The sequence below is a fragment of the Passer montanus genome, unplaced genomic scaffold, assembly GCF_014805655.1.
Source record: "Passer montanus isolate IOZ18808 unplaced genomic scaffold, ASM1480565v1 scaffold53, whole genome shotgun sequence".
In the NCBI taxonomy this organism is placed as follows: domain Eukaryota; kingdom Metazoa; phylum Chordata; class Aves; order Passeriformes; family Passeridae; genus Passer; species Passer montanus.
The window spans coordinates 508,265-635,608 of NW_024370263.1; the positions used below are offsets into that span (position 1 = coordinate 508,265).

General features: G+C 43.5%; 1 protein-coding gene across 7 annotated transcripts; it reads right to left on the reverse strand.

Moving 5' to 3' along the window:
* Window positions 1-13,193: 13,193 nt before the first annotated feature.
* Window positions 13,194-84,434, reverse strand: HIC2 (HIC ZBTB transcriptional repressor 2). 7 transcript variants are annotated; one of them, XM_039724886.1, is made up of 5 exons: window positions 53,945-54,095; window positions 44,528-44,597; window positions 21,258-21,401; window positions 19,692-19,824; window positions 13,194-15,025 (listed from the first exon to the last, which is right to left on the reverse strand). In XM_039724886.1, exon 5 carries the CDS (start codon window positions 14,987-14,989, stop codon window positions 13,277-13,279), a length of 1,713 nt encoding a protein of 570 aa, XP_039580820.1. In that variant the 5' UTR covers window positions 14,990-15,025; window positions 19,692-19,824; window positions 21,258-21,401; window positions 44,528-44,597; window positions 53,945-54,095; the 3' UTR covers window positions 13,194-13,276. The 7 variants fall into 7 exon arrangements, with proteins under 7 accessions (XP_039580820.1, XP_039580818.1, XP_039580817.1 ...); XM_039724884.1 differs by lacking the exons at window positions 19,692-19,824; window positions 53,945-54,095 and adding an exon at window positions 84,116-84,434; XM_039724883.1 differs by lacking the exons at window positions 19,692-19,824; window positions 53,945-54,095 and adding an exon at window positions 55,498-55,591.
* Window positions 84,435-127,344: the final 42,910 nt, after the last annotated feature.

A 127,344-nucleotide genomic window follows, 5' to 3' on the forward strand; every position in this document is an offset into this window, starting at 1 on the left:
GGCTTTGTACTCAGAGGTCTTCTGTAGTATGCCAGCTGGTGGAACAGTGCTGGCAAACAGGGCAAGAGTGCAATGAGAGCAGGTGGGCACTCCAGCTGAGTCAAGGGAAGTCAGTATGCCTCTGTAGAAAGCATTCACTGTGGTCAGGAGGTTTGAAAGGTCCCCATCTTGTAAGGAGCTCAGAAGTAGAAGTAAATGCTTTTTAAAATAATGGAGATCCCTCTGACCTTTGCTTTCAAAGGGAGGAAGCAGGACAAGAGGCTCACAGACTGTGTTGTGTGTACACATACACAGCAAAGGACAGGAGGAACCTCATACCCCTTGTCAGGAGGGGGAGTTTGTGACAAGCCCTGGCAGACACACACCTCCCCACTGTGAGCAAAGCTGTGCAGCTAGGCTAGAGCAGAGCTTACACTAAGGGCTGGCATCTCTCCCTTCTGCCAGTGTTTGTACACATCCTAAACTGCTGCTGCATGGTCTGGTGTGAGTCCTGAGACTGGAAGAGCCAGCTGGTAGGTCTGCAGTGCACTGCTAGAGAGCTTTAAGCCTGCTTGCTTTCCTTTCCCTCTTCCAGTTCCCACTGCACCCCCAGTCCTGGGACAAAGACCCCCACTGAAGAGCAAAGAAGTAGCTATAGTGAAACATTCCCTAGTTGCTGTCCACGTCAGCTGCTGCTGCTCCTGCAGGTTGTGCCTGGTGTGATGGCAGCAAGGATCCAACTCCATGATTTTTGAATCCTTCCTCTTACTAAGTCTTTTGTATGGACACTCTTAAACCAGTTAGAGTGGCCAGGAACTGATCAATGTAAATTTATACAAGAAATGGAGGTGGAACTCTGCTTCCCTTCTCTTTTTCTGTGTTTCCTCTACCTAGAGGTACAGACCCAGCTGGTTGTTAGCTCAACCCTACATGGAAAAAATAAATTTTAAAAAGTGGTCAGTCTCCTCCATCATTTGTTCTGCCCTCTGTGAACACAAAGCCTGTTCTGAAGCACCTCTGTGTGAGCTCCAAGTAAGTCCATTGTAACTTCTCCTTCTACCCCTTCCAGCATAAAAGACACTTTATAGGCCTTTGCTCTACAGGACCACACTTCACATGTGACGGACTCAGAAAAGGCAAGGTAGGACTCTTGCAACAGCTGTAACTCAGATGTTTTTGCACACATATTATTTTTAGTTAATATAGATGGTGTTAACATTAATGCCTTAACCCTTGAGGAAGCTAGCTAATTTCCAGGTCGATATGGCCAGGGAGCTGGCTAATTTCCAGTGTTTTGGGGAGAGAGCCAAGAAGTGCAATGCCAGGGTGTTTCTGGCTGCTGGTGTTCCTGAGTGGACCACATCCGGGTCTGCACTTCATCCTGGGTTTCCAGCCCCTGTCTGCCACCCCACCACCCTCTGTGTGCGCCACGGGCTAAAGTGTCTTTAACAGCAGGGCTGCCATTACCAAGCTGCAGCTGTGTGTTCTGATACTGTCACCAAAATGCTGAGAGGGGAACAAACTGGCTGCTTATTAACCGAGCTGCACAAGGCTGGCAGCTTACAAACAGCCACCTTGGTCTAGGAGTTTAATGTGAGTAAGATGTAGCAAAACAGTGACAGCATCACCCATACATGTTGTTACTGAAACATGGGTCTAACCAGGAAAAGGCTGTGGCAAGCAAGCAGGAGAGGAAAAGGGAGGGGGGGATTTCAAACACTGCAGCCCAGAGAAAGAAAACCTTGCGTTTGTGCTTACGTCAGTAGCCTGTCTGTGTGCTGACCCCAGGCTCACCTGAGCCTTGGCAAAGCTCCCCTTTGTTCTGTGCTGGCGTTCAGAATCCAGAGTTATCCACCACTTCGTGACCCATTCCACCCAGACAGCCTGCCCATGATTGCTTCATAAAGCAAGACCAGGAATCAAAAACAGGGCATGTTTCCTGAGCAGAGATGGAAAACAGCTGTGCTGGAAAAAAGGAGGGGTTTTCTGGCTGAGCAGTGGAAAATACAGATCAAGGCCTGGTTGTGCAATCTTCTCTGGCTGGCCTTTGGCTGCTATTGTGGCAAGGGGACCAGCTGGACTTGGCAGGAGGCTGCTGCCCGGTGATGGGGGTAGCAAGAGCCTCTGGTGACAAGGGTAGAAACCCAGAGCTTAGTTCTATACGTTTTACAGATGCTTGGGAGGTTGAGAACTGACATCTGGTGATGCTGCTCTCGCCACTGTCCTGCAGCCAGATCTGTCTGGCCAGTCCCAGATGGTGTTTCAATGGCCAGACCTGTTACTGCAAAGGCACAGAGCTCTGTAGGGCTACAGAACAGCAACATCTACCCAGGTGTGAAGCTGAGTTCTGCCTAGTGCTCATAAAGTGCTCCCTGTGCAGCCAGAGCCAGGGGATGTGGTTATGTTGTCTGGCCAGGTTCCTGCGTCTGAATCCCCAGTGCCTGACTGGGGACTGTGAAGGGAGACTGACCAAAAGATCTTAGAGCTAGAATCTGCTGTGCCACTGCTGTCCTCTGAAATCAAGGGAAAGATGTGTCGTGATTTTACTAGCCTAAAATGCTGCTTGCTTCAAGCATGGCTTCTGGAAGAGTTCTTGATTTTTATAAAATTCAAAATCTCAAATGAAAAGTAAAGGAACCAGCAAAGTATGGATCCAGAGACAAGGGGTGTGGGATTCTGTCTGGTTTTTTTTAAATCTAATTATTGTGTACAAGAAGGAGAGAATGGGCAAGAACAGAAAGGGAGAATTAGGCCTTTGCGTCAGAGCCAAATTATGCCAAAAATTACCCTATTCTGCTGAGAGAGCCCTGCAACAACGTCTCCTCACTGAAAAGAAAGGGGCAAAATGATGAGAACGCAGAAGCAAAGGAAGTAGGCAGGACCATGAATCACCTCCTGGGCTGATACATGCCAGCTACACTGGTCTCTCTCCTTAGCACCTGGAACAGCAGAAGGCAGTATGATGGATGTTCTTTACTCTGCAGTGTTGGAGCTCTGGATGTGCTGTAACTGCAGGGAGATTGTGCCTTCTTACAACTGGCTCAGCTACTGAGCTGAAACATATGGATCCAAACCTTGCTCTGCAGCAGCTTCCAGGAGTGTTCATCACTAAGACAGCACAACTGCAGGGCAAAAAGGCAAACCCAAAACTGATCACTGCTACAGAGCCATAAAGACAAGGAAGGAACATGTGATATGGGGACCTGTAGCAGGGAGGAAACTGCAGAATTTAGGCAAGAGCAGTGCCCAGAGGAGATGCAGAGGGAAGCAATTTTGGTCCAAATAGCAAACTTTGGAGTATTTATGGTTCTGAGTTGGGAGCTGAACGTTATAAACACACCCCATGGAAGGGGTCAGAGACTTAAGGCTCTGCTAAGAGCAGCCAACCTCTCCTGTGGGATCCAGTTTGATTCTTCAGGTGCAGCTTATGAGGGCTGCAGGAGGTGTCTCCTACAGCACAAGAAAAGAACAAGACAAAGAACATTGCATTTTGCTATGGCAGTGCACCTGCTTTAGCTATTATTGGTTTAAGCCAGGTCACACTAAACTTGGTACACAGCAGGCTTTGCACAAGTGCACACAAAATCAATTTGCTGAAACCTGGACAACTTTGTAAGACATCCAGACAAACAAAACTCAGACACAAAAAATTAATAGTTAGTAACTGCTTCAGCAGTCTTAGGCCTTTTGAAAATGTAGTATTACTTGCAGATGAACTCTCTAGTGCTTCTAGTCTATCTTCAATACAAAACAGGATGAAGACATATTTTGGAAATAATTTTCAAAGTGAGATGCTAGTCTTTCAGCCTTCACTGACCTGAAATTTTTTATTTACTAAAAAATTGTCCTTCCTTTTTAACTTTTTAACGTGGTACCAGTCATGATGATTCTTATGAAACAAACAAACCTTCTCCATCTGTATCTACTCAGTAGAGTCCAAATGGGACCTGAACAGTGGCTGAAACAAAATCTCATTTAAAAAAAATATTCCCATGGAAAAGTTCCAATTTTGATGCAATATTTCCTGCAAGAAAGCAAAAACCAAACCTATCATTCAAAGGTTTGACCCAATGTCTGCTCTTCAAGAGGGAGAAGGGTAGTGGAGAGGAAGCAAGTGAGTGTGGGTTTGGGAGAAAAGAAATCCTACCAATAAATGGGGGTAATGAAAGCAGAAGGAAGAAAGTACAAATTCCCAGGCATTCCAGACATATCTGGTATCCTTTACATCCTGCACTCTGCACTTCAGTTGTACATATTTCAGTGTTCCACTGCAGAGGCAGCTGCATTTCAGTTGGGAGTTCCTGTATGAAGAGTTTTGTATAGTTGTTACAGGATCTTATGAGATGAAAAGGAGCTGACCACGGCAAAGAAAGTAAAATAGAACATGCAATCTTTTAACTATGCTAGAAACCACTTATGCCACAGAGAAACGGGAGCCAGGAAGCAAAAACTTCCAGAAGAAATTAGAAATAAAAGGGAAAAACCAGAAAAAATCACTGGTAGCTGGGAAAAGACTGCAGGCTCATTACCACATCCGAGATGTTGAAAAACAGCCTCTGGTTTTCTGTAGCTCTTCATCTGTTTTTCTGTTCATTTTTGTCCTTCTCTTTAACCTTGCTGGGTAAAACACATCTCCAAGGACAAATAAAAATTATTTTCTTGCCAGTGCTGCTGACTTTGCAACCTGTCAGAAAACTGACTAAACTTGAAGCTCCTTCAGTCAGTCACTTTAAAATATAGTCAGCATTGTGTTTAAAGAAAAAAATGAACTGTATGAATTCAACACCAGGGTTACTCTGCTGTATGTTACAGTATTTTCCCATGCTCTGGGAGAAATGGCACAACGAGCTGATGAGTGGTGTTACAAAGGAAGTGCTGCAAAATATTAGGCTTGGCTCTTGCAGTGTAGCGAAGATGCTTTATTTGTTTCAATTAAACAGGTATTTTATTAAAGAATTCTTAGATCCAAAAAATTGGCCAGGGAACCAGAAAAGAAGACCATTTAGAACCCAGGCTCAGGAAATGTGAATTAATTTTGCTAGGGTCACATTTAACCTTGCCAAGGAAAAATGGCTGAATTGTAACATTGGAGGGGTTGTAATCTACAGTGGGTGCTTCTGTCATCAATTACATTAATCTTTCCTGGAAGCATTTACTCCTTTTACCTGCACCATAGGTGGGTGGGAACTATAATTTCTTTTAGGAACTCTTCTGCCTCAGCTTCCTCACTGCTCCTCATAGTTACATTTAGAGCCCAAACAGTCTGGAGGGATTTATGGATGGCAGCTCCACCTACCATCCACTGTCTCTGGCAAACGCTGATTTCAGACTGTGGTGAGGACAAAACAGGGGTAACTTTTCAAAATCAGCTTAATCTTGCTCAGGGTCACAACAAAAAAAGTGAAATTATGACTGGTCCATTATCCATGGTCTGCACTGTGTGCCTGCCTGGCCCACACAATTCATCCTTTCTTATATTCTAACAAGTGGCAGATTTTGGCTCATGAGCCAAGTGCAGAGGTGCATTAAATGTGAGGTTGAGTGCCTTTTTTAGGCTGTGTATATGTGTGTGTCGGGGGGTGTCTTTGTGAAGTAGCTGGTTCAGATCCCTGGGCAAGAATAAATGAAGAAAAAACATGGAGAGAGTCAGCTATAGGAACAAGGTGAACTCTAGAGCAAGAGATGTAATTTTTCAATCAAGCTTTTAATGAAAAGATCATAAAATAACAGTTTCTCATCACTGTACATTAAGACTGCAAATTTCTGAATGCTGAGATCATATTATAATTTCTGTATCTTTTTATATGACACTTGAGTTGAAGCCACAACTATTGTGGCTCTGACCTGAATTCAAGCTCTTGAAGGAAATGAACAGAACATTGCAGCAGGAATGTTGGCCTTTCCCTTGACCTTCCCTCCTTTCCCCCTCCCCAGGAAACATCCAGGGCTTCCAGACTGACTGATAATTAAGGCTTAAAATGAAAAAAACCCAACCAAACAAAAAACAGAAACCAAAAGGGGTGATGCAACATCCCTTTTCCAGTTGTATCGAAAATATTAAAATAAAATGGGGAAAAATATCCAGCCAGCCAGAACAAGATCCTCTCCTCATAGAAAAGTTATCCCCAGCCAGTCAAAAGTCCTGTGGAAGGTCAGAGGAACAGCTGTACTGAGAGTGCTTCGATTGGTAACTTGTGACAGAGGAAGCCTAAACCAGTCCCACTCCTCAGGGAAAGCAGCGCTAGGAAGCGGGTCCCTAATGCCAACAAATGCCACATCCAGTGTGGTGGCTCAGACCTGCCCCACCACATGGCACAGCTCTGTTCCAAAAACACTGATCCCCTGATCCCTGTGTCCAACACTGGCCTTCAAAATGCTCAGGAAAATTAGGGAAGGGAGGAAAGGAGATGGTGGCAATAGGAGATAATGGAACAAAAATGCATTTCTCTCTCTAAACTTATGTTTCAGGATCTTTGAGTTGTTAATTAAAACAAGGAAAGCAGAATAAACAGCAGTTTTGATGTGGCAGAAAGATGAATTAGGGATGAAAGAAAGGAGTCTCCCTGACTTGGAGGACCAGCTAGGAACCTTACAGCAGAGCTGGAACTGCCTCACAAGGGTTCCCAAATATTTTTCTTTTGCAAGGAAAGCAGCATATTTAGTGAGTCTAACAGGAAATAATCAAAGGTGAAATTTCTTACCCTATTCTGAAAAAATGCAAAATATGAGGAGTGAAAAGGGGCTGAGAAACAGCTTTTCCTTTTGCCTGCTTGTCTCCTGCACTAAAATCGGGATCATAAAGCACCGTGGGACTTAAAACATTGCAAAAGGCTACTTTCAGCTAATGAAAGCAACCCCTAAATTCTCTTTTTCAAGAATATGGCCAGTTCTGGAGTGCAAGAATAAGTGTATACAAATAAAGGATTTTACAGTAAATGGAGACTTTACTGATGTTCAGCAAATAATTATTTAAACAAAAACTAAGAAAAAAATGCCGTAAGTCTCTTTAATTATTCCAGAATTACAGCTCTGGGTTCATTTAGATTTTAAACTCTTGCTTAAACAAATGTTTATCCAAACGTGCCATCTCAATGATGAGCATTTCTGCTGTCTGGGGACAGCTCAATGTTTGTTACCTAGAGCTTCTTAAACCCAATTAAAACGTAGGGAGGTTTTGTTTCTTTGTTTTTTATTCGCTTTTCCCTTAACTCCAGTACTGCTGATTGGAAAGGTTTCAGAATTTGGCAAATATCCAGAAATCAGCAAACATCCTTTCTTCGTGCTAATTGGTAAGGCTGTAGTAGGTGCTGACTCCACCAATACTGGAACAAGAGGCTTTGGAAAGCACAGCTTCTCCCAGGGGCTCGAGCCCCCTGTGCTGTGGCCAAGCTGCTGCTTCAGTACGGTTTGCAAGGCCCACCGTGAGCTGGCACAGAGGCTGAGGGGTTTGGCACGCAGCTTCCTCTGCCCATCCCAGGCCTCGACTCCCCACTTCTGAGATCCTTATTGCTACCACAGTAAACAGTGAGTGAGGGATGAGGGACACTTTAAAAAGAGCTACATCCTGTCCTTCAGGCAGGACAGCAGACTTGTCTCAGTCACAAGCTGCAATCAGAAGCACACAGCTATTCCTCAAGTGACTTTTACCTTCTCTGGATTTTGCCAGCAGTCACCTCAGATTTCATTTTGTTTCATTAAGTGTACTGGATGTTTCTCTGGTCAAGACCCATATTCCTGCTTTTCAGAACTGAAGCAACATGGTAAAATACTGCCAACCCAGACTTTGAACCTGCACTGCTTGAAAACAATGCTTTCCACACACAAGAGAGAGAGGAAAACAAAAACAAAAACCAAAACAGGAATCTTAAAAGAGTGACACTGTAAATTGAAACATTTAAATACAGCAAAACATAAATTCCTCTTCTATGCAAAGCTACAAAAGTCCAGTCTTTGTATTGTCTTCACAGGTTATGGTTTATGGCTATGTTGAGTCTCTGAGATTCCTTTTTTCTTTTTTTTTTCTTTTTTTTTTTAATATATTTTTTTCATTTTTTTGAAATCCTGTAGAGAAGACCCTGCGGACACATCTTTGTGTTTGCAACTTTCTGAATTACATTGCAAAACTGTGCATACAGAATCTGAGAAATAAATACATTCATTACTGCACATACATATTGATACAAAAACAACACTGTCAAATAGTGTTTGCACCATCTTTGTTAGATATTAAGACCAGGCAAAATTAATATTTCATTTTCCATCAGCCCCCCCTCAAATGTTTGAGGTGGCTTTGGTGTAGAAGGTAAAAGCTACAAAGGGTCAAGACTAATGATGGGGAGCTTTCTTAAACCTTTTTATTTTTGGCTTCAGCGTTATTTTAGCAAACCATCCTCATTGGTCATCTTTAAACTACCATGCAGACCGGCTTATCTTTCCACCTAGGCAGCCTCAGGAGTTTTGGTTGGGCTCTTTGTGCAGGACTGTAAGGTGTGGAGTGAATCAACCCAGCGGTTGCACTAAGGGGCCCAGAGGACCCGGAGAGCCCGGCCCGGCCCGGCCCGGCCCGGCCCAGGCCGCTCGGTGCCCCGCGGGCAGGGCCGGCAGCGGGCTGTGCTCTGCCGCGGCCGCAAAGCCTCGCAGAAGCTGCGTGTCAATAGCTCTTTGGTGCCTTCTGCGAGCTTTGTGGCTCCTGCCAACAGCCCCAAGCGCACTGAGCTGGGCCTCTGGGCATTTTTTTGCCAGGAATTTGTTTTTGGAAGTTTTGCAGTAAAGGACTGGAAACAGCCCGGCTCCCCATGGCTAAAGTTAAGGAGATGTGCTGGGTACAGCGGCTCCCAACATCTTCTAACATCATTTCTTATCTCTAGAGCTTCTTGCATCTCCCTTTGCCCTCTTGGTTCCCTCACACTCCTCTGAAGAAGTGGGAGGCTGAAATGCCTCTACAATAGTGCCTGGGTCTCACTCCCAGCAGCATCTCTCATGGATTGAAGAAAAAAAAAAGTTGTACATGCCATATTTGTAATTGCCCACCCTCTCCCCACCCTCCCGGAGCAGTGCTGGAATGCAGGCTGGGACACAGATTCCCCCTCCCAAGCTGGGGAACACTGCGTAGCCTTCAGAGACAAACCAATGGAAAAAGCAAAGATTAATTTTGACTGGCCCCTAGATCTGTTGAGGTCTGAAACTGTAAAAGTTTATGTAAACAATGAGATAAATATATTAGTACTTTTCTGAGCCAAGTGAGGTTCCATACTCATTCAAATGTGCTTTGGTTTAAAAAATAGTTTTGTGAATTTGGGTATGAGCTTCTTATTCTTTTATACAACTTTTGCTATTTTATCTTTTTTTCCTGTTATTCCGAAAACATTCTGGAACTAAGTGACTAAAGCATATACTTAAGCTGCCTGGCCTCTTTTTTTTTTCTTTTTTTTTTTGTTTCCTTTTAAATTGGTTTTTTTCCTCTTGAGGCTCTTTGTGTATAAATTGTTTTTTTTCCTCTTGAGGCTCTTTGTGTATTTAAAAAAAAATTCAAAATAAAATTTAAAAAAAACCAAGAACTCAGCTCCCTCCCCCCCACCCTAAAACTCTTAAAATCTTAAATATGAAACTAGTGTTTTGCTTTCTCATTAAAATACAGAAAAATGTTGATACAATACTATGTCGTACAAATGCAGTTGAGTGTTTAGGCCCCAAGCAGGCCTGAAACAGTCCCTGAAGTTTTGAGTATTATTAGTAATTCATTATTACTGTCACAAATTGGAAAATGTTGTTTATACTCAGTCTATGGAACACAACTTTACACAGCTATTTGAAAAAAGAACATAATTTCCTTTTGTACAATACTCTTGCTGTACACAGACTTTATGTCGTACTGTTTAAGTGCTGGGGAGGGGATTTAAAAAAAAAAAAAAAAAAAAAAGATGCTCCAAAAAATAGTTTTTAAAAAATAACATTGGGTCCTGAAAGTTCAACATAATTCTCAAGGCTTAAGAAACAAATGAAGAGGGGGCCTGGGGCAGGGGGAGAAGCTACATCACCCACGCACATGTAAAAATGGAATTAAGAGAGGGGGAGCAGGGAGCTGAGGAGCTCCGTGCCGCGGCTGCCTCGGGCTCGGCCGTGCCACGGGGCCTCTGGCAGCTCCGGCCACTGAGGACAGGGCCCACCCGGCCGCATCCCTCGCTAAGGAGCTAAACCCGGCCTGCAAGGGGGAGCCGAGCGGGGTCAGCTCCGCCCTGGGCGGCTGCAGGGAGCTGAAGGCGGCGTGAGAGCGCCCAGGAACTCATCTCGCACAGCTGTGCCTGGGCTCTGCTCAGATTCCCTCTGAGGGCAAGGTGGATGGCACGGCCTTCCCCGTCCTTCCCAAAGACTATTTTGGGGACATTCTCGGGGGCGGGGGGAGAGTTGATAAAGAATCAAGGAGAAAATAATTCAATATATATTCAAAAATGTGGAAGTGCTAAAGACGCTAAAAGCCCACTTAACCCCCGAAAAGAAAACAGCGCGTCTCAGCACAGTTCGACAAAAGCAAAAGTCCATGCACCTCTGCCGCGCTGCAGTGCGGGAGCAAGCGGACAATGGCACTGGCAGAGGCACACGGCAGCGGCTGCGGAGGGGCGAGTGTTCCCTGTAACGTGACACCAGGCCAAGGCTCAGCGCCTCTGGGTTGTCTATTGCTTGGAGCCTGGATTCCAGTTTCCTCAGTTCAGTCAATTGACCCAAAAACTTCTCATGGACTAGTCTATCTTAAAAAAAAACAAAAAAAAAAACCAAAAAAAACCCAAATAAGCAAAAATAAAACAAAACAAAAAACCAAGCAAAAAAAAACCCCAATAGAAAATGAAGCTTATATTTCTTTGTTTTAGTCAAACATGCTCTCTTTTTTCTTTTTTTTTTTGTGTTTTTTGGTCAAAACTGGAAAAAATTGTTAGTTTTTTGTTTTTTTTTTTTTTTAAAAAAAAAAAACACCAAACGAAAACAAACAAACCCCCTAATAAGAAAAAATGAAACAAAACAAAACAAAAAACCAAGCAAAAAAAAACCCCAAAAGAAAATGAAGCTTATATTTCTTTGTTTTAGTCAAACATGCCCCCTTTTTTCTTTTTTTTTTTGTGTTTTTTGGTCAAAACTGGAAAAAATTGTTAGTTTTTTGTTTTTTTTTTTTTTTAAAAAAAAAAAAAAACCCCAATAGAAAATGAAGCTTATATTTCTTTGTTTTAGTCAAACATGCCCCCTTTTTTCTTTTTTTTTTTTTTTTTAAAAAAAAAGACAAAACGTGAGGTTTGGTAAAACTTACGCATAGAGACTATACTGGTTTGAGTGGAAAAAGAAAAAACAAAAAACAAAACACCAAAAACCAACAAATGAAAAAATGCAAGTGTAAACCTTAGTCATTTCAGAAGGGATGATTCTACTGGCTGTGAATTTTTACCACCACAGTCACGGGAGGCTTGGAATAAGCTTTCCACAAGGTCACGCCAACAAAGTCAAGGGGGCCAAGAATCGGTGGGCAAAGTTCTCTGTCTTCTCTCCTAAACCAATAGCAGCTGTTGGCTGTGATGTCTTAGGCAGATGTTGCAAGAACATTTTGTTTCTTTTTTTCATTTTTTCTTTTTTTTTTCTTTTTTTTTTGTGTGCGTGTGTTAAATTGTCTAAAAGGGAGGATATGAAACACTTTGGTTTGCTTTCTCCTCCTCTCCCCCACCTTATTGCACTCTGGATTCTAGTAAATTATAGGCTGCTATGCCCTCACCCTCTGTCCTGCCAGGTGTTTACAGACTGACCCAGATGTGCTGGGGGAGTGGAAGATGAGGGGGACATTTTCCCCTCCCCATAGTATCCAGACTCAATAAACAAAGCTGGAAAGGGCCCAAAAAGCTCAGAGAAGTTTTCTGCTTTTATCTAAAAGTGACTATAGACAGCCAAGAGACTGAGAATTGAGCCAGTCCAAGCAGCCAGCACAGCCTCTAGCTCAGTGTATTTTTTGCTTTGTCTTTGGCCAAGCTTTGCTTTAACATTTCTCTAGTTGACTTTTGATGGAAGGACGGGGTGGTAAAAATCCCTTAACTTTAATTTAGCTTCTAGTTTTATACATTTAATTACTTACAATTAAAAAAAAAGCCTAATCTTTCACTAACCATCTTATTGTTCTCATGAATTCAAGAGGTAGCAAAGGTAACAAGTCTGTCCACACAGACTTGCTCTTTAGTGAGGGAGGAAAGCTAAAAACATACACACACACAAAAAATAAAATAAAAAAATAATAAAAAAGTACCTATGGAACTTGTAGCAAGTCCAGCCTACATCAAACCCCCTCCCCACCCACCCACCCTAGAATTAACCTCCGACCTTCCAGTTCAAACATTCACATAAACGTTACAATGGTTTTTCCTTTAATAAAACAAGTACCTCTAAGCAAAGAATATTCATACGAAACTACTAGAAAAGTAAAGACGACCCCCTGCTCACTGAAAGAAATTCCCAGGGCATCCAGTCCCTGTTCAGTCATGGGTAAGGCAAAAGAGGTTTGCGTGTTTTATGGGAGAAGGTGGCACGTGGTTATGTGTGCCAAGGACAAAGACCAAAACCAAAATGGGGAGGGATGGTAAGGGAGGCTTCGCCATTTGTTGAAATGAAGTACTGGGGCTGGCACAGCCCTGAGAGCTGCTCCCCACACCATCGCCAGCCCAGCACACAGGGCTGGGCTCCACCACCGCTGTGGCTTTCCCACAGTCTGGAGGGGCTGCCAACCCTGTGAGATGGTCCACAGACACAGCTTCTGCACTTGAGAATGCTGTTATTTCACAGCTACTTAGGCCACTGAAAAGGTGTATTTTGTTGGGTTTTTTTTAATGGCAAGAAATACCCCTACTGAGTTTGGTTTTAGGAGAGGAGGTGAGTACAATGACAGGAACACAAAAAGAGGCAGGGAAGGGGAGCCAGCAGAGGCTGAAAGTTCCCCAAGGTCCCCTTACCTGCTCCAGATAAACAATATGGCAATGAAGTTGATGTGTGCAAAAAGAAGAGGCATTTCTTGCCAGGTCATCAAAATTTGAAGGGAGACTGGGACTAAATGCATCAGCTTGGCTGTGGACCTTTCTTTTTTTAAAAAAAGGAAAAAAAATGAACTTTTTTTTTTAAATGTTAAAGCTACATTTGTTTAGGCCTCTCATGACTGAACAGAGTATGGGAAGTTGCCCCCTTTTTTTTTTTCTTTTTTTCTTTTTTTTTAAGCAGCAAGTCTACAGAAAGGTAAATCACTGCGGATGGGCTTGAAGCTCATTCTGGAGTCTTTGGCTTATGTGGGAGAGGTATGCATTCGCAGGTGGCTGATCAGATTGCGCTGCTGGGTGAATTTCCCACCACAAAGTTGACATTCGTAAGGTTTTTCTCCTGAGTGGACACGCATATGCTCTGTTAGTCGGTACTGCCGGGTAAAGCGCATCCCACATTCCTCACAAGCAAAGGGCTTGAGCCCCAAGTGGCTGCGCATGTGCCGTGTCATGGTGCCACGCTGCGTGAACATCTTGCCGCAGATGTTGCAAGGGAAGGGCCGTGTCAGCCAGTGAGTCTTCTCGTGCTGCCGCAGTGTGGCCGGATCCTTGTAGCTCTTCTCACACACTGAGCACTTGAAGGGCCGGGACTCCGCAGCGTAGGACTGATTGGGGTTGGACAAATCCTCAGCTTCATCCTTGCTGCCGTATGTGCCTTCCTCCTTGATGTAAAGGTCTTCCTCGGTGTGCGTTTCCACGTGGGCATTGAGCTGCTCAGAGCTCGGGAAGCCTTTGCCACAGGGGATGCAGACATACAGGTTGTCACCATAGGCCACTGGCTCAAACCCCTCCTGCCGGTAGACATAGTTGGCACTGGTATGGCCGCCGCTCTCACTCTCACTCTGGCCACTGTCGTCACTGTTCTCCTTACCGTTTTCTACCTCCTCCTTACATGGGTAGGGCAGGTCTGCCCCGTAGGCCCCGGCCAGACTCCTCTCCACAGACTTGGACAAGGGCCCCAGCAGGATACCATTGGGCAGCCCTTCACCCTCGTCCCTGTCTTTGCCCCCTTCCTTACGGTCAAAGGCGTTGTCTTTCTTGATCCACTCCTTCTTGCGGGACGAGTGCCGGAGGCCCTTGCGCTGGCTGCTCTCTGTCAGTGAGTGGTGGCACTCCTCGCTCAGATCCATCTCCATGGGGTCGCTGCTGTCCGCCATGCTGTGGGGGGCTCCGACGCCAGACTCGTCGAACGATGAGGCACTGTTGGCTGCAGGGGCTGAGGCAGATTGGGGAGAGCCGTGCTGGCTTTCGCTGTGCTGCGTGTCATCGTGGGAGGCTGCGACAGGGAGCGAGGGGCTTTTTTTGGACAGGTCAAGGCCTAGCTCCTGGTCACCGGTGCTCCCATTCGCACTGCTGCTCCCACCACCGTTCTTGCTGGTTCCCCTGCTTAAGGAGTGACAGTTCTCTTGGTTGGAGCTGCTGATGAAGACCTCGTCATCAGAGAGCTTTCCCTTTGACAGCTCCTTTGAGTGCGAGCCCTTCAACCCCTCATTTGACCCTGAATAGCGAGCTTGGATGACTGAAGCAGTGGAAAGTCTCTGACTCCTGGCAGATCTCCCAACACCAAGGCCACCGGCCTTGCCAGCAAAGGACTTGCCGTTCCGCTTCAGCTTCTTTCTGCAGAGAGCTGCCAGGTCGTGCAGTTGGAGGTAGCTTGCTGCGGTGAGGAGAGCATTAAAGTTCTGTTCACCAGGCTGGTCAGTCGTTAAGAGCTTGCCAGTATAAATAAAGTCCAAGATCTGCCGGAACACGGTGGGGTTCACCATGTCCGTGTCTAAGTTTATCAGGTTGTCATGCAGGACAAGGGATTTGAAATACATGCTGCTGGCTGCCAGGATGTTCTTATGGGCACGAAAGAGGGCATTTTCTACCACAATGATCACATCACAGAGGAAACCTTTGGCTCGTTGCTGGTTCAGCTGCAGTAGCAGTTGTTTGGCATGATTTGGCAGTTCCATCTCCACCTTCTCTTCCTCTCACCTTCACCTTACCACCTGAAAAACAGGAGGATGAGAGGTGTGAGCTTGCTGTCTTCATTAGAACAGGTTACATTTAATAGACTGGTTTAACACAGTGCAGGCTATGTTAGGCTGGACACTGACTAGGGAGATCTGAGTACATTGAGCCCTGCAAGCTGTGATCCTGCTGGGAATACAGAGAAATATTTCACATGCTAAGACTTGATTCAAGTCTTTCAAAAATCAGATTTGTAATAATCTTTTTACAAAAGCAATCGTCATTGGCTGGAATCGCTATTCGAAAGATACCAGCATGGAAACAATAGTTAGGTACAGGTAAAGCTCTTCTCTGCTGACAGACTTGAAGGGAGGATGAGAAGTGAGAAAAAGTGGAAGAAAAGACAAGCATCTACTTCACTGTCATTTGCATATCTGAGCATGTACAATAATTAGCATAAACTGCAGTTTCCTTGCTTTAATATGTAGTTTACTTCTTGGCTGTTACATGTTGAAATCTTGTAACACCTAGCTGCTCTGGGGTTGAGAAAATGACATGTAGCAAGTAAATCCATTGAAGATGGCATTACCCACACTGAGGTGTGAATGAGAAGCCTCCTTAAGAGTATGAAAAGCTGCTTTAAAAACCACTCCCCTGGCTGTGTCCATATCCCAATCCATTAACACGTAGGGTTAGAATCAACCCTCAACTGGCTGAAATTCAGGATGCTGAGCTAGCTAAATGTCACCACATGTCTTCATAAATCTGAAACATTTTTCTCAAGTTAATTTTGCTCTGTCTTTAATTTTGAAAAAAATTTTGTTTAAAATAACAGAGTCAAGTAACATAACTCAAGTCACAGTTTCTCTATCCTGAAATACTGTAACAAGAGAAAATTGTGGTTACCTGCATATAGTTAATGCATTTTACAAACAGTAGTCATGATGTATTTTAGTTTAGATGTTTATATTGGCCTTCGCAGTAGTATGGACTGTAGGAAACACCCATGTTGAGATATGTCAGAACTAATGCAGTTGCACATTTGGTAGATGTTACAATCCATAAAACCCAGAATTCAATTTGGGATTGCCTTTGGGAATCCAAGATCAATTTTAATTTTTTTTTCCTTTTTTTTTGTTTTGTTTCTCTGTGTGTGTGTTTGTTTGAAAGTGCCAACTACTGCTTGCATCTGTTAAAGTTGATGTAAAATAGTTTCTGAGGTTCAAAAGGAGGAATTAAATACCAAATTAACAACAACCACAATTTAGCCTTCTACTTCCTTTCTTCCTTTCCCAGTTCATCATATTATTGAAACATTTCTCTTATTGAAGGAGAAGCAAGCCATAAATACAGAGAAATTAGGAGCTTAGGTTCTCTCTTAAAATCATCATCAGTTAATTTTTTTATTGTTTGTGAGTCCCACTACCACGCTCTGTCCCATCAGAGTTCAAATGATGAAGCATTAGACTGCATTTTGTTCTCTCTGTGCCAAGCATAGGTACACAACAAAAAGAAATAAGGAGTGATGCAGTTAGTATAAAAAATTGCTTCCCCCAAATATGATTGTTACTATGTGGTGATAAATAGAAAGATTGCATTTGGCAGAAAGGTGGTAAATTTACATCATCCATTTCTGCACAACAGAGAAGTTTTGCTTTATGAAAAAAGCTACCAAAAAGTAAACAAATGAAATATTTCCTCCAGCATTGTTGCTTGACTATCCTGGTACTTTTCCTAACAGATCTGTCAAGCAGGTGCCTCCCTTCTTCCACAGGACACAGCTCTTCACTTGTCTGCTGATCAGCCTGGTGCTTGCTTATGCTTTTGGTGGAATTTCTTGGTGGCTCTTCAGTGCAGCAGCACCTAATTTAGCATCCACACAGATCCCTCTGGCTCATCACCCTGACCCCCAGCTAAAAAGGCTGCTCTGCTTTCCCATTTGATTTTGTTTCATCAATGGACTGCAACCCAAGAAGATGGTGGATTCACCACAGTGCCTTTGTGCTCATGGATGTTGTTCCCAGAGCTCGATGGCTTTAGAAAGGGTGGCAGCAAAAAGGAGGAAGTACAGGCTTGCCATGGTGCTACTTCCACCTATAGTGTTTCTGTAACAGAAACTCACCCTGCAAAAATCAGAAAAATGTGATAGGACAGGGGCTCCTGTCCTCCACCGAGCAATGCTGAGCACTTAAAAACCAAGTTTTGATGTAATTAGTCGCATCAGAGTTGCAGGATGGAGGATGCAGCATGTCTGGTTCTAGTGGATTGCTTCCAGAATTGCTGATTAAGGGGAAGAAGCAGCAGCACAGAAGCACAAAATACCCACTTTTATCTAGCCAAGCCAGTGAGAGCCCTTACTTCTGGGTCACTGAGATACATCGATAGGGGAGGACAAAAACATGGCTTGCAACTTAACAGTATCTTGCTATATAAATGCATCCTGCGTTTATAGCAAGATACAGCCTAGTACTACAGATAGCAAGAAACAGCCTAGCACTACAATTTCACTGCAAACATCATGGTGCTTTTCCATGCATGTAGCACACAAAATCCCTGGATATGACTTTTAAGTGTTCCATAAAGGACAAATATGGGAAAGGAAGGGAAACAGCACAGCCAGTATTTTCTGCCTAAACAAAGTAGTAGTAGTAGTAATAATAGTATGATGTTCCTGAAGTTAAAGTGGGCTTATTTCCCACGGATGTAGCACTTAAAGCAGAGGTCTAGAAATTACTGTATTCAAGTTGTCTAAGCCTTAAGGCTTACAACATCTATTAATGCAGAATATTTTTAGCATTTTACTTTTTTTTGTTTTACTTTTTTTTTTTCTTTCTGCCTTAAATTATATTGAAACCAGGTAACGAGCCTGCAGAGAAAGCCCTGGAAACAGTTAGAATTCTAATTCTGCTACTGACCTTCATGAGAAAGATAATGTTATTACTACTGAGTATGTTCTGCAGCATAAAAACTAGCATAGTACAAGTTGCTTAAATTACCTCTATTTATCTCACATGTCAGATTTTACAGGACTGTTCATGTTCAAGACATATGTATAAGGCAGGCTATTACCTTCAGTAGATTTCAAAATCAGTGGCCAGGTGCAAGCAGTATAACCCTGCCTTATCAAATTTGGATTTATTAGCTGAAGTCTAACATGGATTTAGCAACCCCCAAAAAAATTAATGTAATGAATCAAGGCAGCAAAACCTTTGACCAAGCTTAGAGCATTGTGTAAAATGTTGTCAGAATTGCCCACCAAGGGTTTTGACCAGGACAGGAGAATGGCTCAGAGAACACTCCTTTGGCTGATGTCCCTTTGTTGACAAAAGCCTTATAGCAACCTGCCTTGTGTATCTTGTGCAGTCCTCAACAGAAATAAATCCAGTCCAGGTATTTCATAGAGGTGCCTAGTTACAAACCCTTCTTTGACCATGATGCATTTCAGAGGTGGAGGAGGAAAGGTGTGTTGGAAAAGTTGTTAGCAAAAGAGAAGCAGGCATTATTTCTTAACTTATGGCAATCCTAGAATCTCACTTCTAGCTGAAAGCATGGGACCAAGGACAACTGTGAGTTTAAATCCTGTTTAAAAGTTATTTGCCCAAACAAATGGCAGGTGCAGCCTCAGAAAGGCCTTGCTATCCATTAATTTGCAGAGTGTTTCTTAACAAACCGTAACATTTGAATAACAACACCACAACCCCTCCAAAGTTCTAAAAAATCACAGTGGGTTTATACTTCTTGTATTTCAGTATCATTTTTAATAACCCTTCCTTTTCTGTTTTCTGAAAAAAAACCAAAAAAACAAACCAAAAACAACCCAGAAAAAGTATACTCCCAGTTCAGAGGAGCCCTGGTTCAGAAAAGGCTCAGGTGCATTTCTAGTAAAAAAATCCAACTCCCCAGACCTCAAGAATACATAAACGTCTCACTGGGGCCACAGTCTTTAAACATTGAATGTAGTGTGCAAAATTTCACCCCTTTGCATTTAAAAGAGGATTACAGAAGGCTCTGGACAAATAGCAGCAGTAATGGTCTTTTTTCCAGATTTAGTTTGGTTTTCTCACATTCAAGACACACTTTTTTCCGAGCAGTGAACCTGCTCAAATACTCCCATGCTAGAAGGGAATGAAACAAGGCTAAGGCTCTCCACTACCTCCACCATATCCATGACACTGAGACACAGCACATGCAAAGACATGAGAAGTACAGGGCACAAATCACAGAATACAGTAATGCTGCAAGCAGATGCCACACATGAAATAAAGCTTTGCAAGCTAAGAGCTGACAGCATCTTAATGCACAATATTGCCCCAGGAGCTGGGCAACTGCGAGCTGCTGTGCCCAGCCTCGGGCACACTGCGACCCCGTGGGCAGCAAGGCTGTGCACAACACACAGGCTGCTCCTGGAGCTGTGCTGCTCTCACTACACAGCAGGAAAAACTTCATCTGCTCTTTGCACAAAGAGTCTGGACACCACAGAAAATGAAATTGCTAAATAGAGGAGAAGAGAAATCCCTTCACCCCTTTCAACAGTATAAAATCTACATATTCACTACAGGTTTGATTTTCTTTAATATCACTAAATCTCTACCTAAAAGTAATTGCTGAATGAATGCTAAATGTGTTATCATAGCAACCTCTGACAGGAGATGCTCTTTGATTTCATCTCTGAGTTATAGATTGCAGCACATGAATATTGTTTACCTTTTAAGAAGCAACACCAGTGAAGCAAAGAATCAATCATAAACAGATCTAAGGAATCACTCATTTCACGTAGAGGATTTGTGGCTGGATGAGAAGGCTAGACACCAAGCACCTGAACAGTGAGTTAACAGTACTGCAGATAAAAACCAACAAACAGATTAGATGTGATGTATCAAATTAAGATGCTGTTAAAACATCAGCCTACTGTGCATGTTATAATAGACCCAGGAAGAGACAGTGGCCTGCTTACTTATTTCTCCACCTTCCCAAGTAGCTGAGCTGCACTGAGCAGACACTGCAGCAGTGAGCATGGAGAATAAGACAAAATGAAATCCACTGTTTCCTACACTGCTTTCTCCCACCAGTTTATGACATTAAAAATGCTGTGTCCAGCTGCTACTGGAACTGAGTGAAACTGAAACACATGACTTCTGCATCCTTCAGTTTCAGCTGAACCAACTTTTTTTTGAGCACTTAATGACCGCATTGGGAAGAGAGCTTTCCTGTTCCCCACTGGCTCATCTGATCTTCCTTTCCCCACATCCCAACAGAACCGGGACCCTCAGAGGTATCAGTGTAGTGGGTGGTTCACAGCTGACCTGCCCCCAGGAGTTGCATTTGGCAGGACATTAGCCCGAGACTTTTAAAGATATTCACATTCTAGAACAGCAGAAGCATGGGGAGAAGTGCTGGAACTATGTTAGTCCAACTATGGTTCCCTATTCCCAGCCCCTTGGAGCAGTCAGACAGCAGAATTCAGAAGCTGAGGCACAAACATGCATTTTCATCACTGGCAGTGGAACAGCAAAAGCTCTGTGAAGAAGGCTCAAGCAGAAAACAGGATGCAGCACTCTTGTTTTTCTCACACAAATATTTAGCACTTTAAAATAGCTAAGACCAACATGTGAAGTTACTCAGGCAGAGGTCTGCAGAGCTGGGGAAGGGAGAGAAAACATGCAGGACAGATCAGGATGTGCAGCTGATTTTGCAGGTGTGGGCATGGAAAAGAGAAGGAAAATGGAGGATGGAGGATCATTTTGCAGAAGGTACCACATCAGCAAACTGAAAGTGGCCCTTGTTTAATTTGTTACATTCCAATTAGTGCCAGGCAGAACTGCCCTCCTGGCTCCCCGAGGCAGCTCTTGCAGGACTCCTGCAGAAATGGCACAGCTTTGCTTAAGGACATGAGCACCTGTCTGGTACCTCTGTGCGGCAACATTTGGATATTTTGGCGTGGGCAATACCTGCTCAACTGCTACCAGCTCCTGGCCCAAAAAGGAGAGAAAAAAAAGAGAGATGATTTCCCAGTTCCTTCTCTCATGTTCTAGAACAACAAGGAGAGCCTGACAGGGCTAAGCCCTTCTCTACTGCATGGCAAACTTCCCAGGGAAGGGGAATCTCCATGGGTGAAAAGGGTAGGGGCTCTGTGTGCATGAAAGCACTAAAATCAGGAGAGCAAAGTGATTTGCAGTCAGTGCAAGGCTGCAACAAAGCAGGAACACCTTGCTATACAAGCTGAAACTGTGAGCAGTAGAATGCAGATTTAACCGCTTGGTTGCCGCTTACCATGCCAGGTACATTGGGCTAAAGGCACCTCCATCCAGTGCTGCCCGACGTGCCAGGTACATCCCATGATGTTCCATTGAAATCACAACAGGCCATCAATAGAACGTGGCTGCACGGATGCAGAATGGAGAACCAGCAGGGACGCTGTTAAATGCAATTAAAATACTGCAATCAAAATTGAAACGTACATTTTAAAACAGCCACCTGCCTTAAATATGTAACTGCTAGAACAACCTCCCCTCCACCCATTTCCCCACAGCTGTTGAACTGTGACAGAATCAGAACAGGACTCTGCAAGTTTCTTACTGATGCTCCCTGGCCATGTACATTCACAACTCCCAATAGCACTGAGCTTCAGGGGGACCAGTTCACGTGTATCTAAAACCAGCAGATCCCAGGATGTCTGCACCAGCTTCCTTCTGCCCAGAAATTCAGGCAATGAAATATCACCACCATGTAGAAATGCCTCTATGACAAGAACAGCCTGGTGCCAGCACTTTATGGTCTCATTCCCAACATAGTACAGGCAGCAGAAGAAACACTTCAAACCTGATCCACTGTGTTGTCCCCATTTCCCTGTCCCACTTCCCAAGCCTTTGAAAATATCTTCTAGAGATGTTATGGCATTGGACCAGGCTGGATACTTCAGTGCAACGTGGGAGAAGATGACACTGTATACCCTCTCCTATTTATAATGATGCTTCGCTGATAATTTCATCTCCATTCTTGGAGACTGGAGATCAAGTTGATTCACAGTGAACCGCAGCTTGTATGAGCGTCGCAAAACTTAAGATCTATAATTCCACCCTCCCCTGCCCAAAGGAAAACAACATCATCTTTTCCATGTCAGGGAAAGGCACATATCACAGGTTTGACAAGCTGCTTGTATCCTCTGCAGTGCATATCCTTCCCACAAAGTTCCTCTAATCAGCTCCAGCGGGATTATCGTGGAGCAGTCTCAGGGTAGATGCTAAGAACAGGTTCCTTTCTACAAGTGGTGATGCTGCCCCAGTGAAAACAAACAAAGCCCAAACCCACCAAAAAACAGTACAGAAATAAACCTGCAGCCTGGCAGGGATTTAACATGGGTTTTTAGACCCTCATGGTGAAGTGAAACGTGCATATCTCTTATCACATTGATGGCTGCAGGTTCCAGCTGTGTTTCTGGAGATAGAAATCTTACATTTAAAAAGCGAGAATACTATTGATTATCAGCCTTAAAAGATAAAAGGCCAAATGAAAAAGACCTATAATACTTAATGTTGAATGAGAGAGATCATAAAAGAGGACACAGGCCTGAAAAATGGAATGGGTTGTCATGAAAAGGACAGAGAAGATAGTTCATTCTTCCTGAACATCTGCTGGGCTTAGGCCCAGGACAGTGTTCCCATCATTCCCACCTGCATACTTATCCCCACAACTCTGTAACCAAACCCTTTCACACTGAAATAATAGACCTTTTGTATTCAGATCACCCTGTTTTGACTGCTGTAGGCTGAAGATTTTTAAATCTTGTCAATACAATGAAGAAGTGAAATGTAAGCAACTGTTTGCCTACTGACCTGGGCTGTGCTCAGCCAAGAGCATTTGCTGAACTAGTCTGAACAGACCACTGCCAGCATGAACAGGCCAACCCACAGTTAACTACCACACTTAAAGCATCATGGCCCACAGCCCCAGGAATCTGGAGCTCCCCCCTCTCCAGAAGATCACGCTCTGCACGGCATTAGAGCAAGCTGAACTCTGGCTGCATCACAACTCTGCAAAACCCTCAGCAACACCAACAATTCTCAGTTTAACACAGGCTGAATGCTGCATAAAGGTATTTCTCAAACAGCAGCTCAAACATGAGGTTTTTCCCACCCAGATTGCAATCAAATTTGCTTCTTGCCGCTGTGAAGCAAGAGCTCTTCTCCATAGCTGTATTTCCCCTCTAGGGCAGAGTTTAGCGGAGAACTGCTTCAACCAAAGGTGTTTCCTACTGTTAGAACATCTCACTGCAGTCAGAAATGAAGCTTCCTGCCAACTCCTAAAAAGAGTGCTTGTATATTATACATTTATTGTCACTGCTGACACATAGGAGACTAGAACTACCCAAACCTCTGCTGGGAGGAGAAGGGGAGAGGCATGGACATTGCAGAGCTTGTCAGCCAGAGTCTGGCATTAAAAATTCCTGCATATCTGCAGTGCACAGTTGATCTCAGGAGCAGAGCAGTGGCACAAGACAAAGCTTCAGAAGCTCGTGACCACTTAGTAACCAGCAGTAGACTCTGGGCTCTTCCTCTCATCCTACAACTGATCAAACTCAGTTTTAGTTGTACCTGCATTGCAAATAGTAAAGGCAACGTCAATGTCCAATGCTAATCTCATTTAATTCATTTATTTACTCCCTATTGCACAAAAATATAACAACATATTGAATGAAGTAGCTCAAAGGCCCCTTTGGTATGCAAAATTTTTGTTTCCCAGCCACCTCTGAGCCTGTACAGAATTCTCCCTTTACAGTGCAAGAATTTAGGACATGACTAAAGGATCATTGTTTCCTCCCAGTTAATCCTAGAGAGTGGCAGCCTTGGGCCCTGTCCCTCAGTAAGGCAGGCCACTTGGCAGGGGGTGCATGGGGTGGCAGCCTCATGCTGAGCATCACTCTGAGAGCAGGAGTACACCCAGCACTGTGGAGAAGGAGGAATGTCATGACCCTCTTCCAACCAAGACTGTCCTACAGGACACTCCCAGCTGCAGCACTGCTTTAGGGCTCTGAGTCACCACAGGTACAAGCTGATAGCAGGTTGTGAAATGCAGTAATACTGGAGCAAATACATGACCCTTTCAACTGTCCCTGCAACTGGGGAGGGATCTCCAGGACAGGGATGAGGCAGGCAGCTGGAACTAGTGACTGTGACTCAGACTCCTTAGTTACACGATTTGTTAGAGCAAACAAAGCCTCAGAATACTAGGAAAAATGGGAACAGGTTTGATAAAGATCCTCCCAATCGGCCTGTTTATTTTCATTTCTTGTGTGGACTCAGCAGACGTTTCTGCAGAGAGATGCAGTCTGCACACACAGTACTGCTAACCTCACAAGCTTGCAATAGTTAACAGCAAGTTTCCGTGCTAAGGGGTGTAGTAACTGTGTTGGACCAAAATGTCATCTCTCTCACCATGAGCCAGAGCAGTGGTAGCACAGTGCGCACAAAACAAGCATTTGCTGTCTTGTTTTTTTCCAGTAAGAAAAAACCTCATTCCCTTTACCCATACCTCTAGATCCAGCAACAGTTCTTAATATGAATGATACCTTAAATATGGCACTTTTAGCACTTTCCCACATTTTTTCTTTGCTTTTCCCAAAAAAACTGACCATACACAGCCCCATACACTTAGCAAAGATATCTTTGGTTTTAAGTTTCACTTTGGTGAAGTCTTTCAAGCAAACCACTCTAAGAGTTGGTCCCAGCAGTATTAGGACTGTACTGCCTACCAAACATCCCTCCAAGTCAGATGCTTAACCCATCACCCGGAATCCTTTGTATTTGAATCTTTGCAGCCACCAAGAAGTCTCAGCACATCTGAGCCTGGCAAATGAGAGGAGGCCAGAAAGCCACTATTGCTTGTAAAAGCAGAAGGCCTAACAGACTCAAAGTTCTGCAAACTGCCTGTATTGCATCCAAATCTCTCCAAGCTGAAGATGACCTAATGGGAAAGCAGGGTTTACTCACTTTCAAAAGCCTTCATTTCTTTGGCTGCTTTTCCTAAACCCCTACTTCTTATTTTGACTGTTTTATTCCTCTGTCTTTTTCACTTGAGACTTCAGGCATTATTTAAACTCAGTTCACAGACTGCAGGGAGGTCACTCTATGCATGTTTCCAAAATCCACCTCTTCCCAGCAAGGCTCCCATCCTGCTGCTTTGTCCTGCAGCCCTGCACAGCAGTGGTCCAGGGCTGCAGATACCTCGGGCACATTTGGCCAGCCCTGCCTGACAGACAGCTTCTCAGCCTGGGGGATTACAGCCCCAGGCACGTTATGAAAGGCAGCCCAGCAAGGTCATGGGGTGTTGAAAACTTTGCTACAGTCCAAAGCACAGGATCTTCCTCCTTTCCTTCCCTACACACTATTCTTGTCAAGGCCAAGGATTTCCTGGCAGTCCTCAAAGTACACAAATTATAGGCTTTTGTAATGAATTAAGACTTAAAACTTCTCTTCATTTTAAGAAAGTAGAAGGGGTGGAGCAAAGCAGGGGGAAAGGTACTTTTGCCCAAGTTTGAAAAGGGGATTGACAAACCAACCAAGTTGGTTTTGAAAAGGGGATTGACAGCCTATGTATGTGCTTTACCCTGTAATCTGAAAGCTTCTCAGGACAGGACCCTTAAAAGTATTTTATGCTGAACCATTTACAGAGTAAGAGAACCGGCAGCTCCCTGCATCCGTTCCAGTCTGCTCAGCTTCTCCTAAATCAACACTGCCAGAAGGCAAGACAGCACTATAACAAATTAGCACCGCTCACAATTTGTTGAAGTTGCTGTTGCATTGTTTGTTTATTTAAAACACGCGCAAGCACACACACACACAGACCTCCCGAGCCTGCTCTCTGCTGCCATCCCCCAAACTCCACACTTGCAGTCTCAGAGGCAAGCAAAGGCTGTGGATTAAACCCATGCAGAGCTACAGCCACTGTGCTGGGATTCTGCTTGGGTTTTGCTCTTTCACTACAAGAAAAACCAAAGAATGCCCACAGTATTCCAGCCTGGAACATCATGCAGTAGAAATCCTTATTTTGGCACCTGACTAGGGAAGTGTTGTTAAGAAAAAGAAAGAGCCACAGGCTTGAAAGGACCCAGTGCTAATAAAACTCTTAGTGCTAATGCTATTTATGAACATCCAAGGGATAATCTGCACCCCTTATCAGCCCACAAGATTATAAGATCTTAAAAATAGGAAACATGTCTTACTTCATAAAGTACTGTATAAGCTTACAAAGCACAATATTAGTGGTAATAAATAATTGTCAAAGTCGAGCACAGAGGTGGCTGTAAAACCTGAAGCACCCTCACTGTTCCCATTTCATTCTGAGCTCTGTGTGGTAGCACTGTACATTCTTGCCTAAGAATGTACAGTACTACTAGTATAGCACAGTGCACACTTGGTCTCTTATGCACCAATCTGGTTTTATTTTAAGGGATGATTTGTGAAATGTGCTATGTTTTTACTCACAGTGGAGAAAGTAATGTTTGATCATGAGGTGATCACAATGAGGGTGATTTTAAAGAGCTGTAGTAGATTCTTATCCTTCCACCAAACAGTTTAGTTTGCCAGCCCGTGTCAGTGTGCCAGCAATGATTCCTCTATACAGCATTTCTATTTGTAGGCAATTACCACAGAGAGAGCACCCTACTATCGGAACAACTGCTCACCAGTTCCACCATGTAGCCTACAGAAACAGCTTCCCTTTTATTTCTCTTGGTTTATATGACAATAAACTCTGGGCTGCTGCAGGCATAGTTTAGAGGACAGTAAAGTCAGCATCATCCACTCAAACATTTAGATGCTTTCATTCAGTTTTGGGTTTTTTTTTCATTTTAGAGAAGGTTTTTTTGTCTTATGAATGCTCTGAATGTTTTCATTTCTGGCTGCTGACAGATAACTGCATCATCCAAAGCATCCCTGCTCACTTGGGTTGAGCATGGCTTTGGTTTCTGGACAGGTGAATGCCACAGATACCACAGCTATCTCTATCAGTTTAACAACAATTAAGGAAATTAAGAGATTTTCTATTCAGATTGAGACCTTTGCATAGAATTCTGCTGGTGCCAAAACATCATAATTTTATTCTCCAGATAACCCATTATTTATCAAATGTTTAAATACTCAAGCTTTAGTATTTCAAAAGCTACTCATTTTATATTTGTCACCTAAGGAAATTACTAAGCAATTTGTGCAATTTTTTCCCAGCCAGAAAAAAAAAATGCCTCAAAGAGCAGAGCCGAATGCATCACCCTCCTTCTTTCAGCATAATTAAAACCATCTCATTGGTAATTATTGTCCTCAAGGTGGGTGTGGGGGAGTGAAAATCTCTAACAGATTCTATTTTTAGAAGACAACCTTGGGAAAAACAGGAGGTACCAGAGAAACAGGCATGAGGGGTGAAGTTATGACAGTACTGAAACTAGCAGGAGACACAGGTGTACCAGGTGTCTGTGCCAGAGAGCTCTGAGAACACAAATGTGGCCACACCTCCTGCAAGATTTAGGCTTGGCTGGCAGGTTTCAGAGGCACTCAGAATTCACAGAGACAATTCACATATTTAAAAGTTTGAGCAAGAGTTTAAAAAAAACAAAACCAAAACCAAACCCACACTAAAAGGTTATTTTAAAACTTTGCTGGATCCCTTCCCATGGAGTTCTCTGCTCTCAGCAAGGAAAGTGGTTAAAAGGAGAAAACAAAGCAAAAAGCCAAGCAGAACCAAACCCTAAAAACAGCCAGAGAGGCTGGAACTTCCCTAACACAGATGGAACAACCCAGCAGTTTTATATCTACATAAATAGGATCAGAATCTGGCCCAAGGAGTAATACATGTACAAACTTCTGCTCACAGCCACAACAAACATCGATACCACACCTTAGAGTGGAAGCAAAAAGTAAAATTCTTCCATCCTTACCACTTCCAGCAGAGCCCAGTGATGTAACAGCATCAAGAGACACCAGAGGATGCAGAAAGTTCTCTTAGTGAGGATACATTTGGACTAAAGCCTCTCTCTTGGCAATGCACATTCCCAAACACCTGTATCTAGCATCCAGCTGCTTTCAGCCCCTGGTTGCACATTATTCAGCCACATGCAGTTCTGTCACAGAGAAGGGCTGAATAAATTGTGGCATTGTTACACCACAGTGCAGGTGCTCGGTAACACACACATCCCGAGGCTCGTGCCTCCCCAGCCATGGGGATGTTCTGATGCCATCCAGCTCTCCCTGACCCACCAAGTCAGTCCACCTTGGCTTAATCTATTCCCTTCTCCAGGAATTTTCTTGACAGGCACTTCACTTAAAGAACATGTTTTAACAGCAGGAAAACCACCTCAAAATCCCAAACCAAACAAGTCAACACCCCTGAAGAACCTGAATAAGTCACATCCTTCTTACCACAAGGTATCCTCCATTACAGATGCTAACATGGCTTTCACACACCTGCTTTCTCTGGAACCTCGTGTAAGAAGCCTGACAGTAATGCCAAATCCCCAGACCCTTCCAGGAACAGTCATTGCACACCCAGACCCATTCCAGATAATCAAAGTCTTATAACAGGGTATGTAATGTGAAAGTTTCATCTTGTGCAGGCAAGAAATAGCAGGGACTTGCCTACTGAAAAATTAGGAGGTATACAGTGATTAATCAAATTGATTTAAAAGAGCCAGCTGCCTGTGTGAATGCTGGCCCTGGCAGAGACAATCCCTACCCTGTGCATTTGCTTACAGATAGGCAAGGTGCTTTGGCACAGCTACTGAATCCTTTGAAAAAGTTGGTTTTGACATGTTGAAAAAGGACTTGGATTTTTCAGCTGCTCTCTAAGTAGGAGGCAATTGAGACAACACACCCAAGAACTGCAGCAGACACCACTTTAAAATTTGTCTTCATTATGTTCTAATTTTTGCACAAGTTTCTAACATTAGCAATAGCCAGATGAAATTTTTCATGTTACTTAAAACAGAGGAGAGGTCAGGAAAACACCGTTACACATAATTTGTTCTTTCTCTAGTGTTAGTCAGAGTCCAGAGTCCTGGCCCAGGTTTTCTACTTATATTTTCCCTGTGATTCTTAAGCCAACAAACCAAATAGAGTTAGTTGTCAGGTTTAGTGGGTTTAAAAATAAAATGTGTATTAGATAGGGGATTTTTTTTATCATATTATTTAAAGGATTTAGTGAGGAATCTAAAAATCTGTGGAAGGATTTGTTGGAGGGCGATTAGAAAGAGAAGAGCCTTATAAAAACAACTCAATCACAGGGTTTGTTCCTCTTCTCCACATAAAATCACAGAATCACTTAGGCTGGAGCAGACCCCTAAAATCAAGTCCAGCCATTAACCCATCACTGCCAAGTCCACATCTAAACTGTGTCCCTAAGTGCCCCATCTACACATCCTTTGGATGATCTCCAGGGATGGCAATTCCACCATTTCCTTGAGCAGCCTGTTCCAATGCTTGATGACCCTTTCCTTGAAATTTTCCCTCATATCCAACCTAAATCTCCCTGGTGCAACTTGAGGCCATTTGCCCTTGCCCTATTGCTTGTTACTTGGGAGAAGAGACCAACCCTCATCTGGCTACAACATCCTTTCAACCTTGTTGAACCTCACCCAAGTGACCTCAGCCCATGGATCCAGCCTGTCCAGATCCCTCTGCAGAGCCTTCCTGCCCTCCAGCAGATCAACACTCCCGCCCAGCCTAAGTGTCACCTGGGAGCTCACTAAAGTGCCCTCAACTCCCTTGCCCAGATTTCTGATAAGGACATGCACACTAAAGCCTGCCTTCCATTAGGGAAACAAATCCAGAAGACCTGGAAAACACTGCACTGAGACACATGGTGGGGAGGTTCTGGGAAGCAAAGCAGCAGCTGAAGTTATATGGAAATAACAACAACATTCACAGAAGTTCCCCTTGGATACATGTCAGCATGTGGGAATGAAGGATTAAGATTGAGTATTTGCATTTCCCAGTCAGATGCCAAGATAGCAAAGCTGGCAGGCTGAGGTGTTGTGGCATTCCTTGAAGGGAGTCTCCAGCCATGAACACTGTGTGTACAGAGCTCTTCTGCTTGCAAATGTCCCTCTCTCTCTGACAGTGAGCATTTTGAATCTTTTAAAATGTGCTCTAGGTTAGTGCTTATAAAAGTAAAGCATTAACAGCTCCAGCACAGCACAGGCAGCTGGGCAAGCTCTGCTGATAGACCCTTGCCAACACAACCCCAAATTAATCCTGTGCTGTGCTCCCAACCCACACACAGCAAGCAGGTACTACTGTGGTGCCAACTGCTTCAGTCAGCACGTAAGAGCAAAGTGCCATGTTATTAACTCTTCTAAAGGCCACAGCAGAGCATTTTGATTCCTGCATACAACAGACACCTGAATAATTAGAATGCAGGGCTGAATCCTCTGGCAGACATGGCTTTTAAAATAAGACGTAGCACTTTTGCATCATGGCCCTCTACAACAGATCTCAGTGCTTTTATGCTGCTTTTTTAAAGGCCAGCATTAACATTGCCAATGACACATTACTTACCAGGTGGAAAAAAAATTCCAAACCAAACCACACAAAAATAGAGCCATCATTACAAAGGATGAGGCATCATGATCTGTTTTAAGGCATCCAAGTCAGAGCCACCACCTAAAAGGTCAGGTCTTGCCCTCTTTCTCCATCAGCCCTGGTCTGGCTCAGCCTCACAAACCCCATGGTCTTCAAGGCAGCACAACAGAGCAGGCAGCAAAGCACAGCCACGGATCAGGAACACTCTTGAACAAAGCTGGCTGTAAAGCCAAATCCTACATGTCAGAGGTCACAGCAGTAACTGAGGATTCAACCCCCAAAAGACCCTCTGGTATCCAGGAAGGCTGCTGGCAATAGGTGAAAGATGGTTGTGAGACAGAGGAACAATGAAGAAAAGATTCTGGGAATTGTTGTTGACCGTGTGTGGTGCATGCACAGTGAGAAGGCAGAGCAGAGCAGCACTGGGACCAGGAAGAGCTTCAAGGGAATATTCCTGTGGGCCTTTGGGCCTGAAATTCTCCTCTCCAACACCCTGGCTTCCATAGTCAGAAGTGAGATCAATGCCTAACTACACAAGATGCTGCCACGTTTTAATGATCTTCATTTCTAGGTGATCAATTGTTGTTGACTTCCTCCTTTGGAACTTGGTAGCAGCCCAGCAAGAATGAAAGTCTGGACAGTCTCCCCAAAGTCCCCCAAATGCATCAGAAACTGGAATCTGCTGCAGGGCTGCAGTACGTTGTCTCAGCAGATTCAGTCAGTAACGAGGTCTTCTGAAACAAAGTGTAATCAGTGTTTCTGCCTGGACTTGCCAAAAGACCTTAATGCAAATAGAACTGCAGGAAAATTAGGGTGGACTCTAGTGGCTGCCTCCCCCTCAGGGTTTTGGGTTTTTTTGTTTTTTTTTTTTTTGTTCAATCCTGATGAAATTCATTACAGTTGCATTTAAACTGAGGTTGTGATTTAAATTTTCCAAAGCAGGCAGGACAGGTTTGAAAGCCTGATATATCAGAGTGTGTGTGCTTCCTGAGAACCAAGGTAGTTGCAGAGCCTTCCCCAAGGGATGCCCAGTTGGTCCCCTCACCCCCTTGACATGTTTGCTGTCACACAGGCCAGTGGATTCCTGGCAAGTTGAGCAGGCTTGCTCCTTACAGCCAAGCAGCCCCACATTCAAACATGCCACTGCGTTCCTTGAAGGTATTTACAGTTTACTTTTTAGTGCTACTTTAAGTTCAAAGGGGCTAGTAAAGCCCCATTAAGCCATTTACATCAAACTGGTTAGTTAATTATCCTGTTGCAGGCTTTAAATTAGCAATTTATAACCCCTTCCCTGGAGATGCCAGTATTTGGAAACAACTCAGCCAGGACATTTTGCAGGGTGCAGTTAAGAAACAAAAAACACCACTACACCAAACCACCCCCACACCACCCCAACCAAAAAAAAATATCTCAAAACAACCCAGAATAAATATCTTCAGTTTTTGATTGCACAGATATTAACTTTGGGAGAACCCAGTAGCAACAGAGGGGAGGGAGAGCCCGCTTTTCCCAGCTAGCAGGGATCGTGAGGCTGTGTCTACCTCAGGCTATGCAGCAAAATGTGATTTGCAGAGGCCCAAAGCCAGCCTGGGAGGCACCACAGCTAAAAGGGGGATGATTCTTTCCTTACAACAAGATATTCTGCTTCTCAGTAGCATCAAAGGTATTTTTACGTTCATATGTACAAAAATGTATCTGCCCACAAAGAAGAAAAACTATTTAAGGGTTGGATTTGGTCAAACTGAACACCAGCTTACAGCTGCAGTCCTCTTCAGGTCAGGATTAAAAAGATACATATTTATAGCCCCTTGTCATCAGGGTCAATGACCCCATGGGCCAAGTGAGCCTGGAGCTGAGGGGTCTCCATTCCCAGGATCTCCTTCCCTGCCAACAACCTTTAGTTTCTGAGGAGGAGAGTCTGTCATCCACTCAGGGATGGTTATTGCAGACCACCACACTCAGAGTGCAAAGCTGTTACAGAAGAGGATTGGCACCTTCCCCCCTGAAATACCTGACTGCCCAAACTAACCAGGGCCTAGAACCTTCCTCCTTATTTCCACCAGCCATTCCTTCAGTTCTGCAAACAACTGACATATGGGATGTTTACCTGAAAATCTTATTTTAAATAAAAATAGGAGCGAAAGACTGCCCAGTCGCTACTATTCCCACACAACGAGCTATCAAATGTAAGAGAAGCCTTGGCCCCAGTCCTGGGAGCTGTCCCAAACCAACAAGCACTTGACACCTCACCAAGAGCAGGAATCCATGGAAAGAAGGGCCATGTAGAACAAGACTAAGGCAAACTAGGAGATTTCACTTTAACATCAAAAAAAGGCATATCAAATTTGAGAGAAGAATTCCATTCTACTTGAATGGCATGACAGACAGATGGAATCAAGTCATATGACAGACCCTGCAATTTCTTTTTCCTTCATCTTAATACATTCCCTTTTCAATAGCAAAAAAATTATCCTCTGCCAAACAAGTGTCAGATAAACTTCAGAAAGAGAGATAAAAATCTTAGCATTTTAATTCTTTATGCTATGCAATCATGAGATTTAGTTTGTATTTACTTGCTGCTTCTTATGGAGAGTAACTGTTTCACAGTAATTTTTGGGATGGGGCAGATGGAAAGAAGAGAGAAATACACTCAGATTTCAAAGTGACAAAATATTTTTGTACAAAACTTGTAAGATTATATGAATTTCATGTGATTTACTGCTCTAAATTGCAAGACAGAGGTCTTATAATAAAAATACTGGTAAACACAACACAAAATCTAAATTATCTAAAGGACCGAAAAACCCAACCCCACGCATAGATGACATTCTCCGAATTCTCTGCCCTTTCTCGGGAGCAGTTACACCCAAACCATCACTCAGCCCAGAGGCTTTCCCTCCTGCAAACACCAGCCTGGCCTTTGAAACAGCCCGGTGCTAACAGGCTGCAGGGCTGCCTAGCATTAGGGAATTATAAAATAATGTGCAACTGGGAGAAAGAAGAAAGCAAAGCCCTCCTGAGGATAAAGTGAGAGTCTTCCCTGCTCCACCAAAACCTTCCATTTCCAAGGCATGCAATGGGCAGCCCGTGCCTAGAACAGGTGTGTCTCCTTAAATACCTCCGATGTGACACTTGTGTCCCATGGACACAGCCCTGGGATTATATTCGTACCAGTGCATACCAGCTGGAGCTACCCCCGCCGGTGTCCTGTGACTCCTCGCACGGGGGGAGCCGCTCTCGCCGCAGGCACGGCCCCTTTGCCACATGATCCCGGAGACAGACAGACAGACAGACAGACAGCGACCCTGCCACTGCTGCTTCCGAGCACTTGTGCTCCAGGGGCCGACCCAGCGCAGGGACAAGCAAGAGAGCCCCCAGAGCAGGAAGGGGGCACTGCCGGGAGACAGTGAGCGCAGCCTCCAAGTATCCTTTTCTTTCCCTCCCCTGCGCTTTTTACCAGCAAATTCTCAACCAATTTATGCCAAACAGACACGCTGAACACCTCCTTTAAATAAAGAAAGATGCACGGCTAACAGAGCAAAGTCCACTCAGCCATTCCCAAGCAGAAAATGCTGACAGGGCACAATGCAGGTATGGCTAAAGCAGGATGAAGGAAGAACAAAGGAGAGCAAGCCTCATACATCTTCAAGTCAGAGCACAAAGACACCCCTTGGCAATTTCAACTTAATTCATCACTAACCTTGGAGCATGCTAGCTGCTGGCCTAAGCAGCTGAAAGAGATAGTAAGAAAATTTTCATGGCAGCAAACACATTAGTGACATTGTTTTGTGTCATGAGTGGCACAGATAATACAAAAGGAAGAGTTACTTGGTTTTAGCTATAGCTCTGCATCACAATTCAAAGGAATTCTTCAGCATGAAGAACTGCCCCAATGCCATCCATCATGAAAGGGATCTTGTAGTACTGATCAGGGAGCCAGAGCACCAACAGATGTGAGAAGCTGCTGAGCAGCACACACGGGCTTAGAGGTGGAGCCCTGTAGGGCCCTTCTTAGTCCTCCTTAGCAGCCTAAGTGCTTTCATTTCCCAGAGAACAATTCTTGCAACAGCTTTTAGGAGAGAGAGTATGCGAGTAAAAATGAATGGACCAATCTTGCTGAAAAACCAAATTTACAAGGAATCTATCACATCCATTAATTATTACACTGTTTAATTAATTCCAATTTCCAGGTTCCAGTACACACCAGGTTTATCTGCTCACCCCTACAGTAAATGGCTCCAGGCATCACAGTCAGCTGTTGGGGATGAAGGCATTGCCAAGCTAAGCGTTCTTCTCAAGTGCTTTTTCAGTCCACCTCTGCTTTCTAACCCCTCAAGGACTGGGTGAAACAGAGGGTTCAGTGAACCCAGTTCATCAGTCCAGTGCAAGCTGGAAGCAAAGAGAAATTCTCACATACTTCACATCCCATTCATCTCTTCATCTCACTGGCCATTTCTGTTCAAATAAATCTAGAATAAGGGCATTCCATTATAGTTCATTCTCAAACATGTGAGCAGGACCTCAAAGCTCCCCAAATACATCTCCCCCTACAAACACCTTCTTATTACTGTCATTACTCATTTTCAAGAGGCCTCAAGTCCATAGCCATAAAATTCAGCATTAATTGCCAGGTGAACTCTTATTACTTGGCCAACTATTTATTATGCTGGGTCCTTCACTACCAGGCAAACATCAGTTGCAAATGCCACCCAACGTTCTCAGACACCAGGACTTGAAATGCTGAACAGCCTCCCATAACCAAAATCTAGCATCTTTATGTTTCCTTTATTCTTTGCCAGCCAGTGTTAGGGACCTCCTGGCCAGTTAGCAGCCAGCCTGGTAAGAGCTCTGAACTTCACACATTTGTCAGGAAATCTTAGAATACTTCTCAAGCAACTGGAAACCAAGTTGACAAAGCAGGTTTGGGTCCCCAAAAAGACAAATGGAGGCCCAGCTGTATTTCATAACTGTGCCACATAGAAAATCTGCACTTCCAGGAACCTTGAGACTTGGTGACACACCTAATGCAGAAACAATTACTTAAGAAGCCATATTTAAAAATCCCCACATTTAGTACAGGAGTCCAATCGTTCACTTCATTTTTTCACAACCAAAATTTTTTCAGACTTTGGGAAAACCTGGCCTTCTTATGAGCAACCCCTCTGCAAACCCAGGGCTGTGTGTTCCATAGGGAAAGTCTGAATTTCTAGGTAAGACCAAAACAAAACAACTCCTTAAAGTGGGAGTAGCTGAGAACAGAGCTGTCCACGCGCTCTGTACAGGCCTCCATCCAAATTACCAACTCCCACTCCTGTCAGTACTTGCAAGTCTTTAATCCAGCTGAGCTTCTTCACCAACCTCCAGCTATTTCATGACGTGCCTGTCTTGGGGCATAAAATCCTAGAGAGTGTCCCCATAAATCAAGCACATTTGTTATATAATTGAAAAGGTTTTAAAGGAGAAAATGGAAAAAAATCCTGCTGTTATTAAGAAGAAAATTAATGATCTGGAGCACAGCAGCGATTAGCCAGATAGCTATTCTTTTTTATTGAGCAACCAGACTCATAATTAAGGTGTTTTTTCTTAAAATAATATATAAATAAACTACTGGAAAGTTTTATACAACTTTAACTGGTGGAATTTCAGAGTTCAAATAAATTACAAGCTATTTCACTGTTGGACTCTCTGTCTCTAAGGCCATAATTAATTTTAATGTTCAAATTTGCAGTGAAAAAACACGTGACCAGTAATAAAATAGGAAAAACCTCTTTAGGGCTCTCTTGCAGGTTGTATCAACAATAGAGAACACAGGAAAATAGGAGGCCAGGTGCACTTAAGTTCAAAGATATCTTAAGCCTTACATACTTTGAGAAGTATTTAAAACATAAGAAATTAAAAATTCCCTTGCCCCCATTTGGGGGTAGGGTAATGGAGATGAGAGAGAGGAAGGGGAGGAAAAAAAAAAAGATCAACTGTTCCACTAGAGACTTCATATATGAACACACAAAAGGAATTTCCTTTATCTGTGTATCAAGCCATTGCAAATACAGGAAAAGCCAGGGCAATGCCAACAGCTAAATGTGCTTTTACTTACTTATTTATTTATTCAGAGAGCATTCAGTGGTAGAGGAGACTGGATTTAAATAAGAGTAATTGAAAGCTACCAATTTTAGTCTTGTTTTACATTTACACTCTAGGTCATGAAGAACGATCAGTGGCTGGTAACTACTAAGCCATATTGATTTAAAACCAAATATAAACTGCTCTCAATTTGGTCTTATTTTCTGCTAACCAGAGCTGCACTATCTCCAGCTGAAACATTTATTCAATTTCACAGGTATTTATGCAGCTGACATTTTTCTTCTTTTTATAATTTTAATAAACAGACAATGACTTTCATTAGACATTTTCTCATCTGAATCACAATGCCCGAAAATTCAAAAAGTCATGATCCATTGAGAATTTTTTACTTCATTTTTGTATCTACCATACTAAGCACTTAAGTCCAAACATGTTGAACATTTAAAACAATCTCTTTCAAAAAGAAAAGTAAGCTGTAGCTGATGATTTAAAACTGAATTCACATTGCCTTGTCCTTCAAAATCTAGAGCTACCAGATGCTGGCCTCCCATTAGATCTAGTTCTTATTCACCAGCTTAGAAAAGGAGAACAAGCATCCTGAACTTCTTAAGCTTTCCCTGTTTTCTCAACTGAAATATTTTACTGATTAAATTTTTTTTTAAATCTGCAAAAACAGCCTAAAGGTTGCCTTGCAAAGGCAGCTTCATCAGTCAGAATAAACTCTTGCTCCTCATGTACAGGGACAGACTTTCTGCAACTGAGCATTCTGTCTTTCCTTAAACCTTTGGCAGAACACAAGCAGTGCCTAAATACAGATCTAAGCTCATTAAGATCTATGAAAATTGCTTAAGGCAGCCATTGTAATTTCATGTTTCTCTTCCTAGTTATTAAAAAGATTGTTCAATTCAGTACCTTTTGGTTGTTACATCTATAGTGCATTTGACTTTTGTGCAATATCCCACAAACTGCCATCAAAGACTACTAAAGCCAACAAAAGCAAGAGGTGATGCATCCATTTCCTACATACACATTCTGCTTCACTTTTCTTGGCCTGTGGACTGAGAGGCTGTGATTGCTTCTGTCCACATTTTGTTTAGCAATATATATTAGAGAAAAATCTTATTTCCAAGAAAAATCTTAACACACATGCCAAAATAACAAGAGAAAGCTTAATTTGCTATCAGGAAGATGGCAGAGAAACAGACGACAGACGTTCACCGGATCAAACACAATCTTATGTGCAAAGTCCAGAAGAAACAGGTTTTCATGGAACCTTCCCACACTACTTTCAAATTCATTTTTGCCTTCATAATCCATTATATTTCTCAAACCACTTCTGCACTAACTTTCTTATTTGTTTATTCCTTCCCACAATAGCACTTCCATTGATAAAATTCACACTTAATTGTTTGCACAGACCTATCAAGCTAAGGAAACCTGACATGACATCTTTCCTTTTGCCAGCTCTATGGTGGAGGATGCTGTTCAAGCTCATCCATGGCCACATATTCATCATCCAGTAATCTGGCTGAGGTGATAAAGCAGGAAAAGTAGAACTGTATTGGACACAGTGCCCTGGTCCTACATCATGCTGGACCACTGTCATGTGTGCATCTTGGACACTGAGACAATCTCCCTGGATAATTTACCACTATTGCTGGTTTCAAGGTGTGGCTAGAAAGCAGATGCACAGAATGCATCATTCTGTTCTTAGGGATTTTTGACAAAAGAAACTCTGAATGCATTGAAGGAATAAAACCAAAAAACCTTCTTTTCTCCTTGCTATAAACAGTGATTTTGCTGGTGTGGAGGGGGAATAAAACTGCACATCCCTTCTTTAAAAGAAAGATGACTTGTAACTTGGAGACTCTAATAAGAACACTATTTCCCTTCCCTAATGAAGTTCCTTATCCAGTATTAAAGGAAAGTAGTCTTTCAGTAACATTTCAGCCACCTCAAAGGGCTATTTAAAAAATAACATAGGGTTGTGATGTTTAAACAAGCTTTTCCACCAATTACTTAATAGCATCCAGAGGCTTCAAGCAAGAAACGGGACCCTTCATACCAAGCAATTTATAGTAGCAACACACAGAGTGAGGCAGAGGACTTGAAGGGAAGGAAAATGCTGGGGGCAAGGAGAGAGGGGAGGTAAAAACCACAAGATGACTAAGTATATCCAAAATCTAAAAACTGGAATAAAAACCGATGCCCTGCACCAAAGCCCTCTGGAAACACTAACATTAAAAAAAAAAAAAAAAGAAAAAAAAAAAAGGTAATTTCTTCTTTGTTCACGCCATCAGATCAGATCCAGAGATCCAGCAGCCCACTCTGGAGAGCTCCTACCCCTCTGGTAGCCTTGTGCCCTGGAGTACTCCTGTGTGGCAGGCAATGACAGCTGACAGGTACAAACTCATTTGCCCCAGGACTGCCTGGCATGTGAACTCACAAGGGCTCTGTGAGCTGGAAGATGAATCTCCCAAGAAAAGAAAGGAACTCTTGCTATTTTGCCTAGAAAAGCCTCCTCCAGAGAGCAGAGCCTGGAAGGTGGCGAGTGACGCCTGCGCTGCGGCCGCTCTCCTCCTGGGGCAGGGGAATGCCACGCTGCAGTGAGCTCAGCTCCTCGTGGAAGCATTCCAAGCTGCTCAGCTTCTGACAGCTCTCCAACTGCTCTTCCACGCGGTATTGCTTTACATTACATTGCTTTCCCTGCCAGGAGGCACTGCTGTATTACAGTACAGTCGTCTAGCAAAATGTAAAACTGATTCTTTCACCTCCCAAATATCAAACGACTGTTGCTGCTGCACTCACGGCTACAAGCCCTCCTCTGTGTTACACTTTCCCGCTTTGGTGCATATACAAGGGATTTTAGTATCTTCAGCCTCCTTCCCAACTTTCTGCTTCCTCCCAGTCCTTTCTGTGGAAGGCAGCCATCCTCAGCTTCCAACCTAAGGTGTCACTGCTAGGCGAGTTAAAAATGCCCAAGTCATTAGGTGCATTATCAGTGACTGCAGCACCGAGAGGAGAAAGTGTGAAAAGTAACTGGAAACATTGTAGTTACTTACACTTCATTAACAAGCTCAGCTTCCTGTTAACTCAGAATTTAAAAAAATATGCCAGCTACAGAGGCATTTTATAACACATATACATTTTTAGGCATTTGACTCCTAATCTCTTCACTTCAGTGTGCTTTATATTAGTTGTGGGCTGCAAGGCAAAACTAGTTCCCTGCACTGCAGGGTAGCTGGTTTCCATTCTAGTTTTAATCTATAAAAATAGCCAAGTTATAAGAGCAAAGGTCTATCTCTCTCTATTCTTCAGCAGTAGCCAGAATAGGGCCAAAAAGAAAAAAAAAATAGTGAGGGATGGTAGAGAGGGAGGAAAAGCAATGACATAGAATATAGGCAGTCTTTTTCCTTCTTACACCCTGTGCAATTGTTAAAGATCTCCTGATCCAGAGGTTGCATCCAGGCCATCACTTTTAATAAGAACTTATCTGTCCTTCATCGATTTTTCAATCTGTTTAGACTTCTGCTATCCATAACACCCTGTGGCAATGAGTTTCACGTGGTAACTGCTGCTTGACAGAGTGCCTCCTCTTTGCCTGCTTTGAATCAATTTAGCAAACACAGGAACTGTGAAGGATCACTCCCTACTCCCCTTCCCATTCATGACAATACAACACACTGCAATTTCTGTAATAAGTCATCTCTTCTCTATGGCAAAGAGAAATCACAGGGACTTTTTTCTGACTTTTTTCTCTAGCCCTCCATTACCTTTGAAGGCAGTGATTAGAACTGCACAGTGCCTAAGACACTGGCACACCACGGATTTACCCAGCAGCACACTGATGGTTTCTGTTTGGTTTACCAGCTTGGGTAAACATCCAGAGTTTGTTGTTTCTTCAGGGAGTACAGCATTTCCTCCCAGCTGCCCATTCGTCTCTCTGCAAGAATTTTCTGGGGACTCCCTTCAGAGTGCTCTTAAGCAGTCTGCTGAGGTAACAGGTGACATTTTTCTTCTCTGTACAACTGCTGCCAAAGTTCTCTCAAATTTTTTACCCAATTCAAGTCAGTCAAAATCTCAGCTTTCAAATCCCTGCCATTTTTCAGTCTTCCCAAAAGCACAGCAGTTTACACTCACTCAAAGCTCATGGCTACTTTCACGTGCACACCCAGCAAGAAGATCCACAAAGCAGAGAAGCAGAAAGGACATGGTTCTCTCCAGCAAGCAGTGGGGGCATTGTTGCATTAAAGTCTATACTGACAAACCAAGGAAACTTTCTCAGTCTTGTCCCAGCCAATATCCCAGTCTTAAGAAATTTCCCAGGAGGCCCCACATAACAGTGACTGTCCCGAAGGATCAGTCAGACTTGGCAGTGCAATGCACAAATCTCTACCCTGCCTCATGAGCCCCTGCTAATCCCAAAAGATGTGCTTCACCAAACAGAGCTGTTCCATATAATTCCTTGGCTTATCTCCCCTCTCTTAGCTGAGCTACCATGGTTCCTAAAGGCCTCAAAATTAATGACAGATATGCTTGCAGATTAAAACCCCTCTACCTGTGCAGTGCTGTGTGCATCACTTGTTCACACAGCATTGCCATTCACAGTCCTCAGCTGCGGTTTCTCTGTGCTTCTTATAAACAGCTCAAGTGCTGCTGAATTAGCAAACACTGGGAGGAAACATCAGAGCAGTTTGTTTGACCACAGTTTCAGAATTTCTGGCAGGCAGTTGTAACAGATCAGGAGAAAAATTACAAAAAGCAAAGTTATAAACTGAAATACTGAATCTCAGCATACCCGACCAGAAAACCAAGCAGCTAATTTGAGCAGAGTCTTATGAACACGCAGTTAACAAAAGCAGCTCAAAACAGATGAACAAAATAACAGCACAAACACATTTTAATTCCACAGTTACAAACCTCTGAATTTGAATGAGGTAACTATAGAAATAACAACCTTTGTACATTGACAAAAACCTACAACTACCCGCGAGCATAAGACTGTGCAAAGGCTGGGAGAACAAAGTAATCCAGTTCAGCATATTGAAGCATTCCTTTTGGATCTCTCATTTACCGAATATTTTGAATATAGTGCCTGCAAAATCCACTGAGTGTGTGAAGATCTGTGAAGAAGAATCCCTTTCCTTCAGTTTCCTAAGGAAACTATGTGGGATAGAACATCCTTTTACTCAATAGGATGAGAAATTGCACCAAATCTCTCTTGTTGGAGTTCTGACATAAAGGCAATTCAGAAAGTCAGCCAGAGACCTGCCCACACCCATCACCATAACTTTCCAAGACTGGAAAGAAAAAAAGTTGTGTTTAAGTTTTGCACTCAGCTTCAAATGTCAGTCATCTCTATTTTCTCCTTTGAAAGATATGCACAATATACACACACATTTATACACACATGTACAGCTCCCTTCTGATATTTCTTTTGAAATCCCTACTCTGACACTTCTCACGGTGCTGAATCTGAGAGATGGTTCCCCAGTTCATTAAGCCCCTGTATTATAAATTGCTGCCATCCCATGAGGGATCCGAACCAGCCAGGAGCTTGAACACAGAGAACACCACAGCCTGCTTACAGTAAGCAGAAAGGTTATCACTGTGAAGCAGTTTGCAAAGAGTGCCTTAAACACTGTAACAAGAAAGTGGCAGTCTGTTCAGAGCCACACCAAGCAGGGAAAAAAGTTTGAGTCACTTGAGTCACAGAGCTTGTTCTTTGCTGTTCTCCAGAAAGGAGTGCACAGGCAGGTGAGGAAGCAGATCATATCTCCTGCCATACACCTGGACACCTGTCAAGGCTTTGAGCTACAAAAAGTCAGCATGTACTGTTTGTTCATATCTCCTTTCTTTGAAAACCAACTGAGAAGCTGCATTCTTCTCAGCATGAAAATATTCAGCTCCAGTTGAACTTGTTTCATAGAATATCTGACTGAGAAGAATGAGGATGCCCTCCTTGAGATAAATGGTCTGGCCTCTTGTGGGCATAACTCTCCAAACAGGAATTGACAACTGATAATGTTATCACAGAAAATGCATTTAAACTCAGTTCTGTTAATAAGGTCCTCTCCTAGCTGAAACTAAAGGATCTCTGTTCACCTGGTATCTTCCACGTTTATCCTGCCATTGCTCCAGAAGCAGAACTACTACTAGTGAGGAAAAGTCACTCATAGTAAAGGAATGGACTCTACTTCTAAGCCTCAGAAAAGGGACAATGGATGAATTGACTTTGCAATTTGAGAAGGGTACTCTTATCATCTAGGACATTTGCATGAAACAGCTTCTCCAGCTCTTGGTTTAATGAATAAAGGAATCAAATCTTTCAATATATGTTGTAAATAACCACAAAGATTTGCCATCTGAAAAAGCTATGCATGGCTCTCTTTCCATATCCACTATGTACAAATAAAGATTTCTCAAGTGATCAGCTGGGAGAGCTGAAGTGGGCAGAGCTCAATGTGTAGCCAAATTGAATCATCAAGGAAAAATTTGGACAACACAATGTTGAAAGTCTTGGACACAGTTTGCAGTGGCTTCACTATGTTCAGTTTTTCCTTAAACAAATGTTTTTCTAGCAAGCTGGTAATTTTCCTATTGTATCAAATTCCTTGATACATACTTGGGAGAAAATGTAGTTGATCCATGAACATTTTCATGGCTTCTTTTAGCTGCGAAAAAAAATTCAAGTGAAGAGATAAAGAAACTTGCCTAAAGTAAAAATGGCAATTGCAGAGCTAAGGAGGGACTCTCATCCTCACTCCTCTATCTCCTTGCCATCCTGAAGCTACAGGAAAACACAGGCAAGAGGCCCTCTGCTGAAGGACAATGGTGGAGTGATCTGGCCTCAACCACCTGAGCTCAAGCTGCTGCTCCCAGTCAGTAGCAGAATCGTCACATCCATCCCTTTTCAGAGCTGCCCAGCAGGCCCTGGGGAGAGCTACACCCCAGGATCTATCCAAGGGCTTAGGCAGAAAGTGGTATCCAAGGCACCTATCATGGTAACATCTAAATGCAAGTATCAGAACACTTTACAGACAAAAAGGACTTTCCCCCAGGCTGTTTAAAATTTGCATGTTCCTGTGTAGCACTGAAGACAGCAGCAATGGTGATTCATTAAGATAATGATTTAAGTAGGAGGCTTAAGAAAGTCGGGGTGGATTAACATCCAGAGGGCTGCAGTTGGAGCTTCTCCACTCCAGGCTGCCACCTTCCCTTTTAAGGGAATAGAGGAATTCCAAAAGTCAAGAGAACCATGAATTAACAGCAGCTATATCCCAACTACAATGTACTGAAGTACAAGAGCATCACCTCTGCTCAAGCCCATCCTCCTTAGCAAGGACAAGCACAAAATTTTATGCTGCAGGAAAACTTCCATGGCATTTAAAATTATTGGCAATTATAAATTACTGAATTTCCCTTACCTTGATTAGTTTGTTAGTGTAGGTTTTCCTCAAAGGAAAGGGATTGTGTGAATTTCTTTGAAACCAATTTTCTATCCACCTTAAAAACAATACACATGTTCTTCCAACCAATTGTCTTTCCCCACTATTGAATAATCTGATGGGTTTGATAAATTGATTGCTCCCACATAATGATGTAAATATACACATTGGGAAAAAGCACACAAGTCCTTTCCACACCCCAACATTTAATCAAGTTGTGATCAGTTACGGGTTGAGACATGCATTCTGTCCGTAACGCCAGGCTAATGCTCAGACAGTAACAGGCAGCTCAGACTTCATCCCTGCTAAGACAGAGGCCTTCGTACTGTGATTTTCATATTCACTTTCAGTTGCCTTTTAGAGAGATGTACAGACAAGCAGTTAGGCTATTCTGCTGCTCACTTGGAATGGCTGCACTAGGGCATCCCGGTGTGTATTGCCCACTCACCGCTAGCTGTGCTTGGTCTGAACGTCTTCTAGGCACTCTATCCCATGCTGATTCAGAACAGAATAGCTTCCTGGAATGCAATTACAGAAACAGTGAGGGTTTGTCTTAAAAAGGGATTATTCCAGAACAGCTATTCCTTATTAACTATTCCAAATGGCCTCTTCATTAGGATGATGAAGTTAACTGAGAATAGCTCCTCCATTCAATTTGTAACTTACCTTGGTCTCAATCAATGACCCTGTTTAGATGAGCCCTTGGTGCAGCTTCACCAACAGAAACAGACTCACAGTTGCAATCAAAGTAGAGCTCCTGCATGAGCACATCTCAGCTGATTTTAAGTTGGGCAGATAACAGGTTCAGGAAATATGTTTAAAAAAATAGTTGTTTCAATTACAGATCTCATCAGTACTGTCTGTGACATTTTGTACTTTACAAGTCTTAGCATCTGCTTTGTTCAAACCTGGTTTATTCCTTAGATATATGGAGACCTTAACAGCAGGGAAATTTTGAGTTCTGGAACTTCTTTGTTTATTAAGTTCTTAGCTTGCAAGATTTCCCATCCAAAGGGCTGAGAAAGTACCTGGCACATCTTCGATGCTTATTGAATACATTAAATAAATCAAACGCTTTATGATAAAATTCCACTCCCCCACACCAAACAGATGTAAGTGCAAGTCAAGGGGTCTTGAAAAATTACACTAAAATTGATTTTGCTCCAGTTTTCCCCAAAGGAAAAAATTTGAGTGTGGGTTGAGACAAAAATACGGAAAATTTAAGCTATCATGAACAACTGAAAAGAGAAATGGAGAAAAGACAGAAGCCAAAACTAAACTTCATATTCACCATGCATAATTTAGATTCTCTCCAGTGTTCTACATGAGAGGCATTCCTGGACTCACACATAAAGTGGGAGTCTTTTTTCTTGGGCTTACCATACTTCCCGAGAAAAATGCAAGATACCTTAATGCTGGTGTCTCCTGCCTACTCAGGGGAAATCACAAACCACAGAGATCCTGAGACGATGGAAAAGATAGGACTCAACACAGCTGAGGATGTCAGTACCAAAGGGACCCTGTGTCAAAAAATAGGTGATCCAGTCTGCCATAACTTGATCACAATATCAATATTTCAGCCTTCTTTTACATACAGGCAATCTTAGTCCATGTATATATGGTACATGGGTGTAAATCAGCACAGTACATAGTATTTTATAAGCAGCTTTTATGGGTTCTTTTCCCCACAGGAAAGTTAAGAAAGATGTGATAGAAAGGGGTAAGAGCAAATATAAATATATGCAAATCAAACCGGGGGGTGGGGGGGGAAGCTGAAAGAAACTGAAACCTCTTCCAGTCTCTCCCTCCAATAAATTCCACACTCTCGTGGTCTGGCACCACTTCACAGTAACCCCAAAAGATATTCACCTGCTCCCACAGCACTACAAAAAAAACAGTGAGACATGAACAAAGAAGCTCCCACCTAGGATGACCAATGTAAGCCCCTGAGAGCACATTGCAAGGGGAAAACCTTACCATGAAAGCAGAAGAAAAACAAACACACACATGCACACACACAGCTCCACTGCTGTGCACCATTAGCATCCTCCCCACTTTCTATACACATCCAGTATCAGGAGATTTATATTCAGGCCAAAAGCTCATGCTGGCAGGAGAGGAAAGTAGTTTGGAGAAGAGAGGAGAAGGGGGAAAAAAGCCTACAGTTTCTTGGCTTGTGATCAGCAGGCTGGATGCATTCTGTGGAACTAGGCCAAAGCATTGGTTATTATATTCAAGAGAACATCTGAATCCCAGCTCAAGGGAGCCGAGTCTGCGGCTCTCATTTATGCTGTATATCAATTGAATATCAAACCACATTTTCCGCCTTCTGAATAATAAAGCTTAATAGTTTGGGACTCCCATATGGTCTATTGTTAAAATATTTCCAAACACTGGCTGCTGTCTTATTTCTGAAGGAAAGATTTCTCTTTCCTCTTAAAGCTTTACTTGTTTAAAAGATGCTTGTAGCAAAAGCTAAATATATTAATCTTTTAAATATTTCCAGAGTTTGAACTAGGGCTAAAAAATGAGGGGATAAGGAAAAGAAAATACATTTTGAAACTAGCTTTTTTTCTTTTTAATGTCACATGCAAATGTTTGTTCCAGGCAGAAGCAGCTGGTGCCACCAGGCTCTGCTGTTTAGAACAGGGGGTGCAGAAGCTTTCAGAAGCCATGAGTTGCTCTAACAAAGGAGGGACCACACAGACTCAAGCCATTCACAAAAGGACCCAGGCCGATTATTTGACTATTACTTACAAGGAAGCTTGGCCAGTAACGTAGGCAATAAATACTGGAGAAACCTGTTCTGTGCATAACCCAGGTTTGTCTTTTCACAAGTCCTGCTCTCTAATTAGCTACTCATTCCTCGAGGGCACTGCTGATGGATGGAGTGTATCAATTTGGTTTATTTTTAAAAGTCAAGAAACTTGCTAAATAATAAATACTTTGCAGTGTTAAGAACAGTCACTAGGGCTTCTTCCTACTCCCACCAGAGAAGAGTATTCCTGTGCTTTCTACTTTGCAGAAAAAGACTCAGTGGCAGAGGGTCTGTAACTCACAAGGGCTGCAGTGCCCTGCTCAGAGCCGGGATGAGAACTCAGAAGTGCTCAGCTTTTGATCCTGCATTCACCCCTGCTCCATCTGCACAGAAGGACTCAACTGCTCTGCAAGCAGAAGTGAAACCCTGCAGCACTGCCTGGCCGTGCACTGCTGTGACCCCCAGCTCCACCTCACCCAGCCCCTGACCTCTCCAAGGAGCTCCTCCCGTGCTCTGGGACAGGAGCTCTCGGAGTGGCACCTTCCCACACACCTGCTGGACCCTTGGCCAAGCACAGGGTGCTGAGCCAGGCACGACCAGCACTGTAATAGCACAGAAACAGAGCTGTTCTACAGCCCAGGGAGCCAAGAAGAAACTTCTGCTCTCTCCTCCTTATCTTTTGTTCTAGCCCTCATTGCTGTTTCTCATTCCTGTCTCCTACTTCCCTCCTTCTGCCCGTGTGTTCCCCTCCCCTCCATGGCCTATCTGCCCCTCCATCGCCTGCTCTGCTCCACTGTGCAGGGCTTCAGAATCACTTGTCCCAACCCTGAAACTGGTTGGTCTTACTCACCAGCTGCCTCCTCCCCAGAAAGGAAGAAATTCCAGTATTTCAACATTCGCTCTCATCCCAATTCGGGCAGAAAAACTGAAATTAGAGACTATGTAGAATGGAAGTTCACAAGTTTAAAAAAAAAAAAAAACAACAAAAAAAAAAGGAAACCTATTTGTGAACACCAGTGCATGTTGTGTCATTTGAAATGGAATATTTTACATTACTGAAACCAAAGTTAGTTCATTTTGGTTTGGTGACCTGACCTGAGAAATTTTGTTCTGAGTCAGTGCAATGTTGAGCTGCTCTTCTTCCCACAGTGCTGCACTGCCCCAGCCACTGCAGCTTGGCAGCCTGGTAACCCCGGCCCCACTTCTGGGTGAGAGTCCCGTGATGGAAGGCAGCTCCCAAAGCACACTCTGAGGCCTCCTGTGGCACAGCATGGCCCCTGGGAGACCTGTGCTGCCACATGGCAAGGCCAGGGCCCTTGGAGCCCAGCAGAATAGGTACCTCAGTCAATAGGTACCCTCAGCTCTCTGAGCAGTCAAGGATGATCTGGAATCCCATGCAATGGTTTGAACCAATCCCAAGTGAAGCCTTTTAGATCAGTTAGAGAAAAGCAAAACAAAGAGGTACTCCCATTCAGGCAGCTTAGATCAGTGTAACATTTCTGGTAAAAGCCAGTTTATTACTTTTACAGCTGATCAGAAATCTAGCACTGTGCTTTTCTAGGAGAAAAACAATGTTTCCATTTTAAAGAAACTATGTTCCCTGAAAAAGCCACTCCAAGGAAAATTCAGATCAGTCTCCTACTGACCACAGCAGCATTCTTACAAACTGGCTTAAAAATAATACCATGAACAAATGTCACTCCTGCAGAAACTTCCTCAGCAGGGAACTTAAATTATAGCAATATCAGCACCCTTCTGCCTCCTGCACAGCTCCTGGCATGACCTAAGGACTGTAGGATTTAGTTCATCAGCTGAGTTTAACGACTAGTTTGGAGTCTGACAAGTATTGAACCAGAGGCTTTGCAACAGATGTCTGACCAGTCAATACCTTGCAGCTTCAAGCCAAGGCACGGGCACAGCTTTTATGAGCAGTTGGTAGAAACAACTGCTGGTAGAGCTGCCGAAGGCTCTGAGTTCTGCCCCAAACATTAGGGGTGCCACCAACTCATGCTCAGCAAACAGTTCTTAAAACAAGTGGAGAGGACTCAGAGGGAAGATTAGTATGCATTCACAAAAAGCTATTTTAGTAGTTTTGCTGCAGACTCTATGATGCAGCTCTTGTATTGTGTGTTCTTCCCCCAGGTCTGTACATCTGAGAGAAGGCAGAGTGTGTGTCTGTATGGATGGATTTGATTTGCTCTTGAAAAAAAAAGAAAAGGAGAGACACTTAGCCTGTAGTTTCAGTGCTGGAAACTGCAATAAACCTCTCTTTTTAAACCCCATAACCTTGTGACTGTTTTATAGTTATAAGGAATCATAACCAGAGAAAGATTTAGCCTAACAGTGATCTGCCCTCAAAGACATTAATCTGTCACATCTAATAGAAGGGGAATAAGGAGACGAACCTTTCCTCTAAGTAATTCAAACAGATGGTGTATGGCTATGGTGGGAACTCACTGTAAGCTGCCCCTGTAACAAGGGTAAATTTGGCAATGCTGCACACCCAAAGATGCTATTTACGAGTCAGTGTGAGAAATATCTCTGCACAATTTCCTTGTGTTTTAAAACCTGAATTTTCTACAACCGTATCTCACCGCTTTTGTGGTTGACACATTCAACCAGCTTTCCACCCACTTTTTCACCCCCTTTTTGCCAGCAAGATTGAGTCTCTCTTGTTTGCAATTTTTAATTCTTCTCAAAGTAATTTTTTACTTTTGAGGGATCAGCAGAAGATAATTAAGTGCATCATGCCAACATGTTAAAGCAGTTTTCTACCAGTATTTCAAAAAAAATTTTCTTTGTCTGGGTTTATAGTAGATTCTTTCTTACCCTACAAAGCATACCAAAGTTTTCAGTTTAGTTTCTCTTTCTTTCCTTCTTCATACCCTCTATAGAAAATAAAAGGTTATTTTCTCTCCTTCTCTATTCCCCCACCCCTAACCTCAACCCCCAATTTCTCTTTTCTAGTTTTGTCATACAACTTCTCTTCCCTCAGAAGCACAAAGTTGCTTCTCCAGACTCACAGCAAGAAGCATTGCTTGATCACCTTGCTCTGGGTTCCTGCCTCTCCTCTAGAGGAGCAACAATTGGCTCCTGGGACACTTTGCTCTGTTTCCTCTCTTGGAAGACAGCCAAGGCTTACTCAACTCTCTCTTCCTCAGGTCTGCCACTCAGCCCACTAACCTATCCCTATTTTCCATCCACACTGAACAAGACATAAGGTTTCCAAACTTGTCTGGAGAGCTTAGTCCCAAATTCAGCTCATTGTCCTATGAGAGACCAGACATGAAACCAATTCCAGTGCTTAAGACTTCCTATGATATCTCAAAGCAGGTGAAGACCACTATTGTCAGATTCCTAGCATGCAACAAGGCTGATAGGGAGCACTGAAATATATGGGGTAGCAAGAGACCAAATCCACTGGCAGTGGCAGTCCAGGGGAGTATACTGAATTTAAGGAGCAATAAACTGAGACATTGGTTTTCCAGGCTGGTCAGGGAAGGATTGGTCTTAGAGGACCTGAGGGCAATCCCCAGATTACCCTTCCCCACGCTCACGGGGAGCAAATGTCACTTTGCATGGTGAAGCATGCCAGCTCGGGAGCATGCTCTATGTTTCATGTTAATGAGTACTTGTGTGGAGCCCAACTTCCTTCCCCTCCCTAATTTTTATATAATTAAGGATCAGAATGAGCATTTTGTTTCAGTCTACAACAGTGACAGACAACAGCACTGTAGAATAACAGCAAGGGAGAGAATTAAGTAAAAAAATGCAGGTGGTAGACACTGTTTTGGCCACTCCGTGAAATGAAGGCTTGAGTGCACATTTTTGCCTGATTGCATAGCTGTTTCTGCTGCCCATCTAATCTGCTTAGAAAACTGGTTTTGAAGGATATGGTTCAGACATACCACTCGCATGGGGAGGGGGGAATGATGAGGGGAGAAAAAAAAAGTGCTGCAGCTGCAAAAGATAAAATAGAGACAACTAATTTTCTCAGAGCTTGCAACACAAGCTCTCCCCCTCCTCCACATGCAGTCACTGCACTGGCAGGATAAGCTGGAGATTCTCCAGCGTAAGCAAAGAAGGCACAATAAGGTGTGCAGGCCCTTCTCCAGCCCGCTCCCCGCAGGCCCGGGGGTACCACAGAGAGCGGAGGCTGACAGGGAGGGGGACATTCCTCCGCCCGCTCCCTTCCACTGCGTGCCCATTTCTCAGAGGGGACGTGAGAAACACACAGTGCTGGATGTTATGCTGAGACAATAATGAGCGTAAGAGAGCTGCAGACTCCTGCTGTACCAATTGGTGGCTGGGTTCTGAACTCTCATTGTGTGATCCGATTTCTCCTGTCATTCAAGCCATTTTGCAAACTCCAAGCATACGTTCATTTAAGCCATGTGTCCTGAAAGCTAAACAGCTGAAGGGGATAGGGAGAGAGGGGTAGGGAGAGAGGAGAGCCACTGGATTTCTGGTGACAGTGTCTAAAATACACATTTGCACAAGGAAGTCTCACTTTAGATCGTCACTTAGCAAAACAACTACAGCTGCTGACAGGCAAGAGGTACAGTTTCAAGTGACCATCAGACATAAAATAGGCCAAATAAATTACTGCAGTCTAAAGGGAGTGGGTGTGTGTGCTCTCACAAATGTAACAGAGATAACAAATGGATTACTACTGGGTGACCCAATGTCAAGATTAGCAGCCCCAGTTCTCATTTCAGTTACACGTAGCAATGACATTACCCAAGATCTAGCAGAAGCGAAACTGAAATCAGAGTCCAACCCAGGATGTCAGGGAGGCAGCTGCTTTAGTTTTTTAATGCCTAGAATTTCAACCCAGTTTGCTTTGTTTCAAGAGCCTAAACTGCCTCTGGCAGAAGGGGCAGCAGCCTTTGCCAGCTGCCACGTGATCTGCAAGGATGTTTTCTAAATGGAATTATTTTTTTTTTTGACATGGGGTTGGGGGAGAGGAAGTAGGGGTTGTTAGTGATAGAGGTAGACAGCAAGAGAAGTATTTTGGCATATTGTGTCCCTTTCCTCAAAGGTATTTTGTCCCTTTACATCCATTCTGTGCCCATACATAGAGTTACCCTCTCCTCTGCACTCTCCTACACATACACCCATGTTTTCTTTGAAAGAATCAAGAAGGCCAGTTCTGGCCTTTGTGGTGTCTTTGAGGAGACATTGTGTGAGTGGTTACTCCATCACTGAAGTAAAATACAAGGGGTTTTTACATATATACAAATAATTTTAAGCTTTCCAAATATTAATTGCTTATGGAAATTAAACATCTGCTAACAATAAACTCCCCAAACAAAAGAGAAGATAGTTTCAGTCTGACTGAAATGCTTTCCCTTGCTAATTGCTAAGAATACAATTTTCTTGTCTTTTACAATAGCAATTTCATTAGTTCTCCAATTATCCCAATATTTCAGTCCTTTTTCTTTCACAACAGAATGAAAAAGGGCTGATTCCCATCTCCAACGCAACTTTCAGAGTCCTGCAAAACCAAGTGAGAAACTGGCAATTACTAGGAGCCACAGAAAGCCCTGAGGGCAGAGACTGACTACGTGGGTTGCAGAGTCCACCTGCACACCTTTTCTTACCACATCACCCTCAGCCCCCTCCGAGCCTGCTGAGTTTTCACAAGTATCGTACTACAGACTACACCCCACTGTGGCAACTGGGTGCTGGAAGTGCAAAGAGGAGCTGAAATGCTGATAACCCACGCGAATGCTTAGAATAGCAGATGCCAGGGGGAGAGAAGGGGGCCACCAGCTGAATTTGCATCACACAAGGAAATAAGTCAGTTGGGCAAAAGCCCCATATGTCTGCTTGGGAATGCAGAGCTAAAAGGGCTTTCACTGCTTGGAGAACTGCAGATCTCCTCCAGCTTCTCATCTCACCCTCTGCAACTTGGTGCAGAAGCACACAGAAAAGATTTCAAAACCTCACAGTACTTTTTACTATACAAGACAAGCAACTAGTCCTTTGCATGAATATGTTTTCTGCATTTAAGAATCAAAAAGCACTCAGCTACAGTACTTGCCCTCTATCCACTTAAGGGATGAAAGACCCAGCCTAGTTTGCTCGAGGTCAAATAGCAAGTTCAGCAGCAAGAGATGACAAGGGCTCAGGTACATCCAAATCCCATTCAATGTTGTACCCCTTAGACTGAAGGGATGTTAAACACCCTCATGGCGTCAAGAATGACTAATGCCCTCCCAGGTCAGCTTGTGATACAGAACTGGGAACTCACACATCTCCTTCCTCTTGCCTCCCACTCCAGTATTGTTGCAAAGCCCACGTGATGAGATTTTCCTAATCAGCAATTAAATAGTTAATGCTTCCATTACAGCAGATGGAACAGGAGTTGCTGCAGGGAAGGTATGCAGAGGGAAGGAGGAGAAAAGACACAGCAAGGAGGAAAAAACAGAGAAACAATCCTAAAGGAAAAGCAGTTTTCCCACTAAAAGGAGTGATTAGTTGACTAGACAACATAACCCTTAAGACTTTGTCTAGACTAGGATAAAATGCTATATTGTTGAAGGTGTTTGAGAGGTATAGTGTAGGTAAGGCTTGTGGCATTTGAGGATGTGGTAGCCAAGGAAGAGACTAATTAGGACATGTTCACTAACATGTCTTAATGTTCCATGTTTAAATCCTTGCCCAAGAACTCAAGGCTATGCAAAGCAAAGCTCTCATACTCTTCTAATGATTGTAAAAGCAAAGCTATGACACAGTGCAAAAAAATCAGAATGGTGAGGAATTGCTGTAGTCTCACATCCCTCATATTTTTATGCTCATTGAATGCCTAGGAGTATTTGCATCTTAAAATATTCACCAGCATTTTACCAGACAACCTACTATGACATTTTTCCTCTAAAAATCTAATCAGAGGCATAAATGCCAATAGTAAAAGAGACCACAGGCTAACAGCCTACACTCCTACAAAACTTATCCTTTTGCTCCAGTGTTTGCAAAGGCAGATTTTGGAAGGAGGGTGTGAGAGAAAAAGAAGACAGGACTATGAAGAGTGTGCCCAAGGCTTCAGCAAAACCATCATTTTGATAATCCATTACCAGGTTTGTAATTAAAATCAAACCCCACCTCATTAGGACAGCCAGATGGATCCACAGAGACCTTGTTCTGAGACTTGTTGCACTAAATACTAGGAGAATCTCAAACGCTGTAGCTTCTTCTTAACCCTTCCAGCAGTATTTCAGGAACCACCTGTCAGTGTGAAAAACTGATCGCTTTTCTCCCAGCTTGTTGCAGGCTCTAGGTGTGCCCCTAACCAAATAGGCTTACCACTTAAAAGCTTAATTACACCTGTGGCTTAAACCTTATCCCAGACAGCACTCGGGAGCATTTGGATTTGGGTGTTTCAGGTGTGAGACTGGGGCCTGCATTCACAAACACAGCTAGGCAAGTCAGAGTAGGAGCCCCCAGTAAAAGTGAGCAATACACTGGGGAGCAGGGAATAAAGATGTGCTTTTTCCATTTTGATCACATTTAACTATATTTACATTTCCACAGTTGGGCTTGAGTAATGTCCACCTCCTTGTTTGTGACTGAGGGCAGGTATTAGAGTCTCAGATTTCTTTTCCACAACAAAAAGATCAAAGTTTGAGCCACTTGTGCAACTTAGGTGTTTACAGTGAACTGGCCTAATCGCATGGCAAGCCCTTCCTCCCGTTATCAGTCTCACACTGAGCTGAGCTCCTTCATTCCATAAGCACCAGGGAGGACTGAGAGGAAAGGGCCCGTGTCTGGTGTGGATTATAACCCACCATCCCTTCTATCTGCTCTAACATGGGAACTAAAGTACAGCGTGCAAGGGAAAGGTTTAACATATTCAAGTAAATATTCACTTGGGATGTGGTCCGCAGGGCTGACAAAGCATTTCCAGGTTGTATTTTTAAAGAAGCTTTCTAAAAGGCAAGCAAGTACTGTGTGAAGAACCAGAATAAAAGAGAAGGCTCCCTTCACTGCTCTTCTCAGTATTGCCTAGGTAATACAGGATCATGGTGCATCTTATTGTCAAAGCAAACCTGTGCTGCCTTGTCCAAAGTTACTGGCAAAAGATAAACAAGTACAGCACAGCAGAATTCCATGCAGACAAGCTTCCACATTCCTAATCTCGTTTTGTCTCATGCAAAGGACACACAAACTTTCTTGGTCTTCATTTTGTAAGCTATGAAATGGAGCTAAATTTTAGGGTTTTGTGAAATGGTTTTTAATTAATAATTGCAAAGCACACATCCTCAGATGAAAGGTATCATATAAATATTAATGAGCTCAGACTACTGGCAGTATGCATGTCTCTTAGGAATCATAAGCACCATGGATGGATCAAAGAGGACATGTAGCTCTAAGAGACAGAGTGGTGGGAGTAGTCTCTGTCTTTAACTGTATTTTAAAGTAGATCCTCAAGACTGTTGTGGATATGCCCTATCAAGTTACAGCAGCTTTCAATTAAAATGACATTTTATCCTTAGGCAAAATTCCATCGTGCACCTTTTAATATTAGCAGGGCACATTTTCACTCATGTAGATATTTCTTCTACATACATGCATTTCTAGATCTTTGTAAATAGGGGTCAAACCAACTGGGATATAGGGATTTTACCTTCATTTTCATCAAAATAAACACCCCTTACCTAGTTACATTGCTGAAAAACTTCCAGCTCCACTGCAGTGCCGTGACAAGAAGTAGGATGAGGATGTGGCAGTTGTTTGCTTCGCGGGGCTGGCAGCCCTTCAGACACGGAGCTGTCCTTTGAATGAACGTGGCACAAAATGCCGCATGGCGAAGGCTTCTGCTGCGCTGAGCAGGGCAGCACAGGCCGCGGCTGGGGCACGGCGGGGAGCGGTGCGCGGGCACGCCGGGGCAGCGCGGCGGCCTGCGGCCCGGCCGGGCGGGCGCGCCGGGAGGAGGCCCGCGGCCGCCTCAGGAATGCGGGGTGGCCGCGGGCCTCGGCGGCGTTTTCCAAAGAGGTGCCTGGGTTTGTTTCTCTTAGGGTCCAGCAGGCATGTGCTTTTTTGTTGTTGGCGGTGGTGGTGGGGAATGAGGGAGAGTTGCCTTGTTGGGGTTTTTAAAAATACATCAGAAGGCAACAGGGAGCAAAGATATTTCTTTGCCTGAGGAAAATTCAGTTTTATCAGCTGCCTTGCTACCTTTCTCTGCTGTAAGACACCATGGACAGCTTTCTGCCCGCTGCTGTGCAGCCAGGCTCCTAGGGGCTTTGTGAGGCTGACACGTGGCCAGCCAGGGGCTCCACAGCAGCCTGGGGCTGCATTTCATTCCCCACACCAGCCGCCTCTGTCCTGCCACCTCAGGCACCTCTCCACACGCTCTGCTCTCTGCACTTGCTGCTAAGGCACTGCTGTAGCTGCCTCTGGTTTTGTCTGCACTGGAGCAACTGGGACTGATTGCTTCGTGCTGGTATTAAGAACAAAAAATGGATGGTGTAGGCACACTCAGTGCTTGTAATTGTGTCCCTGAGCTGCACAGAAGGAGCACAGCAAAGAGATGGCATTAAGAGGCCTTACCATTTCTCTGGCAAAAGAGATTGAAATTTGGAAGATGCTCAGAATAAATAACACCTTGATAGTTCAGAAAAAAATTCCCCAGAAATTAATTTCCTCGTGTTGCCAGTAGAAGATGGGGTGTTCACAACCCAGTGAGTGGTGTCCAAAACAATGGTCTAATAATAACTTGGATCTACTTGCTGTGCTCAGTGCTAAAAGATATGATAGAAAATGTAACTGTGTTTTGATACTAAATAACATAAATCTGGACACCATGCCAACAATTTTTAGACAAGGAACCATGAACCCTAACCAGAAAGATTGGGAGGTTAATTTCTTCCCTGGCCACACCAGGGAAGTTTACACCTCTGTATGAATAATGTTTTCATAGCAAACCCATGCATCAGTCCTAGCAAATACCTCTCTGTAAACTCTAGCCCAAAAGAATCACTTTGGAAAAGGTCATACCACCTCCTGTTCCCAGAATTAAGTTAATTAGCACTTGTCCCTCTCTGTATAAGGTCAGGGATCCTCCCACAAAGAAGGTACACAACCAGATTGTTAAAAGATGTACATATGTCCTCTTAAGCAAACAGGTTTCTCTGTGGGATCACTAAGATTCCCTCTGGACATCCCTATAGAATGCCCAGTTGGAATGGAAGCAGGCTGGGAGATCAGTGTAACCAGTGCTTTGCTAGGTACAAGGAGCACAGTGCCAAGAGGAGTGCTGATATTTCAGTACTAGGTAGTGATCTCTCTCCATCTGGATGATTTTTATTAGGTTCAACATCAGCCTTCATGTAGAATGAAATATCTGAACTATGGGAATGTTTTTTCATTGAAGTTGAAAGATTTGTAATGTATTTTCCTCTACAACACACTTTATTCTTATTTATTCTTACTCCATCCAGGTATTTGTGATATATATATTATGGAAGTATTTCACTTCCCCTCCATGTGACCACCTGCATGCATCGATAGAAAGCAAATCCAGGTAAGACCTGCTATCAGTTATATCTGGGTGAAACTGAAGTTTGATCAGCAATGAAGGTCAACACCCTGTTCTGTATTTTCTGTCCACAAAAATGTTACACAGTGCACTTATTGAAAGAGGTTTAAAAATAGCCTAGCCCACACAGTTCTTGGGCACAGAAATTTTGTCAAAGGTTGCCGGCCACAGAACTCAACTGCTGATTTACAGGAGTAGTTCAGGAACAGAAACCCAGACCTAAGTGTTTAATTACCAACATTCCCATTCTGATCTAACACAGCACAAACCGTGCAGGATGCTAAACTGCCCTTTCTGTCAGCCAGCCATGGCTGCTTGCTCTGAGCACAGCCTCGAACCTGCTAAGCAAGAAAGGATTACAGCAAGGACAACAGGCTCCAGTTCCCCAGAGAGAGCACTCCTTTGCAGGCCCATAAAAAAGGGTTCAGAGACTATTTGTGCCAACTCCCTAAACCACAGACCACAAGTAGCCCTCCCTCTGAAGCACTTGCATGCTGCTCCTTGCAAAGCTGGAGCGAGATATGTTGGCATCCAGATCACCGCCTCTGGGGCCCACCCATCCCTCTCGGTCTCCTTCCATCCCTTATCACAGACTTGCAGACCCTCTCCCCGGGCAGCAGCAGAAACTGGGCTGTATTTGCCTGCAGGTCTGGCACTCTTCTGTTTCACCATCTCCCTGTTCTTCTGACCCAGGGTGCAGCATGCCCACCCCGCTGGGTCCTCTGATACCAAGAGGGACAAAACACGTAGAGAATCACGAGTGAGAAATGTGAAACTGGCAACTCTGGCATTTGAAACAAAAGGGGATTTAGGATGCACTTGGCATTTCAGCTTTAAAGTTTAAGATAAACAAGGCAAAACTGAACTGTAGAAAAGGAATGGCTTATGGGCAGCTCAGACTTGTCCTAGACTTTCAAGCCAGTCATTTCCCATAAATACTCATAATTTCAAACATAAGAAAGGGGGAGAGGAGACAAAACAAACTGAGTCAACTGCTTACTGCCTTTCTGATTCAGACACCTCAGCAGATATAAGACAGAAATTATTCTAGGAAAAAGTTCCTTTTTATGTATCTGGGACAGCCCCCAAAATTTTTACCAGAGGGGAAGAAGAGGACAAGAAGTAAACTGCAAACCTGTACGCACCCTAGCAGGAATTCACCCATTTTTCACCTCCCACAGGTATCATTAGCATGCTACTGAGAGCAGAAAAAAAGCAGCTAAGATCAAACACAAGCTAGTAACAAAGCTCTTCCTCTTGTCATCCTGCGATGGGCCAGAATTTCTGGCTGCAGCTTGTCTTTCCCTGAAAGGCTGGGCTAGTTCAGAGTCCCTTTTAAAAGAAGTGCCACACTATGAACGTGCTACAGCTGTGACACAGAAAGTGCAGAAGGCAGGAAGTCTGACGTTCACACCAACCTCAGCCCCTTCACTCACACCTCTTTTCAAATAGCTTTAGCACATGGAGCCCACATTTTCACGTTCTCAGAACTAGCTTTATCTATCACACTGCAAGTTTAAAAGAATTTTTTAAAAAGTCTCTTTTTTCACACTCAAAGACTCACTCAGCTGGGAGCAACTATTAAATTATTTCTGTAAACTGTTCTCCTCTCTGATTTTTGCAATAAGTTGCCACACTCCCTTTTAAAATAGTATATATAATGTTTAAAAAATAAAATACAGATTGAAACACCATACCAACTGTTGTCACAGTCCAAAAATGTCTGGATTTTCAAACTTAAGTCCACCACTGTGTAAAAAGGCCACACACATGTAAGTGTCAATCAGGCTCAGTGGCAAAACAGAAGGGACCCAGGCTGAGCCTGCAGAATGGCACAAACTTTCCTGGACAGAAAAAGAGTGCCAGTTCTCACCCATCTGGAATAATCTCTGCATTTTTCAATGCAGACCTTTGGAATTTGACCTTAAGAAGCCAGGTGCTTGATTTCTGCATCTCCTGCTTTGCTGTGTTCTGTGACAGAACAGGAGGAGAGAGAAATAAGTAAAGTGTATTATTTTCAAGGCTACACCTTAATTACACCTAATATTACCATAGTGACTGTTTTTTCAGGCAACTCAAGTGGCCTGTTCTGTGCCCAAAAATTCTGTAGCTGATCCTGTGCATTTTTATCAGAAACACTATCTCCATTCCCCTCCTCTCAGCATCAGGATTAAAATAAAGTCACATTCAAAGTATTTGTGGGAAATGGCAAACAAATGGGTAGGAGGGCCTGGAGGTTGCTTGGCAGCAGAAATCAGCTATGGTAAGTAACTCAGTGAGGGCAACAAAACCCAGCGTTGTCCAGCACTTGGACACTCAGCAAAAGACTGATGAGAGAGGGGAAAGGGCCAACCCCACATGATACTGCCAGGTCTCAAGTACTATTTTGAATCAGGTAAACTAATATCTCCTGTACCTGTTCCAAACCACAGAGTAATACATGGTCTCTGTCTGCAAAGCCTGCTGGCTGCCCCCTTTGGAAGCAGCATCTATCTTGGTGAAGATCTTGTATTTTCCCTTGGTCTCTGGAAAAGGATCCCAAACAAGTGGCAGGGACACAGGGGTTTGGAAGCCTTTGCATGTTTATCTTTACTGATAAGGCTGCAATCCTTGCTGCAAGCACATCTGCCTGTGTCTGCAGCAAAGCCTTATTCCAGTGGATGCCTGCCTTGAAACAGGCTTCCTTGGGACTGGGCAATGCCTTTAACCCCTTAATGCCCCATCTAAAGCAGCCTTAGTGTAGATTTCTTTTTCTTGCTTGACGATGCATCATGTTTTCATCCAGCTTAAAAAACAAGCAGGTAAGTCAGACCTGCTTTGAGACAGCAGTAGTGCAGATTACATAGATTATATACCTCCACAGATAACATCAGAGCAATTTACCCTCAGAGAGTTTCATCTCCCCAAACCTCCTCTGGTTCTGTGCAGATCAAAAGAATTGTCCATTCAAAATAAAAGGATGCAGCTATCCAAACTGTGGGTGGAACACATAAAAATTCATTAAGAGGACTTCTTGAAATTATTTTGTCAAATTGATTGGAGACCTTCGGCCAGAGCTGTTTGGATTCTTAGAACTGGAGAATCAGCTATGATTCCCAGCCATCTGATCTTTTTCTAACAGGTTAACTAACCTTGTTGATGCAGCTTTGTTAATGAAATCTCAGATCACTCACTAACACACATGCCAAGGGCAAATATCCAGAAAGTCGCTAGGGATCTCCCACAGCTCACATGCCAAGAGCTTGGACAGCCTGAAAATGACAAACAAGTGGCTTTTCTCTGACAGCAGGTTTCATTTCTGTGCTCCCACTTGCTCTTTCCCCATCTTCTTCCTACACCACTGAGTCAACCTTGACCAGACAGGTTTCAGTTAAACATGTGCTTTGCCAAAGGTGTTTTTAAATTATGTTTTTAAAAGTTTATTTATAGTACACACGCACAGTGCATGATGCTTTTAGGACTTCTGGAGTCAGGCAGAACTTCTCCAGGTGGAAGGAACTTGAATTAGTCAGCTGGGCCATGGAAAACCACCTTCTCCTCCTCACTGTGTCCATCTATGTACCCCAACTCAAAGATGGATTGCTATAAAATAATTTCTACTCTGTTATCTCTTACCCATTATTCATAACATCTATGATCAACATACTAGAAATTCCAATTGAAAAAATGTATAGAAATCCAAGTGATCCCCCTCCAGCTGATCTCTTACCAAAACCAGCAGCTCACGAGGCAATGCAACTATTCTACAAACAATTTCCCATTAGGGCAAGGGTTGGAAAACAAACTTTGCAGAAAATGAACTGGGTGAAACTTGCAGTGAGAGTTACATGGTCCAGTACTCCTTGCATGTGGCAAACAGTAAGTTTCATTTAGGCATTTGTCCTAAGTGGTTGTATTTGCCCCATGTGACCAGTTTCTCTTTTCATAAGAAAAATGTAACATGACCTCAAGATCATCTCAAAGCAGAAAAGCAAATATTTTCAGGAGCAAGCCTCTCAGCTAAGTTCTGACCCTAAAAGACAGTTGTTCTCATGGTTTGGCTTCCAAATTATATGCAACACAAGTCTGGATTTATAGCACAAGCCTTTGCTATGCACAAGAGTCCTCCATCCTGCTCCCTGCTCTGTACCTGGCCTGGGCAGGGAACATCCACTGGACAGGCCCTTCAGATCAAAGGGTGTGCTCATGGCTGGTTCCGGGACAAGTTGAACTTTCCCTGCTCCAAAATGGTACAAGTTGCTGAAATATTGTTTCCTCAGCTGCACAGCAAATACAACCAGAGCAAGTTACTCAGAGTAATGGCTCAGAAACCACAATTTTAGGAGGTGGCACAGAGGCGTTCTGAGAGGAGAAGAAAAGGATGTGGTAGACAATTTGCTAATGCCCAGAAAGTCTCTGTCTCGGAACAAGCGAGCTGCATGCCAGAATGCCTCGGGACAGGGCTGAGCCCATTGCTCTTTCCACAACAGCAGCTTTTTCTAAATAAAGATGTCTTTACACGCAGGACTTGGGAAACTTAATTCAGATTAACTAAAGTTGTGAATTTAAAGTGAATTAGCTAAACCACATTGTATCTCTGTATAGACACCCTCATTCCGTGTTAAAAGGAACTTTAATTTCATTTATCTCATTCTACTAAATTAAGAGCATTTTGATTCTAAGAATGCCCATGCAGGGATTAGTGGGTTGCACATATGATGAAATTACATGCTATGCTGGAGCTCAGTGTGGCATAGGAAGTCTCCCCAATTCCATGCTAAAAAAATGCTCATTTCCCACAACTTATAAATAAACTAACTAAAATTATAAATTTTATTTTACTAATTACTCATGCCTGCAAATCTAAAGCTGCATTTAGAAAAACTTGCCTCTGGCTCTGCATATGTCTTTTGTTTCAATCTATCAGACCATATGCATTGTTTAAAAATTAAAGTATCAGAAGAAAAAAGACTATTGATATAATTAAAAAAAATGGAAAAGACAACAGCACATAAGAAATATTCATGGCATTTCTTAAAAAAAGCCAGACATCAGACCCATACACATCAGCTGCAGTCTGCCAATGGACCTGGATCTAGACCATTCCTTGAGCTACTGATTTGACAACCTAACAGAGAGGATAATTCTCAAGTTTTAGAATTGACATTGTTATGTTGCTTGTTAGCAGCTAGGTATGTTTCCAGTTTACTAGGTAGCATGGACCTCTTACAGCTACATCATGGTCTTAAAACACCACAACCCAGTTAGTGGCTTGGACAGAACATTTCTTCATCAAAAGGCTCAGTAGAAGTCACTTTACAGAGGAGACATGCCAGGTAATGATCAATCCCTAGCTGCCATTTGGGAACAGACTCATTTGGGAACAGACTCTGCTTCAGTTTACCTGGGACTGCTGGGAGAGCTTGCAGCAAACCAGAACCACAGACCATAGAAGTCCAGGGAGACTGACCAACTGCTTGAAGTGAGAGCAGTCTGGTAATAACTGTGGTTACTGAATAGGCTGAACCCGAAAGATCTTCCCTACGGAATACGTGCTACTTTCCATGCCACCCCTTTTCGAGCTGGAGAGGAAGCAAAATAAGGATAAAGAATTTTTATTATAGATCTTAGGTAAACAACGCTCCGGCTCCAATGCAATCTTCCACAAGAAAGAAAAACAACTTCTCAAGCAAGTTCAGATTGTTAAACAGGAGACAGATGAAAGCATTGCCTCAGAATGCAAGGAAATCCCAGGCTGGCTGGTTGGGAAAGAATTAGCAATGCGTAATTAAAAAAAACACTCTCCCCTTCCTCATCCCTGAGGTGAGCACAGGTCCTGCACATTAGTGACTTCTACATCAGCACCAGACGATGAAGCCATCACTTGAGGTCCTTCTCCTTTCTCCCCAGGCCTCTCTCCCTCATGCTTTCAGTTGCTGGAGGCTGTTTCACACCAGCTCCTGCAAAGGTCCCTGTGTGGCAGGACACACTGTTTGCATGTGCAGCTATGATGGAAGATTTGGCCACTGGAGAACACCAGGAGGGAGGAAGGCAGATAGCAGCGCTTATCAAGACTCGAGACAGAGGTTCAGTGGTCCCCCATGGTGGCCTTGATGGAGCACCAATGGAGCTCTGTCCTGCTCTCGTGTTCAGAGACAGGAGCAGGGCAGAGCTCAGATCACACGTCCTGAACAGAGTAAACCCTGTCACTTGGTGATACTGCCTGGAACAGTCTTGGCATCCTCTGCAGACACTGATATCAGTGACACACTATGGGAGCTCAGACCCCTTGTACAGAAGTTGGGGACTGAGGACCACACCAGCACAGTGCAGTGATGCAGCTGAGCTCTGCTGTTCCTTGGCACCCAACTCCAGAGGCAGGGAGTGGCTTGAGTGCAAGTCTGTCATACATGAAGAGAATACCCAGCTACACACTCATGTAAAGGCTAGAAACTCCCTCACCTCAGGGTATAAACCAACCACCAACTTCCTCTATGCACAAGTTATACCATATTTGTTTGTTTTAGGAGTTCTTGTACCTTTCCCTCAAGCATCTGGTGTTTGCCTGTCTTAGAGAAAGGATGCCAGGCTAGACAGACAGATCAGGGCTTCTTTCTGGTATGGCAATTACTGCATTCCAGCTTGGAAGGGGGAGAACACACTGGGGAAAGCAAGGAATGTTAGATGGCAAGTTCCAATAACACATGGCCCCATTAAACAGCCTTCCCTCCCTGTCTGGCCCTGCACAGCCATGCCAGCAGCACACCAGGAGCACACAGCAGCACAACTTGGCCCTTTGCACTCTCAAAGAGTCCTGTGCTCCACCACAGAATTTGGGAACAAAGCTGAGCAGGGCTCAAGCCCTCATCCTGGAAGTCTTCACATGTGCAAGAAGCAGGATGCTCCCATGCAAATAAATGTGTTACAAAACAAGGGGACAGAGCAGAATTGTGGTCTGCAGCACAAGTTAATACAAAATACAATGTTTAAAAACAACAGATCTCATTAGACACCATGGTCCCTTAACAGCAGGTTGGATCATTCATTGTCCTATAGGATCTGTGCCTTTAGACACAAAAAAAAAAAAAAAAAAAGAAAAAAAAAAAATAAAGAGCCCCACAACCAGGAAACAAAACTCATCAAAGGTTACCTATAAAACCAATTTGTACAAACTTTGAGTAAGTCAACCAACTTCCAGAATATTAAATAACTGTATCAGTCTATGAACTAGGGGCTTGAGGGAGCATTTATACTTGAAATGGGCATTTAGCAAAGCCTCTTTTTTCCTGCTCTGGAGCCAGGAGGCTCCCAAGCTCCCCAAGACAACTGTAATTTGGGAGACTCAGACCTGCCTTTCTACCTAAAAATTCTTCTCTCTGTTGACTTTGGCTCTGTGCCAGTTTAGCCATCAATTCCAGGTCTCCTGATCTGTGTGTCAGCAGAAATTGCCAGTAGATATCTGTCCAGATTAGCTGCCTGGACACCATCTCACTTGTGGCCTGCTCATGGATACCCTCCTTGAAAGCAGCTGCTGCTGCTGCTTTTATCCACAGGAGCCCTCATTTCCTCAGTGCCATCTGCTACAGGGGAGGCAGAGCCCCACAGACAAGACACAAATAACTGCCAGGGAAGACCTTGCCACACCAAACAATAAAGACCAGGAAATCCAAAGCCTGCAATTGCCTCCTGAATTTGTGCTGGTTTTTAAAAGCAGAAGAATGTGGATAAGCAAACAGAGATACGGTTGAACGACTTATCTAAGTTTAGACAAGCGGTATCTAAATAATGCTATTTTATCTTATTACTGTAACAAATACAAGAATTGATTTAATAACCTAATGTTGGTTTTGGACAGTAGAGGTCTGCATCAATGGACCAAGACACTAATTATATTATCTTATCAAATCAGTGTACAATAATAGAACTTCTCTATGCATTGATGGAACTAGGTTTAGCTCTGCATGAGAAAATAATCCCTGAAAGACAGGGAATGAAATAGTATTTAGCAGAAACTCCTTGTGCCTAGTTGTTATTTTCTTTCTCTTTCAAAATATTATCTCCAAGGTATCACATGACGAGAAATTTCCTCAATAATCTTTATTGCTTGTTATTTAACCTCCCTCTATGTTTCTGAGAGGTAGTCAATATAATTTTCCAAAAGACTTAAGTAAAAGGGAAAGAACTACTGGTGCATATGCAGATCAATTCATTGTAAACTGACAATAAAGCTTTTTTCATCAAGGTACAAGCAAAATGACTTGCTGACATTAACTGGCAAGTACTTTGCATTCATATGATATCTTTCATCTACAGACTTCAAAGCATCTGACAGGAGGCAGGCAGGCCTTGTTTCGTCATCCATCCAAGAAAGAAGCTGCAGCACAGAGTGGCAAGGCTTCCCCAGAAGGTAAAACCATTAGCAGAAATCTAAATGAAGTGATTCCCAGTCCTTAAAAATGAACTGCTCTGCCCCAGTACAAATTACACGTGCCCCAGAGAGCAGAGCTACCATTCACCCACACCCCTCTGAGCACTGCTCAGGATTCTTTAAGAATGTAAATTTAATTCATGAGAAACTAAACAAACACAGAACACAGGAATACTCTGCTACACACAGGGAAATGATGGGGATCTGAAGCCAATCCAGATCTGAAGTTCTGTAGTGCTCCAAGGAGGAGCACTCCTCCAGTGAACCTGCAGAAGCACAGGTTTTCATTCATGAGGAGAGGAAGGGAAATCCTGATACATACTCTAGCAAGTGTTTAAATAAACCTGTTCAGATGAAGATCTCTCCAGGGAAAAACTAGGACTGCAAGAAAGGTTATGGAAGTAATTTTTAAAATGCCATCTTAGAGAGAGTAAACCTCTTTCAGCTCTTCACCTTTTTCAAAGAGCTGAAGAATGCTGACTGCTTAGAGCACTCAAATGGCCAGCAGAAACTCTTCTTAACATAAATAGGGAAGAAAAATGCCTGCACAGTGCTATTTTAAAAGAAGCATATGGATTCCTCTAAGTTTGGAAACAGCAAACAAAAAATTATGCCAAGGCAATCTCTGGAGCAAGCAGTCTTTCAGCATTGGTCAAAGAGACTGCAATAGAAATATTTTAAAACCTGCTCTCTAGTTATGAGATCTCTCATGGCCTGTGGAGGCGGACAATATTAGAGGCCACTAAATCCTGAAGTTTATTTTTCTAAAAGTTTTCACTTCAAATAAAGCTTTGTTTTAATATGTATAGGGCCAACTGTTAGAGCATTGAGGTCCTGGTTATTAGCCAGCTAGAGCTCATGAATTATGTTTAGTGAGAAGTTTATTGGCTCAGTAAACACCATTCCAGTTCCCCTCACTCCTGAATTGTGGAAGCCAAACCAAGAGATATTCAATGCCATATTACCACTAGCACCAGAGCAACCATTATCTGATTACAGACATTTTATTTTTTTGTAAGGAATTTGCTATTGCATCATTTAATACATGGAAGTCTTTAAATTTACCAAGGCAACGCACAAAGAGTAAGTAACTGTTTGGTCCTGTTTATCGTCTTCTGGAGAATATTTGTTTCCATCTCATAGCTTTCCAAATCCAGGCATTACAGAAATGCAGTCCCTTTGTAAGGTAGAAGCTTGCTAAGGAGTTTTTAACAGGAGCAAGGTGCCCATGAAGATCTGAAGTGGAGCCAGAGCAGCCTGAGGTGGTGTTGGCGCTACCGGGCCTCACCCCATGTGGGCTGGCACCAGGAACCTGCAGACCAAAATGCAAGGTAGGCATCTCTAGAACAAGCAGGACTGATGAGTAGCTGTGCAAATCCAGAAGCAACTGCTACTTGTGTGGCTGGCTTTGTCCTAGGTTGTAACTGGTTACCTCTCACTGCCATGAGCTAAAGCCCCAAGAACAGAGAGTAAGCCATGATCAGTCAATGTGCAGTGACTTGTTTATGTGCTTGTTGTTCCAGTTCTCTGGAATAGCTAAGATAGCCAGAAGACTGTACAGGGACTCTGTCAGTCCTTGAGGCAAGGAAAGTTAATTTAGTTGGAAGAGTAAGGATGAAAAAAAAGAGTGCTATAATAACAGCAGCCTATTCTGGCAGCAAAGTAAACTGTAACTGAAGGAGTTTAGGTAGGTTCTCCTCCTAGTTCTCTACATCTGTCACACCACCTTGGCCAAATAATGAATCTGTTTGTGTCTCTGCTTCCTCTCTCCCCTTTAGCTGTACTATCTACTATCTACTATTATCTACTATTACTATCTACTATTATCTACTATCTACTACCATCTGCTATTAAGACTGGAACATTCTTCAGGGAAGAGATTGTGCTGGTACAGCCCAGTGACAGCCTTAGGGTTCTGCAGTCCCTAAGCCAAACATAGTCCAATTTACATAACACCAACTATGAAATCATGTATTCTCATGTAAATGCTTCTTCAGATGTCCTGAATCTGTCCATGTGACAATGAAGAAACTTGGCAGTACAGATCCTTAATGTCCAACCTATCCCACAAGGACATACCATCACACGGAGCACCTCTGGGGAACAGGCAGAGTTAAAATCTTTCCACCCCAGGAGTGGTGAAAGACAAGATACCCTTCTCTTTAAATTTAACCCTCTCCCTTCCAAAGAATGCCTGGAATTTGTACTATTTCCCAGCAGAGAGTAGAAGGCAAAGACTTGGCATGGGGCAAGACAGATAAGAGCAGTTGCCTTCTCTAGGTTTTGTTAACTCTGCATAATTGCTTAGGGCATGTGATGGTTAGGGAGAGACACATCTGCCAGAGACAGACTACAAATCACTAGGATGATTCCAAGCAAACAAAATCTAGTTTACAATGTGGTTGTGGTATATATAAAACACTTGTGTAAAACTAAGTATAATTCAACTGCTGCAGTTTCATTTACAAAGCAAGGATACAGTTTTCTCTCTCAAAGATTGGCATTTAGGATCACTCTGACATTGAATAAAGTCTTGGCAGTCCTCTGGGCCACAGGGTGAAGGCTGATTGTTGCTGGAAGTTTCTCTAAGCAAGCCACATTTAAATACCATGTTTTGCAAAAGGGCCCATATTGCCTTGCCTGTGAATTCAGGTTCCTTTACCAGTTTAAAATCTGGGTCAAAGCAATTTGCTTACATTTGGAGTCCTTTTCCAAAATTAATGGTGCGTGGTATTTGGAGTTGCAGATACAAGACAACTGGATACTCTGCTATTATCTGCTCTGCATCAAGCATCTACCATCTACAGTTTTCCTGCTAATCTCTGTTCACATGGACAGCCCACTCCTGCAGCAGTTGCACACTCAGCATCCTAATGATATTATTCTTGGCCATCCTGTTAAACTCACAGTGTAAGGTAGATGCACAGGAGTGAGCCCTGCTGGATTCTCAGCAGTTTTTAGATGGCTCCAGATTACAGCTGGCCATGGGTGGAAGTTTTCATAAGCAGTGATGAAGTTCAGAGCTTTTCTATTCAAATAGGATGTTGACTGCTGCTGTCTCTTATCCCTTTCACTTCTGTGGTGATAATTAGGTTACCCAAATGTACTGGGCTCACATCAGACCACTTGGAAGATCCAGTTAGTGCTGCATACAGCTGCCAAATTGCTCAGCTAAATTTCACACAGGGATCACACGCAACAACGGTGACAGTTGATGTTTGTTTCACTTTGCCATTCAAGGAGGTATTTTTGGATTATTAATTTATTTTATGACTTGGGGGCTGGCTAGTTCAGAGATTATTTTGTTGCATCCTGACAGGCAGTTAGCTGGACCCTAAGCCCTCAGCACACACATTTAAAATCTCTCTGATCTGGAAATCTGGGTGGCATATCTGCTCGGGAGTCCCACCAGAGTAAGGATCCTGCCCATGTTTATTTCAGTGTTCTTGAAAGAAGAAAGACAGAAAGGAAGGAATAAGAAAGAATCCCAAAACCACAACACAAATTTACCACTTAAGCTTACTGACAGAACTGACCTGCAAAGTACAAACAGTAACAGAGAATTATGATATTCACACTTTCTCATAGTACTACTCCAGATATAACATATAATGTTTCCTTAATACAAACCACTTCGGAGTAACAATCAATGAAATACATTAAAATACAATAAAAATACTGGGGTTAGGATAAAAATGTGGTTCCAACCTATGGGCTTGTAAAGGAAAAGTCAGCAGAGCCTTACTCCTCTTGTAGGTAAATTCTGAAGTTTCATCCCCTTGTTCACAAGCCAGGCGGAATAAAAATATCCACCTACACTAAACCAAAGGGAGCCACTCGTAACCCAGACACAACCACAACAGACATTCTCGACAGTCCTTGGCTTAATAGAACACTGCTTTGTGGTTATACCCACCACTAGGATTTCATCTTGCAAGTGCTAGCACGTTTAATTTATCCCAGGTCATACATCAAACATAATATTAAAATTTAAGATGGCATTTGAGATTCAGACTTTCTTTTGCAGTTTGAGTACAGAGAACACAGTTGGGACTGTGGGTGCACGAGCATATTAATACATAAACACAAACCTGCAGCCATCACTCAAGAAAAACAATTGGTCTTTAAGAGGGGAAAAAAGTTGTAAAAAGAATCAATTCCATTAAATAGTTCTATAAATCAATTCCACCAAAAATCAATGGGAAACTACATCCACCATGTGCCAAGTAACTCCCACACATCAGGTGCAACTGTCTGTGACAGCGGCCACGCAGCAGCTCTGCCTGCCGGGAATTCAGGCAGCCCAGGGCTGAAGCAAGAACCCCAGCACTGCCCCTGCTGCCTTCCTGAGTGCCCCAGCACTGCCCTCACTGCTCTTCTGCGAGCCCTGGCACTGCCCAGGCTGCCCTTCACTGCTGCCATGGTGCCTTAGCCCTGCTCACTCAGGGGGAGCCGCAGCCGAGGTCTCCAGGAATGCAGCTGCTCCCTGCCAAGGCTGCACATCTGCTCCTGCAGCCCGTGCTGGGACCAGCCCCGTGCTCACAGAGCCATGCAGCCCCCACCAGACACCATGGTGGCAGTCCCACCTAAAAATCAGAGGAGGAAAGCTCAGGTTTCTTGTTAGAGCCAGGCATCTTACATGCCCAGGTCTGAAATGAAGCCTGACTTCAGGATTTTCCAGCAGGCTTTGTGCCACATCAAGCATCCCCAAAGGGGAGCTGACTTAGGCCCACATACAGGGAAGGTGGGAGGGGAACATTAAGGATGTGGGGCCCATGAGCCAGCAGCATGCAGTAAGTCACATACTGCTTAAACAAATTACTTGTTTAAGCACGAGTTCAGGTGTTCCACACTGTGTCAGTCTTGCTAGTTCAGTGACTCCCACAGTGACTGTGCCAGGCCACTGCCCTCTCACTTTCAAAGTGCAGCTCAGTTGCATTTTCACATTTATAGGTGGTGGGTGCCCCTTCAATGACTGGAGAAACCCTTGGGGCTTTCATTTTGTGCTGGCAGTTCTCAAATGACTTTAGAAACAAAACCCCTGGGGCTTTTGTTCTGTGTGGCAGAGCAGAGAGGGCATGGAAGATTCTGGCTTTGTTAAAACCTGTAGAAAAATTCATGTCCTGTGTCTTCCCCTTTATGTGCTTCACATGTGCTGTCATGTCTCTGGGGCATTAGAGACACACTGTTCAAGAAATTCAGACCTAGCATTTTTGCAACAGAAAAACTTGATGAGTTGGCCTCTGCTATTCAGCACTAAGTACCAAAACCCGTTTTTTCCTGTTGTAACTGAATGTCAAGTGTACCTTGACAGCTACTGCACACAGAAACACTCATGTCTGGTATTATGCATGTATATTTTAAACAGAGAAAGAATGCACATATATGTATAACAAATAATGAACAATTTAATGAGAGGGCTCAGGACTGTCCCTGGCAGGGAAAGAAATTATCTACTGCATCTCTCCAAGGCTCTGTGACCCAGCTGCAGGAGGGATATGATCTCTAAATTGCATTTTTGATCTTGGGCCTGATCTTTGCAATCAGCACCCTCAGCTTACTGATTTCAGTGGGATTTGAGAACATTTGATATCAAACGTTCCATCAGTCACAAGTTTCCCCTAGATGTAAGGACATGCAGTTGTAGAAAGCAAGACTTTGACTTAGGCTGGAGGTTTGATGTCAGGAGTAAGTGGGAATTGTACAATCAGGGGCTTCAATCTAACCACTGGTATTTGGCAAGACAAAGCAGCAATACACTGAAGTCTGTTTCTTTTGATTTATTCCTTAAAATTCTGTCATATGACTCTTCTGATCCAGAAGAATTAATCAAATATTTAAAAGTATAGTAAGGGAAGCTGAAGGCCATTGTCAAGAAAACAGCCAGATTTCCCTGCAATTAACAGTGGAAGTTCCTCATTTTCCCTGTTCCTACATGCATCTGCAGTGATATTTCCTTTACTGGGATTTCAGTTTCATACAAGTCAGGAAAAGAACTATTTGTGGCAAGTGACCTTGCAGTATTATAATAAGGAAGAGCATTTGCAGAGAGTTTTGAAAGATAAATCCTGTTCTAAAGAGAGTCTCCATGCACAAACAGATGCCACACCAACACCTGCACGGATGTAACTTGCAACTATCTGGTGGCTCTCTGAAGTTATGCAGTAGCTTACAGTGAAGAAATTACTGTTGTATTTGTAAGGACAGCCCAAAGCATGGTGTAAAATTTGTGTGGAAAGAGACAGAGAAAACAGATAGGAATAAACACAGCCCAGGAAACAAGGAGATTACAGTAATACAGCAAATATGTAGGAATGGTTGGAAAAAGCAAGTATGTGCACAAATGGGGAAGAAGAAAAGAATCCCACAGGTCAGATAACCAAAGCATAAATTTCAATAAGCAGACACTATGGACTAGGAGTTGAAGCCAGCATAGGGATCTGAAGTGTCAACTTATATTTAAAAACAATCATAGTTAAAATCATAAGCCAAATGCATAATAGGCAAATGAGATTAATTGAAAGATTAAGCTATGGAAATTGACTCATAGAGAGGATTGCAAGGATCTTTTATTTTTAAATCCTGCTCCTGAACTCTTTTCTACTCAAAGAAAAAAAAATCTTAAATCCCATTTCCTGCCAGTATAGGGCTAAAATGTTAACACCATATTTCATAACAGTTAACGTGAAACAGGATTACTGTGCTGACTTGTTCTTGAAGAGCAAATACACTCTGCAAACTAGATTGGGAAGGAGGTAGATTTCTTTCTGACAAATCCGCTGACAAGAAACAGGACAGAGAAAGCATATTTTTCTCTATGACTTCTGGGGATGAACAGAATTCAGAAGTCTGTTGTCCTCAGTAGCATTAATGTACTCTTCCAGCTGGACTTTTTTTTGTTCAGTTATTCACTGTAGAGAGTGACTTACTATGAATAACCATGCTTTTTTTTCCTACTCAGATGAACTGCTTACACTCTTTTCAATGAAAGCAAAAGAAATGCCTTGTAAACCTTAAGTTCAAAATAAGCCAGAAAGATCTTTCAAAGAAGATCCAATGACCCATCAGAAGGAATAACTTCTTAATACCAGCCAGGCAACTGCCTCCTAAGAAAAATGAAGATTCAAACCCCTACCCAAGCAGCCTTGCCAGCCAGAGCCTTCTCTGACACCGCAGTGTGTCTGGGACTTCCCTGTGTCAGAGCCTTTTACACGGACAGCACTTAGGCAGCGAGCGTGTGACACATCCAGCGAGGCTCCTGACGTCTTGCCTGTTTTCTCTTGAGCCTCTGAACTGTGACCTCAAAGCAAATGAATCTGAGAAGAAAATACATTAATCAGGCATTCACTCAGCCAGGCTCTGGGTTTTTAAAGCAGGGATCTGAATCAGCTATATCGCCTCCCACTTCTTTCCTGATACAATTAGTCAGCATCTGCCCCGGCAGCCAACCCGCTGCCTCTCGGAGGGGGGCACAAGCAGCTGCAGCTCCCTTGCCCACTGCTACTTCCAAACGGGCTGCAGAACCACGGAGAACAGCTTCTGAATTCTGGCTGAAGGTTAGCATCCCTTCCCTGTGCTCAGGGGAGTGAGAGGAGCTGAGAACAGCCACCACTTACAGCCTCTTTGATTCCCTGCTCCAGCCCAAGTGCACGTTCAGACGTGTCCCAGCCACACCTCTCCCACCTTGGGCCAAGGCCATGCCAGCTCCACACACCTGTTGGAGGCTTCCCCACATTTTAAGGGAATCCCCAGAAGGGGATTTGCAGGTGCTCCACTCCCTTCAAAGAGTGTAGGCAACAAATCATCCAGGGAAATTGGACTCATAGCATTCAATATGGCCCTCTGACCTTTTCCAAAATGTTCTCAGCCCACCAGGCTGGCAGGACTGAACTTTACAGCTAAGTGTTTTGAAAGAAGCATGTGCTTTTAAAATCCAGTTGAATTTTTGCTAGGGCAACTTTACAAAGGCATCATTAGTGTATCCATAGGAGTTTTGCAATTTTAGGTTACAGGTGATTACAGCAAATAAACAGGCATGCAAGTCAGGGTCGGAAGTGGGCTTCTACTTAGAGCCTGCCTCACCAGGCACTTGGAAAATAAATAAACCCCCCAAGCAGTTCTGTTTTACCCAACAGCTTTAAGGCCCCACTCCTTGGGCTGGATTGTGCAAGCTCTTACTCCAGCAGTCACACCGAGTTCAAGCAAAGTGCCTGAGTAAGCATTTGCAGAATCTGACCCCCCCAGCCAGTTATCTATACAGCACCTATTTGGGCCTTGCACTGCAAGCTCTTTAGCTGGGGACATGGTCTGGAAGTATACTGTCAGCTGCAATGGGCTTTATCTCCATTTATAGCATTAAATCTAATTTTTGGTGCCAAGTGCAGCGTTAGCCTTACAATGACATCTATTAAAGACATTTTCCCCTGAAGACTGTGATCTGACCAACAGCCAGTTTGCACTGTTCATATTTTTATTACAAAACCACCATGTTCATATTATCTTTCCACTTCTCTAATTTCAAGCTTTTTCTTAAAATACAGTACAACAGACACTGAATTACAGAAATCCCACACTCTAGCATTACATGGACTTCACTTGAGATGCTGCCATCCTTCCTTCCCTGAAGTTAAAATTAAAGCAACAAACTTGACTGGCTAGTCTCCATAATGTGTAAGTTTAGCAGAGGCAGACTTGTTTCCTCTGTGCCATCAGAAGCATTCCTGATGTCCACCCAGCCCCTCTCCTCCTCCAGACACAGAGGAGGCAGGGGACAGCAGCCTGGCACAGCATGGAGCAGTTCTTATGGGGAAAAAAAAATAAATTGCAAGTTCCCCTGAAGTGCTGCATCCTGCATGCCTCAAAGGACAGCTGCTACCTTCTCACTAACAAAAATGTGACCCCAGCCAGTCAATCTACAGCACTAATGCTATCAGATACCCTCCCACTCACCACTTCTGATGGCCAAAGCCATTGAAATGCAGTGACTTCCCCTCCACCTCAAAAGGGCATGTGCTTTGCTTTTGCTCCAGGAAGTTTTAGGGAGGGTGCTTTGGGTTTTTCAGGTTTTGGTGAGGGTACAACCCAAGCTGTTTTAGATAAACACAGAGGTAGCAGGAGTCCATGTGTAACCACAGAGGAAGCGAGCACAAATAGGCAAATGTTCTGAATAATGGCAGTGCAGATGCACATGGAAACTTTCTTGAACTCACTTGGACTCCTTTCCCCCTTTCTTGTCCAACCAGTTAAAGGACAGGGAACATCCCAAGCCTCTGGCATATGGTATTAGATGCTCTGGGCATTAGGCAGAAAACTGATAAGTCTTTTGAAATGGAATAGTTGGTGTCATGTAGCAGAAGTCCCACTTCATATGAACTCTCAAAATTTGGAAAGGAGAAGGAGGTTTTTATTTATTACAAGTGAAACAGAGGTGCTTAATCAGTCATTTGCCTCTAATGGGGGTGGAAGCTGGTTTGCTGGGCTATGGCCATGGCTTCTGTTCCGTTAAGGAAGAACTCTTCTGCAGCTTTCAGAAAGCCATATAAACATCTCAGAAAAGGTTACATGAATATGCCAGAGACACAACTGTAAGTCACAGACTACTAATTATGAAAGCTTAGTGAGATCTTTGAGTTGAAAGGATGTCTTTTCTGGATAGGCAAATATTTTAATTCCATACTCCAATGATCAGTGTTTCAGCATGACCCTTAAAATATTTTTTCGTTCCATGACTGTCCTCTGTGGTTAGTTACACTTCCATGCATGATTTCAAGTACTACAGCTCTATCAAAAGTACTGGTTTTCTCTGCATTTGGTTCCACTTACAAGACTCTGAATTATTAGTACAGCATTCAGCTTGAAATCCTCTTGCACAATTAACTGCTATTAGAAAATAGCAGTTACTATTGTTATTTTCTGTTCATTATATGCTAATGGAAATTCAGCCCATCTGCAAAATACTGTGGCTTTACACAGGCAGAGGTGAAGAGGTTCAGACACATGAAATTATTTTTCCAGATTCAAACAATCTATCAGTGGCAAACAAATTCTCATACTCAGCTCTGTTTTAGCCACCAAAATAGAGATTGTCAGAAGGATGCTGATGGTCCTCTCTCCCCACTCAGGTCACTTTTTCCCCTCACTCAGGAGCTGAGGAATATCAATACAATTAAACCCATCACCTTACAAGCAGCAACCAGAAACTGGGAGACCCAGCCTGACTGGAATAAACCAGCTGACTACAGCTGCTAAAAAGAGGTCCACACTTGGGCAAATACTCAAGACATTCCTTCTCCAAGGCACCACCCATAATAACAGGCCAACAGTCTCAAACACCTCTGCATTTGGATGGATATGCAGAACCGCATACATTAAACTGCTTTTCTTGGAGTTCATTTAAGAATGCTGCCAGCTTGTAAACAGCAGAGTCAGTTTTGCTGCCAACACAATTTCTACCTAGAGCAAACGGAAGTGCTTTTCCAAGAATTTCCAAGACTGTTGCGTCACGCCGTGCGCTGGCGTTGCACCATGCAACCTGGGGAGGGAAGACACAAAAACACAAACTGCTGCTTGCTGCATCCTGGAGGGAATTATTCAGAGGCATTTACTAATTTTCAGGAAGACACTGACAGTGCAGAACAGACCTTCCAAAAACTCCCAGTGCTCACTGCAGGGGAATATAGTCTCATTAATACTTTCAGTGCTGTAGCAAAAAGAGAGTTATTTTTATAGCTGGCATGTTTCAATTTTCATTACAATTTTGAAAGCCTTGTTTGATAAGGTACAGTGGAGACTAAGAAATGTAGCATTTCTGAAGGACTAGAGAGACTTCTTCTCTAGCCTCCTCCCCATCATGGGTTTTGCATAATTAGTCCTTTGGCAACTTTACCATTTTGAAGCTTTATTAGAATTATGTGTATGATGACAGCATTTACAGACTGTTGCTAAGGTCAGGGTCCCATTATGCAAACTTTTAAATATGATGAGCATTTATAAGATAAATACAAAAAACAAGCCAAGGACATCATATTCTCCATAATTTAAAGATGAAGAAAATTGAACTTGCTTAACTTCCTTCATGACCATAGCGTGGGAAGTTTAAATCAGGGATGGAAGCAGAGTTCCTTGGACCACAAGCTCACCCAGAAGAATTAAATGGGGGCAAATATTCAACCACTGCATCAATTAATAAAAGCAAATGCTTATAACCAAGATTTCTGGGTAAAACTTTTCAAGTCATAATTTACATTACTTTTACAAAACACTCAGCCAAACATCAGTTTGCTGACATCTGAAGAATTTCAAGACAACTCTCACTCTCATGCCAAAATTCCCTTTATTGAGCACTCCAGTACTATGGTTCTGGCTATGTACACTTCATAGCTGTGCACACAAATTTATAATTTTTAGTGGATTCCTTGCCATCTACAACTTTGGTAGGTATTTTCCCTGCCTAGAAGGACATCCATGTTTTTGTTTGAAGACTGGGCATAATCATGTCATTAATATCACATTATCAAAGAACACTTGAACTGCCTAGAAAAGAACAAAGAGCTTTTTTCAAGGACTTGAGGAGTTTGATGCAAAAAGTTCCACAAGAGGACTGTTCTGGATACTTTATAAGGGTAAACAGAAACCAGGAATAACAAAGCACCTCACCCTTCCTTGGATAGGGGAAACAACATTAAATAAAAACAGCACAATTTTAAGTCTCACTACACAGTGTCATAATTTCAAACCTTCTTTTGAAGGTCTTGTTTTAAAAAGACATTCTTCAATTGTATGTCTTTCCTAGTGAAGTTTTGAGGACAATTTGTCCTTCCACAGCAAAAGCCACTACTTCACTGCTCCATCCACTCTGGGCAGCCAACTAACCCTGTGCACCAGGAGCCTCTTGCAAGGGACAGAGAGGCTGTTTTTTCAGTGCACTTCAATAACCACTTCTTTCAGACTGCAGAAAGCAACTGAGATTTGAGGAGGAGCAGAAGGGCAGGAAAGCTGACTTCCCTCCAAATGAAAACTAGGTGTTAGAAACTAGTATCTGCTAGTTCCAAACTCAGAAAAGAGCAACAAAAATAGAAAATAATCCGTTCACTTTTACTCAAAAACACTTCCTTTTCTTTGCATTTAATTTGGAGCTGAATAAAAATCACAGAGTAAGTCATACAGGAAGGGACCTCAGGAGGTCATCAGAAAGTATTTTGATAAGAAAGTATTTTACAGATATTTTTATTTAACACTTCAAAATCTTCAGGTTTAACATTTCATTGAATTTTATGCTATATAAGAAGTTTCTTGAGTCACTTCTCAGAAACAATAACATAGTAAATTAATTTTGTTTCTTATTTGCATGTTGAATCATAGCCTGAATGTGTTAACCCTGTCCTTCTGCTTAACACGAAATTTACTTTAAAGTTATCTTAGTTGCACATCAACATGTTTTCATAGGTACAGACCAGCAGGATCCAGTCTTTCTGCTGGAGACAACCACCACATAGAAACAAGCAAGCTTTAAAACAAGGTTTCTTGTTGGCTGATTTCAATTCTCAGTTAAAACTGGCAATGCAAATTACTCTATTCTATTCTTTATTGAACAAGAGAAAAGATTTTCAAACTGTCAAACTGGCTGGTGGCATCTTGACAGCAGATGGAAATGCAGTAAGTGCATGGCAGTGTCTACTGCCACTACATGGCAGTGTCTTTATGTGACTCCTAGAAAACTGAATCCCCTCACTGAATGGCTCTTTATACAGCAGGAAATGAGCACACATTTAGGGGAAGGAATCTGCTGTACACCCCTGTCATCTTAAACGGGTCAGCAATGAATGGGACTAGCCCAGCATGAAGAGCAGTCAGGGTGTTTACCAGGAGGCCTCTCCCCACTCACTCCATCGTGTATCTCTTCTTACACTCGTGGCAAAGGACTGATGTGAAGACAATTTTATCTTGCACAGTGTTTGGTTCAGTGGGGGAAGGGAGTGGATAGGGCAAACTGATATATTATGGAAAGCCATCCCCTCTTCCTTTACCCAGGGGACTGAAGGACAGCAAATGCCTCAGGCCAGCACACTGACATGAAATGTTTCCTACCTCCCATCCAGAACCTGGGCGAGGACAACACTGGCACATTTTTCCATCCAGTATCTAAAGCTGGAACAACAAGAGGGGTTGTTCCTAACTCCTGCACTGATCTCTCAGAACACCTAGGAACAGAAGCAAGAAGTTTGCCCTGTTTTCAGGGATGCTTTTATTGGGAGGATACCCTAGTGACTGTTTTGAGCAGGAAACCAATCCCTGCATTTCTTTAAACTCTTCTTACTGCCAGTTGAAGACTCTGACCCTTCTTCTCCCAGCTTAGCTGTCAGTGCATGTCTTCTGACAGTTTCTGCAGGACAGCTCAGTTTGTCTTTTCTCCATTAGAGAGAGTAAGTGAAGGAAGCTTCCTACAATTGGTCCATTTCCAAACGCCCGCCTGAGGTTTCAGTTGAGAAGATCACTCTTTAGCCCCTTCAAATCCGCAGGGTGCACATCCGAAAATGAGATATAATACATATGTAATCCTGGATAAACTCCATTCCCCACCCCTTTCCATTAAGTAAAATCAGTAACTAGAATCCCTGTTTAGGATTTGTGATTACAAGGATCACAGTCCGCCCTACCCTGGTCAAACAATACGGGCTCTAGGAAAGCATGAGAGCCATCATTTCAATAAAGCAAAACCCTGTTGCTTCCACTCCAGAACAGCTGACTTGAAGTGCATGCTAGGCTGTGCTTATTAACAAAATGAGAAATCTGATACATAGAAAGAAAACACTATGTGAGGATTAATCCTGGATTGCAGTCTGTGGCCAGCACTGGGCCATCATCCAAACACAGATGAAAAAGAACAGAATTTCTCCCACCTGTCACTTACAGCAGGTACAGCTATTGCTGTGTTGTAGCCTCATCCTTTACAGCTATTGTAGCAACTCATTTTGTATCAGCTTAAAATTCAGGATTGACCTCACTGTTTCATTTCTTCCTTGTTTTGTGGGAGCCAGCACTGGAGGGTGAATTTTCTTTCCAGGAATTACAAACAAGCGTGAGTAACTTACAAGTTTGGACAGCTAGCACAATACACGTATGCTTCAAGGAAAGAAACCCAGCTTAAAACCAGCTGGAACCTGGAGATGCTAACTGAACAAGAAAATACAACTCTCAGGAACATCTTTTTAACATTGTCCTGCTGCTTTTGAGAGAAGTAAGCACGCTGTCACTGCTGATTGCAAGAGACCTGAACAAACCAATGCATTTTCTTTGCCAACGAGCTGCTGCTGCACAGCAGAGTGGAATCCCTATTGCAATGCATTGTCCCTGCTCCCCATCGTACAGCAAGACAAAAACCAATATAAGAAGGCCTAATGGCTTAGTCACTGGTGTTCAATACACACCAAACCAAAGAAGTCATCTTTATTTTTTTTTTTTAATATATTCTCCTGATTATGGTTGGGTTGACACTCTGTTGTTGCAATGCCACAGCTGAGCCCTGTTAATTTTTCTCCAAGCCCAGCAGGGAAGGCATGTCTGCTGATGCTGAAATGGGCCCTTCCCATTGAGCTTCGCCTGTCACAATGCAGCCAATATAATGGCTATGGCACAAATGGGATTCTGCTTTCTTCCACTCCAGCACCACATTTGCTGCAGCACTGAAATGTCACTTTGTGGCAATGTTCTTCCCTGTCAGTTGGCAGAAGCTGCAGTGTTGTTCATGCACTTCATCAGTCAGATTTGGGTAGGATATGGGAAACCTGTTTTTTTGTGGAGAAAACATGGCAACCTCTTCCTACCAATACCTCTGGCTGTCAAGCTGCGATATGTTCATCAGCCCGGATGACAGGGTTAAATGCTGCAGTCAGCACAAACACTTCTGATAGGGAGGCAAATGCACCTCGGTTTTCAAACATCATCCCATTTCCCTACATCTATCATCAAAGAAGGCAGCAGGAGCTCAAGGAATAGCCACATACTATTTTCTGCAAGGTCAAAGGAAGGCACAACGTACACTTTATGTTTGGCAGCTCTTAATTACTATGGGCTGCAAAGATGCTAGAAAACGACAACTCTCAGTGCAAGATCTGCTGTTCACAACTTCAAATTTCATGCTGTGATCACCAATTTTGGGCTGTGGCGGCTGTTTTAGAGTTTAAATCCATTACACAGCCAAACTGCTTAGCATTATGTTGTTTTCTAGTTATTTTAAACAACTAATCAAAATAAATTGGACATGTACCCTTCTGGAACAAGGCCTCTCACCTTCTCTTTCTCTCCTCTCTCCCCCCACCCCTTGTCACACATCGGCTTCTGCCAAACAATTCAGCACTGACACTACAGCTCATCACGTGATACCAAGTGCTTCAAGCATCTTGCAATACTTATTACTATCTACACATCCATAAGTCATTCCACCCAGAAACGTATGTGAATACTAACGTGAGCTATTTCCTTATGCATTAAAGATTTAGAGCTCTCCCAGATCCTTGGAAGAAGCTAGCACCCTCAAATACTGAAAAATCATCCCTTTTATGTGTGTGTCTCATCTGCATTTCACGTAGATTAGGAAGCATGACATAAGGAAAACCTGCCATATCCTCATACTCTCCCATTCCTCCTGCTTGAGCTCCTGCAGCCACACAAGTCTGTCGTGATGAAGCAATGGATTTTAGATGTCAAAGAACAAGGCACTTACACAGGGTGCCCTTACCCATGTCAGAATGGAAAGTAACAAATGTAAGAGGTTGCTTATTCTTAATGCTGATCTCCTCCAGAGCTAAAATGATATGTCAGTAGCAGGTGTCAAGTTTGAAGACCCCCCTCCCCTCCTCTTTTTTTTTTTTTTTTTAATAAATATAACAAAGGGCACACAGATTTGACCTAATGGGTCAACCATCAAAAGTTAAACTGATTTAAATAATTAGACCTAGAATGTCAGGCACCACTGCAAATAATTGCTCCTAATGCTTTTAGAATTAGATTGCTAATGAAAAGGCGCAAAAAGGAGGCCATTTGCAGTTGTGGAAATAAGTCAATTTTCTTTCCATATGTCATTTTCCTCATGTAGATTTGCTGTGAAATCTTAAGGAGTCATTTACAGCTTTCTCTCCAGAGCTGCTGTAGTATATACAATAGTTCTGAGTAATAAAAAATAGCAATAAGTCATCATGAAATATTAGTTGTTTATACACTGTATTTATCAAGAATAGCAAACATCTGCTCATAGTTCTGACATTTTCCAATGAAAGTGACTATTGCATATTGTTTTCCCCTTAATTTCTGGAAAAACATGGGAACTATTCAAATATAAACAGCATTCCGCAACAAATTTAAACCAGTTTTGGTCAAAGGACAGTTCATTAGCAGAATGTAATTCTGATGCTCTTAACTGGTTTCTGGCTGCTCTCTCAGATTTATTCTAACAGCTCAGTAATACCCTGAGTGATTTCGGTAACCGTCTGCTAAAGCACTGGGTTCCATATATAATTCACTAATTCTGTGTGAAGGTGCGTGTACTCCCGCCTCACTCGCAGATTCTAACGCCAAGTTACCCGTCTCTGGAAGCGCCCAGGCCACCCGAGTTCTCAAAGGTTGCGGATTTCGCAGCAGAAAGATTCGAGAGCCCAGAGCCCGTGTGTACATTGGCGTTCTGCGGGCCGGGCGCGGTGTCCGGCGGCCGCGGAGCCCCCGGGAGGAGCGCGGCTGGCGGCCCCGATAACGGGGGGCGCGCCGAGAGCCGCCCGCCGCCGCCGTGCCCACTTCCACCTGGGACCCGGCCAAGCAGAAGTCAATAATTGACTTCCCCGCGGCTCTCGCCCCGTACCAAGGGGGCCGGGCACGGGCTGGGCGCTGCGGGCACCGCGGGGCTCCGGGCCGCGCTCCGCGCCGGGGGCCGGCACGCAGCCTCCCCCGCCCCCACTCCCCCCGCCGGCTTTGCTCTGCTTTTAAATGCAACCAGAAAAAAAAAAACACAAAATGCCCGGCTCCCCCCGCCGCCGAGCTGGCACCGGCACCGGCGCGCCGGGAGATGCAGAGCCCGGCCCGGCTCCGCGGCGCCGTGCTCCCGGGACCGGGCAGCAACCAGCCCTCTCGGTTCCCTCAATTGCGATGTCGAGCGCCTCGGCAATAATATTGCCAGCCTGGACGTACAATTTCTTTTTTTTTTTTTTTTTTTTTTTTTTAACCGGGTGGACAGCTCTACGCTGGCTGGCGCGGCCGGGGAACGTGCATTTCCTGCGGGGCACAAAGCCGGCGGGCAGGGTCCGGGGAGCCCCTGGCCGCGGGAGGGTGCGCGATCCTGCTCCGTCCATTGCGTCCGAGATGGGGCCGTAACAAAAGCCAGAGACCCGCAGCGACGGGCAGAGCGAGCGGGGCCGGCGGGTCCTTCCCTCCGCGATCCCGAGCGGCCGAGGGGGGCGGCGGGGAAGGGGGGAGCCAGGGCAAAAGTTCACCGCGGTCCCGGTAGGGCAGGGGGTGCTCGGTGGGGCTGGGGCCGGCGCTGGGGCTGGGGGATGCCGGCCTGGCTCGTCGCCTCGCAGCCCGGCGGATGGACCGCGGGGGGCGGGAAGGAGGCGATGCAAGTCCCGGGAGCCCCTTTCCTGCCCTCTCCTCCACAATGCGGCCAGAGCCCCGGCACAAACACGCCCCCCCGGCACCCCGATCCCTCCTTTCGGGGGAAAAAATAAAATCAAATAAAATACAATACGGCTCACTTGAAGGGACGAGTGGCGATGGGGAGCGGGCGGCTGCTCCGGGGCTGCCTGCGCGCCCCGCCGCTCAGCCCCACGCCGGCCGGCCCGGCGGGCAGCAGCTGCGGCCCCCCGCCCCGAGCCCACTGCCGCCGGGGAAGGGGCAGCGCGCACCCGTGCGCACACACACAAATGGCACGGGAGGAGGGGAAAGTTTCCAGCCGCTTCAACCAAATAACCAACATTCGCAAGCTCCAGACAGGCACGGTGGCCAGCACACCGATGCACGCCCCGGCCCCCGAAGCAACGGGGCAGCGCGCCCGGAGAGCGAGGGGAGGGGGCCCGGGGCACGGAGAGAGGGGGGCAAGAGCCGAGAAACCATCTCGGGTTTTTTCAATGGAAGTACCGCCGGTGCCGGGCACTGCTGATGCAGGGCAGGGAACAAGGGGACACCCCCGCCAGCCCGGCGACTCTCCCGAGCGGACCCGTGCAGATGGGCAAATCACCGGGGCTGCGAATAAAGAGCGGGGAGCGGGGCTGGGCTGCACCGCGGAGCCCGGCAGCGCCCGACCGCCCCGCGGGACCCGCGCCCCCGCCCGCGCCCCGCGCCGCGTTACCTTCTTATTGCATCTGGAGCAGCAGCTTTTCTTCCCTTTCCCCTCTCCTCCTCTCCCTCTCCTGTCCTCTCGGTTTATACCAGCCTGTTCCTCATCTCACAGCCTTCCTCCCAGCGCCATCTTGCAAGCTTGTGACGTTGGGAGCCGCTCACCCCTGACCCACATTTGAATAGAAGCCAAAATGAAAAAAAGAAGAGGAGAGAGCGAGGGAGAGCGGAGAGAAAGAGGGGAAAGAAGAAGAAGAAAGAGCGGAACAAGGAGAGGCAGGGAAAGCAGCAGCTAAGCAAGTGCTGTGCCAGTGTGGAACAGCATCGGCTCTGCTCCCTTGCCAGCTAGTTTAGTAATAAGCAATTTCCTGCTTTTGCAATAAATGTTGCCGCGGCGGGGCTGGGAAAGGGACGGGGATCTGAGTAATTCCCACCGAGGGACCAGGGCTTCCCCCACCCCGAGCCGCCCCCTTCCCTGCCACCCACACCCCGAAACCCAGCCCGGAGCCTGACCACTGCCTCCCGGCAAGCCAAATACTGCTGCTCCCTCCCGGGTTTTGAGCAATGAAAAAGGCATTTATTAAGATTATTTCTCCCATCACTGATGAGCTCTTAAGTGTGTGTTAAGAGAAATTATATAGATTATAGCTTGTACGTGTGTTGGAATCTGAAATTAGTTTTACACACAAATTTTGGAAACATCACGCATAGCACTATTTGCACATTAGTTTTTTGTCACTCATATCTGTGTGTTAAGGACTGTCACTGCATTTTGCATTATTCAGGGCACAGATACAGACATGGCCTTTGCACCCACAGAATCTGAAGTTTTGGTTTGTGCATTTATTTTTTTTTAGTTATTTACTTATGGAAGTATATTGGAGGGAAGAGTTATTTGTGTTATGCGTCCCTAGTCCTGCAAAATTTCCATTCCTGCTTAACTTAAAGCACATCAGTGATCACACTGAGTAAGAAGGGCTACTCAGATGCTTACACTGAGTGTGCCCAGCCTGCAAACTCAACCTATTACTTTGTAAAACGTTAAGTTCACTTAACGTTTTATATCATAATCTTACTGACCATTGTCACAAAGTACAGCTGTGCAGAAATCTGAATTACCCCTTTGTAGCACTCTCTCCCATCCATAGCTAATTAATCTCTAATAACTGGAGAAATGCACATAAAGATTTTTATTGTCATCATGCACAGGAGTACTTCCACTATCCCATGTAAGAATCACTGTATTAGCTCCAAGTATGAGACGATATTTCCTCTCCTCCTGTGCCCTCACAGCCACCCAAATAAATAACCAAAATTCTCTGTAGCCTCAGCAAGGCGATTCATTAGTGCAGCTAAGCCTACGTTTAACACATGTCTAATAATTCCCTAATAGCCACCATGCCAGTGACTCTCTCAGCCACTTCCTGTGCAGATCCCTGCAGTCTGCATGCCCTTCAGCTGCATCCCAGCTGCAGCCTAAGCTCTCCATCCCTGATAATAAAGATATTTTCTAGTTGCTCATCCAGAGTTCAAAGTTTTTGCAGGACATGGTTTCTTCAGCTTTACCAAAGTGGCTTGAGGAGCAAATAAAGATAAGGCAAATCACAACAGCCGTATCAGAAGGGTCTGGACTGGTGGTTTGTTCACAGTGCACCCAATAAAGAGCAGAACACTAACAGTGGTGAGAACAGCAAACCTGACTGTCAGCACAAGACCCAGTGAAGTAGATAAGGATCAATTCAAGACTCTTCCCCCACCAGGAAAGTTAATTTGAGATCGGTGGTGCTGCTCTGAGCTGTATTTTAAAGCTAAGTGGCCTTGCAAATAGCCAGGGAGGTGTTTCACGCCATTTGTTTCATGCTGTGCCAGAGGAATTGGTAGGCAAATACACAGAAGTCCTTGCACTATCTAAACAGGGGCTACATGCATCATAGATATTTTTTCAGATAAGTTTAGACATTTGGGTTTAGAAAGAGCCACTTTTGTGAATCTTTGTGTGGCATTTCAAGACCTCAACAATGCCACCATCTGCCCTCATCTTCCTTCCTTCCGCTGAAGTTTTCCACCCCAGCACAATCTGTGTGCCCCTGCCAGTTCACAAACCAACATCTTTGTTCAAACCCGCTTTCATCAGACATTTGAACAAAGGTGCCAAGTTTTTCACAGGAATGGCTTGAGGCACAAGCATTTCAGCCTGTCTGCCAACTTTGCTAGGCAGGTGTTAACTTTTGAGAGTGAAGGGGAGAAAGAAGGTTGGGAAGATGGACAGAAACATCCTCAAATGTGACCACAAGGTTTAGTCTAAAAAGCTTTACTTGTATTTGAATCTTCTCTAGGTTTGGGAACTAACAGTTTGCAGCATCCCTCAGGAAAATGAGAGATAGACACATTTTCAGTAGAGAGGAGACTAAAAAAAAGATAGAAATTAGGTGTCTGGCACCTGGAAATGATATGGTATGATACAGCACTGCATTCAGCTTCATATATAGATGATAATTATAAGGTTGGAAAAGAACTAATGAGAAAGTTAGAGCTGGCACTGTCACTAGAACCAGGGACATCTGTGGAGAATCTGATGAGCCAAGTTGAAGTATGGCCACACCTACCTGGAAAACATCTACAGGCACGCAAGGCAGATACCATGATACCTGTAATGTCTCCAAGCAACCACAGCCAGGGAATTTGCCATCCAAACAGAGGGTACACCCTCAAGTTCTGAGAAATCACACCCACTGTGGGCACATCTGGCACTGGTAAAACGTGCCCCTGTGTGTGAAAGCAAACGGGTTGCTCAGGTGCAGGGAGCTGCATGCGCAGATGAAAGGCTGGATTAGAAGGGTGATGGTGGCACTCTGCTTGCACACACCGTGGCACAGTGGGCATGTTCTGGAGGGTGATTTGGGCTTGTGAATGTTTTGAAGAAAGAGGCTCTTCTTCTATTTCCAGCTGGACACTTGTCATTTAACTTTGTTTCCTAGTCTTGTTTGACTCTGAGGTTTTTAGCACTTTACTGAAAAGAGCATGGAGAGGATGGCAGCATGAATTAATGAATTGTGCTGGGTGAATTGTGCTCTGCAGACACAGTTGAAAGCTTCAGCTTCCTCCTTGGTGTGTTGATGAGTACATTGAATGCAACACATCCAAGTTAGCTATGAAAAACAGATTTTTGCCCTACAAATATACAAAGAATTTAGAACAGAATCCAAAGAACAAGCAGATTGCACACCATTCTTGTATCTTAGTCCTTAGTATCTATTCACAATAGCTCTGTAATGCTGTTTTCAAGCAGATAAGTTTAATTAATTGTATTTCCCCCCCCCCCCATATAAGTTATTGTTTGCAAAATACTTAGACTCAAGTCAGTGACTGAAACCCAGAGGAACTTCAGGGCTTTGGTTTAATTTCAGTTTTTAACAAACTGATGTGTTCAGAAGAAGCTCCAGCCCTTTGTAGCAGTGCTATAACAGCAAGTTTATACTCATCCTAGAACAGGAAGAAGACATGGGTAGAATTATTGTAGTGACAAGCGAGTGCTGTGGGTGAGGAGTGAAGTAATCTGAGCAAAGAAAATGCCATTGCAGAAAGTAAACAGAATAACGACCAAAGGGTGGCCATGTGCCCTCACGGCTCTTCAGTGCCACCTGCCTTCAGCCCCGGCGCTGTGGATGGCCAGTGCCATCTAGCAGGCGAACTGGTGTTTACAGTGGCGAGCGATGGGTAAAGCTGGGCAGGAAAGCTCACATGAAAAGCAAAAACTGCAATTCAAGGAACGAAGCAAAATATGCAGGGCAGGCAATGCCAGTTCAGGGCTTATGACTGAAAGAAAGGTCAAAGCAGTGGGTAACCAGCCTGCTCCTCAAGAATAGATAAGGTTTTACCTCTAAAAATAAATTAAGACAGGGTTTCCAAGCAGAGATTTGCACTCATTGTCTCTGCAGTGGGGTAGTCCTGGCAGCTCCACGAAAAATGCTGAGAGCCAGGATGTCGGTGTGGAACTGAAAGAGGCATCATGTAAGGCATTGCAACGACCCAGGAAACTGCTTGAATAGCATCAGAACAGCGGGGGATAGCTCATGAAATTAAGAAAGAAATAGAAATATTCCTCTACAGTAAGATGTGTCTGGAAGGTCTTGTCCAACAGACTCACATGGAGGAGATTCCAATTTTATGCTAAGATAGGTTTGGAAAATTCTCTCTTACCTGCGAGTGTGCTGTGATTGAGTGTACATCCTGTGATTGAGTGTACATCCTCCGTAAAGCTCCTTCACCATTCACTGGATTAGCTGGGCTCCCCACTCTGCTACTTCTGCTCTTTGACTGCAGTCAGTGGATGATGCACAGAGCATTACTTTATAACCTTTGTGTAATTATATTATCTTAATTTATCCTATCTGATCCTGGTTTTACTAATGCAGAACTTGATAGAACACAAATTTGAGAAGTAATTTTTCCACATCTAAAAATGGAAAGAAATATTTTTGGAAATTCATTTGTAATGAAGGAAAATCAGAAACAGTAAATGTAACCTAAATCCTTAGTATAAAAATTGCCACAAAGGACCCCACTTCAGAGCTAGTTTTATGCTGTGGCTGGTCACAGGTTCCCTCAGCTCTGCACCGTTTTGCCATGTATAAACAGGGAACAAGAAAAGAACTGGTGCTACTTTGAAGAGTGGACAAGGAAAAGATTAAAAATACTTTTGTACCCAAGATCTAAATGAAGTTTTGCCATAGCTTTTAAGAGAAACAGTGGATTTGAAGAAGAGAGTAAAATTAACATTGATTAGTTGGAATGAGGGGAAGACAATGGAAGTTATCACAATAAAAGTGAAAGCAAATCTAAAATATCTTAACATTTTCCAGTGAGGGAGACCAGTAATTTTCATCCCAGAACTCCGAAGGAACTAGTACCAGATTGATAGCAACCATTTGAAATAAATCTTTGAGTTGGAGGTTGTTCTTGCATGATTTGAAAATAGTAGCTATAATACTTTTGTTTTTAAAAGGATTAGAAAGCTTTCTAAGAAGCCACTGAGTTCATTGGTTTTGAGACCACCTCAGACTTTCAGGAGAGTTTTGAAGAAAAATATATTTAACATGTTTTATATATATGTGTGTGTGTGTGTGTGTGTGTGTGTGTGTGTGTGTGTGTGTGTGTGTAAAAGATGCCGAGAGAAGATAAAAAGGATAAAATGCAACCACAATGCTGATTTTGCTGAGTGTCCTGGACACTTTATCTTTGCAGAGATAACTGATTGTCTAAGCAAGGGGAAATGCAGTAGATGTAATCTATATGGATTTTAGTCAAGCATTTGATATGATGCCACATGGGAAGTTATTCATTAAGATGGAGAAGATGGGGATTAGTACAAGAGCAGTAAAATGTGTAAGAATCTGTACTGAAGGAGAGATGCCAATAGATTGCTATTGGGATAGAGATTTCTAGTAATTATAGATTGAACTTGTTTAATATTCACTCTAATGATCTGTTGTCATTTAAGATGGAGAATGGCAAAGAAATGTTCTGATGAAAGAGTCAAGAGGCACCATCATTAACAGCGTCAGAGTACTGTGGCTGAAGATGGTGAAAGTGATGGAAATGGGACACAGTTCCATGCAAAAACAAACATACATTTGGGATGCACTTCACAATTAACAATTGAAAATTAAGCATGTTCTTCAAGCTAATCTAATCCAGGGCTTCTTCTGGCACTGAAAAGAGGAAGATTCCCTGAGAGTGGAGGGTAATCCTGCCTCTTTTGAGTTCTTAATTTAGGATAAGAAGGACTGTTGTGTGCATATATCAGTTTTTCTATTAACTGTGCAGAACTTTATGCAGAAGGATAAAGAAAAGTAGATTCTCTTTAAGGAAGAAAACTGACTGTAGTATTTTTTAAAAAAAAGAAATCAAATCTCTGTATTAGTTTGTCAGTGGATGACTCTGAACCATCAGTGCATGAGGCAGTGAGAGAAGTGACAAATGTGATCCTAGACAAGATTCTTGCAGCACTGCTGGCCTGCACAGGGCACTGCTGGACCATGATGACTGCTGCAGGATCTCCTCACACGTGTTCACACAGGTGTCAGTCTGTCAGGATGCTCCATGTAATCATGAGACTTGAACTCCAACAAGAGGAGAGGACTTAAAACTATTCTTACAGACACTGACCCTGGCTGTGAGGCATGTACAACACCTTGCTGCTGGTGGCTGGGAGTTTCTGGGGTGCCAGGGTGTCTTCCAGTCTTATCTTTCTAATGCTACAGATAGGAAAACATTAACCATCAAGAACATGTGTATGGTTTTGACCAGCTTCTTCTTGGTCACATTTTTGTGCAGGTTTTGTTTTGGTTTTGGTTTTGGTTTTTTGGGGTTTTTTTGGTGTTTGTTTGTTTGTTTGTTTGTTTTGGTGCATGGTTTGGGGTTTTTTTGTTTGGTTTGGTTTGGGTTTTTTGTTTACATATAAGTACATATATGTGTGTATACACACATGCATCCATAAGTCTATATTTAAGTAAAGTTTTCCTTCTATCCTTTGTTGGGAAGCATAGAAACACAGAGGTATATTTTGTGTTTTATGTAATAACCCACAGAGCCAGCCAATACTTGTTGATATGCTGCATTTCTGAGTATTTCTGGTGATGACTTTCAGGTCATAAAAATCTCTTCTTGTCCTCACATTAGGTAAAAATAGTAAGAAAACCACCACCAAATTCAGCTGTACATAAAATTTTTTCCCTTTCTTCATGTGTATGTACTTAGAGAGGCAATGTGTATAGTATGCATAAGTAATTAATGTTGCACGCTGGAAGAATGAATTATTGTCAGATGGAGGTAAAGCATGCAGTATGGTCAAGTAAGCAGTTCCAATAATAGCTGTGCTTATAGAAGCAAAATGTAATAGAGGGCAAACTCTACAGGTTGCCAGAGTGGTGTCAGAGTGGAGCTGTGTTGCCAGTTGGTGACCAGGGGACAGCAGAAGGATTGGTTTTAGCTGAATGCTTTTAAGCTTATGTGTTACCACACATAATGAGATTGTTTCTCAAGCAGTGGCACTTAAGCAAAGGGCAGACATAATTTTAGCTTGATTTAGTTGGTGGAGGTCTAACTAAAAAGCACATTTTCTTCTCTCCTAGCCTGCCATTTTCTCAGTGAGTGAGAACATGTTCTAGATGAACATGAGCCTTGTCCTGTTGTTGCTGGGACAGCTGGATCAGGGTGACACATGTCTCCACCTGGGAATTTAGCTGAAAAAAAATGGAACTGTGGTAGAGCAACTGGGCAGTGCAAACTCCCCAAAAGCTGGCACTGCCCAGGGTAAAGTACAAACCCAGGGAGCACTCTGGTTTTGGACAGGTCACAGCAGTGTTTTTAATTAGTGTGGCAGAGAAGATAATCACAAGAACTACAAAAAGACTCTTTTCCATCCAAAGTGGACACCTGAATACTGGATATGTTGTATCCCAGCTGAAGGCTGCCCTTTAAATCCAACAGCCATGCAAATGCCACTCTTTATATTGTATAAGGGAAAGAAACCACAGAGCTCTTGAACAGATGCACAGAGACATTGGTGTGCATTAGCTGAGTGTCAGGGGCCTCACAATCAGTGCCACACACTCAGGCACACACAGAACATGCAGGCACACCCAGAACATGCAGGCACACACAGAACATGCAGGCACACGGCACAGGGCAGAGTCCCCAGAGGGTTTGCTCCCTCCCCTGCCCACTCTTCACAAACAGGCAGAGTTCAATTCCAGACTGCCCAGCGTACAAAGCTGATAAAGACTGGCATGGAAGAGCCCATGGGCAGATTGGCAGCCTCGGTAGTTACTGATATCAAAGGTCACTGAATGCTAAAAAATAAATATGTTACAGTGCCAGCAGGGCACTGGTGACCCAAGGTAAAAGGTTCTCTAGCACCAGAGATATATTTTCATGTTTGTTACCTATATAAACTGTATTTACTGTGATTTTTCAAGTGTTCATGAAAATATACAGGGGGGAACATGTTTTACTTAATGTTGGCAAGGGGATCTGCTTCAAAGGCCAGACCCTCTCACTCTAGTATACACTGTGCTGTTTTCATGGGTACACCTGAGCAGCAAAGCAAAGAAATTCACTGTTTATGACACTTCTGACTCAGGGTTCTGATACTTCTCATTCTTTTTACTCTTCAAAAGTGTAGTTGGATTTTTCTGTCCTAAAAGCACTTTTCTGTTTGAGTCTGACTTCACTGGTGCTGGGGTAAGTCTGAAATTACTGCACTGAACCCACTGGAATGGTATGGGTGAAAGGGAGAGAGACTCCAGCCCGCTGCCTGACATTGTTAAACAAGGTTATGAACACCATTGGTCAGTTCATATTCATCTTCTGTGATTAGTGCCAGCGGCAATGGAAAGGCTGGCCAGTCATTCCCTACCGTGTAATGCAAGGTGACTCTAGTTCAGGGGACAAAGAACACGAGATTGGGGTTTTTTCAGGGACAGACAGAGGCTGGTTATGAATGTTTGGGGCGCTTTAGTTTCATTGTTGTCTGTATCAGCAGCAAGGGCTGAGGGCTTTCTTGCAGATCTCCAGCACCAGTTCAGAGGTTGTGCATGGGAATGGGGAGCTCTCTGCCCACCAGCTCTCTGCTGCTCCCTCTTTTCAGTATTTGCATTGGGTTTTTTTCTTTCTGTTTCTCTTGGAGGCACAAATCTCTTTTAGCTTAAGGACAATGCAAGTAAAAAACATCTCCAGCAGTATTCTTGTTTTAGCTTAAGGACAATGCAAGTAAAAAAGCAACATACTAGAAACCCAGTTAAAGGTGGAATTCCTGGTGCTCTTCTTTTGCCCTTGGGCCAGTGCATCATTTACAGCAGCTTTTAGTCTGCTCTAACCAGTGATGGGTGACAGGATGGTGCAGGGACAGGCAACTGCAGATATCATTGACTGGGAGCACAAAAGACACCACAGTGGCCACCTAGTACCATCCACCTGGTGTTCACAGGCTGAGAGCATCCCTAGCAGGACTCTGGGCTGAATCAGAGGAAAATATTTTCAACTTTTGCTTAAATTCTGGTGACAAATTCAATGTTCTAAACCATAATGTTGACCCCACTCCTTGGTATAGCATTTACCAAGTAACACTCTACTTACCCAAAATGTGCACTGAAGATCAACCTTAGCATAGAGAGTAAAACAATAGACATCATCAACACTATTTGCTGAAAAATATCTTTACCTTGTCAGTAAATATGTAGCATTTTTAGTGGCCAAGAAATGTTGCACTCGTAATTATACAAATAAAGAAACAAAGGAGTAAATATTTTTTTCCAAGTGCTCAGACAAACAAGGGCTAAAGGAAGAGTCTGGAGTGATGACAGACCAGAATTGTGTGGTTGTGAAGCCAGTGAACAACAGCAGCCCTGTCCTTTGCATCCTGCACAGCAGATATGCTGCACTGGCTCTCCCAGAGGTGCTGAAGGAAATCCTGCACCTTCGTGCACAGCAGGGACTCGCTCACTCTTAGGGGCTGAATTAGGGGACAGCTGGATACACAGGAGAAAAGGCACTGGAACAGCTGGGCTCTTCTGCAAGCTCTTTCCCTTCTCCTGGAAGTTTCACAGCACATCTAAAAAGGCTTGGGCTTTATTTTGAGATTTGGGAACTTGCACAGAGGCTGAGAAACAACCTGGTGTGCCTTGGGCCGCAAGATTCCACATCGGAAACTGGTTAGAGCACAAGCATTTCTGCATCCCACTCCTCTGCTTAGATGAGCAGCCCACGCCTCTATAAATCACCCAGGAGGCACTCAAGTTGCTCCAGCTTTGTGTGCGTGCAGTAAATCACAGAGCTGTGCTGAGGGAGACCCATCTGCCTGCTGGCTGCCAGGGCACTGAGCAGGCTGCTGCTGCTGCTGGTGACTGAGCTGCCACCGTGCCCTTGCTGGCTTTGAACAGGGCTTGAGTCTTCTGGCACAAAACAGAGTTGCTTTTTCCGTGTCTATTCTTAAACATGCATTCCAGCTATCTTTCCATCTGTTATGAAACACTCAGGATAAGATCACTGAGGAACCTGTAGCAAGACAACTCTGACAATTTCTGGATGCTGCAGATCTTTTGGCACTTATCTCTTAAATTGCTGTCTTGAATATGCAATAGAAACTACATTTTCCCACTCCTCTGTAGTTACTACACTCTCCTTGGTGGGTGTTCCCAGCCCCTGAAACTCCTGTCTCTTTCTTTATCAAACATTCTGATGTGCTGCTGACTGCTCTGTTTTTATCCTCTCAGCCCTTTTTGAGCCCCTTGGTTCTCTATGGGGCAGCCAAGGTGGTGGCTGCAGAAAGGAGGAAGCCTCTGTTTCTGACAGTTTGCTGCTTGAGCAAATCAAGTGCAACATCTCACAAGAAATTCATCTCACCAAGTGTCTCCACTTGCACTGGAGCTGAGAATATTGTTTTATTCTCTGTAAGCACAGATGCTTTGAGACTTGCCTAATTGAGATGCTGCAGCTCCTTTTCTGCAGGGATTTGAGCAGTGGAAATCACCAGATGCAATCTTCACTTAAGGCAGGCATGTTTTCTCTCTTCTTCAGAAATGACTTTGTCCAAAAGGGCCCAGATTTTTTGGCTTTCAGGAAGTGAAGACATGAGCAGTGAGAGAGATCTCAGTGACAGAGTGAGGAATTTGTTTGTTTTGTTACTGTGATTGCATGGCTGGATTTTTATTAGTTGCAATGTCTTGCTTGGCTCTGCATAGAACAAGTTATGAGTAGTACGGGACAAAAATGTTTCCAGGGGCACTGGTGAGCCATTTTAATGATCATCTAATAATTATAATAAACATGGTTCATCTATTACTTCTATTTTTCTGCTGAAAAAGCAAGAATGAAATAAAATATTAAAGCAGGAAAACATACTTTTTAAGACAAGCCGATAAACTGTTAAAAATGTGTGTACTTATACTGATGTTGCTGCTCTTTCTGCTTTAAACAACTGGCTACATTTTGTTCTTAATTATGAATTAAAGGATTTGTATGCACATGTCTACACTGGAGACCCCCAAGTGATTCTGAGATGAGGGTGAACTGAGGTTTTTTCAGCCAGTTGAATTGAAATTACTTACCACTTGAACAGCATCTGCAACAGCGTAAGGCACAGAAGCAATTTTTCTTTTGTAAGAAGATGAAAAAGAAATAAAGAAGGAGTCAAAGAGTAAGCGGGCTGAATGGGCCATTAGCACCAAACTCTAAAGATGTAGAAGTCAAATAGGATAGAAAAGCCCCATAAATTTTTACAACTCCTCAGAGAAAAACACTGTGATTATTAAAACATGAAACCTTGCTTTTCTAAAATGCTTAAAAGATTAATATAGAAATGTCATACTGTGGCTGCTGGAGGGATTATCCTTAATGGGAATGTTAGAAGTTATTTTAATGTAAAGCAAACATAGCCACCAAAGAAAGATCAAAAGTGGAACAAATTCAAGGCTCTTAGTTTCAGGAAAATGAAGTTTGTCAAGAAACTATTTTGACTCTGTTAATTAGAATGAGTAAATTCTCCATAAATACTGTATATATATGACATAGAAAGTGATGACCTCATCTAATTAGTCATTACCTAATCCAATCACTAGCACAAGAGCAAGTCTTAGGTCTCTTTTATGAAAAATTTTTTTCCCTTTTTGGCTTGAGAAAAAGTATATTTTTGCTGGTGCACATTTTTGTGAGGTCATGTGCATATACCCAAATAGCTTTGATGATAATCCACCATCCATGGGCAGGGGAAGGTCGGTCACATGGCACAGTGAGCTCCCAGAATTTGTGGTTTTTTCCATGCAAGAGCAAATTCAGTGACTTTTTGTTTTCTTTTCAATCTAGCATTGTTACTTTTTTAAAAAATGTAAACTGACCACAGAGCAACACAGTGCTTTGGTCTCTATGTAAGCCTTTGAAGTCCAAATAAAAACTACAGTGTTGCTAATTTGGAGCAAAAAAATGTCATGTTTTCTTTGGTGCTCAGGACAGCACTTAACTTGCTGTCTGTCCCAGTTTGGGCAGTGCTGCCATCAAACTCCTGACTCCGTTAGACCCAGTCAGCAGTGCCAGACTATCAATTCCAGGAGCAGTAATTGCTTTACAAATTGTGCCACCATCGACTTGTTTTTTCCGCCAACACGAGGCACAAAACCACACTACAGCACGCAGCAGTGCTCACACATTGCTGTCCTTGTTCCCCTGTAAAAGGGTTGGACTTGCAGAACACAGTTTCTTTTAACAGTTATTTCTAAAAAGATCCATCATGCCAGTACTCAGCCCCAGCCTGCTGGCTTTGCTAAAAAACTTTCCCAGAAAGTAAGAAAGTGCTAAATCATTCTATGCAGTGTGAAAATTCACTTGTTCAAATGTTTAGTGTCATATATGACAGCAAGGTTTTACTGAGAGTTAAGAATTATTTTTTTTTAAATAATTGCCAATATTTATAGGCAAGTTTTTCTCAAACCTGCTGTCTCTTTCCCTTGTCTTATCCTGGACATAGAAATAAATATCACAGAAATTAATGTTATTTTTACTTTGCAGCCCTGCAAGCAGCCAGCCCTCAGTTTGCTGCTACACAAGGAACCACCACCATGTGCTGGTGGCCAATTATCAGCCAACAGAAATTTTGCTTCAAGCTGGAATCCATTTCTTAAGAGCTCTGCAAGTGCCAGAGAGCCCTGACAGGAAGGTACTGCAGTGCCTGAGGTGTGCTGAGGACTCAGCACATGGGAGGAAGGTCTTAGTTGAAATACAAGAATATATTTAATTGTCAGGATTTACCAAACTCCTAGCAGTTTTTGTTGGAAGATTCTAAAATGTGTCCCAGAATATCAGCTGTAGACTTTTTGAAACAGGGGCCAGAATTTACAGAACCAAATATTTCACTTATAACATAAGGCAAATTTACATTAGTTATGCACCAGAATTGTACCTAGCAATGCCTCTTAGAATTATTTTCACTTTCTTGCAATTCTTTTTAAAATATGGGAGTGTAGTTGGTATCTAGCAGTTTTTCTCCACATAGTCTTAGGAAATGTGCTGTTAATATAAAATGAAAATGCCATAACTTCCTAATGTACACTCACTTTAAGCTACCAAATCCATTAGTATTTTCCTCACCAAACTGGTGCCACAATGACAAAAGCAATCCATCTATTCTTTTGTTATGAGCCATAGGCTACAAAGCACATTGTACAAACGAAGTGGCTGTGACAAAACACTCAAGTTGTATTGAGCAAGTGTGCACCATCCTAAAACACAGGGCTGTAATTCTTGCTTCCCTGGTGTCCCTTTAATTTGCAGCCATGTAGAATAGCAGAAGAAAAACAATTAGCAAATTCTACTCCCTCATTAAAATATGATGACTGGATGATGATATCAAATGCAGAGTAAGAGCCATTGCAGAGAAGCTCAGGATTTGCAGCCTTGCCTTGCAGAGCTTGTGCTCATTCTTACACATCAGTGCTCAACATCAAATGCCCAGCTACAGCAGCAGGTTGGACAGAGAACTTGATTTAGGGATTGTGGGGTCCTACCTGTGAACATCTTCCTTCCTCAGTTGCATTCAGTTCTCAGTACTCATTAACTCCTGCCTCCTCTCACCCCCACAGTGTTCCCAAAACCACTCATTTTCATGACTGACTTGCTAGCTGGGCTGGCAGAGCTGAATGAAGACATTTCCCAGTTCCACGGTGCCAAATGCAGAGTGACAATGCAGGGATCCCGTGCTGCCCCACTGATGAGCTGCAGGCTGATGGAGAGGGTGGCATGGAGGGGACAGGACAGGGCTGCACTTTGTTCAGAAAGAATCATAATTCTGGTCGAGTCAGTTCTAGCAGGGGAGCTCCACGAGTGGCAGCCATGGAGCCTCTGTCCCACTCTCTTACCTGTTCAAACCTTGTCCAATCTGCTGACACTGCCAGAAAGACAAGGTGCCATCTGTCCATGTATTTTTTTTAATGTGAATGTGAACTTGGTGGGTTTCACGTCATTTTATCCAAATCTGTGGAATGAAAACTTCCAGTAGCTTCCATTGAACATTTCAATGTTTAATATGTGCAAACACCCTGTATGATGGTACCTGTGTTTTGTATCTGACACCCATTTCTGCCTTCCACCTTGACACCCATAGCACTGAATCTTCTTGAAACTGGAGCCTGACACACTGAGGGGTGTGTTGTATTTCTTGGGGTCACTCTTCCAAATGAGCTATCAACCTAACAACGTTGATTTTTTTTTTCTTGGTGTCTTCTGATTTTCTTAGCTTTTAGCATGACACCCAAGACCTGGGTGTGCAGATGACACTTAATATCAAAAAGGGGACTATACTGTATCCATTTATTATCCAGAAACTCAGGAACTTGGGTAGAGAAGCAAAATAAGGTATTGAACAGGATGTGATTCCTGCTAGTCTAGAGCTGAGCTTAGCACCAAGGAGACTCAGAAAGCCATTTTTCATATATCAATAGCAGTACAGGACAATGGCAGAGTTTTTAAAATGTGCTTTTCACAACTCCTGAAAATGTAACCCAAGGAGAAGTGGTGGTATGGCACAGGTGATGCAGTGCTGAGCAAACAGTGAATCCCTTGCTGCACAGACTCCTGAGCAGAGCACCAGGTTCATGAGGATGGCAGACACTGCACCTTCATCTTCACAGCAGTTCCAGACTCTCAGTGGCCCTGGTTCACCTCTCATGGCACCACTGATGCTGCCATGCAGTGTAAGTTAGCAGGGCTCACCCAAGTCAGAGGAGATAGGCTGGTGGGGAGTGCTGCAACCATTTGGGAAATCAGGCATGACATATTCTAAGAAGTGTCTTAAGCTTGGAGTTGTCTAAAGTTGTTGAGCTTTTGCAGCACTTTCTGTGTAGGGCACTACAGCTTCTAGTGCAGAAAAAATAAGGGACTGACTCTTCCCTGCATGTAAGTGACTTGTGTTTCTGTTTACACCTTCACACAGAGAGTGATCAGAGTTACCAATTCAGCTGGCTGACACCTTACAGCCAAAGCAAGGGTATGAGAAGAGTAATAAAGAACTGGGCCCCGAAATTTCCAGTTTAATTTGTGAATTGTGCAGATCTCAGCCATGCTGCCATCCTCTGTGTATGGCAGCCTTGCACTTGGAAAAATTACTTCTCCATAAAAGAGTTTCATTCTTCAAGTATAGGCAAGTAAGTGGCAGTGTGTTGGTGTGAGAAGGAGAAGGATGCAGCAGGACACCATTTGGGGATTGACCTGACAGTGAGAACAAAATGGGAGTCACTTGGACAGTGCTCTATCAACCCATGAAATAGATATTCATTAGGAACCAGACTGGACCTGAAGGAATATTTTAAAGAAATTAAATTAGATGAAATTTCCCAGCAATTGTGTACACCTCAAATACCACCTGCTGGAACTGGACCTCATGGATTGGCCATTGCTGCTTTAGAAACACACATGGCTGTGTTCTGACTGCTTGACATGCAAAAACCAGTGCAGGGGTGTACTGTAATTGTGGGAAGAGGATTTATTCCACCAGCAGGATTTGTGCACAACACACAGTTAGTGTCTGGTGATCAGAGTATTCACTAGCAGAGTGCATGCAGCGAGAATGAAATGCATCTTACAGCCATCCCTTTATATTAAAGCTGTAGCACACTGTGTTTGGATGCAAGCCCAGGCACGGGTCTGTGTAAGATCTTGTTTACCCTTTCATCCTGAGCGTTCCTGCAAACTGCTGCTTTCTCACTTTCGACTCATTTTCAGTTTTACATGGGGATGCTGAGGCAGGTTTCTGAAAAAACAGTGGCAAATCAGTGACCTCACAGTGTGCTGTAAATGCCAGGAACCCTGTGGAGAATACAAACACAATTAACCATGTAAAGTGAGATATAAGAGAGGAACATGCATGTAGATATACAGCAAGAGAGTTGGCAAGCTGTAAAATAGGGACTTGGGAAAAGTCATTAAAAAGGAGAAATTCCTCATTTTCTTGCTCACATCTTTTCATCAAGAAGCAGAGTGGTGTGGTAAGGATGCAGAATAGCACAGAGGGCTAAAAAGTAATGGCAGGAGCTTCCAGGCCCCAGTGCAGAATGCCTTGCCAAGGCAGCAGTGCAACGGCCCAGCACAGCCCAGCACAGCCCAGCACAGCCCAGCACAGCCCAGCACAGCCCAGCACAGCACAGCCCAGCACAGCACAGCACAGCACAGCCCAGCACAGCACAGCCCAGCACAGCCCAGCACAGCCCAGCACAGCTCAGCACAGCCCAGCACAGCACAGCCCAGCACAGCCCAGCACAGCCCAGCACAGCTCAGCACAGCTCAGCTCAGCTCAGCCCAGCACAGCAGTCTCCTGACATCTTGTGGCTCGGCCGCAGAGCACAGCCACCCCTTCCCCCACATCCCCAGGCACGGGTGTCAGCTGGAGCTGACCTTGGCATTAACTGCAGCCACTGGAGAGCCCGATATATCCCTGCATTCCTCGCACAAACACAGGGCCACCGCTTCTCCCTCCTGGGCTAGAGTGAAGGAGCTGGGTGAGACTGTTTTGCCCAGCACTTGTGCATGAGGTTTACTCAGATTTACACCAAAGAGGCACCTAAATTGGCATCTAACACAGATAAAGTCTACCTAAACTGGATCCCAGATTCTACATCTGTCATTAACTGGTGGAACAAAGCCCTGATCTGAACATCCCAATTTTGGTACAATCCCCCCAGCTCCACCAGCTCACTGATGCAATCGGGGTCTGCTGATTGGAATTGTTCATTTCTTTTGGTTGCAGTGACCCAGCTTCAATGCCAGTCATGCATGGTCTCTAGAGGGAAGGATAGGAATTTTAAGTATTTAATAAGGTGCATTTATTTTTAGACACTGATTACATTTTTTAAAAAGCATGGGTATCTAGAATGTTAAATTTATACACATACATGAACACACACAATGCAGTCCTAGCCTCTATTGTCTAAAAATATAGCTGGCTCTAGAAATATTAATGGTAAACTCTTTTGTCTGCTTTAAGGAACCGAGACTGACTCTGGTATTTGCCAAAGTTACTCAGTTTCAGAACTGGCAAAATGATGAATACACTGAATTGTGTAAGCAGAGAAATCAAGTCATTTTCCTGGTGTTGGTCCCAATGAATCTCCTCTGGGTTACTCATTACACCAGGCTCTTACCAGGCTTGATTTGCAGTGGGAGGGCAGAGGACAGCCAGAGCTGGGGCTGGAGCTTTTGAACACCATGGCTGGGACTGGTGAAAGCTCAGGCTGGAGCTATAGAGCTGTTGAGTGATGAGGAAGGAGGAGGAAATGAACTTCTCAGCTTTTTTTTGCAAGTGTATTTCACGCACTTTATTCTACAGATTGGCAAAATACGGTGCCAAGGAAAGGACACTCAGCCAGTACTGACCATTGTTCCCTGGCAGCCCTGGGTGCAGGAGTTGCTTCCCCACCCTGCTCCCTTCCCTCCTCTAGGAAGCACAGTTCAAAGAGGGAAGGAAATGGCATGGAAAAGGGAGAGAGGGCTCACGCTGGTGTGGAGACCTGGGGGGAAGCCTGTGGCCAGCAATAGGACTTGAGAAAGATTGGCAGCACTTTCCAAGATGCTTAGCAGGAAATACATGGAGAAAGTAATATGGTCAGTTTGTAAGAATTCATCCCCATTCCCATTCTCCTCCCATTCTTTTACAGTTTGGAAGTTAACCTCTTCCAAACCTTCGTGCAGAGATGGCAGCAGAAGGAGGCACAGCAATGTGGCTGGGAAGCACTGTGAGAAGGTAAATTTCCTTTTCCCTCGTGTCTGTGGGATTTCCAGCACATCTGCCTCGTAGGGAGGTAGGAACACCTGTTTGGATACCACTGCAGCCTCCCCTTCACCATTTGGATATACACAATTCCAGCAAGGGCTGCTATGGGAAAGCCAAGGAATTAAAAAAGCTTCAGCTGGCCAGTCTGAGTTTGAAAAAGTGTGGAATGGAGGAAGTGGCACTAACAACAAGAGGTTTCTCCCAATACTCTATTTTTCAATGTACTTAAAGCTTGTAATTTAAGAAAGATCCAAAGGAGTAAACTTTCACACAGTTCATACAATGCCTTTGAATGTGTCACAGTCTTGGCTGAAAACAGAAACTGAGCTAATGGGCAGATGCTGTGCTCTGTGATGAAACTTGCACTAAGGATTTATAAGATAAATTGCCCCTGACTTCATGTTGCCCACACGACAATTATGGTTACTGCAGCAGTGACAGCAGGACAGACAGACCATGTCCAGTTCAGCTCTATCAGTCCCTTTGTAAAAGGCTGCTGCAAGTAGACAATTGGCTGTTTGTGGCTTGTGGCTCTTCTCTCAAGAGAAGTTATAAACTGAAAGTGATACCAAGTGTTATACAAGGGGGACACAAAGCACAAAAATTGAAGGAATGAAAATTATTTTTAAAAATACCTACTAAAAAATGTAATTATATAAAAATGTGTGTGTATTCACACACTCACATGCAAAGCCACACATATGTGAAAGCATGCTTCATTGAAATTTCCGAACAAATTACATTTTTGAAAATATATATTCATTGTTCCATTGCTGCAAACCAAAGTCATCTGTTTATCTTGACAGCTAAAGAGGGTGAAGGCAGCTGCAATTTGAGCTTCTCTGCACTGGCCAGCTGGTAGCTCAGAGCCAGCAAACCGGAAGGGGGAGGTGAATTATCCCCACTGGCTGGGCTTAGAATGGTCACTGTACAGGATAGCTTCGGAATTCCAAGGGTTATGATTCTCCTAGGAACTGTTGGGCTAAAATTGTTTTCTATTTTCTTAAGGCCAAGTGGTGCCTGGAAGCACAGACAACCTCCAGCACCACACACTGGCTCAGGGCCACCAGTACAGAAACAAATGCATCACTTGCTTTTCCCATACTTGCCATTTGTTTCTCTCAGTTGTCTTTGAATCACTGTAACTGTCAAGATGCTGTGTGTGGTATTCACTTACAAACACCACGAGCACAGGATCACTGCTAGAATCTGGAAACATCAAACAGGTCAGGTGCACCTCCTCAGTGTCTTTAGAGGATGCCCCACTCTTGATGTGTATCTGGGAGACAGAAGTGTTACCTTGCCTCAGCAGCTGCCTCTGCAGGGCTGGCACAATGGCCTGGACAAGGGGCTTGTTTGAATGGGCAGCAAGAAGAAAGAGAAGGAAGGGGAGGATGTGATTTATATCCATTTCATTATTTTCAGTGACAAAATGCTGCAAATAATCTGGTTACAGTTGGATTTCTTGAGTGAGCCCAAAGCCTGGGGTGTGTGTGGCTCCCAGATCACCCCATGTGATACCTGGGGGTGGGAGCCCTCACATCAGCACATTTTACAGCAACATGCAGCCTGTTTGTCACCACTCTGAATTGGCTGGAGTGGTTTCTTTATTCATCCTTTTTCTACACACAGGTTTTGTAGAAAAAGATTTCCAAATCACAATGCAAAATCTCTTAATAAGCTATGTGGAAAAACAGTGTTGAATATATAGGCATGCAGTGTGTCTGGAAGCATTGCCATATTTTTCTCTGAAGAATTTGTTTAGGTTACATAAAATAAATAGACAGGAACCCTTGGGCTTTCATTTGGTGGTTCTCCCTCTGTTCTGCTTGGCTTCTCAGCTTTCAATAGATCCCAAGGTCAGGCTGTTATTTGTTGCTAGGCCAAAGTGGCAACCTCCCACCCTAACAATGCTGCTATCTTCATATCATCTGAGCTATGGGGGCCACATTGTGATGCTTTGGCAGTGTTGCTAGGGAGGTTGCTAGGTTAGACTGATGTCACTATGTGGGTTATAAATTGCCTTTACCCTGCTGGCCTTAACTTGGCCCCTAACACAATGATCTAGTAGATGGCATCAAAGTGTTCAGAAGAGACATTGGAGCAACATCTTCGGATCCTGAACTTGGCAGCAAACACATGTTGGAGCCATTCAGTAATCTAGAGAAGAAACTAAACAGTTGTATGAAATGCATTCCTTCATGTCCAGAAATTAACATTAATGCAAAATACCTAGTTTATACCCACATGCACATGCTAAACCCAAGGCTTTAATTTACCTTAATGCAGGCTGGGTGCCATCTACATGCCCCACTGGTAAGAGGAAGAAAGAATTTTTATGATGACAAAAGTGAGACCTGAGGAAACGACGTAGGGGAACTGAGCATTTCCCAGCTTTGAGTGCTGTGTGTCACAATTGCAACTCTACTAAAATGTGCCACCAATGCCTTTAATACAACAAAAATGCCATTTCACATCATCAGGTTATTTACACGTTCCTGGTTTGTGACCTCAAGGGATGTTTTAATCTTGCTTGTTTCAAAAAATAACAATAGCTGAATAACCATTTTAATTGATTTTTCAACATATTAACATATCAAATTTTTAAATTCCATGTTCTGCAGAATATAGACGTGTGTGTGTGTGTGTGCACATGTGTGTATTCATCTACATGTGTATTCATGTGTGCATTTCATTTGTTTTGAAAAGGAATAAATAAAATTAGATAAACATGCATGCCCTTCAGAGCTGTTCCGGTTTAATAAGTAAATACATAATTAGACAGGCTTTTCTTTATGCATGATGTCTTGATATGCAAGGCTTTAACTGCACACCTCTCATCAGCCTTAATGAAATTTATGTGGCTAAATCCCCATGCATTGTGTTGAATATACACCTTAGTATATTTGTAATTAATTTTTAAAGACTGCAGACCAGAACACAGCTCCTACAGTGCCGTGTGAATCCATAGGGTGTATACATATTTATAAATGTTTTAAAAATGCATATTATATTTCACCCACAGAGCATAACATCTCTGCTGGCTGGAAACATGTATTAAATAAGGTAACAAAAATCCAGAGGAAATGTCTTTGAAAAATAGTTAATACACATGGGCTACAGCTGCCTTTTAAAGATTAATTTCTTGGCCATTTAAATGTGGTTTTTATTATCAAAAGCCAATGGACCATATTACCAAAATCTTGCTTTGTAAATTCCTTTTGTGCTTCTTGGGCCTGTTCTGTTCCAGAGAATTTGGTCCTTTCCTTGGCAGACTGACACTGTTGTTCACTCAGAACTGGCCTGGGGTGTCCCAGCTTAGTGCATGTCCTGCTTGGTGTCACTGGAGGAAGCAGCACTCCTTGTGTGTGTACTGAACAGTTAAGGGGAGGGAAAAGATGGAGATCTGAGTCTTTGTTTAAAATGTGGTTTGCAAAGCTGCAAACATAACTGCAGAGTCATACACATGGGTGTAGATATTTGCATTCATTAAATATGTGGAAGAGTTTAGAGAGCTGGAATCATACTTTTAAAAATGTGGTCTTATTGAAGCTGCACTAGTTCTAACTGGATTATTATAATTTTCTTCAGTTGAAGACTGTATCAAAAACTCTTAATGCTTATTCTCTATCTTCTTTTTCCTTTTCCTGGCCTTCCCCTTTTTTTCTCTCAAGACTTCTAGAGTTCAGCTTAGTGCCATGTAGTCTTTCTTTTCAATATGGAACTGGACACACATCTCTGTAGGCTGCAAATCCTGCCCTGTCTCTGTTTCAGCCTCTACACAGCAATGTTTCTTATACACAAACAATTCAGGCTCTCTACATTTCCTCAGATCCAATCCAGACCTTTTCAGGTTCCTCTTAGACCCATGAAAAACAAGGGTGGGAGTGGAGAGAGAGAATGAAGCCAGTAACTGTTAAATCCTGCCATGCAGTAGCCCAGCAAAGAGAAATGAAACTGCAGGCTCAGTGTGTATCAAGCACAATAAATTGTCCTTACCCCTTAGCAAGCCATGGGAGGATGGACAGTGTGCTGGGTGGGTCCCAGACATGGGCCAGTGCCTTTCCCAGAGCACAGGCTTGTCCTCTGTGACCTTGGGCAAATCATTTAACCTCTCTCCATATCACTGTTCTGTTTCTGAAATAAAAATAAACGGCAGTAATGCACCAGGAAAGCTAAATGTGCTGGTGATTACAAGGGGCTCAGATGAGGATGAAGGTGAGATAAATACTTTAGACAGATGAAAAAAAATCCTTCCTCTACTCCAGAGAAACCTTCAAACATTAAACTCAGCTTCTTGGTACGACGGACAGGATGTATCCCTCAATAAACAGGATGGCTTGCATTTTATCATTGCAGTGTAAGTAGATGAGGTTTTTCCAGGGCACTTTTGTTCTTATTCCTCTGGTGGCACTCACAGTGACATTTCCATATTTGCAGCACTGGTGTGCAGGGCACTCCAAGGTGACTTATTTCAGCAGAGAATTCCCTTCCTGACTGGACCCATTTGTTTAGGTCTTTGTCTGGTCATAGAGTGTCTGCATTAACACTGAAGTATTCATTTCTTGGAAAGTGTTAAAATCTAATATGTAAATGTTGATTTTTATTTTTTTAAAATGTGCTCCTGGGGCTTTTTCATCTCTGCCAGAATTAAGTGCAAAGGGAATTTTTACAGCCAACTTGTAAATTCCTGACAAGAGGAGTTTATAATAGCAGTGTTGACATAACCTTACCTACAGTGACAACTGAAGCAGGTTTGTTAGGGAAGCAGCAAATAATTTCCTTGCAGGAAGGCAGGAGTTGGGCATAGAAGGTGAGGCAGCTAAATTTTTTTCCCTGAGAATCCCCGGAGGCTATTGTGTGAGACAGCATGTGAAATGAAGCTGAAGCAAATCGCATAGCAGGCAGAAGAAAAACTCTGGAATTTGCTCATTTTCATGAAGAAGGTGCAGTTATCCTCTTATAATTTTTTTTACAAGCTCTGTTTCTCCCCTCAGAGGTAATCATGAAGGTCTTACAGCATGTCAGTGCTTGCTTTTAGCCTTACAGCTCTCTCTTACTTCTTTCTTTCTCCCTGAACACCTAAGGCAGTCAGGAATGAACTCTGGTGCCTCAACTCCATGCCTTCAACAGGAGCAGGAACCAGCCCTTTGTTTGCAATCTGTCTGTCTCTTACAAGTAATAATTTTTTTAAAAGCCACTAAATCTTATTTCCTTGAGTCGCCTGCAAGAATTCAAAACCTGAGAATTTAACCACCCAGCAATAGATGGACAAGCCTTTGTGCAGCCAGGCTGAGCCACAATAAACATTGCTGTCACTTAAACAAGAACCAAACCTACTGATAGAAATAGGTGATTTTAACTTAAACCTGAAGCCAAAGGAGCATGTGTAGAGTTGATTCTTAGTGCCTTTATTTTCCTCAAAGTCAGGAGTTTTTTTAATACTTGTCACTTCTCTCCTGGACAAGGGGAAGAGAAGTTTTTCAACTCTTCTTGCAGGTATGAAATCAGGCTGTATTCAGAAGTAAAAGTGCCTCTCCTCCACTTTCCTACACCCCTCTGCTGGCTACAACTCTCCTTGAATCTTTGGGTTTAACCTCTAAATGGTATCCTATTTCCCAAAAGGTTTAACACAATCTTTCTTACACCTTTGCTGAGCTGGTTGTGTGTGGAGGCAGTGCCCATTGGCAAGTGGCAGCAAGATTTACTGTGAGCTGTACAGAGCCTGGGTGCTGGGAAGAACGGGCAATGCCTGGCTTCCTCCCTGCTCAGCCTCTGCCCTAGCCTGGCATGTTTGGCAAAATCCTGAAGTAATTTTCCTGGAAAGGTGAAAGGTCAAGGGACAGAGCATTCAACATAGACTAAATAAAATAAGCAGTTGTAAGCAGAGAGAAGGACAGCTCTGAAATGGGAAAGCCAGAACTAAACCCCCTCAGTATTTCCTAATTATCCTGGGACAGTTGTGGCCCACAGAGTGTGCAATCAAAGCACAGGAGCTGCTGCTGAGGGCAGGGGACTGAGCAGCGCTGCTGAATGCATTCTCTGAGTGCTGATGGATTTTTAAACCTCCTTTTCACTGCAGTGTGGTTGGAAGGGCAACATGAGCTGGTCTGGCAGGATGGCAGCGACACGGGAGGATTAACCAGTAAGCGACCAGTTTGCACAAAATGTAAAGAAAAACAGAGACTGCAGATTGTGCATTTGCCTTCTCCCTTCCCATTAAAACAATATTTTTTTGCCCCTCCCTTTATTCTTTTGTTTTAATACATGTTGAAATACAACCCCTAGCTCATGGACACTGCCAGAAAACCTGGCGGAAATACTGCACCCGGAGCCGTAGCCACGAGCTGGAGGATATGGAAAACTATCACTTTTTCCCCTGGCAAACCAAACTCTCATCGGGGAAGCAAGGCGCCAGAGAATGTCTCTGCTTTTTTCCCCAGAAAGCTGAGGGTGTTCTGTCAGGATTTCCGCTCTGGATGCCCCTGTGTGTGCGAGAGGCGAGCCCTGGAGCCGCGCGGGGCGGGATCCCGGAGCGCTCTGCCCCGGGAGAGCGGGGCCGGCGCCGCTCCAGCAGTGCCCTCTGCTGGGCTCCGCCGGCCCGGGGCAGCCCGGAGAGCCCGGGGGAGCCAGCACCGAGCCAGCACCGAGCCCTGGGTAAGGGCACCGCCGAGATGGGCTGGGCTGGGCTGGGCTGGGCTGGCTGCCCTCGGCTCCCGCGCCTCGCCGCGCAGGAACGCTGCCCCGCTGCCTTCAGCCGAGCGCTGGTCTGCGTGTATTTAGTGTATTTATACACACTCAGCCCCTCGCTCCCACAAGAGGATATGGCCTGTAGGGCAGATTTATACCAAAAATGAAATGAACAAGGGGCAGAGGCTGTTGGAGATAAGTAGGTATTATTAAGACTGTGTTTTCCATCTCATGTTCCTAAATGAGGGTAGTGACATAAAGCGTTGTCAGCAACAAATTGGCAACATCCAGCATTGCTGCGTTTTGTTCTGTGCTTATGGGACTATTGGGACTGATTTCTCCAAATAGTCTTTTAAATTTTGAAAGGCTCTGCCTCTACAGACAGCTGCTGTGTTATGGGTATCAGGATACAGAGCTGACATTGCCACTGTTACCCAGAAGAATTTTCCTATTTTCCTTCCTTTTTTAAAATTACCTTAAAACTGTCTTCCATACCAAGCTGATGTGACAGCAGTGTGTGAAGGAAAAGCTTAGGTGGCAGTTCTGGTTGGTCAGGGGGTAATAAGGCATCCCCTTTCTAGAGGCTTTCCAGATGAGATAAAGACTCAAAAATCATTCACTGAGGAAAATGTGGATGTTTGAGCTTAACTCAGAGCAGGATGGGCAACCACACGCCCTCTTCCAGATCTTTGTTATGAGGCATAAGAACTTTTTATGGCAAAGGCTTTCATCCTCTGTCCAGACACTCACTTTCATGAAACATGTGGGAACTTAATAGCTTTGAAATATTTCCCTAGAAATTGGCCATCCAGTTGAAACATTACTGGGACAAGGAACAGGCAGACAAAATGACTACAGTCCTCATTTTTCTTGGAAGCCAAATACTGAGGGGTTGTTGCAGGTTTGATTTAAATAAGGACAGGAACTCTTGTGGCTGTGAGTGTGTCATATGCTTTGGCATGTTGTACCTGTTGGTGAAAGGGAGGAGGGAGTCTGAAATGCTGAAATGTTCCTGGCATTTCCTGATAATTCTATGTTAAATTCTTTCATGAGAGTTTTCATAAGCTTCAGTTTAGAGTAAGGCCAGCACAGGCTGGATCTTCTTCTTCAGCCTTTTTTCCTTTCTCACAAATCAAACCTGTCTCCAATTCTTCTTCCCACCTCTGCACATGTGTTCACTCTTTCTGTGACCCCAAAATCCATTGGGAAGGAAGTGATGGGAATACTGGAGAACAGAGTGGCAGGGGAGGCCTGGGAAGGCATGCAGGTGATGTCATGGGTGTGTGAAGAGATGCAATTAGGGAAAAGATGGGAAGGAGGAGGGAGAATGAAGGAATGCTAAAGAAATTAATGAAAACCATTGCTTGTGGAACTGGCATCAAGGTCTGTAGAGAAGGCAGCTCCAAGAGCTGAGCAGGTCTGTCAGAGGCCGTGCTCTTTGGTTATACAGAAGAAAAAAGGCTGAGTGCTGCCCAGATTTGATCACTGATCCCCTTTTGGTTCTTGGCAAGCTACTTCAGCCTCTCCACATCTCTTCATTGTGTAAAATGAAGGCAGTGCAGCTACACAGATAGGAATGAGAGCAGAGTCTTTTCCAGAGTGATGACAAATCATGGAACCATAAGGCTGGCAGAGACCCCGAGAGATTGTCTAGTCTGGCAGTCATCAAGTTTTTTAATCAAACGACTGCCCTGGAATTTTTTTTTTAAACTGTTCCATTGCACAGTGCCAGCAATGGTTTGAATCTAAAAGTAACCAAAAATTGTATTTTATTCTCTAAATTGAAGAAAGGCCCACGTTGAGCAAAAGTTTTCAAAAAAGCAATTAAAGCCAGATCTGCTTATATTTTAAAATAGGCACAAGTCCCTTTGTTCTGATTAGTTTTATCCTGACATCACTTATTTTCATAAATGCTTATAAAGGTTTTCTTTGCTAGTTAGTCCAGCTTTGTTGAAGTGGAACCAGTGCACAAACTGGAAGTGTCCCACTCAGTGTAGCTCTCAGGCTGCAGGAACTCTGCTGCAGTGGGGTTACTTAGAGATCTTCCAGCAGCACTGCCAACTCCATCCTGATTCCAAACATTGCCCCCTTTATTAACCACCAAAAATATCCTGATGTTAGCATCATTTTTTTAATCCATTTATTTGGAAGGTCATAGAAGTTCCTCCATCTGACCAAACTTGAAGTGCAAATATTAATAGCAATTATCACTCTGTACTGGAAACCTTAATGCTGTTACTGGGAGGACCAGTCAGAATGAAGCCATGTTAATTCAGGGATGTAATTACACAAGAAAATACCAACCAAAAATCACACCTTTTCATAATTGACTCCTGTGTGCCTGAGGAGAGAATTGCATCCATCTCCCTCCCTTTGCTCAGTCTGTTGACATGTGCAGAGTAACACACCAGCACAGCTGCTCTGCAGGCAGCAGAGCACTAACCCAGCTCAGTAATGAGGATGCTATGTGGTCATCTTCTTCACATTATGTGATTCATATCCTGTACATCCAGGAAGCACTGAGCACTTTATTAGAGCTGATGAATGTACTTTAACCACTCAAAACCAGTATATTCACAAGTGCACGTGGTACTGTGGTTTCACTCTGCTGGAAGAACTGAGCAAGGTAAAGGAGCAAATAGACACTATCATTGTAAATAAGCAGTTTCTGCAATCCTAGATGCTGGTAAAATTCTGTCTTTAAAGCAAGAAATTACCAGAGCTTTCTTTTGAATAGGATAAGACTGAATCTTCCTTTGGGAAAATAAAAAGTTCTGTGAGTTTGTCAAGTAAGCAAGCAGTTCACCAAGTTACCAAGTAGTTGGTAATGTTCAAGGTTCTAATCTGTATTTTAATCCTACTAAAACTTTAATTGGTGGTCTGGGAATGGCCAAGAGAAGACTGAAAGAATGTCACTTTCTGAGTTACAGAGCATAAAACAAAACCTGAACTGTTAGTTCAATTTAGTCCTGAGCTTCTTCCTGATGTGCCTCTGTCTTTCCCAGCTGCAAGAACCATACTTCTTTTGAAATATGACTCATAAGGGTGTTCAATTTGTGACACAAAGGGAGAGTATTGCAATTTAGATCACAAATGTTGTAAGATACTCCTCCTCTGGAAACACAGGACAAGAGTCCTTGTGCTTTCAGCTTTACAGGATTAAGTCTTACTGACCAGTAGGATACTGCAGTGATTTCAGTTTGCTGTAGCAAAAGGGAACTTAAGCAAGTCTTAAGTGACAGAAAATTCCTGTAATTCAGAAAATGTCGTTTTATCACTGAGTAATAGAAATTGAGAGAAGTTAGTGAACTGTGGCACACATATATATGTATATTTTCTATCTGAACATTTCCCCTATGAGCACAGCAGAATACACATTTTCTATGGAAACCACTCATTCCTTCACCTGGGCTTATCCCTATGTAAACTGTAAGATCCAAAACCTTGAAGAAGGAAACGAGTTGTGAATTGTCTCTCCTTTCTATGCTGTACATGAAAATTGGGGTGATTTTTTTCCTCTTCACAAGCCAGCTGCAGGAGGGAGGGCTGGCTGGACACAGAAATCTTGAGTTAGTGGGAAGCTGAGTGATCCTTGTGTCCTACATGCCAGAATTCTGAACCTCATTCAGTTACACAGAAAAATCACCTTCTGACTGTACTTCTATGATTAGTTTGCTTTTCTCCTTGAAATGTACACTTGATCCTCCACACTGATTTCTAATTGTATATCACAGAGAGGAAAGCAATAATATTTTGTCCATACAAACCAGCAACCAATTCCTTCTTGAAAGCTTAAATTAAGGATCAAGTACCCTGAGTGCTTCTTAAATCCACTGCCCTAGCTCAAAAAAAAATATTTACACCAAGATTCATGGATATAATTTATAGCAAAAAAAAAAGAGTATTAAAAACCTAAATATGTCAAATGTGCATGTAAGCCAAGCCTCCCTTTGTGTGCTCCCAGAGGGCTCCCCCCACGTGCACACTCACCCCCCTGCTGAAAGAGATCCATTTTATGGATTCAAGGACAGCTCTCTCCACAAGAAGAAGGGACGTTGCCAAGATACCAGATGCGGTCCCATTCAAGACCACTCATAGGAGCAATTCAAGATGAAATCAAATTAGATGTGTTGGTTATACATAGTGCAGCCTGCTTGGGATACTAAATGACAGAGTTTGCCAATAATTAAGTGAAATCTCAGAGATGATGAGTCCCCAGAGCTCTCTAGGTTATGTCGGTCTAATTCTAAGTGTCATCATTATAGCAGCAGAGCAAAATACTCTGCATAGGCTACAGGGCTGGAATTTTACTGTGGATATTAGCTTCTCACAGCCAGTGCTATGGGGCAGTCCTGAGCTTCATTACATGCCTTCTGCTATTATACTTCCTTAACCTTTTCCTGATATAAACCTCCTGAAACCTGACTCCCACTTAATAATTGATAGTTACCACTTACTATCCATAGCAATATTCATATTCAAAGCACTTTACAAAGAGCTCAGTAATCTTTCTGAACCCCCTCCCCCTTGAGGTGTCCACTACAATTACCCCAATTTTGCAGAAAGGGAAACTGAGGCAGAAAGGTTGTGCCTTATCCTGAGGCTGGAGGACAGGGTGACAGCCACCCCTAGTGCTCAGGATCCTCCCTGTGAGAGAGCTGGCTGAACTTCTGATGGTAAAAGCAGGTTGTTCTCCAATTTGATGTGGGAACAGAGGTGCAAGGAGGGTTTCTCCAGCCTGGAGAACCTCCACAGGGAACTGCTGAGCATTCCCATTGCCTGCAGGCAGTGAGGAGCCAGAGCAGCCTGCTGCTGGGTGCTGTATCCTTCAAGAAATCCTCTTCAGATCTGCCTGGGTAGATCCTGCCCTGGGAGGAGGCTGGAAGACTATGGACAGGTGAATAAAGAGCCATCTCTGAGTACATTGTGGCAAGAAAGCTTGGGCTTCCTTGGCAGGCCTCACTGGAGACCATGGGCACAGACCACTGAGCACTGCTCTCACCCTCCCAAATCCATCCCCACAGCCCGCCCAGGGACCACAGTGAGCACACTTTGTATAAATGAGACAGGCCAGGATCAGACCCAAGTGTTTCCAAAACATGCTCCCAGGAAAACCATCCTCCCAGCCCTCTCACAGCAGTACTGAGCCCTGATAGGATCACTTCACCAGGAGTTTTAGTGTTTTAATGGTGCCCATTTCATTGTTAGCCCCTGCTCTGCTGCCAGAAAACTGAACATCACAACCATGCTCAGAAGAGGAATGTCTATTTCTTTGCAAGCATTCACTTCCAATCACTTAGAGTTCAAATCATGTGGCACTGAATTTGTGATTAAGAACGGTTGAACAGAAACCCTCCTGGAGAACAGGACCTGATTTAAAAGGAGATAACCTAAATATTAAAAATAAAGAAGTTAATGGAGGGCAGATATGAAAAGTCAGTCTGAAGCTGACTCTCAAGAAGGGTTTGCTTCAAATTTAACACTTCCCATGTACAAAGGAAGGGAAAAGTCTTAGGGACAGTGGCATCAATGTTGCTATAGCCACTAGCAGCACACAGGAAGACAAAGCCTGCACCCTGTTAGCCCCTGGCTGTAGTAACAAAGGTGGCAGGGGTGGCACAGGGATTCCCACTGCTCTGGTACCTCCCCTGGTACATTCAGCCCCAGTACCTGCTGTCCCTGCTGTCCCTGCTGCCCTGGCCACCCTCCTGCTGGCACCTCACTGTTCCTCCAGGAGCTGTGCAGGGCTCAGCCTGCCCTCAGCTCTGCGCCTGCTCCAGAGAGAGGGACAGTGCAAGGGGACCTGGGCTCATGCACAATGGAAATCAGCATTCCCAAGATGATTAGGAGGAAGTTATAAAATTTACAGAAGGTTCTGATAATGATCTTTGATAAATATGTTCCTATGGCTAAAAGATTCAAACCTAAGAGGTTTTTAATTAAAGACTGGGGCACTCAGAGCTAACTTACCAAGGAGGCAATAAAATTATTGACTAAGTCTCTAGCAAAGGCAACTGAAGCAAGGAGTTTAAATGATTTCCAGAGACTGTTGTCCAAGTGAAGGTTATAGTGAGGGAGCCAGCAGTGCAATTAAACCAAATGAGGTCAAGCATGTTGGGCCTTAAGGCCTCTGCCTGCTCCTCAGATTTCTTTTGTTCCTATAATTCAATTATAAAGACCCCCCCGCAAGAAGCATTTAACTGTCTCATAAACCAGTTTGTAAACTTTTTTATTTTTCTGTAAATTGTCTCCTAAAAGTGGCTTTCAGTACTTCAGGCAGCATGGAGTGTGCATGGGTTTCACAGTGCCTTTTGTTCTCCTTTGAGCATCACGTGCCCATGGCTGTTCATACAGCCAGGGCTCTCCCAAAGCATCCCATGCAAAGCTGGAGGTGGTCACACATAAGAAAGATGTGATGAGGAGCTGGAACAACTGTGATCATTCTGTCTCTCATTCCCCTTGCTCCATCCTCTTCCCCCACCACCTTTTCTTTATCCTCTTTCTGTGTGAGTCAGAAAGAGGGTCAGTTGTGTGTGTGTCTAATTTCCTGCCCACTAGGTCATGTATCCCAACCCTCAACATCATAAATGAGGGAAGTCTTCTGGCCAGCAGATGCCTGTATAGATCCACTATCAAAGAACCAAATACTTTTAAGGTATAGGGACTTTTTTCTTTTTACACTTTGTTCCAATTATTTTTGATGGAACTATAATTGTAGAATAGGGTGAGGTGCAAGTTGGGGAGCATCCAAATGCAAGACTTTTGCAGACTGCAATTCTGCTGTTGAAGCTGTCCACTGACCAGAAGGGAAGTTCACATAACTTGGAGATTGCATGGGACTGTGTCTCATGATGCAACTTTTCCTGTTTAAAGAGGCAAAACCCAGTTATTTACTCCTTTCAAGGAAGAGAGCATTTGAAGTATGAAACCATTCCTGATTCACCTATAGGAAGATGATATAAGTCCTGAAGTGATTACAAATTCTTCTAAGCAATTTAAGCACAAAACTTTTGCTCAGATCATGGCTTTAGTGGGTCAAGGGTCTTGGGTTTCTGTCTGCATCATGAGGAGCTTTCATGCCTTTGTAAACCAAGCCCAGGGTAGCTGTCTTTAAATGAGCCACAAGTGAGAGCCTAAACCTCATACCTGCAAGTGTTCCCTTGTAAAAATTCATATCCACAAGTGGCAGCATTCTTTCTGTCCTGTGAAATTCCAAGTGGCAGATCTCTGCTTGGAGATGAATTGAGTGCTAGAAGTGACTGTTGTAGTAGGGAGAGAAATATTTATTCCTCCTCTCTATTTCTATTTAATTACAGCTAAGACAGTTTGGTTGGGACACTGGAAGTAGGACTGACAGCTCTGCTTTCTCAGGAAGGTCCTGCAGAGATGGTGTGGTCTGTTCCCTCACTGCATATCAGCAGGAGCTGGGCAGCTCAATGCTCTGAAATCTGTCAGCCTTCACTCTGTGGGCCCTCACAGATTGGCCAGTCTCTGTTCCCAAAACTGTACAAAAGTGGACTTTAGTGGGGTGACTGCTCATCTCCTGGAGAGAGGAACACTGACCCTTCAGCAGCAATACTCAAATGACCACTGGTGACAGAAATTAACTCAGAACCTGCTCTGTGACTGATCCCTCCTACAAGGTTAACATCTTCTTTCTGAGTTCATTAAAATCTTATGCCTCCTTCCCCAAAGGAAAGAAATGTCAATACATGAGAGAGGAAGATAAGTTAATGCTACATTCAGGTTGCAGAGCTAGAGATTTTGGAACTGCTGAGGTAAGATGCCTGTGTCGGTGCTAACTCAGCCACATTGCACACAGACTGCACAGCAGCCTTGTTTCACTGGTCATGAGCATAGATTAATGCAGTTACCTTTATCAAAATATATCCCAAAGTAATGCCTCTTGCTAACCTGTCACACTGTGGGTCAATGTTTACACCATGGTGGCATCTGTGTGTGCTCAGGGAGCTCCATGCCCAGCACTGCAGCTCCCTTCACCCATGGGATGTGGATTTACTGGGAGGAGTCTGGAGTAGCTGCAAGCCCACTAGCACTTCCTGGATGGCAAAGGAGATTTTAGCTGAGAAAGTGCTTTTATTATTGTAAAAAATTAATGCAAAATGTCAAATATTTCACACCCAAGCCGATACTGGCAAAATGCCAGAAATATTTGGGTTTCGCTTGGGGTGTGAATATAGTTGATCATCTGTAATTCAAAAGCTTTTATTTCAAAGGAAAGAGACAGTGTGTTGCAATAGACTTTGTAGTGATAAATATCAACTGTGCCACTTCTCTCCCAAAAGGGATTTCCCACAGTTCTATAGTAATATACAGTTCAAAAGGCCACACTGAGATTTATAGAGCTATACATTCAAAAACTGGCATCCGAGGCGCTTTGCTCAGCTAAAGCAGATTTGACTTGTAGCCCTCACAGTTCTGCACAACTCAGAAAGCAGCACAGGTCCAGGTGCCAGCAGGCCTGAGTGATTGGTGAATGTGGGTGCTTGGGTCACTCAAATCTGTACAGACAGTTAATCTAGAGAGTCCTCAGTCCTGTGACCAGATACTCTGCAAGTTTTCAAATGTTCTTGGCCAGCACATCTGGTCAGATTGGAGTAAATGGACAGAAATTAATTTAAATCAAGAGAGTTAGAGCAACTGATGGCAGCAGTGAATTTAGCCCTCTCCATGCATGTATTATAATTACAAAATTATCTATTTTCCTTCTTTTCTATTCTATTCCTGTTTATTCTATCATCTATTCCATTCTCTTTAAAGCCCCACCCACATTCTAATCCACTTGCATAGCAATAGTTTTTGCTTATGAATGTCCACTGAATGTCCCAAAACACTTTCTATGAAGACATAGGAAAATTAGAGAAAATTACAAAGAAAAACAACTTTATAGACTTGTCTGAATTCTCAGCTCCATATAATGAATATACATTGACCCATTAGTGTTCTGCATCTCTTCCATTGTTTGAAGATTTACAGATAAATGGAGTATCTGTCTACACTATTTACAGACTTCCCATCTAATTTTAGCTGTGAGTCCTGAAGGACCTTGAGGTGTGGGAATTTGGGAGCCATGTGGAAATGTTGGATTTGTTAAATGGATGGGCAATAACTTTCAGTGGCCAATATGTGAATTCAAGCCTCTGTAAACAAAAGCACCTAGATTTTCAGACATTGGAACAACATTCAGAAGAGCAACAGGAGTTTTGTAATTGAAGAACTTCACAAGAATTTCATGCACAAAAAGCAAGATATAAACCAGGACTGCATAACATCTGACCAAGAGCTTGTGTTGCCTGCCAAGAACTTTCTTTGACCCATCATGATGCTCTAGCAAACAGCCCTCTCTGGACTGCCTTTTTACCATAGTCCACAGCTGGGATGGCACCGAGCCTGCTCAGCTCTGGCACACGTGGAAATTTGGTAACTCTCAGCCATTTAATTAGCTGAAAATCAGGAATGATTTTTCCTCTTGGTTAGTAGCTGCATGGCATGAAGAGCTGTCATCCATCCCAGAGTGAATGTGTCTGCAAAAGGCACATATGGAAATGGGGGGTGGCTGCTCTGCTCAATTTAGCACTTGTGAGACTCGAGCCAGATTGCTGGATCTCGTCTGGACGCTGCTTCTGAAAAGAGCAAAAGTGGGGAGGCAGCAAAAGAGAGGGAGAGCTAAAGCACCAAGAGATTGAGAAAACATGACCTGCGAGGAAAGGCTGAGAGAACTGTCTTCATTAAATTTGGAAAAGTAATGAGGGAAGCTGCAAGACTCCAAACATGTAAATGGTGTTTCTATTTTATATTTGCATTTTAAAATCATGGCTCCTTAGGTACACTAACACAGGATAAGAGATAGTGGGCTAATTTATAGCAAAGGGTACTATGTTAAATAGTGAGGCTTCCTTTCTGAGTGTGTGGATATTTGCTGAGGATAAACACAATCTCCTGTTTCCATATATATATATATATCTCCTGAAACTGGTACAGTCTTGGTTTCTAACATTATGAATTAAGCCTTTCATGAAAACTCCAAAGCAATGAGACAATTTGTGTTCAAAATCATGCTTAGAAAAAGACATTTTAGAGGCGTGTCACCCTCAAACCCACAGTAAGCAATTCTTTATCTGCATTTGGCAGAAAAATCAGATTATCCAATTATTTTATGAACGTGTCAGTGTTGTCCCATTCCACCTCTCACATACATGTTGGCTGATCTATTCTGATTATGCCCTATCAGAATCACAATAGTACCTGGTTTCCAACACACATGGCACCACTTGAAAGATACACACTGATATTGGGAATAATGTGTAAAATAGTTATTGTCATAAAATTGAGCTGATTCTCACTCCTCAGCAGCAAACATTGTAAAAAGTACTTTCAAAAAGTCTATCAAACAGCTCTACTTTCACAATGACTCTGAACATTTGAAGCTGGGAATTGAAATAAAGATTAAATTTCTTACAAAATTTGCTTTACAAAAGAAGTTTGACATTTTTATTCAATCTTTATTAAAAGCCATCCAGAAAAATACCAAGAACCTAGCATTGCAGGATAAATCATATTGGGCACAGATGAGAAACGTACAGAGATTAAAACAAATTTGCCACTGTTCCAGGCACTGAGGATGAATCTTGGTCTGACTGAACTTGCAAATAACAGGCCCCTGGACTTCAATGAGATAATAATTTGATCCATGCCATTGCTTCTGTCTCTTTCTTTGATATTTCCGTAATTGCCTCTTCTTCTTTTAATCCAAAACAACTGAGACAGAAAGGAAAAGCCACATATGTTTTTATAAGAAAAGGGCAATACATAACATTAAAAAAATGTTTCATCAAAGGTGCAACCATTTAAAATGCAAAACAGAGACTAGAGAGGTGACAAATTCAAGTTCTCAGTGGTTTTATTTAAGATCTTTCAAGTATTCATTTGCCAGGGATACTTGTTTAATTTTTTTAATGTATTCAGTTAGTCAGATTCGGTTCTCTTTTATGTCCACTTCTCATGAATCACTTGACAGATGGACTTCTGCAAGCACATCCCTTTGGGGAAAGTAAATTTTAAGTGATAATAGGAACATGAGACATGCCATCCTGGATCAGAGCAAAGGTCTATCTCGTCCATACCCCAGATCCACCAGTAGCCAAGAGCAGTGTATTAGATTTTAACCGTAATAACTTTGATCTTCCAGTGAGTATTAAGCTGGTGACTCAGCAGAAAATCAAAAGGGATCCCAAGAGCAGAACATTCCCAAACTCAGGAGAAAGAGCAGGTGAGGCCATTTCTGGCTGTGTCTCCCAGGGAGCAGCCCCCAGCACGGGGCACAGCACAGGACACACGTGGTGGTGCCCCAGTGCCACCCACTTGATTTGTTCTCCTGCCCAGCCAAGTACAATGGCTTGGGGAACTGGGCAGTTGTTCTGCAAAATGCAAGTGTATAATTAAACTCCAGCAACAGGAATGAAATGTGGAGGGAAAAGAAATGGCTGGAGGGAGAACAATGGACACCAGGAGGCCAGGGCAGGGGCAGTTTGATGCTGGCATGGGGAGCAGTTCTACCAAAAGGGATGGTTTGGGTTTGGGAACTTGGGCTTGCCCACAGTACCAATACTGGCAATGCTTAAAACCCATTCTCTCATTTCCAGAGTCAGAGCTCCACTTGTTCCAGTGAGATTGTAGTTAAAAGTTCTCAAGATTTAGTTCATCTTTAATTGCTGCTGTCTCAATTAAACTGCATCTGTGATAATAACAGCCCCCCGGAGCCCCAACAGGAATTTAAACACGCTGTGAGTAATTTAAATAATTGGATAAATTATAAAGTTTATATCTACTGATTAGCACACTAAAAACTATACATAGAGCCCATACTTTTTATAAACTTCCTACTTTAGGAAATCTTATAAAAAGGTGTTTAGCCTGCCAAAAATCTGCAAGGATCACTAATAATTTGTTGATCAGCATAAGGTTCATTACATCTATGCACTTCATTATCTGATTAATTCAGAGGCAGGTTTGTAATCAGTGATGAAATGTTTAAGATTCTACAGCTCTGGCCTCCACAACCTCCTGCAGCTCATTAGAAAAGGTAATCAGATAGAATTTTCCACCATGCTGTTTATTGTAGTCCTAATGGAAGACAATCACTTTAAAATTACACACTTAGCAGGTAATTTCTAAAAGCCATAAGCCATAGAAGCTCTGTTCTCCCCAGGCTCTTTGTCTTTCTTTAGTAGGGTAAGGTAAGCAATGGAGAATTCTGTTAGAATTTTGAGACCTATTTTGCAATATAGAATACAATGTAAATGCTCCTGAAAAATTATTTTTGTCTTTACCATGTTTCTTATCACCTGGGAGCCCTTTCAGAGATCATTGTTGATGAGTTTGATTTAAAACTTAAATGGTTTCCTGCTTTGTGACTTGATTATTTGAAGAATTAAGAACTTTCTCCATGTCCTCTTATTTTGAGAATGAATAGCATTAATAAAACAACAACTTCTTGATCTTGGAGTTTCACAGATCAGTTATGGACACTGTTGTGCTGGAGCTTTCTGAAGTGACTGGTGTAATCCGAAAGAAAATTATGACAATATTTAGTGATGAAGATCTAGAAATTAAGGTGACTTAAAAAGTATTCTTAAATTTTTAATAATTAAATCTCTGGGCACTATGAGATGACACAGCAGAAGTTGACAATGATCACTTGCTCTGGCAGTACTTCTGCCAGTCCTGTTTTTCTGGAGGGGAATTGGGGAATGTGGAAGGAACAGTCAGCCCCTGAGAACCACTCCTATTCACCTGCTATGGAAAAGGTCCTTCAGGTAAAGCAAGTGTGAAGAACCATGGACTGGGAGCCAGATGGAAGGCAGCAGAACAATTCCTCTGACTCATTCCATACTTTCTCAATCATGTGGACTTCCCTGAGGGGAATTGGGGAACATGGAAGGAACAGTCAGCCCCTGAGAACCACTCCTATTCACCTGCTATGGAAAAGGTCCTTCAGGTAAAGCAAGTGTGAAGAACCATGGACTGGGAGCCAGATGGAAGGCAGCAGAACAATTCCTCTGACTCATTCCATACTTTCTCAATCATGTGGACAAAAGTCCACTTGTGGTTTGTCTGTCACACGTGTTACTCCCTTATTTTAACACGTGGAAGGATGGGCTCTCTGGGACTGGACAGACACCCAGGGAGGCAGGGGCTGGAGGCATTTGTCCCCTTGAATGCAGCCAGAATTGAACCTATTACAGAATGAAGGATGCCATTTTGATTGGGGATGTGCTTTTGGTCATGTGGGGGAAATAAGTCACATAACGATTTATTTTCTTTAGTGATTTATTGTAAAAAGATCCAGCCCTGCCAAACCATGTTCATCACATCTCTACCTACAGACAATAAGGAGTAAAGGCATATCCACTGAACACCATGAAGAAGACAAGTAACTAATACAAATTCATTCTTTTGCCAACCAGCATGCTGCAAATTTGCCAGCTTGAAGGGCTGGATCCTACTTTGTGGATCTGTGTTCTTGTCAGAGTCTTTGAATAAGCAGCAATTGCTAATGCCAGCTCTAAGTCCTCCTTCTGCATGGATGTGACAGCTTAACAGTTGTGCTTGGGTCACAGGAACAAAATGTGCTGTGCAGGAAAGGTCAGGGGTAAAAGTCATAGCAAAGTGTATCCCCTTCAGTGGATGACACTCCTGCCTCCTGGCTAGAACAACATCGGGGGTTTGAAATACTGGAACAGTAAAACTAGACTTGGGTTAATGTTGTGGTTTTCCACAGGGTCTGCTCTGTCAAACTGAGCTAAGAGAGAGGAGAGAAGGGCACCCACCAGTGCACCCAGCCTGTGGCAGCTCTGCTGTACAAGAGCATTTCTGCAGTGGGGCAAGAACGAGTGGGTGGGCTGCAGTCCTGGGATCACCTCGGGACCACCCTGTGGATTGTCATGTGTGTGTGTCTGTGTGTCTCTGTCTGTGTGTGTCTGTGTGTCTATGTGTGTGTGTCTCTGTGTGTGTCTGTGTGTCTGGCAGACTCGCTCAGCCCTGGGCATTTTGCAGACCTGTGATCTCAGTGGGCTGGACCTATTGGCAGCAGGGGAAAAGTATGAAAGTATTTTAAGGACTGGAAACTCTCTAGAGTTTCTATGCTGTACGAAGAGCTGCAGTGTATCACACTGATGAAGAGCAAGTGTTTTGCTTTAAAAGTTCCTTTTTAAAATCCCCCGAAGGCGACACTGGTGCCGCGGAGGAGAGAGGGGACATTTGGGGCTCGTTCCCCGGGCTCTGCTGCCACCTAATGGTGTCCCCAGAGCCCGAGCCAGCCGGGGAACGCTCCGTGCTCCCCTCCGAGCAGCTGCTCCCTTTCCCCTTTCTGTTCCACAGTCAGGGGCTCACGGGCTGTCCCTGCCACGGCCGGCAGTCAGGAACAAAGGGCAGGTGTGTCCCAGCAGAGAGGTGAAGCTTCCTGCATGCTGTACCTCGCTGTAAAACCACCCAAGGTTCACAAATTGAAAAGATTCTTTAAATTACTGATGGAGCTTTAGGTGCTTTAGGCAGGCCAGAAGCCAGGGCAGTGTGAGTGTGGAGGATATCACTGGCACCCAAGTGTCCCCACCTCTGGAAGGACAGACTGACTTCTCCACACGAATCAGTAGAAGCCACACTAGACCTTGTCACTTTTCATCTGCAATATCCCCTTCCCATCAAAGAGATTCATTCCTGAGTTAACTGTGAAACTAAACACAGTGCAAGGGCAAGATAACTCTCATAAGGTTTTACAAGTTTATCCAGGGGACCTCTGCCTCATGGCATGTACCTTCCATCAGGGTACCCAGCATGTAAATAACTGCTGCTTGGCATCCAAGTGACCTCTGTTGAAACAGGATGATGCTCCTAAGTGTTAAACATTTCAGACCTATTTGGAAGTCTCTCCCTACTAGGATGGTGTGTTGCCTCTAACAGTAATTTCCTTTTTATATTACACTTTGAAGTAGAATTTGGTAGGTATGACTTTTCAAAATCCAAATCTTCAATCACTGCTTGAGTCTCTGAGCTGACTGTCTGGCTATAGAAACCACATTTAATATCTACACAGCCAGCACAAGTGGAGGCTCCCAGCCAACAACAATACTTCTTCCAAATTGTTTGACTGAAGTGAGATTTCTTGGCTAAGGTCCTGACACATGATTAAGGGGAATCTCTGTATCTCCAGGTCTATCAGCCAACACAATGACACAGATTTCTTTGTCAGGACCATCCCTTTTTCCTCCATTGCTCATGCTTCTGCAAAATCTCACTTCATGATCTGCACTCTGCAAGAGCTCACTTGGCTATGGAGGCTGAATGCTCACCATGTCATCCTTTGAAACTTCTGTCACACTAGAGGGGACCTGCTCTCCTCTGCCATCTGTCACCTCTCCCTCAAATCAACCATCCTCATCCAAGCCTCAAAAGCTGTAAGCCACTTCTCCAGCAGTTAGAGCAAGCTCTGCTTCAGGGTGCCCCTTAGGTCCATCAAAAGGGTCATAGCCATGCTGAGCTAAGAATACTCCAGATTTTGCAGCCTATCGCCTTGGACACTCCAGGGTTAAGGAACACTTGTCTGTTACTGATTCCTGTGTCTCAGTGGCCTCATGTGAAAGTCAAGACCCAATTGCCTTGCGTGTCACTACCTGTCTCTTTCTTGCAGCTGCTGGGCAGTAGAAGCTGTTCAGTGTCCGTGTGCTGCTTTGCCTGCTGCCACACTTTGAGAGCTTCCCTCCCTCCAAGGCAGTTCTTATATTGAAGAACACTCCATAGTCCCTCCAGATCCTTTAGGTCTCTCTGGAGGTGATTGTCCCCAGCTATCACAGCTGCTCAGGGGCTTTTTCAGAGAGAAATGATCTTTCTGAAAAATGATATTCAGAGTTTCTAGCATCATAGGAACCTGTCTCTGATTCAGGCTGATAGAAGCTAATGAAGTATGAATAGAAAGGAGCATAAAGTTCATGGTATTATTGTTGTAATACTTTACAATATACACATATATTGTAAATATACAATATATGTGTGTATAATACCTCACACTTCCAGGTATCCATAATTATGACCAGGCATCAACTGGAGATGATTATTCCATGCCTATTCTCTTTTTTAATTCGTGTATAGACCTGTTACCCAGTTTGACTAGTTTCCTTTTGAACCTGCTGACTGTTGCCTTTACTACAGCCTGTGGTAGGGAGTTCCAAACATTAATTACCTGCAGTGGAAAAAGGCCCTGTCTTTGGGCAGTTTGTAATGCCTCATCAGTCTCTGTCTGACAAATAACAGCTTCATATTCATCCCAGCCCCTGCCTTTGTGATTTCATAAGCCTTTAACATATTTTCTCAGCCTCCTCCCCTGCAGGTGGAAGAGCTTCAGCCACTTTAACCTCTCTTAGTACCTCACTGTTGCACTCTCTTGATCACCACCTCTGCCCTTCTCCTTACCTTCCCTGGTTCTCCTGTGTTGTAGGGATGTCTCCCACTCATAAGTACAATGTGGGGGTACCAAAGTTTCATACAGCAACCAAATTATTCTTATTCTTTCCTCTTCCCTTTGGTTTTCATGAGACTTGTTTTCTTTCAGATGGCCATTTCATAACAGTAAAGTAGCCATGAGAATTTTTTCTAAAGTTTTCAGTGGGTTCTTGTGGCTCACTTGTTCACAAAGTCTGTTTGCACAATTTCTTTTTTAGAAGTGGAACAGTTATGTTGCTTTAAAAAGTGGAAATGTAATAGAAAGTTAGCTTTGGCAGAGGGTAGATATAAATATAGTGTCCAGTCTTTTGAAGATATTACAGGATAAACACTAAAATCTGCATTCTGGACACTCTTAAGTGTCAAGTAAAATAATGGATACAACCTAGAAACCACACCAAAAGGCAAGTTTTAAAATGCACAACCATCTTCCAAACTATGTAACAAATGGCCTGGATTTTGCTGCTGACAGGAGAGTATGAGGTATAATTGATGAAATTCTGTCTGAAAAGAAATCCCTGCTGCTTCTCCAGGAGTGCAGAACAGCGTGTCCTGACTGGTAAGTGCCCCCAGGGGAGGTCCAGCACTGGGAGCATGACTGCAGCCCTTGGTCAGGCACAAGATGCCCAGGAGTGTTGGCACCATCAGATGTGCTGTGCATCCAGCCTAGCCCAGGCACTGCAAGGATCCAGGGTACTGCCAGCAGGTGGGTGAGGTGTGCCCAGTTCTGGGTAAACTTCTCAGACACTGCTGTAAAAAATTATTTCAACATTAAGTGTCAATTTGTGGGGACAGCTACACTCAACACCAATTTCTTAAGAGCTGGCTGGGCTGTTGTTGGTTATAGTGTTGGTATTCTTGTCTTGTTAAAGGAAATGTGGGTTATCTTATGATTATCCCAGCTACTTCTGACACTCTCTTACAAGCTGTAAATCCATGGATTAAAACTACAGATAGTAATTTCAGAATTCCCTGTGCTGTTTCTAATAGTCTCTGGTGTTTGGTGACTCTGTGTCTCAATGCAGGTATAGAGGAGGGACAGAATAAATGTATTGGAGGGAAAAAATCTGTAGAGAACACGCAAAGACATATGGTAGTCTTGGAAAACTGTGCAGTCAAATAAAGATGAGCTAAAGATATAAATAGAGTTTTGGCAAATAAAGAAATCAAGATAGTATCTGGAGCAGCTTGTTTTTCATATTTGTAGACATCTGGATAACCAGTTGTAAGAACTCTTCTTCCAAGTTACCATGGTATCAGATTTAGGTATTTATACATTTCACAATCATAGAATCTGAACTAGTTCTTTTATCAGATGTCAGCATTTTTAAATCTTCCTCACCAGCATCCCACTTCAGCAGCACATCAAGAATCCTCAGAGTGCCTCTGCAGCTTCTGGATCTGAGCAAGCTGTGCCTGCCTGGCCCGTGTGTAACTTCAGCCAGGCAGCACAGGCTCTCTTTGCATCTCTGCACTGCTGCCCCACGAGGGTCTGCCTCTTTCAGCTTCCTCTGGGTCCATTTTCCTGGAGTAAAATTAATGCAAAAAGCTTTACATACCTAACAGAATGAAGTTATCATGATCATAAAATATATTTAATAACTATTTGCAAACCATTTCATAATATGTATATTAAGTAGGTGGGGATTAAGATGTTTCCTATAGGTGCAGTATGGCTTATTTCATTAACAAATGTTGATTGAGTTTGGTAGCAATAAGCACTATATTAATGTAAATATTGATTAGCAAATAATTTATTCAAGGACTAATTTTAAGATTATAATCCTGTGCTTCATAATTAAAAACTTCTGTCTCATTTTTACAGGTTTTTGAAAGCCTGCAATAAGCATAACATTTCCTTTTTCAGGTTGTATGAGTCTGTAAAGTTTATTTTAGAGCTTAGAACTTTGTTGGTGACTTGTTCTGTAGAACAAGTGTTAGATCAAGTGAGGACATGAACTGACACAAGAGTGGGGAAAGGGGAATTGAGGGCACACATCCAGCAGTCCTGGAGTAATTCCTGACTACATTGGGTCAACGGAGAAGGTTTTAGGGAGCAAGTCAGGTACCTGACCACGGATGTCTGGTGGCATTTTAGATGTGATGCAGTAACTCGTGTCCCATGTCCACGCAGAAACTTCAATGTGCCAGCCCTGTCTGGGATGGCTGAGGGCACTGCTGTGCTGGGGATCAGAGCCGGGAGCAGCGGCAGCAAGGGCTGCACG

What these genes read in the sequence shown, in the direction of transcription:
- HIC2 (XM_039724885.1), bottom strand. Translation starts at nt 14,989, where the DNA reads ATGGAACTGCCAAATCATGCCAAACAACTGCTACTGCAGCTGAACCAG.